Here is a 144,179-nt window from a genome sequence, read left to right as displayed (position 1 = left end):
GGCCTGCCAAAGTCTGAGGATCAAATGAGGTAGATGAAGGCACTTTAGGAGAGCATTTTGAATTAGATATTCCTGCTTTGAATGGCCCTGAACTGAAGGGGAATGATTATCTGTGTTGCATTTTGGAATTTGTTCTTATAAAAATGAAAAACCCAATAGGGTATTGTGCTAACAACCTACTATAATATCATTTGGAATAGAAGAAAAAGAAGTTTAAGATATTGTCCCTACAGTTGAATAGCTTGGAATTCAAATTGGGAAAGACAGGTTATTTGTGAATCTCTTCTTGCAAATGACAGAACAATTTTTAAATCCATGTAGACCTCTGGGCTAATGAGGGAGCAAAAAGTAGGTGGTGAAGAAAAGAGGGAGAATCTTGGCCTATGGCATGAGTGGGCTGGAGTGGGTGGACCTCTTCCTCTAGCTGACCCCACCTCAGGGTGCTACTTGGACTGTTAATGTTTGGATGCTAAATGCCCCCAAAGGCTCATGTGCTAAAGGCTTAGTCACCAAACTGAGGTGCTACTGGGAGACAGTGAAACCTTTAAGAGAGGGAGCTATGTGGGAGGAAGATAGGTCATTGAGGAAGTCCTCTTGAGGGGACACCAGCCACTTCCTTATTCTCTTTGCTAACCATTCCTCATGAGATGAGCAGCTTTGTTCTACTATGAGCTCCCCGCCAACAGGTCCTGTCTCACCACAGGTCCAAAGTGACCATGGACTAAACCACAGGAAACTGTGAGATAAAATAAACTCTCATTCCTTATAAATTGATTATCTCGGGTATTCTGTCACAATGATGGAAAGCTGACCAATATAGGGACCATCTAGAGGATCATTGCTAAATCCGTGTCTCAGATCTCATCTAATTTCTGAGACCAACAACCACATTTCAATTAACCTTTTGGCAACTGTTTTTGATAAAAGACCTGTCACCTAAACAGACTCCTCCATTTCCCTCTGGCTCCCACTGATATCCCCATTTCTATAAGTGGCACCATTGTTATTCAATCAGATAGAGTTTCAGAGTCTCCCCTGGCCCTGTTCTTTCGCTTGAGATTTGCTTTAATTGGTACCCTGGACTTCTGGGTTCTTTCTTCAAGTCTCACTTGCCTCAGATCCTGACTTGTCTTTTCTGCTCACAGATAACCCTCCTCATTTTATTCTGTTTCATCTTGTGGACCATTGAGAAAGTCTCCTGCATATTTCTTCTTAGAATTATTTCAACCTACATATGGGAATCAGAATCATTTTACGTATAAGGTCCTGCCACAAGATGTCCAAAAGTCTTTCATTACTTCCCCTAAAAGAATTTTCACTCAGGCGTTCTAGGAAAGTGGTTAAGAGGGAAAGGCTTTGGTGTTATGCAGTCCTAGTTTGAGCCCCAGTTCTCGCATTCATTAACCATGTGACATTTGCTGAGTTAACCACTCTAATTGTTAAAATAGAGATAATCACTGTGGCGACACCCTGGTGTTGCTGAAAAGGTAACAGGTGCCAAGTGAATAGCACAGCACCTGGCACAAATAAGTGCTGAGTCAGGGAGATATTATTACTAGCCATTATGATTTTTGGTTTCTTTTCAATCTGACTGTATCTACCTTTCAAAAAGATAGGTGACGTTAATTACCTTATACACACCTGTGTTCCTAACACTCTTCATCTGCCTTCTGGTGGGTGGACCCTGAAGTTTAACCTGCTACCACAGGGTGGGGATCCAGTATGGAAAAGTGATGACTTGGTGCTCCCTTCTGCCTGAAGTGTAGTGTGGCCATAACCGACATATATGATTCCCAGGCCGTGGATTCAGGCTTCTTCTTCAGCCCTGGATGGTGCACATACTTTATTTAGCCCTAGAACTTTCCCTGAATCACAATCATATGGGCTGCCTTGGATGCTTTACTCATTCTTTTATTGGTGGACTACATATTTTTCTGCTCTTCAAAAGATGGCCCGTCCATACTTGAAACACTGTCTGCCACCAAATTCTGAGTAATTGAGGGAGCCCAGCAGAGTAGTTAAAGGTATGGAAGCTGGAATCATCTAAACCTAGGTCCCATTTTTGATCCCACTGTGATGTAAGGCAAATTATTTAATCTCTTCCTCATTTGTGAAAAGGAAATAATCACATTATCCTCTCATGTTTCTTTTAAGTGTTGTACCAGGAAAGTATACAGTGAGTTCATTGAGAACTGTGATCCCAGACGGAGGGAACACAAGACAAGGGAGAGAAAATTTTTTAGAGAGGACACATGGTATATAGGAATTATGGACTTAGATATTGCAAAAGAAGCTGATGCTTAGTTTTCCCCTGGATTTCAAAGGAGAATTATGAAATCCAAACCGGAACTGGCTGTCTCAGGGTTAAAAATGGGAAGCATTTATCCATTAGCTTCTGTTGCCCACAGTTAAGGGTGACTTCCACCAGGTGTTAACCTCTGGCATTTTCAGATTACACTCTTGTATGTGTTAAGATGGGAATCAGAGAAGCTCTGGGGCAAGAAATGAGAGGTGATTGGTAAGGCTGAGACAAAGTGCTGTCAGACAGTGTCTGAGCAAAGCTGGTGGAGGCCATTAGAAACTGGCCCTGCAGAAATATCTGGAGTAAGAGATGGAGCCCAGGAATGAACCATATACATATATTTCTTACAGGGATGTAATGCTTCATGAGGCAATGTGTATAAAAGGTTAGGTTCTGTTTGGCACATAATAAACTCTTCCTCAAAACTCTCCCATGCTTCCAATCAGGTTAAGTAAAATTCAAAGGTCCTGATCAAGTCTCAACATGATCTGGATCCCAGCTATGGAATCAGTATCTTGCAGACTTCATTTCCTTCATTTTCCCCTTGCTAGTTCCTCTCCAATTATGGCCTGCAGGTTGGACCACATGCTACTGTCCCTACTCAATCACTAAAGACATTCTTAGCTTGTGTTAGCCTGAAGGCCTTTGTACACTCTGTTGCCTCTACCTAGAACATTCTTTCCTTTGATCTTTGCATTGCTCTCTCTTCCCTTCATTCAAAGCTCTGATGCAATGTCAGCTCCTCAGAGAGGCTTTCCCTGACTCTCCCATCCAACTATGGGTACAATCCATTCCTTGTTATTCCAGTACCACTTACCATTTCTGACATTATATAATATGTAACTTATTTTTTATTCTCCATGATCCTTTTTTAGAATATGTTATATAAATAAAAGCAATTTGCCTGTCTTGTTTACTGAGGTCCTACAAATGCCTTCAACAATGTGGCATATGTAGTAAGGGCTGAAGAAATGCTTGTGACATGAAGGAATGAGAGAGTGAATGAATGATAAGTGCTATCCCACATCACCTCAAGGCACCCCCCTTTGAATAGAGACAAGTGAATAGAGGACTATGATCTCTTGTCACCAAAGGCATTCTACCTCCTACTCTGGACCCTGCCCCAACCAGATCTCCTCCCCTTCTCTGCCTACCTTTGCTCCCGAGGACCCAGGTCACCTTTCAGCAGATTTGGTTAAATCACAGGAAGGGCTACAGATAGGAGCTGCTTTCCATCTTGTTGTGTCAGGTGAATAAGTTTTCTTTTAGAGACAAGGTTAATTTGAAACAGTACATCCCTTCCTGCTGCTGGGCAAAAGTGACTATTATTCAATTTGTATTTGAAAATATGTAATAATCTAAGCAGAACCAAATGGTGCCACAGGCAAGCTGAAGCTCAATGATTGCCACACACATGTTCCGGTGAATGTGCGAGTGTGCACACCTATAAACACACACTCCCATTTCGTTCTCCCCAGCCCCAACTATCTTAAACTCTAACTACCATTTTCCCCATGCCCTTGATTCCCTGTCAGTAGACGATAGTTTTTCAAGCAAACATTCTGTGAAATGTTTGGTGATATAGCAATGGATTCGTGGACTTATTTTCTTAGAAATTGTATGTGAATTTCTTTCACTTTGGAATGCAAGATGCATTCCAAAGGTCAAGGTTATCTTTCAGCTCAGGCATTAAGGGGGTTTTCTCTTCACCCTGTTGGTCAATTATTCCCCACCCTCAGTTTTTCTGAGCCATGGATGTGGAGATTCTTCAGCAAAGGGCTGCTTATTTTTAACATAAACTATAACTAAAGTATAGTACACTGTAGAATGTGTTGCAATTTCCTGTATATACATATTTTTTTTATTGTCCTTGCCTTCAACCAATTTACCACAGAGGTCTTATCCTTTCCTTTTAGTTGGTAATAGGTGATAACAAGTGAAGGTAGAAACACAAGTGAGGGTTGCTGTGGTAGAAGTCGAGGTGGAAGTAATTGTGGTAGAGGTGGTGGAATTGTTGGTTCAGGTGGAAGTGATGGTGGTAGAGATGGTGGGTTTGTTTGATAGTGTGGAGGGGTGTAGGCCACCGGGGACATGCCCTTGTGTTTTATATTGTGTTCCTGGCATGTATTTCGTCTCTCTGCTTCCTGATTTCCATGTCCTGAGCTACTTTCCTCCTCCACACCTTTCTGCCATGATGTTCTGCCTTTCTTGGGCACAGAGCAATGGAGTTGATGGTCAGTGGACTGAGACCTCTGAAACCATGAGTGCCAAATAAACTTTTCCTCCTCTAAAATTGTTCTTGTTAGATCTTTTGGTCACAAAGATGCAAAGACTGACTAAAATAAGTGTTATGGTAAAGGATATGACAAAGGGAAATAGCTCAGAACATGGCAATCGGAAAGCAGAGAAATATAAACCCCGCAGGCATAACCCCCAGTGACCTATTGCGTCAACCTACCTGCCTACAGTTTTACAACCCACTTAATCCATATCAGTAGATTTATCCACTAATTAGATGGTGGCTCTCACAATCTATCATTTCAGCTCTGAACATTTTTATATTGTCTTACACAGGAACTTTGGGGGGGCTCCTTATGTATAAACCATAACAGTGGTATAGCAGTGGTAGTGGTGATGGAGTTGATGGTGGTGGAGGAGGCAGAAGTGATAGGGATAGAGATGGTGGTGGTAGAGATGGTGGTAGAGATGGTGGTGGTGGGGTAGGTTCATAGGAGATACAGTGTGGTGGAAAATATGGGCCTGGTAATATTGTCACTTAAGGATGGGTTCAGTAACATGCTTGAAATGGAAATTTGAAATGTTTTCCCCTACCTGGCCTCAGAAATGGGATATTATTATCCACTTTAAAAAAAATCTGTCATTTTTTTTATATCAACTAGAAATGTGTTGAATATCAAGATCTTGTTCTACCAATTCCAGTCAGTTTCTCCTATCACTTGCCTACTCTTTCCTTCTAAGATGTTAATTTTTAAAAATATTGTTTGAAAATATGACATTTTGGTGAGCAATTTTAGTTTTAATATGGCTTGTGTTTTCTCTTTGTATTTATAAACAATGCAGCATTATTTTAGAAAGTTTGAAGACATAGAAAATCCTAAAGAAGAAAGTAAAACAAAAACAAAAGCAACCCAGATGTCCTCAGAGACCACTATTATTTACATGTTTATTCATTTTTCAATCCTTGATTCATCTGTCTCTTCCTTCCTTCCTTCCCTCCTTCCTTTCCTTTTTCCCTCTTTCCTATCATATTTCTACCTTTATATTGTTTAATTGAAATTATGGATTTTATTTCTATAAAAATGATAGCCATAAAGCAAGTTTATATAACGAGCATTTCTCATCATTAAAAATCCTTCAAAACTGTTTTGAAGGACTGAATGCGATTACATCATAAGGATATCCCATAATGTATTTGTAAGATTGAGTACTGAGGTAACTTCTAATTTATTTTTCTTGTGGAAAGGTCAGTTTTCCCGGGGCCATTGAAACATTCTACTTCAGGCAGCTGCACACATTTCTTGAGCTGGCCCCATTTACAGTTATGCATATTCGATCAGAGGGGGTGCAAATGGAAAGCAGAGTCACTGCCTTTGGGGAATATTCATCCAGTTCAAGAGAGAGATTGAAATGAAGTCACAACATTTATAAACTAACAAAATCATTGAGTGAGAATTACTGGGCCATAGAGCTGAATTACATAGCTAGCACCTGGGGAGGGAGATCAAAAGTGAACTTAGTGGCTAATTCCTGGACACCTAGGAGGGATTTGAAGATCATCATTTCCTTTCATAAATATCCAAGTCTAGGCAGAAGCTGAGCTGGAAGTTACTGTCCTAGTAGATGTGCATAGAAAGGTGTTGTGTTAAGCCGACCTTTGAAGGGCAATCAGAGGCATGACTGAGCAGAGAGGAAGGGGGAGAACGTTTCAGATCAGCGGAGAAATACAAAAAAAAAGTGTATGGAAGAAAAATCACGTGCAGGGCTCGAGCAGCTTGGCTTCGGGGGAGGGTGGCTGCAAGGAGTAAGTAGTGGGATTGGTGAGGTGGGAGACTCTGGAGGCCCCGGAGATGAGGGATGATGTGATGAAAACATCCCTTAGTAAGATTATCCTGGCAGCTGTGCTGGATGGATTGGAGTCGACAGACCCTGGAGACAGGGACATCTGTGAGGAAGGTGCTGAATTAAATCAGGCGTGAGCTGACAAGGGCTGGATGTAGGATGGTGGCAGTGGGACTAGAATAGAAAGGGAAGGCAAGAGAAACATTTTAGCAGAAGAGAAGGGGCTCAATGTGTAAAGCACAGATTAGTTAATGGGAAGTGAAGGAAAGAGAGCTTAAAATTGGTTCCATTGGCTTAAGATTGGGGACAGGGCCCCATTGGTTGGAGGAAATGAGAAGGCTCATTCCTTTGCTTCTCGTTTCTGCTACTTGGGATCCCCAACATTGCACAGGCTCCAGGGCCCAGTGAGGGAGGAGTTGGAATGGCTGTGCAAGCTAACGTTAGGTGCTGGTGAAAGAGACCCTCACAGGGGCAGCCAGGTGTGTGAAGGGCTTAGGCACATGCATTATCCTGACCTGCATGTTTATCCTTCCTAGGACAGAAAGTTGAGACTTAATTTTGTTGATTGCTCATGTTCTTGACCTTAAATTCTTAAATTATTTTGTTTCTATTGATGGATAGACTCACGTCTGGTTTCTTCCATGGCTAGACAGTGCGTCTTGGTGCTATAGCTTCAGCACGGTGGCTTAGGTGGGATTGATGTGACCAGAGGACTTTCACAGGAGGGCTCAAAGCTGCTCCTCCCAAAGCACGTGGATGAGGCTGATGGTAACTGTGGTGATGATGACAGTGATTAGAATTTTAGTATTGCTCTTCCTAACTTTCATTGAGAATGCTTGATGTTCCAGGATTTTAAATACATTAATTTTTATCTTCATTATAAATATTACTCTCTCCACTTACTTGAAAGGAAATCATGATTCACAGGAGGTATCGCTCATCTGAGGTCATACAACTGAAGGGGGTTGGAGCTGGGATTCAAGAGTCTGATAACAGTGTGATGTATTTTTAAAAATTACATCACAGGGCCTTTTAAAGTTGGCTAAGTCTATACAGGAGAAAGTTCCAGGGATACCCAGAATAATGTTAACTTAGCTAAGCCTCTGGGACCAGTCTATCTTACGAATACTGGCACACATCATCCCATTCCCAATTCCTGGAATGCTGTGTCATATGAAAACAGTCTGAACCTACAGAATCTGCCCCTTCCCTTTTCTTTGTGTCAGAACCAGGAATCATACATTGAAGTCCATATCTCAGTGGCTTGGCTTTCCTTTCGCTTCATTGGTTGCACCAGCCAATTGCTTTAGGAAATCTTGGCTAAATCCTGAATTTTCATCATCTAGAGTTTTTAAACAGCTTGTCCTCTCTGATATGCAAAATTGCGATAACTCAGAAGGTTCAAAGCACAATGCCTGGAATCAGAATGGTTTCATGGAATGCCAAAGCAGGAGGTGAGTCCTGAGAGAGGCCTAGCACGGAGGCTTTCCCTCAGGTCTCTATTATTAATGCAATGTGTGTTGTCATGGTGATGGGAGAGCAAGGCGGAACCAGAGGAAGACTTGAGAAAATACTATAACACTGGGAGTTATAAAATCTTTGTGACAGTGTGTCTTCGTGATGAGCTTGGGACATCACATTGCTCTCTCCCATGATGTGTTTCAGACATGATGAGGTCAATATAATATCCTAGGATTATTTGAAACAGATGGGTCTCTGCCTCCTTTTAGTCAGCCTTGATCCTAAGAGGCCAAGAGAGGACAAGAAATCCTGATGCCTGATATTGGTAATAGTCAAAACTCTGTAAATTATTTACAAAACCAAAATAGGAGGTACATTGAAAAATTCTAGATGTGGATATCTGTGTTGAGAAACCCTTTTCTTCTATACTATTGTACAACGTGCTCTTTCTCTCCCTTCTTTATGCAGAAATGAGAATAGGGTGTATTAAATATGTGTAGACATAATCCATGAGTTTTCTTTAGGGTGATGACCATATATCCTGATTTGCCCAGGATAGACTAGGTTTGTCCTTGGTGAATTGGTATAATTGTTAAGAGTCTTCTCATTTCCCTAGAATGTCCACTTTGGGATGATCTAGGGTTCCCATGATAAGAGCTGCTGTTGTGTTTTGGGGGGTGTTTCCTAGAAGACTTGGCTCATCAGCAAGAAAGGGTACACAGTGCCTGCCTGAGTGCCTGACCAGGTAAAGCCAAGAGCAATAGAAGATAACCTGATGGCTCCGTCTCTGCAGGACTCTGCCAATCCAGGAAGCCACAACCATCAGAAGGGCTGAATAACATTTCAAAATATGTTCATGTTTGTAGGAGGAGAGGGGAGGGAAGAAGGACATTCCCAATGGAAGGAAAAGCATCAACACATGCATAGTGGTTAGAACATTTGGAAAAAGTAGTATCCAATCTTTCTCTAGAGTAGTCTAGACATATAGGATGTACTAGCTGTAGACTTTACAAACATATATGATAGACAGAGTGTAGAGGACCTTTGATAGAAGAACTGGCAAATTATTTCAATGCCCAGTAGGGGATCGTCTTATGTATTTTTATTTTATTTTATTTTTTTTGTCTTTTTTTATTGATTATTTAAAGCATTACATAGTTCATGATATATCATCTTTCATACATTTGACTCAAATTGTGTTTTGAACTCCCATTTTCACCCCAAATACAGATTGCAGAATCACATCTGTTACATATTCACATTTTTACATAATGCCATATTAGTGACTGTTGTATTCTGCTACCTTTCGTCTTATGTATTTTAAAGAGGGAAAAGATTAGGGGCTGAATCTTTGGAGATGGATCACAAGAGGAAGACACACATATTAAAGTTTTCCCCTGACTAAAAGTAAGATCAAGAAGTAGCCTCAAATAGAAAGTCAACAACAAAGAATAAACAAGTAGATCGAGCAGTTTGAAAAGAAAGTAATTAAAAGAAAAAAAAAGAAATCGATCAATCATAAGTGAAATAAATAATAAACTCAAACATAACCAAAAGATATTTCTTGGAGAAAAATAAATTTTTGGAGTCTTTTTTAGTTTAAAAGTAAGAAATAAAAAGTATAATTACATAGAATTTTCAGTGAGAAGAGAGATATAATGTCAATGTTAAGGACATTTTAAAATCCATAAGCCAAACTGTTCATATCTATGGTAATGAATTATAAATTTTTAATGGAATTGATGATTTGCTAGAGATAATGTGAACATTAAATTTGGTCTATAAAAAAGAAAAAAGGAAACAAAACCAATTAAAATAGCTTCAAGAATTAGTCTTTTCCCCCAAACCAGGTCTAGATTATTTCATAGTTGTATTCTGTCAATTGTTCAAATGACTAAGTTTCTATAGTGTGCAATTGATTAGTTTCTTGGGGGAAGTGGGGAAGAAAAGAAATTTTCTGAGTTCATTTTAAGAGGCAAGCATTACCATGATACTAAAATTTGACAGAGTTCCACCCCCACTAAACAAAACCAAGCACCAAGTGGAGCAGAACACTGGCAGAACAATCTGAATTATAAATATTGATGTAGGAATCCAAAACAAAAGATTAGCAAATCACATTTGTAAGTATAGTAAAAGAACTATGGTATCATATAACAAAGTACAGTTTATCCCATGATTGCAACACAATAAATATGACAAGTAAGGGGCCCAGGCCTTAATAGAACTCATTTGAATTCATAATAAAGCCCCTAAAATCCCAACAGAAAAATGGGCAGGATATGAATGGACAATTCATGTGAAAAATAAAAATGGCTAATAAGCATATGAAAAAGTATTAACCCTGTTAGTTATCAAAGAAATGCAAATGAGGCATCACTTTTTGTAAATAAAATTAGCAAAGCTTAAAAATAAATAATAGTAACACGGAATGCCAATAAACATATGAAAATATGCTCAACCTCATTAATTCAGGAAGATGCAAATTAAAACCACAATGAAATGCCATTTTACATCCACTGGCTTGGCAAAAACTAAAACCTAAAACTCACGGCAATTCGAAGTGTTTGGGAAGATGTACAGCAATTAGGACTTTGTGGTTCTGATAGGGCTGATAATTCGAAAAACAATTTAATATTACCTAGAAATAAGAAATCTATGCACACCTTTGTGCCGAACAATTTCACACTGAATACATACCCTTGAGCAGAAGTGGTTTTCAAACAGACCCCGTCCACTCCCCACTATTCTGAACAGCCATTTACACATTTGTACAGTTTTAACTTGTCTTCTAGACTTTTCCTTAGAGATTTTTTTTGGGGGGTGGGGTATTGGGGATTGAACTCAGGGGCATTCAACCACTGGGCCACATCCCCAGACCTATTTTTTTGGAGACAGGGTTTCACTGAGTTGCTTAGCGCCTTGCTTTTGCTGAGGTTGGCTTTGAACTTGTGATACTCCTGCATCAGCCTCCTGAACCTCTAGGATTATGGGCCTGCACCACTGTGCCCAGATCATTAGTGATTTTGATATAGCCAATGAATCTTAGTTTTCTTATGTATTGGCTTTTGATTAGAAAGAAAAAACATGATCAAGTTCTTTGTTAATACTCTTTTATCACTGTTTTCCTCCTTTCATTCCAAGATTTTACTCAAACTTAATATAGTTTTATGTATAAAAATCTTTAATTGATTATTCTACCATGCATCTTTAGAGTAAAATTATGTGTATCAGTTGAGTTTTTCAAAGATCTTTCGGTATAACATTAGGTTCCAAGTGTTAAAAATGTCTTCTTTCTTCTTGATTATCATTATAGCTATTTTTAATACACCATTAATCAGAACAATATGAACAAGTTATATATTTTGTTAGATAATTACTAATTATGAAAACTAAACTTTATTGGAAATGTATATCTTATTGAGGTGAATAGATGTTTTTTCAGTTAGTTACTATATCTATGAATAACTATTTATTGCTAGAATAAAAAAGAATACAGCATTAATTGTATTCCTATTTATTGTTTTTATAAATGGAACTGCTAGAAATCCTTGTTCTTATTAACAAACAGAAAGATGGAAGGAGTTTTGTTTAGCAATGTCCCTCAATCTTTTGAACTCATTCCTAGTTATATGCCAAGTGTCATGTAGTGATTTATGATTGATGGTTTTATCATCAGAAATCATTTTTAATAATCTAGCAGCTGAAAGCTTGGTTTTGTGAAAAACAAATAATTGGAATGCATCTGCCTTGCATAATGATTTGTTATCCACTCATTAAAGTCATTTGCTTTCTCAACATTGCCATAAAATTTTGAGACGTCCCTTTGTTTGTCATCCTGGAGTTTTTATATTCTGGTTTAATGCACTGTAGGTGGAATTCAGAGGAGTGAAAGGTATTCTTTCCTTTTGTAAAGTGGGAGAATAGCTATTAAAATATGAGAGTTGAGAAAGGATGAGTTTTAGGAGAATGTACGTATAGACATTAATGATTTGCAAACTTGTTTTTGGATGCTCTCAATTCCCTGATAGCCTGTGGAAAGCTGCAATTCTCCCCAGGAAAGATGTGCTCCTGATTGTCATCATTGCCTGGGAGAAAATCTCACTCAAGGATACCAGGAGACAGTGAGGAGTCTTCACAGTAGCATTGTCCATAAAGAGAGCCAGCCTACAAGAAATGCAGTTACCATCAATGCGACAAAGGCTAAACCATGATAGAGCCATACAATGAAATAGATGCTTACTTAGATGGCAGTGAAATGTCTTAAAAAGTCAAGTTGCTAGAAAATATGTGCAACATGATAGTATTTATAAAGCTCAAAAACAGGCTAAATGAAATTGCATATTACATAGGTCATATACACATATAGCAAAATGATAACAAGAATAGGTAAGAAAAATTTCAATGTTGTGTTTACTTCTTGAAGGTAGGGAGACTGAGCATATGTTTGGAAGAAGTTCACGGGAACTCTGACACTTTGGATCAGTTTTTTTTTTGTTGTTTTTTTTTTTGTTTGTTTTTTGTTTTTTTGGTATCCTGAGATTCTGACACGTTCCTTCATACTTTAAAAACACTCATAAATTATTATAAAATCGCATGCTTATATGATACCTGCAAAGAATAATATATTACTTTATATGTATTAAATAGCTTAAATTTTTAAATAGAAAAAAAAGGTTCATTCAGCATCCCATATTTAAGATGGTTTTAGAAATCACCTGAATTTTTGTGGGGAGGGATACTGCTTGGGGAATAAGAATGGGTTCAATGTTTCTGAAAAGTAATTTACAACTATTTATAAAGAGTCTTAAAATACTCATACTTTGTGATTTCACAATACTATTTTAGGATAATATCTTTAAAATTATTAAAATGTATCAAAAATTAATATTCAAGGACATTTGTCACTATAGTATTTGTAATGGAGAATAATTGGAAATAATATAAACAGGTGATAATAGGAAAGTGATTAAATATATTGTGGCAAAGCAATATGATAGATCATTCATCCATTAAATTATATTTTAAAATAATATTTGGTTGTCAAAATAGCCAAAAAAAACCCACTCATAATTTATTAAGGAACAAAACTAAGAAGCGGGTTGGGATTATGGCTCAGCAGTAGAGTGCTTGCCTAGCATATGGGAAGCCCTGGGTTCAATCTTCAGCACCACATAGAAATAAATAAATAAAATAAATATATTGTGTTCAGTTACAACCAAAAAAATCAATATTAAAACAACTAAGAAGCTGGGTGTGCATCATGATTCTAGCTATTATGCATGTGTGTTTTAGTGTGTATTGGCATGCGTGCTTTTATATCACACTATAACAGAGCCCAAGAAATGCCACTTCTCTTTATTTTGCTAAGTTAGAGCACCCTCTCCTACTCAGCTGAGGGGAAGTCTCTCCTCAGTTTCTCCTCCTGTCCTTCTCTAGTGTGCTGCTTCCCCCAACCGCTGGCCCTGATTTGCTTGGGATCTGAGAGCATGAAGCCTTTATGTCATAGGGTCACAATGCATGTGGCACATAGAGGAGAGAGCCAGGGCCATTTGAAACCTTCTTCATTGTCTAATTATCACAATCATTATTAATAAATAATGACTCTTCTCATTGCTTGGAATGATTTTCCTTGGGGCTGGGGATGTGGCTCAGTGATAGAGCATTTGCCTAACATGCATGAAATCCTGGGTTCAATCCCTGGCACTGCCAAAAACAAAAAAGAAAGAAAGAAAGAAAGATTTTCCTTGCCTACTACCATCTAAATTCTACCCAATGTCCAGGCCCATATATGTATCCCACTTCTTCTGGGAACATGGCCTTATTTTATCTAACCCTATTATCCCTCCCCTATTCTCACCCACAGCCTTCCCACCCTCACCTCAAAATATTATACTTGTTTATGGTTAGTGTTCACAGATCACATTCATTTTATCTGCTCCAACAGAATTTTCTTAAAAATTATATTTTTAGTTACATAGTTACCAAAGTACTTAATACAGGACAGGAATATCAGGTGGCACTCAGTAAGTACTATTGGTTAACTGATTAATTGATGGAATCATGAGAGGTTACACATAGCCTTCACATGACTTTTGGTATTTGATCCAAAATCTAGATCCATAAATTTCCCCTTTTCCTTCTCCCCTCTCTGGCCTCACCTTTTCACCGAGCGTCTGGGGCAAAGACAGTTCGGATGCTGAGGAGGTGACAGAGAAAGGCCAGGGAGTTGGGTCCCTTTGATGTGCTGGCTACACAGAGAACTAAAGAAAAATGCAAATGCTCCCTTCAACTAAGAGAAGCTTATCAATATTAAGAAGTACATGGAAAAGAAGAAAAAGGGAAGAAAGAATATATAACACTTAACAAGAGGATAATTTAGCTTGTTGGCAAGCACTTAGGAGTCTGGTTCATAAAAAATTACTCACACAATTGCAGAGCAGGTTTTTCTGGGCTTTTGTGTGTGCATCATGGAATTGATTTCATGCAAATAATCACGTTTTGTTGGGTGCTAGCCTGTAGAAGGATGGGGAGGAGAGGGAGGGGGAGTTAAGAAATGAAAAAATCAAAGAGTGCAGAGAAAGAAAGGCCTGTTGCTCTTGCGGTCCTTGCTACAAACACCAGCAGCTGGATGGTGTACACATTGCTAATTAAAAGATGGCCGCGGCTTCCTTCTTTTTCTCAAGGGTTGCTCCAGAGAGACACTTGCCAAACACTGTCCTTTATTCTTCTGTTTTGGTTGGGATGGAATTATTGGAAGGGAGAAAAAAGGATGATTGGATATACCTTAGGGATAAAAATAAACTGGATTTTCATTGAAAAAACAACCTATGTCTCTAGCCATGGCAGAATGTGATAGGGCTTTTTTTTTTTTTTTTTTGGCCGAGAAAAATCTACTAAGTTTCTTTGCCAGTTGGCCTATTATGGTATGTTTCTAGAAGTATTGAGATTTGTTTTTTTAAATTCTTTTGAAAAACAGAATTGGTTTATTTAGTGTGACTCTAATAGCTCACAGGAGCATCCAAGAGAGTTTAGGTTGGGATAATGATGACAATAACAAAACCATCAGAGATTTATGTTGGATGTTCACCAGATTTTCTGTGCACTGTATGAAGCAGTTTACATGTATTTAGGCATTATGAAGCACAGAAGCCCAAAAAGCCAAGTTCAAATATATGTATTGGTTCCAAAAGAGACCCACTCGCAAGAGAGATGGCAGGGAGTAGTTATAAGGCAAGAAGAGCTGAGGATCAGAATTGAGGAGGAGGAATTGTAGATAGTAGACTGTGGCAAATATCTGAGAAAAAAACAACTTAGAAATAAAGATTTATTTTGGCTCAAATTTAGGAGATTTCCGTCCATGGTCAGTTGTCTCCAAGACAGACATTTCATGGCAGAAGGATGTGGCAGAGGAAAGCATCTCAGCTCATGGCAACTGGGAAGCAGGGATAGGGAGGGACCAGGAACAAGATGTAGTCCCCAAGGGCATATCCCCATTGATCTACTTTCTTCAACCATGCCTTACCTGCCTAGAGTCTCCACTACCTCCCAGTAGTTCATTCAGCTACCAATGGATTAATCTATTGATGAAGTCAGACTCTTCAGGATCCAATTATGTCCCCCAAAGCCCCTACACTGAATATTGCTGCATTGGGAACCCAACTTGTAAAGCATGGGTTTTAGGGGGACACTTCTTTTCCAAACCACATCACTACCCAAGAACAAAAGCTTCCGAGGGAACCAGTGAAGGAACAAGGCATGGGCCACAAGTCCAGGATTCCCTCCATGCCGTGGACCTCAAACCTGGGACAGGTCAACAATGCAGTGGGTGAAGCTCAGTACTGAGCAGGTAGAGCCTGGGAGGACATGGTAGGAAACAGCTCTTAGAGAGAGGCCTAGAAGGGGGATGCTGTACCATCACTGGAGGATTTGGCCACTATGTACAAGGTTACCAACAAAAGTCAATGGATGAAACATAATGATTTGGCCTCTACTGAAGATGATTCTGATTTATAAGTCTCTAGTTAGCTCAGGGGCCAGTGATCAAAACATAAGAGAGGTGTGCATTTTCTCAAAAAAACAGAGATTGTTATGCAGGGGGACTGGGGAACTCTGTCTGAGTTGGGATCATTGCTCAGAATTGAGAAATAACTCTACATCTCTTGACTCAAGGGCTTCTGCTACGTGGCTACAGCCTCTTCTGTTTTATTTTTGGGGTAAATTGTCCAAATCAGGGATAAACTCTTCTCTCACTTAATGTATCTTTACCAAGACTCTCTCTCTCATGGGGCCCCTTACAAAGTTATTTCCTTATGACTTTTTAATCATCAGTGTTTGAAGATAGGCTAACTACATGGCTAACGTGGGCAGCTAAGCACAAATCTCATTGTCTGCACTGTTTGGCTAGAGAAGGAGGAAACGGCTTGATGAAGTTGCTGCAGAGTTCCTTCGGGCTTTGAACAAATTGCTCTAATATGAGAAGTCACCACTCTGCTTCCCAGTGTCATTAAGGAGCCCCATGTGAAGGAAAGATATTAGTTTTCACTTAGAGAGCGAAGGCCACCAACAATGGAAGAATGGAAAGCTGAAATGTGGTTAATGGGCCAATTTGGTGACCCAATTGGGAACCCAGATATTTTGCCTCCTGCCAAGCTCTCTCGAATTTGTATGATCCAGAGACAGAGCAAGAAATAGATCGATGCATTTGTTCATTCTATTAAGGAGGGAAAGAAAAAGGCATAGTTTGGATTTCTTTCTTTCAAAACCAATTTCTCCACCTCATAGGCATGGAAATCGCATAGCACTATCTTTTGTTCAGAAAACTGGAAAGACTCCCAGTAGGGAAAGGTCAAGTTTTATGTAAGGAAATTTGAACCAATAATCAGCCTTTCACCTCAATGATGTCTGCTGTATTAAAAACTTAATAAATATTAATTCTATGTTAAGGCTAGTCTCATTTCATTTTACAGATCTAACTTGCCTGCCTCTTTTTTTTTTTTAAATCTGCAAAGAAAAGGCCATTTTTCTTTTATAAGAACTCCTGTAGTATGACTTGGTTTTCAATCTATTTCTTGTTTTCTTTCTAGTTCTGAGGTTACAACAAAATTTGACTACATCTTTATATTGAACTGAATTGGTTTCTCTTTACTGTGGAGTATGAATGAAGGCAGATCTGACAGGGAAACAGAGAATATGCAGTGTGGAATTCTGCCCAGTGCCAATATCTTCTTTCATTATATGAGAACAGAAAAAAAAAAACAAAACTGTATTGAAAAGCCGTTGTTTTTTACCTGTTTGGCATACATTCTCTTTTCTTGCAACAAAACCACATTTTACTTGAGCAAACTCCATCCTCATCCTGATTTTCTGTCGTTTGGGTGGTGACTCCAGGAGTCGGCAATGAACCCAGACCTGCCTGACCAATCAGAGCAGCAAGTGCCCTTGGCCTGTTAATGGAATCAGGGGTGGAAGTGGGAACTAGCCCCAGTCAGTCAGCACAATCCTCCCTTTGTAGGCCTTGATGAACACACATCCAGGTTAGTTCAGTAAAAATCAATGCCAGGGTGATCATTTGAAGGGGGGACTTCTCCGTTTAACAGGCATGAAGTTGGAAAGTCATAATCCTGGAGCTGGTGGGGACCATTCACGAAAAGGTCCTAACTGAGAGAAAGGCCGGTGTGAAGGAGAGCTGAACCAGGCATTGAGAGTAGGACAAATATTTCTGATGGGCTAGGTTTACCTTTGAACCCTCCTGAGTTGGGAACAAGTAACCTGAGTCAGATTGAATTGAGATTCTGTTGCTTGCAAATATTAATGCAGCACCTTCTTGCAAAATAAGATTATTCTATTTAACAAACATTCATCTTTTTTTTTTCTGACATCTCTTATTTTCAAGGTATTAGACTTGACAACTTGGGATTTTACCAATGTCTGGTTTATTGAATTGCTTCATATGCATTGAGGGAAAAAAGAAATGAGACAACTAGAATATACACAGAAAAAAATATGAGTAAATGTTGTAATAAATGTGCCAAGAGAACTCTGACTCAAAGAACACTGGTGGGTAAAGTGACCTGGGAAAGCCTCCTTTGGGTAGTGAGGTTTGAATTTGGAATTTCTCTAAGGAAATATGATGTTGGACTGGTAGAGAAGAGAAGGATGGTCAAGTGAGAGAATCTGCGTTGATGGATGTCTCGCATGTGAAGTGGTGTGGTAAGTGGCTGAAGCACTGAATGGAGACAAGCATGACTGAAGAGATAAAGGATAAAGTTGGGTCTAGGTAACTGACAGTTTTGAATTTGAATATGACCAATTATTGATGAAGATACTCAGAGCTCTTAAGCAAGAATGAGATGCTGAAAAGATATTTTGCAGTCTTTTGTAAGGACTGCTGGGGATTGGGTGGATGATAGAAGACAAGCAAGCAGAAGAAAATAACCTAAGAATGGGTTGCACAGACCCAGGAATGTATTGATAAGGACGCGCTGGCTGAAGGATCTGTGAGCAAGGGAAAATATGAGTCTTCAGAACAAGACTGGCACACCCCAGGGACTGATGAGAAGGGCAAGGGAAGAAAAAAATGGTGATGTCACGGTTTAATGGATTTGAGATGTAAGAATTAAAGGATGAAAAAATCAATTTGAAAGAAAATACATTAGGTTTGATTTTAGATAATAATTTAGAGACATAATATTTCACTTATAAAATCCTGAATGTAGCTGCAAATGTGGGAATAAACCACAGGTGAAGGTTAAAATTGAGATCTGAGGATCATAGTCATGATGTCTTTGGCTTTAGCCCTCGGAAGTGAAAATTCTCTAAGAAAATGATTTTAGGTGGGAAGGAATCCAGAATGAGTCTTTAATCCCAGGGTTTATGCACAGGCAGGAATGAGAAGAAGACAGGAAGCAGTGGCTAGCACTGAGCCTCAGGAAGGAGGATTAAGTGCCTCAGTGTTCCCAACAGTTGGCCCAAAGGTTTTGTCATAATGGAGGAGACCAACATGAAATCACATACCCTCGCAGGTATACACAGGAGAGGAAGGGGTGAGTAAAGTGTGCGAGATGGGATTAATTTACTGTAGAAATGCTTTTCTTTGGGAAAATGATCATACATGTATGCAGTGAAGGAGTTACATGGGCCAAAAGAATAAAGAAAAAAAAATCCCAAATCGGTTTTTACAGAACACTGCTCCTAAAATACATTTCTCCCAATGAGCTTGTATATATGTATACACACACATATAATTTTATAGTTTGTGGACGCTTACAGATACACAGACAAATGCACCAGGAGGGTGTCTGGATAGCCTTTGTGGTGAATTGAGGGAAAGTGATGCTATAAAAGCAATCTAGACAGGACAGAATTGCTCTGCATAAATGACAGCATGTGTGGCTCGTTGCCATTGGCAGCACAATGTGTGTTGCAAACCAAATCAAAATTTTGTTTCAGTTTTCTTATCTCTGATCTCACAAGAGACATGCAGAGAAACCTGCAATCCCCACTCAAAATACACCCCAAGGCATCCACTGAGACATCTAAGGAGAAGTACAATATGTCTGAGCCCGGGCCCTCAAATCCTGCACGGGGTGGTTGTTGAAAAGAAAGGTCTAAAGCAGACATGTTGATCCTGCGTATTAGTGGAGGGATGACTTCACAAAAATTTAGAAGGACAAAAACATCTAGACATATCCAGATCCACTGACTACTCATTCACACATGGGGGGAGTCAAGTTTAATAAGCTCCAGACTGATTTGACTTTAAAAATATATCTGTGCTTTTAAAATAATCCACTCTGGCTTCAGTTCAAACCTTCAAATAGTAACTAAAGCCATCTTCTATATGCATCTGTTTTGCATCCCTGAAATAGAGTCCTTCAGTCTTCTACAATTGAAGGAGCTGGGAGCTATGAGATATATTTCCCTGCACCTTGGAAAAAAAAATCATCCAGTTAGAAAGTGGTTGAATTCTTTGCTCCATCCATGTGGCCTGACCCAGCAGCCCTGTCTGAAGGATGCGGGTTAAAGAGAGACATTCTTTTTCCCTTGATTTAGGCAATCCCTTGGGCCAAAAGCAGAGTAGATGTGATTCTGAAACCCAGGGAAATGCTAAGAGGACTTTTGGATTCCATCCCATGCTTTACAAGAAAGTCTTTTAAGGCATCGTGTGCCCCCCTCCTGCCAAGACCCAGTGAAATAAAAATGGATCTCGAGAATTCAGCAGAGGAACAGAAGAGAAAAAGAAGTGAGAAAAAGAAATAGAGGGAAAGGAGGAAGAACTGAGGGATGAAAATAAGGAAGAACCAAAGAAAAGAGAAAGAAAAGGAGAAGGTAAAGGACCTTCTGAGAGAGAAACAGATTAAAACCGAGGGCCAGAGAGGAAGAGGGAGGAGAGCTTGTCTGGAATAGCTCATTGGAACAAAATCAGACTTCCCGCAAGCAGCCGCTCTGGTGGCCCAATCCATCATTCCCATCTCAGGCTGCCACGATCAATGGCAGAGTCAGTCATTGGCCATCCATGTAACATCAGAATCATTATGAACCAAACACCAGAGACCAGTGTATCGAACTCCTCTAACTGTTCGCACAAGAGGGAAGGAATGCTAAACACACAGGCTCCCCAAACTGCGCATCATGGGCTTCATGCTTGATTTCGGACCAGGACATTTATGTGTGTGTGTGTGTGCGCTCTAAAAAAGTCCTAAGTCAGACAAGTGGATTCTTAGCAGATGATACTCATATCACCATTCCCCTGCAGAAGGGAATTCCTGCAGCACATCACATCATGTCTAGAACCTCCACCGTGGTGTCACAGCTTTCCCTAATCCATCCATAGGGACCTCCTAATTGCCAAAGTCCATAGGCTTTTTGAGTTTCACCTCTGTAGCACTGGATGCTGTCAGTCATTTTCTCCACAGAAATTTGTTCCCTTTGAATTGGAAAGCACTTCTCCGCTCTCTTCATCATGAAGTCAGTAGCTGTCTTACGTTGCACAGAACGGAGGGATCTCCAGTATTCAGAATTTCTCATGCCAAGATGGGAAAGTTAAAGGGAAATTGGAATGGACAGTTACCCTATCAGATCTCACTTATTTTCTCTGTGCATCCCCTAAGAGAGGCTCCTCTTCAATGCCCATTCTTTGAAAGCAGGGTTCTAACTTCCTCTTTCAAGAAAACACATTTTCTTGCACTGACAGGTGCGGAAGTTCTCAGATTCACTCAGTCCTTCACGGGGATATTTTCACATATGGAATTCTCCCATCAACTTTCTCAATTATCCTTTTTGTCTTTTCTGTTCTAAATTCAGTTTGATCTTCTCCAAACGGTTTCTCCTGGTTTTTCTCACCATTTCTCGTTCCTCTTTACTCAGGCTTCCTTTAACAGAGACTGAACTGTGCACCGTGGCACTTATTCATGCACGTGTCCTAACACGAGCGAGCCCTCATTTGTATACAGTTCATATAAGTCTGAAATTCTGGATCTGGATTTTGAATGCCAGCTCTACCAATAATTCTGCAACATTAATTGACCACTTACTATGGGGAGCCAATATTTCAACTGTTCCATGTTGTATCTCGTTTATTCTTTTTGGTACTGAGGATTGAACTCAGGGGCACTAGAACACTGAGTCACATCCCTAGCCCTTATTTTGTATTTTATTTAGAGACAGGGTCTTGCTGAGTTGCTTAGTGCCTCACTTTTGCTGAGGCTGGCTTTGAATTGTGATCCTCCTACCTCAATCTCCCGAGCTGATGGGGTGACAGGTGTGCACCACTGCACCTGGTGTATCTCATTTATTCTTTGCAACTTCAGGAGGAACCGTTTTACAGATGAGGAGAGTGAGACTCAGACATATTAAATAAAATAGCTGGGAAAACACAGTAGGTAGGGTTACAATATAGCAGTCTGAACTAGAGCCAACCTCTTAGCTACTAACTGTAGCTGGGTTTCAATAATAGGAAGATTAAATATGCCATGGCTATTTTCAAGAAAACCTCTTAATACTCTAAAGTTTATATTACTGGTGGTCTGACACTTCTATAAATTCTTTTCTTATTCTCTCATAATCTTCCCAGAATGTCTAAACAAAAGCTCCTTTGCCCTTAAGAGACTCCAGGGCCCATTAGATTTTGATACTAATGCATCCTATGACATTTTTGCCCTATCTTATCCCTAAACTCCCCGCTTGGCCTCAAAATCATTGTAACATGCCCCCCTCCCAAGTAAATATTTTATCTTTCCTAAGCAGCTGGAAGGACAGAGGTGCACCAGCAGCAGGCTGGGTCAATCCTGTTTAAATATTGATCACAAACATCGTTAAAATAAAAGTCTATCGACTCAGCTGGTGACTTTGCAGCTTCAACACTTTGCCGAATGCAATTTTCCATGTGCTGGGACTCGGAGCCACTTGCTTGAGTTATGATGTTAATAAGTGAGGCACCTCCTTTGGGAGAGCTCTCGTGTCCTGGCGGCAGCTGTACAACAGAACCAGCCCTTTGGTTGGAAGTGATTACAAAGGCCCAGCCCTGCCTCCTTACCCCCCACCTTATATGCCTATGGGTTAGCTTTCCTGATGCCATCTTTTCACCTTTGGAAGCTCAGTTGGCCTGGCTCCAGGAGTTAGGAGTGCATGTCTTCTGTGGCCTTGAAATCCCAAGGATAAAGTAAAGAAAAGAAGGGATCTGGCAAAACTAGGTTGAGTTCATTGCTTTGAGGCAGTCCTGCCAAACAGGAGCATCAACCTGAATCACTCAGGAGATTTGTGGAACAGAGTGCCTCATCCCACACCTAGGGTTTCTGATCTAGTAGCTCTGGGGAGGAGCTAGGGAATTTGCATTTCTAACAAGTTGCCAGGTGACCCCAATGCTGTCAGTTCAGGGACCACACATTGAGAACATTACCATTACCACGCCTGTGCCAAAGTATCATCTAGCCAGGAGGGTGGTGTGTCCTCAAAATGCTCTTGGGTGCTAGTCAGCCTCAGGTTTTGCAGTTTAGAGCTCATCTTACCCAGTAGTTTTCAAATTCTTTTAATGAGCCTCCTGACAAATAAGAGGCGCCATATAGAGGCGCTATATCTGAGAGCAAAAGACAGCTGTGCCCTGGTTGCTGTGAGGACGGGAGGCCTCCAGCTCCTTAGCTGAGCCCTGTGCCTCTGAGGAGCATGATTTGAAAGCCACCAATTTGTTCCAGGTGCCTTTCTTTTACAAATGAGGCAGCAGCAACCCTGGATGAAGACATGCAGATCTGCTCAAAGTCCAGATGAGAGTCTGCATTTCCTTTTTTCCCCAAAGTAGCTATTATGTCTACCAGAGCATGGTGATTGACCACTCCTAGTAGAATGTATCTCATTTATTCTTTGCAACTTCAGGAGGAACCGTTTTACAGATGAGGAGAGTGAGACTCAGACACGGGGGAGAAGGTGGCTTCCAAAGAAAAATTCAACTAGTGATCAGTCTTGTCGGAGAAGATTCCTTCACACTTAATGAGTGGGAGAAATGGCGCTTGGAACTCTTCCAAATGGTCTGGCTGTAGGAATTCAGTCTATTCCAAGAGTGTGGTGAGCCTGTCCCTGACTGTGACCACTAGGCAGACAGACACTATGGAAGGAGGAGTGACTATACAGAAGGGAAAAGAAGGGTTGGTATGAAAGAGACATGGTCCATGAAGTGGTAGCCAAGTAGATCCTACACAGAGTCTGCATCGGTAATTGACAGAAAATTGACAACAGACAGATTGAAAGAAAGAGAAAAAAAAAACCACACAAATTAGTCTGCTTGTCAAATCTTTCTATGTGAAAATCTAGGTTACTGGGCTGATTTGCTAGGAGTAGAGAAAATGTGTTAAGTATAGACCATGAGCGATTCAACAGAAGCCAGGCGAGAGGCTGTCTCTCTGTCTCTTCCCGGTAGAAGGGTCCCCATTAACTAGAATAATAATGAAGTAGTCAAGAGATACCAACTGGTTTTGTTTGCCTGGTGCCAAGTGGCACCAAACTGGTGACTCAGGTGGCAGAGAGAAGCAAGTCCAGCTCAGGCTTCATGGACATTTGCTCTGGGAAGCAAAGATGGCTATTAATGAGACTCTTACCTCATAACTGCGAGGAATGAGTTGGGCTGGTGGATTTCCATTATCTGCTTTGGATTGGGGTCTGCATATGAAAGCAACTCCAAAGCAAGCCCATGGGCTTCCCTGCATCCAGAGGAGCCTCTCCATTCCACTTCTTCCCACTCTCAGTTCCACAGCCAACTCTTTCTCTGAGTGATTCTTTTCTTTTCCCCCCCCCAGGAGTCCTCCGGTGTGGAGAGCAGGCCTTCTGTGGCTCCTTTCACCACAGCATTTACAGGACCAACCACTTCTTCCTCACTTAACCCTGAAGATAAACAGGGAGTGTAGAGGCCTCAGGCGGTCGGGTTGGGGGATAAACAGTCCCAAAAGCTCCCTCGGACATCTGAGGCCCTGTGAGAAACAGCTGCCCATGCTGAACTCAGCCAACTTCCACTGGAAATGTCATTCCACTTGAATCAAAGCCTATAATCTGCTGACTTATCCATAAAGAGTGACTGAATAATAATCAAGGGACAATATCTTTTGGGGAGACCTAGAAAATTCTAGAAAGTGTCCCGAGAAAGCCTTGAATCTGAATAGGAGTGGGTCAGAATGGTTATTCCTCAAACATACCAAGCATCTTCTTGTCTCAGGGTCTTGGCGCTTCACTTTGGTTTGGAAATATTCTTCTCAGAAATCCATATATGTATTCCTCTCTTCTTTCATTTAAAGTCTCTGATTAAATATCAGTGCCTCAGAAGGTCCTTCCCTAAATCCTCCTTGATAAAATGGCACCCTCGCCTACCCTCTGTAGCCAGGCATCCATACTATTATCTGATTTTATTTTCCTCATAGCGCTTGTCAACACCTGACATTCTATTCCATTTTTATGTTTTTGAACACTTCTTGGCCTGTCTCCTGGAGGTATGTAAGCTTCATAAAGAGGGGCTTTGCTTGCCTTGTTCTGCACTATATCCTGAGGGCCTCAATGGTAATTCACACGTGGTGAATGCTCAGTAAAGATTTTTTTTTTGAGTGAACGAATTCTAGACCTGTCACTGCCAATTCCGCTCTTAGAAGCCTCCAGAGAACCTGCCTTTGTAAACTGTAAAGTGCCATATAGATTTTTATTATTATTAATGTATCAGTCTTCCTTTTCAAGACTTGCACGTTGAAAAGTATTCTTTTTTATGTTAAAACCTTCCACTGCAAATTAAGGTTTTTTTTTTTTATTTCTTGAAGGGAACAATAGGAGTTTTTAACCTTCATCTTTAAGGGGAAAAAAAAATTAGGTTCTTGTTTCCATAAGAGTTAGCATATTTGGTATGCCCCTGGATATGGAAGGTTGGAGAAAAGAGCCATGTTTTCCCCAACATTAGCAGAATTTCCAATTGTGAAAGAGGACTGATTCCATTGTATCCGTATTACCAAACTATCCTGTTTACTCAGAAATTTCCAGGGAGTATTTCATGAACCTCTTACAGCTCTGAGAGACTATTTTCCTTATTTGCTGGGGAGAAAACAGATGCCGAGGGCTTCAATGTATCGCCCAAGGTCGCAGACGTTTGGCAACTGGAAACAGAACCAGTAAGTGGAAAGCAACAGCCTTCCAGCTAGATGCTTAGGCCCCGCGTCCAGCACGTCCCCTTCAACCCTGCTGGCTCTTCTAGAAAAAGCGATTTCTAGGGAAGGTAGAGTCCGGTTCCCATTCCCTACCTGAATGCTCATTTAATAAATTCCTGTGTGTGTGTGTGTGTGTGTGTGTGTGTGTGTGTGTTCTAATAGCCCTTTAGATAAGGACCCAAGTAGAAATGATTTGGCCCCTCCCACTAGCCTCTGCAGCTGAGTTCCAACAGTCCCCAAGGAAGAAATATCCAGAAATCCATCAGGGAGCATTAACAGACTGTGCTTGTGAATTATCTAACAACCAACAGTAAATACCTCTCTCTGCCTTGACCTGCTGTGCTACCTCAGGGAGGTTGGTCACGGGGTGGAGGGGGTGGGGGTACTTGGGGAGGCAGAGTCCTGTGCCAGGGAGGGAAGTCAGGTGCAGCCCTAGAGAACCAACAGCAACCAGGATGCCTTCCAGCCTGGTAGGCTTCCTGTGGGAGAAGCATGAATTAACCTGGAGAGGCACAGAGGCCGCAGACCAGCTCTGCTGGGTGTGAAACCACTGTGCTGTAATTGGCTGATCAGGGCCTGTGCCCAAGGAGGAGGTCAGGTGCCCCAGGCCTTCTTCAGCTGCAAAGCGCAGTTAGCACAGGCAGCTGCTGCTTTCTCAGTGGGCGACATTCCTCTTAGGAAATGGTCTATCTGGTGATACCACAAACAGACAGCATGATGCTGTTTTTCTGCTCCTGGTCTCCAATATTAATCACACAGGTGGAGCTGGGTGATGGCTTCAACCCCGGAAGGGACTTGCAGAGTTCCAATAATAGGTGGACTAATTTACAGAGGAGACTTGTGGGTTTTGAAGGTAAAAATCAATAAAGTAGAAAAAGTGAACACTGTGACATTTGAATGAGAAGCAGTAAGTGATTAACTTCTCCTGAGGACCTACTATGTGTCCAGGAAGATGTGCTGCCCACAGTGGGGGATGCAAACAAGGCTGTCTCATGGCTCCTACTCTCAGGGAGCCTGAATTCTAGTTGGAGAGAGAAACTAAGACTTGTGTAAGGTATCAGCAAAACTAAATGACACTGAATGCTAAGAACAATTCTTAGTAAATGCCAAGGTGACATTTGATGAGTGGATGTTTGACATATCAAATAAGCACCAATGGAGTTCCTGGGTGAGCTGGAAGCTGAGCTAAGCCCTTGGAATCATGGATGAAATTGGCCAGAAGCAGGGCACAGAGAGTATTATGGCAGAGAGGAGGATAATATAAAGAGAGAGAGAGGGAAAAAAAAAAAAAAAAGCAAAACAAAACCAACCAACTGATGACTTTAATTAATATTTCTATGGCTCTAAGTTTAAAACACTTTTACATATTTACATCTCGTAACTAACTTTGAGACAAGCTGGTTTAATTAGATAAGAAATTTTAGGCTCAGTGAGCTTAGAGAAAATATCTATTATTACTCTGTTATTAAATATCAGAGCTCGGGAAAGAATCAAGCCTCATGCTTTTTCCTTTAGAATCCAGAGGACTTTCTAACCCTTGTGATCACATCAGGGCCTATTTCACATCATGATCCAGTAAATAGATAACATTGTTTCATAATATAGCACTTATCCTTATCAAGGGCCTGGTTTCCTGAATTATTCTGATCTATTGTATTCTATTTCTGTAGCAGGTTGTTTTTTACTCCACAACAGACCATAACCCAAATTTGAAGGCTTAAAAGAACAAATTACTATTCATATGATAGGCACGGAGCACCTACTCTTCATGTGACATCATCCAGCATTCTGGGAACCTAAAGATGAATCACATATGATAGCCTGCAAAGGGTCTGATGAATAGTATTTTTTCAGTCCACAGATAGTGATCCATTTGTAGGAAATGTATAAATGTAGTAGGTCATGACCAGCATTAGAAAAATAAATAAATAAATCATGGTTAACTGCTGCAGGCATGACCATCAATCTGTCCTTGCCTCAAGGTGACTCATTGTCCAGTGGAGAAATAGGAAGTGGGACATAAACAGATATTTGAAAAAAAAAAAGCTTGAACATCGAAACTTGTTCTCTCCTGCTGCTCCTGGGAACTCTGATGAAAGTATTGCCATGTGAGAAGCAGGGGTCAGCCTGTGGAAGAAGAAAGACACATATCCCAGTCATTTGTACTTGAGACTGAAAACTACCTACCAGATAGGTGAGTATGGCCCATTGGGGACCAGAAAGTCTTACCCAACCCCACCAAGGAAACCCACTGGCACCAGATGTAAAAGTGACACCAGACCGGTTTAGAAAAGCGTCATTCAACTTTTGCAATATTGACATTTGGAGCCAAATAACACATTGTTGTGGAGATGTTCTACACATCATAGGATGTTCAGGAGCATCCCCGGCTTTTACCTATGCAAAGTCAATAGTTTCTACCACCCCAACCGTGAAAAAAAAATTTAGACATGGTCAGATGCTTCCTAGACTACATCATTTCTCCTAGTTGAGAACTACTGGTGTGGCATATTCACCCCACAGTATCATGAGAGAAAAAAAAAACTTGCTTAAACTGAAAATGATGCCTGAATACTCTGTAAAAGCAGGTTGACTGGTTTGAAGTAGAGTCAGAGTATAAAGCACCCACAATGCCAATCAAGGAAGCATTCTTAATTCTGTCATTGGGATAGAGATGGAAGCTACCCATTTCTCAGTCAGGCTGACTTCTCTGTATTTACAGTATTTCCCATAACTATCCTTCATCTCTGTTTACTTCACATATCAACTAAATTAAAAATCCTAAATCTTTCCAGGCACCATGGTGCATGCCTGTAATCCCAATGACTGGGGAGGCTGAGGCAAGAGGATTGTAAGGTGGAGATTAGCCTGGGCAATTTAGCAAGACCCTGTCTCAAAGTAAAAAGGGTTGGGGATATAAGTCAGTGGTAGAGGGCTTCCCTAATATGTTCAAGGTTCTGGCTTCGATCTCTAGTACTAGAAAAAATTAATAAAATCCTAAGTCTTCCTTAGCTAATCAGGACATAGGACAAAAAGGAGCTTGCCTACTACATGCTCAAAGATGACTGAAAAAAATAATCTTGAGAATTCAAGAAGTTGTGCGCCTGTTCAGTTTTTCAGAGGAAAGTTTTACTGTTTCTTGGAAAGAATGTGAAATCACATGCTTAAAATCAAAGAGTGATTTTATTAAAGGTCCAGGAAGTCTGGCTTTTGGTAAATTAAATTAAGACAGCTGTATTCTATTGCCACTGGGAAGTCAAGATGTTTTTGGAAGGCCAAAGAAGACTGCTGTATTCTAATCCTGCTCTGACTGCTGTGTGTGATAGGGACAACTGCTATCCCTCTCTGGGCTTCAGATTCCTTTTCTGTGAAGTGAGGTAGTGGGATTGAATGGCAGTAAAGATACCTGCATGCAAATTTTGAGAGACTGTGCATAGTCTGTGTCTCTTGTGGCTGTGCATTTCTGACCACCTCTCCTTCCCTACCTAAGGCTCCATCCTGTCTTGTGAGCAGAGTGAACCCTTGATGTTTATCACAGTGGCAGAGTAGGAGTCTTCCTGTCTTCCCTCTGCAGGAAATTGCAGGCAGAAAATTAATCCAGATTTTTACACCCGATCTCCCTCTATACGACATCTGATGGGAAGGCCTCTCACTTTCCTTCTGGCTCCCACATGTCATGGAACCTGTTGCCACATGATTCAATCCCCTCTTCCCATTAAAGTTAACCATCCCCTTGAAAATGAATGCATAGTTAACAAAGTGATAAGTTGATGCTTAAACTTTAAGCAGATTGCTTCCAGCTAATCTCAGTTAAGTGGCAGACAAAATCATAGGCGTTCAGCTCTACATAAGCCCCAGCGCCTAAGAAAATGAGTTGGGCTCCTAAGGGGAAATACTTGCAATGTTTTCTTTTTCTTTTTCTTTTCTTTTTTTTTTTTTTTTTGGATAGGGTGGAGGCAAAGAAGGAAAGGAAGAGAAAGGGATGTCTTGCTACTTTGGGACAAAGTTAGCTGTGTAACTTTAGGGACGTGGCCTCACCACTCTGAGAGCTGAATTTCCTATGAGTAACATGCAGATAATAGTATCTTGGTTCCAGGACTCTTGTTAAGAAGCAGTAAGCAAGTGAGTAAAGGGGACTTGCCTAGTCCTTGTACACAAGAGGCTCTCAGTAATAAGGGGTGCACTTTACCAAGCAATCCTGATCATCAGTGGAGATTTAAGAGGAGGAGCCTGGAACTGGTGTTGAAGATTCTTTCATATGGAGATGAACACAAAGAGTCAAAGGCTTTCTCACTCAGGCTTTGGAGAGAGAGGGGAGTGAGGGCTGGATGTTGCTTGTCCAAAGATAACTTTTTAAGTGCACAAATGCTCAGCCTTTTATCCCTAAGACAGAGAACTCCTCCCTTGCTCAAGATAGGAACAGAACAGTAATTTCCTTATCAGTCCCTGGTATGAGAGTGCTGAGTGCCCTGAGGAGAGAGAAGGTCCTATTAAGAAGGAAGGAGGGGAGAAGGAAAAGCCTGGAGATGAAGGAGAGATAAAATCAGCTCAGTGTGGCTCCTTCCCTTACACCTGTAGGTGTACCCACATGGACGTTTCCTGTAAAGGAGGGTCACCAATAACTACTGAGCAGCTATCATGCTCTAGGAACTGTGTCGAGCCCTGGGGACACATGGTGGAAAGCACAGATAGAGTCACATAGTGCCTGTCCTCCAAGGGCTCACGGCCTAAACAGGAAGACATGAACCCAGGGCCACAATGCAGTGATCCCAGCTGCCGTTGTGGACCACCAGAGAAGCTTCACAATCGGGTGAAGTGGTGGGGAAGCTGGAGGTTGAAGGATAAGAATTCCTGAGGCAAAGAGGGGAGGGTGGGGCAAGTTTTCCAGGTAGGAGGTGGAGCATGGGGAAGGGCCCTGGAGGGGGAAGATGGGGATGAGGAACACAGAGAAGTTAAGGATGGAGAGGAGGAAGGAGCGGAGGATGGTGAGCAGAGGCTGGGAGGGACACGGCACCTCACTTGCCGTTTCGAGGATTTTAAACTAAGAGCAGAGGAAGACCTTTACTTTCTCCCAATCCTTTGAGTGGTTTAGAGAACATTGCAATCACTTTTATTTGGTGCTTTGAAAAGGATGTGAAAAATATTTTTTGAAGGAGGGAGCTGGGACAGAGTTGTCCCAGGACACAGAGATATTCAAGGGAAGAACTGTCACATAGCCATGTTCCACGGTCCAAAAGGAGAGGGCATAAAACAAGATGGAGGACATGGCCTAGAGCTGTGGTTCCCAAATTGTGTGCCGAGGTACCCCTAGCACAGCAGGAAGCTCACAAGGGTGCCACTAGATATTTCAGGTTTCTGAAGCAAATAGAGGAACACTCAACCTCTGTCAGACCCCATCAAACTCTCATCTCAAGGCAACTCTTGCCTCAATAACACATGGAAACACGCTCCATTCAGTCCTCATATCTTTTTTGTTTTTATGGAAAAAAATATTTAATGCAAAATTTACAATTTGAGCCATTTTCAGAGGTTGATGACATTAAGTGTATTCATGTCCTTGTACCACCACCCCCTGTATTCATGAACAGACAAATTTTTATCATCCCAAACTGAAAATCTATACACAATAAATGACAGCTCCTCATTCTCCACCCACAGACCCTGGAAACCATTATTCTACTTTCTGTCTCTATGAACTTGACCATCCTATGTAACTTATGTAAGTGGAATAAGATAACAGTTGCCCTTCATTTCAAAAGACATTAAGTATCTAATTTATTTCACTTAGCATAGTGCTTTCAAGGTTCGTTCATGTTGTAGCATGCATCAGAACCTTATTCTTCTTTTTATATCTTATAATTTTTTATTTAAAAGAGTGTGTCTTTACATATTCAGTGCCAGGAAAAGATTCACATTAGTTAACCTCACGTGTCAGTCATCATTCTTGAATGTCAGATATAATTAAAGGGAGACTTGGCAGTCAAAAGACATGGTCATATAATTTTTCAAGTCCACATTGCTATCATCTAGAGTGAAATTAATAGCAAAGATCATACTGTATACCTGAGCCATGAGCTGGCTCAACCCGATCCCAGCATAAACCTACCTCCCACTGGAGACCATGCTTGCCCAGGACAGCTTGTGTGAACCAAAATAGCAACTTAGGTTTAGGCTTAAATCTCTTTGTTTTGGAGGGGGGATAAAATTTTAATAACTTTATTCATTTTAATGATCAGATAATATGTAACATTATATATATATTATTTTATTATTATAATATTTTTAATGGTACCCTGTTTTGTTCATTCAACTATAGATGGAAACATACGTTGCTTCCACCTTTAGGTTATTATGAGTAATACTGCTTTGAACATGGATGTACAAATATCTCTTTGAGTCCCTGCTTTCCATTCTTTCACATATATACCCACAAGTGTGCTGGACCGCATGGTGATGCTGTTTAACTGTTCTGAAGAGCTACCATACTGTTTTCCACAGCAGCTGCACCCTTTGACATTTCCATCAGCAATGTACCATTATACCTTTGTAACACAGTATTTTGGTAGTTACTATGATAAAAAGCAAGGGCTGTGTGCATGTCATTGTGGAACAGGAAATAAAGGTGGAAGGGTTCAATGAGATTACAAGGTCTGAGACATTCTGCACAGGCACACATAACCCATTCCTATGTAACTGTGATTGTTTAAGAATAAAATACAATTTATTTCCTTTCAAGTATGCTCATTATCTTTTTCAAATGGCTGTTGTTCAGATAGGTGCATATAATAAGTATTAATATCCTAACCACTTAATAATGGAACAGTTAAGAATTTCCTTTGGCTTATAGACAACATTAAAAAATTATGGAGATACTAAGGGTACCCCAGACTAAGGAATTCTGGAAACCTCTGGCCTACAGGGTGGATATAAGGAAGAACACTGAGTTTTTCTCCACTGTCCACTCTTTTATGAGTGGCTTGAAACAAAGTGCTTGCTATGGTTTGGGTATGGTTCAAGTATTGGAAAGTTGGTCCTCAGAGTAGCAATGCTAAGAGGTGATGGGACCATTAAGATGTGGGTCCTAGTGGAAGATCATTACACAGTAATAGGTGTTATTATACTCAAAAATAATTAAGGTAATTCTCCTGGGACCTCCAGTTATTTCTCCTGAGAGGGTTATTTTAAAAAGGGAAAGCCTAGCCCTTCCTCTCCCTCTGGTGTGTGATCTCTCCCTGTTACACAAACTTCCCTCATGAGAGTCAAAACCATGTCCTTGAACCTCCAGAACTGTAAGATAAATGAACCTCTTTTCTTTGTAAAGTACCAGGCCTCATGTATTTACTTTCACTGATGGAGAGGGGATTAGTAGAGTCCTTATGCCAAAATCTTCCAAAATATAAATGGCTTCTTTCTGATATGAAAATGGTACAAATTGAGCAATGCCAACAAAGGACTATGCTTCTTCAAATTGAGGTTAGGTAAATCATTATTTTGTTTTTATTAGTTTAGTTGAATGAACTACTAATAATTATCAAATTAGCTAATTGTACAGAAAAGTGCATCTTTAAAAGAGATCATCTCTAGCCTTCTTGGTTGGCAGTACCACCTTTAACATCTTACCACTCTTTCTTGATCAGAAATAACAGCCATGCCACAGACCCAGAAGAAAGAGGCTCAGAGACTATATATATTTAAGATCAATTCCTCCCAATAAGGTGTTAGAGGAAAATTAAAATTAAGCTTATAGAAATATATTTCAGAAGTCACCCCTTCTAAGATGCATTCCCTTACTGTATTGGAAAATGGTGTCATATTCTTTGCTGTGGTCCCAGAGATTTTGTTTTTTATTCTTTTGAATTAAAGCATTTCCCCCACTGTATTGTGTTTATTTGTCTATACTTGTTAATTTATTTTTTCTCTAGAAAGTAAACTCCCGAGGACAAAGACTTTAACTTACTTACCACTGAGATAAGTATTTAGTAATATCTGAGGGGAAAAAAAGGGTAAAAATAAATTAACAGCTGTAGACCTTGGAATTCTGGTTTTGTCATTTTACTCAAATAAGAATAATATGAAAAAGTTTAATGGCAAAGATATTTTTGCAGCATTATTTCTAATTCAAAAATTATATGAGACATTTAAGTGTTCAGCAACAGGGAAATATTTAATTAAGCTGTTACACATCTGTTTAACGATCATGAACATTAAAATAATGTTTGAAAATAGTTTATAATAACAAAAATGCTTGTTAGTATACAAATTTTAATAAATAAGACTCAATTTTTTACATGTGCCTTAATTAAAACTTGAAAAAATGAATAACTGCCTTTAAAAGATAAAAAATTGGGACAAAACTAAGTTGACTATTTTAATGATTATTATTTCTGAATAATTAACATTTTTTTCCTTTTGTAATGTTTTCCAAGATTTGTCTAACCATGTGTCTTGGTTTATGCTATTTTCTCTTCTGGAATGTCTTTCTCTTTTCTTTTTATTTGTGGACAGCCAAGTCTTTCAAGCCAACTCAATCAGTCCTAGTTTGTCTACAATATCTTTTCCATCCACTACTCTGCCCTTCTACAATTTTCATCTGTTGAGCTAACATTTCTAGGTTTCCCTTTAATTAATATCTCCCATAGGTAGAAATGGAAAGTAGAATGAATCTGGAGCCACAGGACTCAAATCTGAACCCTGATCTTATGACTTATTGCATAAATTACTTTTGTGAAAGTTGCTCATTCTCTTATGGCCTCAGTTTTATTCTCTGTAAAATAGAGTCATATCTTGTATCTATCAAGATAAAAGCTTCTTCGAGGCAGAATCTTTGTAATCTGATTAGGTACGTCCCAAGACTTTCCTATATGAAATGTCATGAAGCAAATTTCAGTTCAGTACGTGTGATTTACATAGTGAAGATTATAGTATTGGTTATACACATATTCCTGGGGGTAAACTACTTTATCATAAAGTAGATAAATAGAAGTTGTGATCTTCTGAATATAGGATGGCTTTATATATTAGAGATCATTATTTTCTATTCACCTATTATAACTCGTGTATTTCCAGGAAGACTCCAATTTGTTTTATTTTCAGGGAGAGACTTTCTTTTGAATTCATATATGTTTATAGTCACTGTTCTAGATTCTGTGAGAGAGTTGGTGCAAACCAGTTTCTGCTCTCAAGGAACTTAAAATTTATTCATAATGGTAGTGGTAGGCATGGACAAAATAATGTATAATTACAACACTGTGTGTGATAAACTATAGAAGAACCAGGGATAAGATAGTTTGATACACCACAAGCAAGACAGCAACGTAAGTCGTAAAGAAAGGCAAGGAAAAATAAAACCATTCCACAGGAAGGAGTGAAGCCTGAACTGAGTCTTAAAGAATGATGAGGTATAATTCAGGTGAATTGGGTTTGAAATGCCATTCTAGGAAAAGAACACAGCAAGTTCAAAGGCCTGCAGTTTATTTCCCCCGTGACACTTTATTTTGGGGGAGACAATGCTTATATCTGGTTGAGTCGGAGTTGTTGCAATATCTAATGATAGTACCACTGACCCAGAAGAAAGAGGCTCAGAGACTGTATATATTTAAGATCGATTTCCATTGTGAAATTGAAGGTAATCCAAAATGTCTGGAACATATATTACAGTCGAAAGCAAAGCAAAAAATGAATCTGCGGAGATGATCATGTGGTCTGTGGTAAGAGGCCTGATGCTATGGAGGCCTGTGTGTGAATGACACAAAGGGTTCTGACAGAGGAGCCTAATGCTAGGGAGATGACCAAGAGTCCCATGCCAAGGTAAATCTGTTTTCTCCACCAGAAAAAGCCTGTGAAGGATTTTATCATGAGTGATGTTATTGATGCTATGGTTTGGATATATGTGTCCCTCCAAAATGTATATGTTGGAATAAAAAGCCCAAGGTGTAGGTATTAAGAGGTGGGGTCTTGGGGGGCAATTGGAGCCCTTTTGAAAGGACCGGAGGAAGCTCCTTTGTGCCTTTTTCTCTTCTAATGCTCCCTGATGTAGGGACACAGCAACAGGAATTCATTTAGAATCAGAGACAAGCCCTTACCATTTTGATCTTGAACTTTCAAGCCTCTGAACTGTGAGCAATAAATTCTTGACAAATTTCTTAGTCTCTGTTATCTTGTTATAGCAGCAGGAATAGACTAAGACCAGCATGTGTATGTGCACACATGTTTGTGCGTGCATGTACATGCTGATTTTCCAAAGAGAATAGGTTGTCAGAAAGGAAATAGCAGTAGGATCTGCAGCAATTCAGAAAGATTCAAACCAAAGTAGATCTAGTACATGGACAATGGGAAACAATTAGGGTAGGTAGATGGTAATAGATTGAGAGTCTTGATGGTTAAACAGGAGAAAGAATAAGTTCTCCCATATAAGTTTCTTGAGAAACTTAGTGAATGAAGGCACTGTTCATTGCAACAGAAATGCAGGATGTATACATTGTAAAGGAAGATCAGAAGTGTGATCTTGAAGGTTGTCTGGAGGTCAAGGTCTTACGGACATCCAGGCAGAGACACATGGGAGACACCTGGATATTTGAGATTTGGAGCCCAGGAAACATAACTAAGATACACTTCAGAGAGCTAATGATAAAGTAAAGCTGTAAACACAGAAGTCGAAGTCAAAATCATATGCAAAAAATACAGGAAGCAGATTCTAATTATTGAAATTGAACACTTTACATTTATCTTGAAGCTTCTTGGAAGTCCATGAAAAATGGAAGCTGTTCTGTCCACATTATTTTTCCATTTTTCAGAGTTTATGAAAAAAAGTGAGTTTTCTGAACATAATATATTAGAATTTGGGGAACAAAAAGCAGAGTACTAATGACACTCTCTGAAATAAAGAGCCATGAAATGCAATGTAAGAATTTTGAATTTGTATTACTGGCACCGAATCATGTCTCATTAGAGTACAAATATTTAACCCCCCTAGTTTTTATAGAGAAAAACTATGTGTGTGGATTAATTATCTTAGAATAAAAGCAGTCTCTTAAAAATGTCTTTTCAAATAACATTTGGACTAATCCTTGTAATTCTTGGAAGATTCATTGGTTAAAACCAATTGGAGCTTTGTGTGCAATGTCTGTGAGCAATGACTAAGACCACTCAACCACCATGTTGTCCTTCCTCTCAAACACCCCTTTGGGGACAGGTGCTGGATTCTATGACACATTTTAAGTTTTTATACAGCAGAGCGTCCCTGCTGATGAAACACTTGTCCCATATCTCATCCATGGCTTGGGAGGCTGTCTTTGTTGAAGGGAACCAAATACCTCAACAATTACAAAGGTATACATTCCCTTTATCTTCCTCTGAATGTGGTGTTTCCCCAGTGAAAGGAGGTAATTTTCCTATTTGCCCAGTTTTTCAAATATGGTTTGGTTTTAATTCAAAATAAAAAAAAATAAAAGCATTAGAAAATTGTATTATGACCATTTTAAGTTCAGCTCTGACATCAGCTGTTTGCTCAGACCCAGTGACATGTCAGGTCATTGATAAACAATGCTTCCAGGTTTGTCACAGGAGATATGGGGCATTAGTTTTCTATGGCTTTTAAAGCCATGCACCATAATCTTGGTGGCTTATCCACAGAAATTCATGTCTCAGTTCTGGAGGTTAGAAGTCCAAGATCAAGATGTCATTAGCCGTGGTTCCTTCTGAGGACCATAAGGGGGAATCTGTTTAATGCCTTTCCTGGAACTTCTGTGCCATCTTTGGCATTCCATAGATAATGGATGCATAGCTCTGATTTCTGTCTTTCTCCTCACATGATATTTCCCTGTCTCTGTGTCCAAATTCCCCCTTTTTTTATAAGGACACCAGTAATATTGAGTTAGGACCTACCCTAATGACTCATTTTAACTTGATTACCTCTGTGAAGATCCCTATTTCCAAATTAGGTAGCATTCTAAAGTATTGGGAGTCAGGGCTTCAATATAACTTTTGGGGTGGGGATGTAATGCAATCCCAACACATGGTTTACGCTAAGAAATTGGGGGTCCTCCAACTTTAATATGCACAAGACTCCTGAAAAGCAGTGAATTCTAGGGTCCCATTGTCTTTCCCTTCTTTTCTTCTTCTTCTACACATTACTGTTACTCATACAAGAATAGGATGAATAATTGCTTATATTTCTCTAGGAAAATATTTCTTAAACTGTGCTCTGAAAATTTTAGTCATGCAAGATACTCTGCAATAAAAGATTCCACAGTCAATTTAGTAATGAAAAGACACTCACAAATCCCACAATTAAAAAAAAAACAACCTTTTAACTTTATAGTTGTTTTTCTGACTTGAGAATCTCACTAACATCCCATGGAATTAATGTTCTACAGAGAACATTATGGGGAATGCTAGTTTAATGTTTTATCATTTACAAAACATATTCACAGTTATTATCTCATTCAATTCTCAAAACAGGCTCTGGTGGAAGCAGAGTGGTTATTATGGTTTTATTGTGGAAAAACCATGGTTTATAGAGGTCCCATCATTGGCCAGGATCAGGCCAACAAAAGCCACGGTGATGGAGGTTGAGTCATGCCTCTTGATCCTAAGTCCATTGTTTTGTTCTCTGACACTAAGTTTTTAAGATTGCATGACCCTTATGATCCCCCCCACCTCTTTTGTTGCTACTGGAATTAAACCCAAGTCATTCTTCAGACTTTTTGGAGAAATGGCAATCTGTTTCTGGGTGAGGGTAAGAAGGATAAAGAAGAGACCAGGGAGCACCCTGCAGCCCAGACACCCCACCACATGCTGCCCAGCTCCTCCCCTAACCCCTACTTTTTGATATTCAGCAGTTGGTGTGCTCTCCTGCTCCTTTACTTCTGCCCTTTATTGGGGAGACTCTTCATGCTCTGTAGATAATCTGGCTTCAGACTCACCTCACCTATGCCCTACTCCAATGTCATCTTCATCCCACATCTTTAAGAGACACTATTGGCTCCTGAGAATCTAGTGACATGCAGAACACAACTATCATCTCTTGGACGTTGTCTGATACCATAGAAATTTGTGGGAAGGGAACCTTCACATTGCTAGAACATGCCATGGAGGGATCACAAAAGCCCTCAGATATGGTTGGGGCTGGCTAGGCCCTGGGCTGTTCTCTTCCATCTCTCTATCCCACTGTTCAAAGGCAGGGTAGGGAACAGGTGCTTCATGTGCATGAAGGAAGGTTAACTTAACTTGAAGAATATTCTACTACTTAAAGGAAAGTGTCTTCAATGTTTGGGGGAGTGGAGGTGAGTGTACATCACAGAAATGGTTGTGAGGATTGATTCTGTGCCACAAAATCATGGGAATTTGTTACATAAAGACAGTTTGCACTCTCTTTGTGGGGGGTGACTGTGGTGTAGAAAGACATGGCTGATCTGCTTAGTGACAACCTCTTGCATCCCTGGTGTGGACTTTGCAGTAAGCCATCCCCTGAAGATATGGAGAGCTGGGGCTGAGTATGGGAGGCCAGTTGCCCAGCTGTCAATCTGTCCTTGTTGTGGAGAAGTTAAGTGCTACAAAATTCAGTCTCCAAAAGAGTGTGTGATTCAAGAACTTTCAGAGTCATACTGATCCGTACAGAAACATGGATCCACTGGGCAATCAAAATGTAGAGAGTGAACAGCACATCAAGTCTGGATTGCAGTTCCTGTGAATCCATCTGTGGGAGGAGAACTTTAGGCACTGTTGCGGTCCTGGGGAAAGGATTGGGGTGATATGGAAGTTCAGAATACGTACATCCTAGACTCAGAAAACATTTTGCCACGTGTTATACATCCCTTGCTGTTTTCTTTCTTGCCTCGTGTTTGGCATTTGGTGGGTTGTATTATTATGTGTATTGTTCACCCTCTAGAGCAAGTTTTCTCAACCTCAATATTATGATTGACATTTGGGACTGGATGGTTCCTTGCTGGAGGAGTGGTCCTCTGCAGTATATGATATCTAGCAGCCTTCTTGGTCTCTACCCACGAGAATCTCTCAAGTTTTGATAACTGAAAACTGTCTCCAGACATTGCCAAATCCTCCCTGGGGCAGGCAGGGGAGAGGAAGAGAAAATTATCTCCTGTTGAACGCCACTGCTCTAGAGAGAACTTCGGGGGTATTAGAAGGACCTGACCAGAGCTATAAAGAGCCTGGGTTTGAGGGAAGAACTCCAGACAGGCCTAGAACATGGAATGTCAAAGACAAAGCCTGGGGCTCCTGCAGTTTAGCCACATATAGAGAACCATTCAGAAAGAGATTCAAGGGGCACCCGTATCTTGTGGCATAGCTGGTCCTTAGGCCTCAGTCACTGCAGGACACAATAGATACAGAGCCCACAACTCCAAAATGAATTCCAGATTTCATCGGCTGGAAGGGCCAAGATTGAACTTGGTGGATCTTGATCAGACTGTTTAAGAACTGAGGAGTGGAGGCCAGTCTCCTCTACTCACTTCAGAACATGCGTAGGAAAAGTAATAAGAACTACGCTGCTGCTGACAAATATGTATGACTGAACATGTGCCAGATACTATTCTAATAACTTTATTCTTTTTTGCCCATCTAGATATACACCTGGCTCATTTCCTGACTTCTTTCAGGTCTCCGTTTAAATGTCACTTATCAGAGATGCTTTCTCTGGTCACCTCATATAACATAGAAACGGCATCCCCTGTCACTCTTCCTCCATCCTTTCTTCCTTGCATCTCTGTCCCTCGTAGCACCTACCATCATCTGAAATGTGACACTTATTTTTTAATTACCTATTTCCTTAATCATGAAAGTAAGCGTTATAAGAATAGGTTTTTTCCCCCACTCCAATACAATACCACTACATAACTTGAGGGACATTTGGGCTAAACTTTTACCCCCAAATTTATATGTTAAACTCCTAGAACCCAGGACCTCAGAATATATTACTACAATTAGAGAGAGAACTTTTAACGATGTGTTTAATTTCAAGGGAGGTCATCAGGGTGGGCCCCAATCCAATCTGACTGGTATCCTTATGAGAAAAGGAAATTTGGAGACACAAAGAGACCAGGGATGCACCTGCACAGAGAAAAGACCATGTGAGGACAGAGAGAAGGGGGTCACCTGACAGAGCAGGAGAGGACCCAGAGGAAACCAAAGTGCTGACAATTGACCTTAGACTTCCAGCCTACAGAGCGGTAAGAAAATAAGTTCCTGTTATTGGAATGGTCCAGTCTGGGGGATTAGCTATGGCAGCTGTAGCAAACTAGTACAGAGTCCCAGTGCAAAACGAGTATGCAGACCCCTTGTTCAAAAATCAAGAAAAACTTCCGTGGTAGTAATAGAACTACAGTAACGGTACTACCATTTAAAGCTTTTTCCTTTCTTCCACGGTCTCTCTATCTTTCTCAGTCTATTTATTTTGTTTAACACTGTGCTGACAGGCACAGGCATATGTGCTGGAATAGGGCAGATTTTCTCAAGTACCCAGCTGCCTATCCTGTGTCTCAATATACTCAACACCCATGGATTGACAAGTTCTAGCTGTGAGACTGATGTGTCGTGCTTTTATGGAGTTGGAGAAGTCAATCCAGCATCTCCCTTTCTACAATCTTCATTCATGCCAGATGGATGCCCGTAAAGTGTATTGTAACCCTTTTTTGCTGGGATTAAACTGGATCATGGAGGGAGAGTGGTACCATGACACTGCCAACCCAGAGAAGGAATAGCCAGTCTTAAGCCTTGTTGTGTAATGCTCAAGACATATGCACCTGGCTCAGACTGGAGGAAGAAGATACACTGGTTTCCAGGCGGTGGGCAGGGAGGATAAGGCCAGATGGATTCATCCCTTTTTATTGGAGAGCTACATATGAGGCTGAGGTTTTGAGCCACCACATGCACTTAACTGTCCCATCAGAATTCACTTAAAAATTCAACTCAAAGATACAGTTATTGAGAATTTCAAGGCAGCAACACCAGAGAGTTCAACCTCCCACCTGAGGCTCTTCCCAACCCAGGATTCTGTTTAACTGCACAGGTTGTGTATCCAGAAAACTATTTCCTATTAGGCCAAATTTGCTGCTGTAATTAGAATAGAGCCTAGTACATAGTAGTTTTTTAATATTTATCAATTAGTGGATTTTAATAATTTAATCTTTACAATAATGGAGGTTTTCTCTTTTTTTTGCACTTTGATATATCCTACATAGATGGGATATAATTTCTCATTTTTCTGAGTGTACATGTTGCAGAATCATATTGGTCATGTAGTTAATCATATATATACATAGAGTAATAATGTCTGTTTCATTCTACTATCTTTCCTGTCCCCGCATCCCTTCCCCTCTTCTCCCATCATTTCCCTCTACCTAATCTAAGGTAACGCTATTCTTCCCTAGTGCCTCCCTGCCTTATTGTGAATTAGCATCCGCATATTAGAAAAACTACCTGCACTTTGGTTTTGTGGGATTGGCTTATTTTGCTTACATGATATTTTCCAACTCTAACCATTTACTCGCAAATGTAATAGTTTCACTCTTCTTTAAAGCTGAGTAATATACCATTGAGTATATATACCACATTTTCTTTATTCATCTATTGAGAGACACCTAGGTTGGTTCCTTAGTCTAGCTATTGTGAATTGAGTTTCTATAAACATTGATGTGGCTGCATCACTACAGTATGCTGATTCTAAGTCATTTGGATATAAACCAAGGAGTAGGATAGATGGGTCAAATGGTGGTTCCATTCCCAATTTTCTGGGGAATCTCCATACTGCTTTCCATAGTGGTTACACAAATTTACAGTCCCACCAGCAGTGTATGAGTGTACCTTTTTTACCACATCCTCGCCAACATTTATTGTTGCTTGTATTCTTGATGATTGCCATTCTGACAGGAGTGAGATGAAATCTTAGAGTAGTTTTTGTTTTGCATTTCTCTAATTGCTAAAGATGTTGAACATTTTTTCATATATTTGTTGATCAATTTTATTTCTTCTTCTATGAAGTGTCTGTTCAGTTCTTTAGCCCATTTATTGATTAGGTTATTTGCTTTTTTGGTGTTTTTTTGAGTTCTTTATATATCCTAGAGATTAATGACAGATGAAGACATCAAATCACCTAGAAGCTAAATAATTTACTCAGTAATGAGAAGCTGACATTTGATGTTACACCATGGATAGGGATAAAATCTGAGGTTAGAATGTGGTTCCTCTGTTAGGAGAGGGAAAGACCCTGTAAGTAGTGGTTAAGAGAAAAAAAAGAATAAGCTTTGGAGTCAGATCTCTTCAAGTTCTGACGCTGTCACTTCATAGCTGTGAGATGAAAGTGGTTTCTTCACAGAGATCCAGCTTAAGATGATCATAGCCATCTTGGTCATTATAGGTTATTTTACCTATCAAGACATCCTGGCACAGAACCCAAACCCTCTAGGACAGAGTCATTAAGATAGATGGTCAGCTGAGTCTGTCATGCTGGCCACAGATGTCCAGACTGTCTTAACTAATATCAGACATGTTATAGTTTTTGTGAAATCCAGGTACATTCAGATTGGCCACAGCCCACCTTTGTCTACCTTACAAACAAACTCCTTCCTCCTGCCCTGGGGTGCAGAGGTCTTCCTGCCTCACTGCCTCCAAAGACATACTGCTGTCTGTAAGTTCCTAATAAATTATGCTTTGTGCAGTCATGGATTTATGTGCCTCTTTCTTCTGTTTTTCTGTCCCTTCTGCCTTTGGCTGCCAGCTTTTGTACACCAGGACTAGAGTTTTATTTTCTGACATTTAAATAATATGACATTTCACACCATTCCTGGCACTTGGTAAGCTCTCAAGAGTGGTGGCTCATGCTATGATTAGAAGTAGACAGCCTATCATGTGGATTGTGAGCTAGGCTGCCTGAATTCAAGTCTCGACTCTTCCATTTCCTAGCTGGATAAGCCCTGGGGAAATTATTTAATTACTCCATTCCTTGATTTCCTCGTTGGTAAAAGTGGGGATAAAAACAGTTCCCATTTTTATAGGGCCATTTTGAAGATTAAAGGGACTAGTGTTTATAAGTCACGTAGGAAACGACACCTAGCTCACAAACAACTCATTCCACGTCTGTTAAATAAATAATTATTTAGTCTCACAGACAACTCTGCTGTGAACTCTTTCATGTTTATTCCTGAAAACTCAGATCTTTGTGTTTGTGGTGGCTATGGTATGTGCCTAGCCCAGGGGTGGTCTGCATCCTTGAAGTTCATGTGCATCCTTCAAAGCAGTGGAGCTTGCAATGAATTTGTACAGCAATGATCTGGCGGCAGTGTTTCTTCTCCTTTCCTGGTGTTAGTCACTTCCACTCTCTGGTCCTCTTTCCTCCAAATGTATGTAGGGGATGGTGTGTGGAAAGGGTAACATTGAACTAGACTCTTTCCAGCTCTGAATTGCTATTCTGCACATCCACTCTGTTTCTCATTCTCCCCTGCTTTTCCCACTGCAGCTCCGGTGCTGGGGGTGACCTCCGTTTTCTCAGCTTCAGTTTGTAATGGGCAAAATGCCTCTGGTTCTGGAAGCATCGGGGTCTTCTTCTGACCCCATAAAAATGAGCAAAACAAACTGATGGGCTTGTGGTCCTCCTAAGATGCAGCTGATGATTTCCCTCTTGAATTACTGGCTTCTCCCTCCCTGGCTGCCTTTACTCTGAAAGGCCAGTATAGCGCTGCTGTCTGCAGTTGGGGAGATCCATCCCCATTTTCTTACCAGTATCCCCTCCCATCCACCTTTGGCTAACTTCATCTCTCCATGTTGGTAATCCTCCTAAGCACTGTCCCCGTGGGACCCTTACGTCCTCCAAATCCCATGGATCCCTCCCCTGAATCTGACAGAGGCAATGCTGAGGGGCAGAAACCCCAAGAGTGAGGCCAGGTTGAAGACTTTATCTGCTCTTCGCAGCTGCATCTTTTGTGAGTTGCATTCTCTGGCTCATCAATACCGTTTCCCATTAAATTAAATAGCTTATTGACTGGTGTGCCACGAGGCACTGGGGTTGATGGGAATCACAGTGGCTCCTCATGCCTCCTCCTCTCCCCTCCACAATCACAGGTCACTGCTCAGTAAATCAGCTGGTAATGGAGTTTGAACTCTCAGAATCAGCTCTGTGTACCCTTTTTATTTGTTTTTAATTTGTATCAATGGTAATTCTGTCTGTTTCAATTTATGTGATGGTCCAGGCTGCAGAGCTGAGGAAGTGCCCTTTGTTACCCCATTAACCACAGAGGGGGGCAAAATCCTTCTCAGTCTTCTTTATGGCAAACCTGTTCCAAGGGGGCAGGGAATGTGTCACTTTCACAGAAGGTCCCTCTTTGTCTGGGGCTCACCCGATGCAGGGCGGAACCCTGAATGGCTTTTCTACAGACAATACCCATGTGGGCGTCTTTGTTCAGATAAACTGTGAGAAGGAAACAGGATGAAGGTGCCTGAAAGGAGAAGTTTGCAGCCCATGACTCCAGGATCCTGTGGCTGGCCACATCCTCTCCGCCATGCTGGTTCTGAAGCATTTTGCCTATTGCTCCTGCTGGAAGCGAAATCTGCTTCTCTGGTCTAACTCTCCTAGGTTATATGCGGACAGGTGAATGCGGTTTGCAGCTTATTAGAGCCAGGAGTGACTATAAAGTAGACCTCATTTGTCACAGTGTCCTTTGCCTCTTGCTGGCCCTCTCCTTTCCATCCCTGCCTTGTAAGCCATATAAAGGCTCAGAAGGAAAATGAAAAAGAGCATAAGGACGGTTGAAATGAGATGGAGAAAGAGAAACTACTGGAATTTCCACAGGGTTAGCAAACGAGCCTGGTAGGGCCACTCTTGGGAGAGAAGCAGGTGGGTTCTTGTGCCACGGGGAAGGTCACGTGTTGACTCTTTTGGCGGCAAAACACAAGTGGGATCAGCAATGGGAGGAAAAGTAGAAGAGATAATGTAGGACCCACTCTGAACCATGACCTACTGTAGCCCCCAGTGTCATCCCATAAATCTTCAATGAAGGTAAAAAAAAAAAAAAGTGAAGGTGATATTGAGTTCCAAGATCAACCAAGAGTTAACATCAAGACTGTCTATCCAGAATGCAAGAAGGCCATGAGGACCTCAACCTTGGACCTGGAAGATTGGATACAACAGCATCCACAGCTTTCAGGACACCGAAGACCCAGCTGGCCTTGATATCCCTTGGCCAATTAACAGTGTGTTTCTGCTCCCATGTGACCCCCCTACCCCACATGCTCTATGCTTTCGGGTTTCCCTCTCTTAGGACAATCTGCTCTTAGCTACCTCTTATCCCTGGGCTTCTTTCCTTCTTACTTGTGGGATATACACCGCCTATTCTCCCAAGTCCTTGAAGGTGATTCTAAAAATCCATGCAGTCCTGATAGAGGATAGATTTTGCATATTTCATTTGAAAATTCAATAATCTCCCCTGATCCAAGCCTTGCAGGCTGCTAGGCCTTCCCTGTCAGGGGGACCTCATCTGCTGGTTTGTAGTAAATGAAATTACACCATTCTGAAATTTAATTATTTAATTAGACCTAGTTACTCCCAAATTATCATTTCTCCCATCTGTGGTCAGTTTATAAAAGTATACTCTGAGAGCCATACTCTCTCAAAGCTCCCAGTTCACCAAACCAATGCAAATCAGACTACTGACTTGGTGTGGGATATGATGATGAAGTTCCAGATGGTTGGAGAGACAGTTTTGAGCATATATTTCTTTCCATTGAGGAATATTTCCTTTGAATAGAAAGCAATACGTGGAAAGGCTCAGTGAATGCTGTACATTTTGCATGGATTATTTCATTTATTCCCATCAATCCCAGGAGGCTGACTTGGTGAAATATCTCCCTTTCCTCATCTGTGAAATGGGGCTAATAGTGTTTACCTTACCCAGTGCTTTGGAGGATCAAAGAAAGGAGCATACATAGTGCCCAGAGTTTGTAAATCACATGCATTTTACAAATGTTAGTGATTCTCTTAGTATCCTTCCAATCAAGCCCCATAGGCATTTGATAATTTGCAGTGCAATTTCAGGCCTCTGTAGAGTTCCCTGCCTCCCTCAGAACTAAACTGCTTTGCATCGTAGCTGGAGTTGGGATTTAATTACACCTCTTTGCTTTGCTCTCGGCACCAATATTTCTTTGATACATTAAAGAGGGGTGCTTTCCCCTTTGCTCAGCACCTGGGGTCTAACTTAGCCCATGAAGAAAAGGACCTCACAAGTCCTTGGATTCACTGGCCAGATGACCCTCAGGTAGAAGGGAGCCTTTCTTCCCTCTAGCCGATGAGGTCAGCTGCCTTGGAAGCTGCACAGGTTTACCCATCTGATGCTCTTGCATTCCACTTCTGGAAGCCTCTGGCTGCTTAATGGATTCATTTAAGTGATAATATAAGCCAATCGTATGTCAGGTTGTTAAAATGGTGATAACATATTGCACTAGGAGAACATTATCTCCGGTAACTGCATTATAATGGTTAGGGAATGTCTACAGAACTACGTATGATATTCCCATAAACACTGAGTGACTGCAGAGTGACTGGGCGATTCATTCCAAGTGTGGCCAAGGCCAGAGGTAACACTTCATCTTCCAGGCCCTCATTTCCTAAATGTTACAAAAGGAGACATGTGTGGACAAGTGTTGACACATCAAAGTTAAACAAATGCACACACCTCCCAGTTCAAAACCAAGATGGAAACCCATTCACTTGGATTTCAGGGAGTGTGGGAGCCTGCCAATTCCCCCTCTCTCCCTATAAAGAACACAGTAAATGAGACAACAGAGAGAGCAGGGCACTGTGGCACTGATGAGCAGGAGCCTTGGGCATCTAGAGAATTCACAAGGGGTGGGTAGGCCTCACAGTCCAGCATTATGGTGCTCAAACGCCCATCACCTCCTCCCTGCACCTCCCAGGACCACACAGAGAAAACTGGCTCCTAGGTGAAATTTATCTTTGCTTCCTCCAGCTCCAAGTCACAGTTTTTTTTTCCCTGCCTTTTAGTATCTCCCCAATACTCTTCTCCTCTGCTTTGATGGTTCATCTTAAAGTGTTATTGCTCCCAAGATATTTACATTTTAAAAGAAGAGAGGGCTTCGGGCTTTCTTAGTTAAAAATTACAGATGTGACTTTGGGCTTCCAACTTGAAGCTGGCAATAATAATCATTACCTTTCACTCCGTGTTTATTATGAGCCAAGCGATGTATTTACATTGTCTGTAAATCTCAGAAATGTCTCAAGGCTGGTTTTACAATTCCCATTTTAGAGATGACCTAACTGTGGCTCAGACAGTTAAATAACCAGCCTGCAGGGATAAAACCAACACGGATACACAACTCTGCAAAGCCCTTATTTTAGGCTGGTTTTTTCTAGTACGTAGCTTAACATCTCTGAGTCTATTCCCTTATTGGTTAAGTTCTACAAGGGTGTACCTACCTTACAGGGCTATTGTGAAGGTCAATTGTCCTTTGTAAACTGAAAACAACTATACAGATGTCAATAAGCACCAGCACAAAGTGGGAAGAGCCCTGGATCTGGAGTTACAAGACTTGGGTTTAAAAGACTTATGGAATAATGTCCATTGGCAATCACTTTATATCTTTAAGCCCTGGTTTCTTCTTGTAAATGGGGTTGTCTTGACCACTGGCATCCTTTCTTGCCTTCTGTGTGCCCTGCCATGTGCTGGGTCCAGAGACCTCCACTTTGTAGTAGCTAGTAATCTAAAGGGGCAAATAGATTGTGTAAACAAATAGCCATAATAAAAGGCCACAGGCGCTATAACGCAGGTTAGTAAAAAGTGGTCTGGGAACAGCAATGAGGCAAAGCAGCTCATCTGCTGCAACCTTGTTACAAGCAAACAGATGGATAGTGCTGTATCAAAACTAATAGAATGAAAGATACTGCAAGGGCAATATGTTCGAAGTGCTTTGTCAACTAAAGTACTAAACACATGGGAGGGGAGTTTATGATTTGCCCAAAGGAAAGAATTGCGATGTGGAAGAGTGGCTATTGCACCAACAGGGGGATATTTTTTAGGGGAAAAAAAATCTTCCTGATGATTCCAATGTGAGATATTTGGGAAGGCGCCTGTTCTCCTGGCCCTGCGTCAGTCCCTGTTTCTCAACTTCACCCTGAGGCCCTTTCCTGCATCCCTCTACCAGGAAAGGTGGAGAATTGTGACCTGACCTACTTGTAGACCCCAGGCTTCCCTCCACCTAGAGCACTGAGCCTCAAGGAATCCCCCAGGGCCAGTAGAACAGCCTTTCTGCTTTTAGAAAGTGAGGTCTAGGAAGTTTAGAAACCCTGATCCTCTTGCCCCAGGGGGAGCCTGATGCCTGGAGAGGTTTCTGACAGCCCCCTCCGACACTGCCAGGCTTGCCTGGCTGTGATTTGGTGTCAGTGCTGTTGGTTTTCACTGCTTAATAAGGGAAATCAGGAAATCATAGCAAAAGGCAAAGTGCTCCTCTGTTAAAACAAAACATTGAGCCACAAAAGACCACCTATGGTGTGATTCCATTTGTATAAAATGTCCAGAATAGGAAAATCCATAAAGAAAGTAGATGAATGGTTGCTTGGGGCAGGGTGGGGAGCCTGGTGAGGCAGGGGAAAGGGTGGGAGAGAACAACTACTGCAGACAGGGTTTCTTTTTTGGGGTGATGGAATGTTCTAGAATTGATCTGGGTAATGGCTATCAACTTTGTTAATATGCCAAAACCATTACAAAGTGCAATTTGAATTGGTAAATTGTATTCTGTGTGAATCACATCTCAATAAAGCTGCACGAACAAAGCAAAACATTCAGAAATACCAAGTTTTTAGGTGAGAAGGTGCAAAAAGGAAACTTTTGGTGGTTAAAAACAAACAAATACAAAACAAAAAATCTGTACACAAAGCTGGTCTGACCCTCCAGTTTTTTTTTTTTTTTTGGTGGGGGGGGTGTAAAAAAAGAGAACCTGACCCTCTAGGTTTTGAAGTTCATTGGGTTCTGTCACTCCATTCCTCCTGCTTCTTGGTGACAGGTCCCCAGGGGAAAGATGCTGTTCACTTGGGACAATCTGGCTGGCTCTTCACTCCTTCCCTACTGCCTCATTTGCCTTAGCCCAAGGCAGAAGATTTATCTTTTATAAAGCAATTAAAGATGTTCAATCTAAGTTTAAGAGACTATTATCAGGGAGGGGGGGAGCAGAGAGTTATTGTTGAATGGGTACAGAGTTTGCATTTTGCAAGCATGAAAGAGTTCTGGAGATGGATGGTGGTGATGGTTGTACAACAATGTGAACGTACTTAATGTCACTGAACTGTACAATTGAAATGATTAAGATGGAACATTTTATACTATGTGTATTTCTCCACAATTTAAGGAAAGATTATTATCATATAATTGAAGTGGTCTTCAAAACATTATCAGAAGGAGTGAAAGACTGATGAAACGGACAGTAAGGAAAATAAGTTAACTGACCATAGCTTAGCTCCTATGACCATGTTAATAGTGATCAGCTGAGGCAGGAAAGGGGAACAGGGAGGAGGAGAGGGGAGGAGGGGGGAGGCTGGCCAATAGATACCAAGTGATAATTAGGAGAAAGAAGTTCTGGTGTTCTATTGCAGCAGGGTGACTATAATTAACAATGATGTATTATGCATTTCAAACTCGCTAGAAGAGTTTTTGAATGTCCTTGTCACAAAGAAATAAGTGTTTGAGGTGATGGGTGTACTAATTATCTTGATTTGATCATCATATAATGTATACAAGTATCAAAACTTCAAAATTTACCCCATAAAGATGTACAATAATTGTCAATTAAAAATAAAATAAAACTTTAAAAAACCCCACACATATAACCATGTTTTCTGTTGGGGCATCTTGAAATGATTTCCCTAAGAAGGAAAAATGAGCTTCCTCGTTTCCTGCCTCCAGATCTGGAGAAGAGCTCCGTGCCAGGCTGTATTATTTAGGCTTGATAGACCATATTCTATGCAGGGTACTTTTGAGAGATGAGTTTGATGTAGTACTTTCCCTGATCCATCTCACATTTTGCAGATCTGACATGCTGCTCTCTTCGCACCAAGATATTTCTTTCTTTTCCAAATTAAAATTGTGAGTACCACCCACTCCAGGATCCTCCAGTCTTCCCAAGTTCATCTCCCATTTTACCCAAGGCGGAAACCTTGAGGTTATGGTGGACTTCCCATAGCCTGCTGAGTGGTGTCCCCAATCCTGTCCCTGGGTCCATACGGCTTCTCTCTTCAAGCAGTGGTCAGTGGGAGTCTTTTTTATATCAATAAAGTTATTTCTAAGCTAATGCAACATATATCAGCCATCCTGGCTGGAACAGATGCCTCCCTGTGGTCTGTGATGCTCTGCATGAGGCACCTGCCTCTGTCCCACACGTTGTCACATCACAGTCCTCCTTGCTCCCCATGTTTACAAGCTATTTCTGTTCTCTAATAACCATGAGTTCTTCTCTCTGCTAATTCCTATTCATTCTTCAGTTCTCAGCTTAAATACCACTTATGCAGAGAAACCATTAATTAATTCATTGACTCCTTATTCATTTATTCAATGAATATGTATCTTAACATATACGAGTGTTAGGCACTGGACTGGGCTTTGGATCCACTCCCCATCTAATTAATCCTCCCGTATATTCTCTCCTCGCATACCATTCCTTTCTTTTTCTATTTATTCATAGTATTGAACACAGTTTGTCATCATATTTAGTTTAATTTTTAAAAATGTCTTTCTTCTTACATAATGCAAAGGTCTTTAAGGGCGTAGACTATTAAACTCACCATTGCATTGCTCCTGCAAATAATATTTATTCAATAAATATTTGCGGAATGAATGAATGAACCTTTAAATGAAGGTCCTTTTGTTTCTGATAGCATGTGGCATATGGAAAGTTTATTGCTTTCATTCAGTTCCCGAATTACTCTACATCATAAAATAGCAGCATACATTGCTGAGGGTGGCTAAGGGGGAGGCAGTCTCGCCAAACTCTTCCTAATGAAAATCAGTGTTGGTTAATAAATGACAATAATAATGACTAACATTTGTATGCTGTTTTACAATTTGTGAAGCATTTTCCACATGCATTATCGTCTTCATTTTAATAAAGACAATCTAGCCCTTGGCTGCCCTATAAAAATTAAATTAAAAAAAAGAAAGGAAAAAAAAGCTTAAGGACAACAAGGGATTAGGCTGTTATAATATTTAAAGTCTATTAGTAAAAGATTGGTGAGATAGAAAAAGAGGGAAAACCCTCCACTTGGTTGCTCCTTCTAAATTTCGAGTTCACTTTTGTGAGTTTGTAGAAACAAGGGCATATGATTTAAATGCTCTGTACCTTTGCCCTGTCCGAGTTTGGGGCTGCCAATCATACAGGGTTAGCTCCCATGGTAGGTTGTCTGTGATATGATGGATTCCACCTCAGTTTTTCAGCTGAGTGCAGAGTCCTCCCCAAGGCACAGAATCAAGAGGAGTCCCTTTTTTGACTCTTTGGCTATTGAATATAATGGGAAGGCATTTTCCCTAAATTAAGTGCCCCACTTCTGCAGAGGCAGCCATTTTTGGGGATCAATTAAGTTGGCCTGTGCCTTCCCTTCCTCCCTGTTCACTTTCTTTTTACCCACACTATACATAGAGTAGCTTTCTCAAGTGCAAAAATCCATGGTACATATTATAAACAGACATAAAAAGTTGACTAGGATATTCGTGCAAATGGTAATGCATAGGCTTAAGTAGAAGATACTTAAAAAAATCCCTTTATAGATTAACAAGTGTTTCACGCCGCACCCTGTCATATCTGAAGGTCTTTAACTCTGAGCAGCAAAACTCTGAACAGTTTCCGTGTAGCAATGCAGCCTGGCATTTCAAAGATATTGCCTGGCTATTTCAATCTTCTTCTCCCCTTGGTATTGATTCTCTGGTGTCATGATCAGCCAGAGGCCAGGCTGAGGGATGGAAACCTTTGGAAGGAAGAGGAAGGTGAGGTGACAGGAAAGACCCATCTCTCACCTTGAACATACTCCAACTAGGCCAGTTATGGTGTTGACCAGGGCCAAACCCGTATAATGGTTGGATAAGAGAATAGCTTGGAATACCAGGATTATAAACTGAGATTCTGGGTTCTACAGGAGTGCTGGAACTGGGTTCCTCCACCAGCTGGAGCCATGATTTTTGGCAGGTCACTCTTCTTCCTTCGCTACTCCACAAACTAATGGTCTCTGGGTTCTTTTGGCTCTAACATTCTATGACCCTGAAAGCAATTTCATTGCTTATTTCCTGAACCCTCAAAATAGTCAATGGTGTCAAAGGGTAAAGAGAAATAGGGTAAAATAAAGAATAGTAAGTGCCTACCAATTTGGGGTCTTGGTGAATGAGATGTGATAGAAGACCATGTTGAATTGAGGAACAAAGAAAAACTAAGTGGAAATGGAGCACAGAGGAGAAAAATACAATAATACCAGGTCTGACTAATACAATTATGGAAAAGGGAAACAAAAATATAATGTAGACTTTATTAGAAGGTATGTAAAGCAGTAGAGGTAGTCACATGCTATTCAACTTGTAGGGGATGTTACAGCTTTTAGAAAATTCCCACCAGTATTGGATGAAAAATGGGATTCCTTGAGTGTTTTATATTTTGTCTTGGTATGACCTAGGGGAAAGACAAATGCTCATAGAAGAGGGAGGAGAGTAAATTGTGCTCAGCAGGAGGATGATAGGGTCTTTGTTCTTATTTTACCCAATTCTATAATTAAAGAAATAGATTTGTGGAAAGGTAGGAAAAGTGTATGACACTGGAGTGTGACAGACCCAAGTTCCCAACCATGGAGACAGCATCTCTGATGTATGGGCATGGGAACTCAGGATGGGCTCCTGACTCAGCCTTCTTCTGTCTAAGATTTTAAGAACATACATTCAACCACACTGAGAAGAGAAGCAGAGAGCAAAGAGGGAGGAGGCCTGGGGCTGTGGCTCAACCTTGGTCCACCTACGCACACCTCACCCAGCCAAAAAGCCTGGTGCTGCTCAGACCTTCCTGGTGTAGAGGGAAAGTTCATCAGGTTCCTGAGCTGCCTGCTTCCCACCCCACATTGTTTTAGAAAGTCTTCTGTTCCAGCAGTCGCCTGAGGGTAAACAGACGTGTGTGTGTGTGTGTGTGTGTGTGTGTGTGTGTGTGTGTGTGTTTCCATCCGTCCAGGATTTTACCAGGGATTTGAAAAAGTACAGCTGATTCTCATGACTTGTACTAGTCATGTTCTGTAAAATCACCACAAACACTGAATTAGTGACTGCAGGAACACTGTTCCTAGGGGAGATCCAGGGTAGGGTTCCTGTGAGCCTCTGGGTATAACGTTTTCATCAACTGATTGATATACAACCTTGTTGTACGTGTGTTCCTATTGAAATATACCTCTTTGGCCATATAATGTCAATTTATTCACATTAAACTCATGGCCAACAGCACTGTAACCAACACAGGTACTTTCTCTATAAGGCTCCATATAGCATTCTAGACAGGACTGTCTCACTGTGCTTGGGCACCTTTTAAACGGTAAAATCACCAATAAAAAGGACAAAATGTGAAATACTGTTGCATTGCATATATGACAAAAAGGAGCCTTGTTTACAGTATGAGAGCTGGAAAGCAAGAAGGCAGAGCATCACCTTGTACAGCCTTGGCTGAGAATGTGCACGTTGGGCAACTCAAATTTTCTCCATTCTGCACATGCCTGTGATTGATCATGAATGCACCATGAGTATTGATTTGGGGTTACAAGTGAATTTTAGCTGGTAGGTGAATTTCATAAATACAGAACTGTAGATAATGAGGATCAACTGCACATAATAGATAAGTAGATAGCAGACAAGTTTCCTAGTCTCATTAAGCCTCAACTTACCTCCACTGTTAAAAAAGGTATCTACTATACTTCCTCATAGTGCAATTATGAAGAATTATGTATTCTGTGGGTATTCTACACAGATTAAGTGAGATAATACATAGTGTGCTTTTGAGATACTGAAGAGGGCAGTTCCCCTTTCTTTTCATTTGGCAGTCTCCTTTTTTTCAGCCAATCATCCATGGCAAGCAGCTCTAACTTTATTGTGGCCAAATCATCTTCCCCTGGTATTAAAATTGTCTTGAAAAACCATTTTGTCAATTTTTGATCATTGTAGCTAATATGAGGTTGGAAATGCCGAGCATTTGATGTCTGATTCATCTTCTCGGATATGCTATTTCACAGTTGCTGCCTGCAGGTGAAACCCATGTCTAGTAAAAACAGCCTTTTGTATCCAAGCCAGGATGCATCTGAGACTTTGAATGCCTTTGCTTTCTCTCCCGTTTTTGTTGTTTTATTTTTCTTCTCTGCTGATCAATACCTTGCCATCTGAAGAAGCAAAACATTCTCTGTGTTCTGTTCCCCTGGCTGCTGATTCTGACTCAGGGGATGGAGGCAGGCTGGGGAACAGAGAGTCAGAGTCTATATTTAATCACACAAGAATTCCTTCTCCTTGATATGTCCAGCAGCTCCAGAGAGAATTTGACATTTGGAGGGACTCAGTAGCAAAAGCACTTCTTATTTGTCTGGCTATTGGAACAGAAGAGATCAGGAGCAACAAGTGAACAGAGGGGTTGAGAATGAGTCAGGAGTTTAGGAGAGGAAAATAGTGCAAGTGAAGAAAAAGAAACGACAATGACAGTTGAAAGGACAAGAAAAAAGACTCCCCAAACTGCTTTTATACTCTGCTAGAGCACCTTCTAGGGCATTGCAACAGCCTTGGAGTAGGACAGACGGTGTCAACAAGCAGTCATGATTGTCCCAGCCACTTGTATACTCTGAGTCCTAGATCAACAGTTTCTCAAACTTCAATCAATATGCATGCAAATCACCTCTTGATCTTAATCAAATGCAGGTACTAATTTAGCAGGTATGAGTGGGCCCTAAGGTTTTGCATGATAAGTCTGAGGCTACCTAGTCCTTGGACCACACTTTGAACAGCAAGTCTCTACTAGGGTGCTTTGGGAACCACAGGCTAAGAAGAGCAAAGGAAAGTAGTTGAAGAATCATGTTCTCTGCGGCCCTATGTCTAGCCCACTCTGCCTTCAAATCCTCATTTGACATTTACTTTTCTACTGGTTTTCCTCTCCCTATACTCAAAGCACTTAGAGAACTTGGACTGAGTTTTGTGGATCTTTGCATTTAAGACTTCGTTCCAAGCCGACTCTTCATAAATATTAAATTTGAACTCAGAAACATCCCTTGTCCTCCATGAAACTTTTCCATATCCATTCCAGCCTTACAGTGCTTATTATCTGTATAATTCATTTGGCAATTAATCTTATACAGTCTTATGACAGTTTTTGTATTATTGTACTGGACTGGTATATATATCTTTTGAATTGCTATTTATATTTTAGCCCCTTTATGTATTGACTCTGCTGCTAGATTGTAAATAAATTCTTTGAGTTGAGGGACTGCGTTTTCACTTATTCATCAATCATTCAGTTTGTACCTGCCTTGTGTAAGACAGTGTGCTAGGGTCTTCGTTTTTGAACATAAATAAGATGGGTCACTGAGGCACACAGCAGAGGGACAAGGGTTTAGCCACGAGCCAGAGGCAACTAGGCTTAAATCCCAGACCTACTACTTTCTAAAAGTGGAACCTTAGACAAAATGTTGTATATACCCCAAACTCAAACTTTATATTTGTGAAATGGGAGTAAAATATCAATTTTGTAGAACTAAGGTGAGATTGGCTAAAATGACATGTTGACAATTCCTGTAATGAGTGTTTGCTTGATGGTTACCCAGGAAAAAATAACTCCCTGCCCTTCAGAAAGTTATCACCAAAAACTTTAGGAAAACACATACACACATACACACACACACACACACACACACATGCATATATATTTATAAGTATAGTGTGTGTATATATATGTTTGTATGCATAAATATGCACATACATATATGTGCACACACATACATGCATATATATATACATGCACATATATGTCACATATACATGTATATACATGTCATATATGTGTGTACATGTATGAGTGTGCTGATAGATATGTATGTATATATGTATGCCTTTTTGCATATATATATATATACACATACACACACATATGCATATAGCCAAAGCCTGGACTGTTTCAATAGAGCCCTTCTTGAAGCTTCCGCAGGGTCCGGTCAGGAAGGGCTTAATAAATGCCTGCTGTTTAATTAATGCAAAAATAGCCACTTCTATGATAAAGGTGCTTTGAGAGAGCTAATTGGATTCAAACCGATTTATTAATTTCCATCCACCTTACTTTTATGGGCCCTTCCTATGGTCAGGCCATGAACTAAGGTCAGTAAGGGTACAAGGATCTGTTGGAGGCTGTCCTTGCTCTCATGGAGCTTGCAAGAGGAACTCTGTTTACAAACGGCTGACTTAAAGGACGCAGGATAAGAGCAAGAGCTAGGAGCATAAGGAAGAAGAAGAAGAAGCTGAGTTGAGGAGGAGTGACCCATTATGACAGTTGTGATGAAGAGGAGGAGGCATGTGGACAGAAAGGGGAGCCCCCAGGGTAGCAGAAGATGAGGGCCCCTTGGGTCCACTTGGGGGAAGGTCAGAGTGACTTAGCAGAGGTGGCTGACAGCTACCTGCTGTGTGGGACAAAAGCAGATGAAGTATCACTATACAAAGGGCTCTGGGATCCCCAGACTCCCTGTTTGCTATGACACCCTCACTATGAAAGACAATCCCTCCTTTGGTCCAGGTGAGGAGCCTGAGGCAGGTGTCCCTGTGAGAGCCTCCTAATCAGAAAGAAGGCAGGTGAATGTTTGACTGCCAGGCTATAGTGTGAGTTATGTCCACAGCCTACTCCATTCTGAAGTAACTAGAAGGAAGAAGATCAGGAGAGCAGAAGAGCAGAAAGTTCCTCTGGCTCCTGGTAAAATTATTTTCTTTAGATGTTTGTTTGTATCAAGAGTAAATATTTCTAACTACCTAGTCCCTGAGTCACACTGAAAACCTGACTTGAATAACTACATTCTCTAAGTTTCAACCAATTCAGGGATTTCTGGAAATAGCAACTATAAAGAGGCACTGATTCCCAAAGACAAGTATGTCTCTCTGACTCATCACAGTGTGCAACACTTAGCCTCTGAGCCCCATTCTTTAATGCTGCCCTTGGAATCCACTAGAGTAAACATGGGTCTAACATGGTTTCTTCCATATCTGGGGACATCATCCAGGAGGGTCTCTTGAAGATTTCAAGGTGCCATGTTATATTAGTTTCACCCTTAACAGTACAATCTGTCTAGGAGAAGTTTTGGAGAATATTCTTCAATCCAGAGAAGCCATTCAGAAAGAATGTACTCAATCTGAATGAGAGAGACATTTCAGGGCTGTATAGTCTTCTTCAAACTCACCAAGAAGCTAGCAGTTTTGTCTCTATATTCTAACACCTGGCAAATAATTCTGGACCACCAAACCATAAATCAAGAATTAATAGATTTTCATTTCTGGGCTATGACCTTTAGCATGATTTTAATTTTCTTTCAATGTATGTTAGCCTGCTTCTTCAATCCTTCATGCAACTTCAGGTTAGAGGATGATGTGGTGATGCCTTGGTCCTGGGTGAACTGGGGCAAGGGAGGATGCACATCCCTATGTTCACACTAGAGCATCATCTTCTACCATGCGATGGCAGAGTCTGGGAAGAGAAAAATATTCGTGTTTAGAGTCAAGGGAGAGGGAGGAGAAGGCTGAGAGCAGGCTGGGTTTCCTCATGATAATTCTGCCCCAAAAGGAGAAATCTGTCTTGCAATTTGAATGACTTCAGCCACCAGAGAAAGAGGCTGGCTGAACAATTAGAAACAAACAAACAAACAAAATATTTGAGCTGGGGAAGGCTTCTGATTAAAATAGGCAGGTAGGGGACCTGAGTGCGGCATCAACTGAAAAATTCATACACAGTACCTAGTGTATTAAAGACCAAAGAAGGAAATTAACATTGCTTAGCACAGTGATTAAGCTGCCGTCAATAGAGCCCTTTTCCACTAGTGTTAAAAATGTACTGATTTTTCTTTTTTTTAATTGGATTAAAATAAAGGAAACCCAAGACCTCGGGGGAAAAGAAAACTGAGCAGAAACCACATTCTCTGGGGGTCCCAGAGTCTGCCGACTGTGTTGCTCCAGGTGTGAAAGTGCTACATGAGCTTTTGATGCCTGGACCGAGCAAGGCAGATATATGGCTTTAATTATTGGAAGGAAAACTGCTATGACAGGGTCTACAGTGAACTTGCTTTAGATACTACTGACTACCAGAACCAGAAAGAAAAATGGAAGGATACTGTTCAGCCTACAGGTGGTTTTATTCTATTGCTCTCTTCAGACAGTGAGAAACCTCTGGCTAGGGATGAGCACCTGACTACATTAATCTTCCTGATGAATTTGGAACTTCCAATGTCTCTCTCTTGTTTCTGGAAAAAGCTATGTACCTTTGTCATTAGCTTGAGATGAAGAAGAAGAATAGAAAAAGAACCAGGTTGGTGAATGTCCTGAAGTGGATTCCTAGGGCCAATGCCAGCCTACACAAGTGTCTTTGGTGAATCAGAAAAAGATGTCTCTTGGAGAGTCATTACCACTCTGCTACACTGCTTAGGGAACCAGATAGAACATTTTGTACAAAGACATGTGAATGAGGGTGGGGTAGGGGGATCAGACACAGCCCCGAGGTGCCCATCTTGATAAACAGAATGCAGGCTGAACCCGGCCATCTCTGTCCACTTCAGCTGGTAGTAATAGGGCAGGGCAAAATCTGCAGGCAAGCATAAGTTTGATTCCTGATGACAACTTGGGAAGCAAGGGAGCAGAGTGATAGGTCTGGAGGCGGGACCCTTTACTTCTGTAGAACTTTCTTAGCAGTATCTAATGGATTTTGTTGACTCTGGACTCAGCTGTACAAATGTTGGTGAAATTGTAACACAGGGCTTTTGAAATAAAGCAGAGCTGGAGCTACAGACCAGGAAATAGTGCAGAGGGAAGAAAATGATCTCTGCTTTTCGGATATATGTCCTTATCAGGATAGATGTCCTGATCAGCAAGGCTCATCTTTCCCTGTAGATCGGCACCTCCAGCTTTACCCCCACCCCCAGCCCTAATGCCTTGTATTCAGAAAGACAGATGGAATGTTCCTCGAACCCTCCCTACAAGGGAAATCAGGACACACTCTCACTGTCATACTCAGATAAAGGTACCCCCCTCAGGGCAGTGTCTCCTACCCTCTCTTTCTTTGAGGTTGGGTTTGGGAAGAATAAGTGGGAAGAAAAACTATTTCAATGAAAGAGTTGAATACTTGAGAGGAATTTTAGAATGAGACAACAACCATAGTGCCAGGCAGCAGAATCCACTGGGAGTTAATTTGAAAATAACACCGACACAAATATATCTATCCTAAGACCACAGGAAAAAGTGAGTGCTTGTATTCTCTTCCACCACCCCGCCCCCCTTGTGCTTTCTCTCCCCACCCTTCTCTCTCTTCTCTTTCTCTCTCAGATTCTGTTGCAGGAATAGAAACTAATTGCTTTCTTCTCTCTAAGTATTTTTTTCTTGCTAAATTCTGCATCTTCTTTAATACCCTACAAAAGCATTACCATGTGAATAGGTTCCAGCCAGCTTGATCAGGAGCCTTTTCTGAGGTCTGTCAGATGTTTTTAACAGACACCATTCTTGCAAGCATCTGTTGAAATTTTTTTAATTGTTGTTCATCCTCATGCACCCCCACCCATCTGCATGTCCCCCCCTGCTCCCTACATGGGGATCTGGATTCTGGGAGTCCCTCTTGAAACTATTTCAGTGCTTGAGAAACGTCAGCCTAGGATGTCAGTTGGGACGTGTTTTCTCTGCATCCTGCTGTCTTTGCGAAACCAAGGACATCAAGACTCAGACTCTTCTCCAGCTCCAGACACCATCCCCTTGTCTAACTCAAGAGTTGGCAAACCACGGCCCATGGGCCACAATGGGTCTGCCACCTATTTTTGAATGGGTAGCAAAATAAAAATGGTTTCCATACTTTAAAATGGTTGGGTAAAAGTCAAAAGAAGAGTATTTCATGCACATAAAAAAACATGAAATTCAAACATCATGAGCAGAGTGGAGTAACTGCACCCAGAGACAGCATGAGCAAGACAGCCCAGATTACTTATACTTTGACTCTTCACAGAAAAATTGCCTAAACTTAGGCTACCTAATTAAGCTTCTGCTTACAGAAGAACACCTAGCCCAGAGGTTTTCCTGATAAGGCAAACCCACAGGAGGGGACAAACTAAGGATAAGTTCATAAATGGAGACTAGTATGGATGGATTTGGATAGAGATGAGCACTAGTATGGATGTATTTGGATAGAGATGGATTTGGATAGGGTGCTGGCTTTGGAAACACAATGTGATGTGCATATAGTACTATGTCATTTTCACCTCCCCACATACAGTTCAGGAATTCAGAATCTCCTACTGATGGATCTATGATTGTATCAAATCTCCTTTAGGCCAAAATGTCAAAGGGGCCTATAAACAAGCTGATGGTAATGTGCCTGGTCTGGTTGGTTAGTTTATTCTGGAGAACTGAGAAATAATCAGATGCACTGTGTTCTTGTAAGCACAAGGAAATGATTGATCCTTTTACAATCAGGGCTGACCCATCCCTGCCTAACTCCAAACACAATCTTTTCTCTGATTGGATGCTCCAAAGGGAATGAAGTTTGGGTGGCTGGGGTACAGCTCAATGCCTAACTCCTCAGGATCTCAAGGCTGGTTGTGCAGTATTTTATTTGACAGCCCCTTATAAAATATAAGTAAATTGGATATCTAGGCCTCACCTTCAAGTGATGCTGATCTGAAGAACTGGGATGGGATGGAGAACAATTATTTGCATTTTCAAAAGTGCCCCTTGTGGTATGGATATACCAAAGACTGAGAAGAGTCTTTTCTTCTACCTCGCAGGTGTCATTAGCAGTGGTTACAATCCAAGAAGTTCAGAGAAAAACACATCCCTGCCCCTTTTCTTCCACATGCCCCATGCTGTCCTTCAGTTCTAAGAAGTTAATTCATAAGTCTTTATAGAGAATCTACCATATGCCAGGCACTGTGTAAGGACACCTGGGTACCAAAGCACATAAGAAAGGAAAGCAGGAGGGTGGGACTATCCCTGCTCCACAGGTTGTCCTGCCAGGCCAGGGTGATGAATGTCCTGACATGGGTTGTCTGAGGTGCTGTGATTGACAGAGAAATGCATGGCTTACTCTTGTACCCACATTCTCTTGGATCAGTTCTCAGGACATCTCTATAGCTGTATCACCCTGCCCCTTTGCCTGGGCTGCCAGATCTCCCATGGCTGGATCTGCAAAAACTCTAGTAATTCCATTAAAGAGAGAAGTTTTGAGGAAAGTCTTCAGCCCTCCCTTGGAGTTGGGGAACTCCTCTCTCCCTCTCCCTGCAACTCATCCTGGGATGAATAATAAAGATTACACACAGCTGTCGATTCCGCTGATGATGCATGCGGCTGGGAACCGGGCGCTGGTGCAGCCTTCCATGGATGGCTATATTGGCCCCAGAGCGCTAGGCTTGGAGATAATAAAAACTTTCTTCTTTTCTTTCCTCCTTTTGTTATCAGCAAACGAAGCAGATCCGCTGCCTGGGTGACACAGAGAGGGACGAGATACACACTGACAAGGTGCCTGGATATATATTTTTCTGAACTATGATGAATTTTTTTTTTCAACAGAGTCAGTATTGTGACCAGTGTCCCACATTGACACTTTTATTATCTGTAGCTCAATTTCAGGGGAAGGATTTGGTTTTCTTTTCCAATAGTGAGATTCTTTTCAAAACAAATCAGCCTTGCTCCCTGGTGGTGCCTTTGTTTTGTCCTTTTTCCTGGGAGGATGTTCGTGGGGACTGAATTCATGTATCTCTGTGTGGCATAAAAGCACTTATTTTCTCCAAGAAGCCTCTTGTCTCACCCCACTTGTTTCCAAAGAAGCAAGCCTGGATAATGGAAATAGTGATAATAATAAAAGATAATATTTATTGAATGCTGACTCTGTAATATGCACCTTCCATTTGGCTCTATGCCCATGATGGCTTTTATTTATTACAACATCCCTTTGGGGGTAAGTGCTAATATTGTCTCATATCACAGAGAAAGGCAGAAAGAGGCTTAGAGTAACTTGCTCAACACCACAAGTTCCCAAGTAGCAAAGTCAGAATTGGAACTCAGGCTCGGTCTGGTACCAAGCCTAAGCTCTTAACCATCACATAGCATGAATGCTCTGGACACAGTCTGGGTTTTCAAATCTGTGTATAAAATTCCTCAACTCTCTAGATACTGAAGTGATTGACCTGGAAGAGGATAGAATAGAAGCTATTCCTAGGACCTCAGAATTAGTAATAGAGCTGGACATGATGGCACACACCTGTAATCCCAACAGCTGGAGAGGCGGAGGCAAGAAGATTGCAAGCTCCAAGCCAGCTTCAGAACTTAGTGAGGCCCTAAGCAAACTAGTGAGACCCTTCTCAATATAAAAATTTAAAAAGGACTAGGAATGTAGTTCAGTAGTAAGCATCACTGAGTTAAATTCCTGGTACCAAAAAAAAATAGTGGTGGAAGGAATTATGATTGAACATCAGGATGAGAGCATAATATACATGATGTAGGAACTCTCTACCTGAGGACCCAGGGATCCACCTGCCTTTTTTGATGTAGCCACAGTGGCTGCAGTCCATCTATCTAAGATGAAGATGTAAGTTTGATAAACTTTTCAAAGTGGCTTTATTGGCTGTAGACTCTTGGGATGATTTATCAAGAGAAAGAAGATTTTTATCAACACAAAGATATTCAACCTCATCAAGTCTGCAGCTGTGATCAATTCATAATGTGCTTTCTCCTAGAATTAAGAACTAAATTACCATGGCAAAGGTGAGGATGAAGATATAAGATAATACATCAGAGAGTCCACTAAGTAGCCAAGAATATTTCATCAATGTGAAGACTTCTCTTTCCCTCCTCACCCCTTTGCTAACCTCCCTCCCTCATATCCTATCAAATTTATCCTGGAAGTTGCTCACCTGTCTCTGCTACATAAAGATGGTGCTGAACTGCCTGACACCAGCTACCTCATGATCTGCTGTGGAGTTTGTCAATGGTTACATCATGGAAGCAAGGGAAGAAAGAGATTGAACCCTAGGAGAGTCACCTTAGATGGTGGCCCCTCCGCATGAAGTACCCAAGTTCACCTATTCATCCGTTCACCAAACATTGGTTCAGGTCAACAGGTGCATATTGAGCATCTAATTTAGGCCAGGTACTGTTCCAGGGATGTGAAGTAGATTTTTTTAAAAAAGGGGGTGGGGCCCTGCTTCCAATACAGTCATTGTCAAATGGAAGAAGCAGATAATGAAATAATTTCTATATTTAAATGTGGTGAGGAACATACAGAGCATTTCCGGAGTTCTTGGTGGAAAAGCAAAGGGTCAATATGGCACCCTGGGTAGAAAGAATTGTCTATACAAAGACATTTGTATATGTGAGAAAGTAAGAAATCCCCTTACTTTCATAATTTCCAATGCCTGTTTTATTCTGGTTTCTGCCATCTCAGATGTCGTAAGGTCCTCTCCAAGTCTAGGAAGTGAATGCTGGTGTGTTTAAGTCAATCATGTCGATGCCATTTTCCACTGCCAATGATCAGCCAAACGTGCACCACTGATGAGGCTCTGAATAAAAAGGAGTCTGGTAAGGAGTTCTGAGAACGTTTGTCTCCCTTATAAAAAGAATCCCAGAGACATCACCAATTTTTGCCTTTGAACTTTATTGTGTGAGGATATTAAGCATAGAGATTCTGAGGTTGCCCTTCAAATATGAGGGAGAAGTCTAAGAAAAATTGCTGATATAGAGCTCTCACTAAGTTAACCAACTCTGAGATCATTTATTTTACATAGGATATAATAAATGTCCTTATTTTTTTTAAAGAAATTTTGTTTATTTTTTAGGTGTAGATGGACACAACACAATGCCTTTATTTTTATGTGGTGCTGAGGATTGAACCCGGGATCCGCCCGTGCTAGACAAGCGCTCTACCACTGAGCCACAATCCCAGACCTAAATGTCCTTATGAAAGAGTTTGTAATTGTGTGTTCTGTTGCTTGCCCACTAATTTGAAAAATCATCACATAGACCCATTACAATTACTTCACTTGTTTTTGATCCTACGCATCCTACAAACATGGATATGTCCTACCAACTCCACCTGTTAAAATACTCCATACCCCATAAGTCCCATCTCAAATGACATCTCCCTTCTCCCCAAGCTAATGTGCTCCCATATGTTGTACCCATCTTGGAAGGCAATGATCACATTCTCCCTAGCATCATAATTACCTCTGTGCTTGTCTGATTCTTACTACTACCCTGGAAGCTCTCTGGACCCTGGCACTGTATCTTATACGTCTCTCCAAACCCTGCAGCATTTTTATAGTGTCTGACCTCAGCAGGTGCTCAGTACATATGCTTGATGAGTGGAGGGATGGGATGAGGATCTGGGGAAAACTAAGATTTAAGCAAAGGGGAAGCTGGGATCTGGTGAAATGTGAAGTTAAAGAGAGACAGACAAAGTATATGACCTGAGACCCTCTGTTATCAGGGCCTCTGGAACTGCTAAGTTTGGGAGTTGTGTTGCTTGGCAGCTCAGGTTAGAACTGACACCACATTGAGTAAGAGATGACAGCTGAAGATGAGAACTTTGGAAGGAAAAATTACAGGCACAAAGATAAATTTATGCAGATACATTTATAGTTCACTCAAATATTGTCTTTGCACCTTAATAGTCTAGGAAAAGGAGCCTACAGGGATGGCCCATGTGACATGTAATTAACAGCAGAGATTGCTGGGTCATGGAATGATTGCTGGCTGTTCCATTATTCTCGGCCAGGGCTTGGGGACCTAGGACACCAACTTGCAACAGCTGTTTGGACCCCAGAACAGCCCCCAGTTGGTGCTAAAGTGACTTTTAAAGTCTAAGAATGTGTGGGAACTGTAAAGAAAGTGGTAAAATATATTTGCAGCTGAGCAAATTTCAGAATTTCTCGTGACATTCAAGGCTGTAGGGGAGTGGGCCAGACATGTCCCAAGGGTAGGTGTGGAAGATGCTGCCTCTGAGATCTGAGCTGGAAGTGAAAAGATGATGAAGTGAGAAGTTCAAGGTTTAGTTTGGGTGGAGAAATGAGAAAGTGAAACTTCTTATTCTAGGGCTAGAAACACAAAGGAGGTACCAGAGGTCTTAGTACCGAGGAACTTTTGTTTAGTGGGCTAGATCAAATCCTTTTTAAAATCTGTGTAGATGAGAGTTCATTTACATCCTTATTTTTTTTTTATTTCTGCCATTTTCTTTTTCATTTTTCTCCTTTCTCCTTCCTTTCTCTTCTCTTCATTCCCAAGAAGTGAGGCTTCTCTGTCTCCCAAGTGGAGAAGGTCTTCCAATTGATGAGCTGTGACTTGGTCAATTTGTTTCTGCATTACTTATAAAAAAAAATGGAGACTCTGCTTGTGGGCAGTGAAGCCAGCTAGGGATTGTGGCAGCGGGTGGGGTGGAGGGGCTTCAGCCCCTCAGTTTAAAACTCTGCGATAGCTTCTTGGAACACTCACAACTTCCACTGACTGTGTCTGCCATGCACATGGCTGTTTAAGGCACATCTCTTTCTTTCTGCTGATCTGATGGACATATAGACATACACACCTGATGGAGGACACCAGGAAATGATGGCTGAGTAAAATGTGTCAAGTGGAAAGTAATGACTTTGCATTTTCCTATAAAGAATTGGGGTGACAGCCCTTCTCATTGTATTAAAGGTCACAGGACTAGATGTCCAGTCAACTGATCACATGTAGCCCTAACCTGAGTGTGCCTCTCCTTTCTAGTCTCCTTCCTAAATTTTTTACTTTTTCTTCTTTTAGTGAACTTGTAAAAGCGTTGAACTGAATGATCCCTAAAATCCCTTCCAGACACTTTATTTTATGTTTCTATGATTCCTGACTATAGGTTTCTAGGCTTGTGAAAGAAGAATGAACATAGGCAGTGTTACAACTCTGGCAGCCATACAGTGTCATCAGGGATCCTGGGTCCTGCAGATGATGCATGGAAAGTCCACCATCACTGATCTTCTGGACCACAGAGAAAGGGAGCTGCTGACCCTGGACCCAGGTTGAGGTCCAGGGTAGTACAAATATTTTATAAAGAGTAAAATTTTGTTTGATTGGCATGGATCAGGCTCAGTGTGAACTGCCTGTGGATACCCTGCAGCCACTTGGAAAGCACATGAGTCAACAAAATGTTTCAGGATCCTTAAGTTGCAAGAATTTTTTTTCTGCTGCATTTTGAAAACTGGCCCTTCCTTCTCTAAATCTCTCCTTCTATCTCCTGTTTTTGCCCCTTATGTTTGGAGGGTGCTTGTGAACTGTGCTGTTCCCACTCAACTTCCTCTCCTTCCCACTCTCAGTATACCCCTCCCCTCTTTTTTTCTCCAATCTCCATCCTCCTTAGTTCCATGGAGATGAATCTCAAAGGAACGCAGCTCATTCGATTCACTCCGGTTCTCATTAGCCCTGCCGTCTGCTTTCATAATGCTCTGGGTTTGTGAGCCAGTACAGTTTTATGACTATTTTGTTTAAATTTTATATGGAACGCACACATAGACGAACATCAAGTAATTCACATTATGCTTATTTTTAAGTACCGATGTAAACCCACAAGTAGAAACCAACAGTTGCCTTAAGCCTGAACCAATTCCTACTGACCCAGCTTCACAGTGTATTCTTGAAGGGGCCTTGCCTGAGCCTTCATCCTTGGGGACAGCCCCTTCTTGTCCCTCCAGGGTTCTAGGCCAGAAACCCAGGACTAACCACTGTCACCTGAAGATTACCTACAGGAACACAGAATTCACCCGAGGTAGCTGCACCTTTTGTCAATGGGGTGCAAACTTACAACTAGTGTCTGCAGGAGTCTCTGCCCCTGCAAAGCACTTTCACATAGGGCACCCCTTGGAGGCGTGAAGCCCACCCCACAATGACACATGGGCTAAAGATCTCCTAGTCCTTAAATGCTGAATTCAGACTCGAAGCCCATGTTTGTGTCCTACTTAGTATAGGAAATTTCCCTGGTATGGAAATTATGTCCTTGGCAGAGAAATGCAGACTTTAGGACTGATAAATATTTTAAATGCATTTATTAGAAGGGATATTAGATTTCCTTAGAGACTAGTGCTCCTATGAAGTCTATTATGCTTGGTAACTATAGGCCACAAACTATTATAAACATTATTTTAATCATTCATTCATTCAACAAATATTTTTAAAATCTACATTGAGTTCAAGGTCTCATGCTAGTTATTTTCTTATACACAACTCATTCATACCCATCTATGTGTGTAACCACGAACGTCACTGTTCTCTCTCCTTCTTCAATCTGCCCTGTCATGGCCAAGGCCCCTGAGCTCCGGTCTCCATAAATCCTCCTCAAATCACTGCCTACGGACTCTGCCAAAGGTCACCGTGAAGTAGCTTAAAGAGCTTGCAGGATGCTACCACCTTCCTAAGGACCCCTAGTGCTCCCCACTCCTCTCTCCAGAAGTCTCACTCTTGGGTTTTACTATCTACAAACAAGGGCAATTTATTTTCTCCTAAACCTGTTTCATAAATTTAAAGCCGCTTTATGAACTGCAATAGTAGTTGGTGGTTTAAAACCACAATCCGCACTGTCAAGCTGCTAGTTAGCGCTATGCCTTGGGAGGAAGAGAGAAAGGAAAGCAGGGAGCAGGAATGCATTGGGGGGAGGGGCTGAGCAGACAGACTGAGGTGGGGGTGGGGAGGACAGCTCTGTCCACCATTGCTTTGTGCCACAAGAAAGATAGAAGACAAGGCCATTGTGTTTGCTCAATGGCTTTCCTTTGGTTTTGTTCTTATCCCTAGTGTCTGGCAGCACGTGGACAGGGGGTTTGCTTCATTGTTTGGGTTCTCTCTTCTCTCTGTGTTGTCAATGGTACCTATCTACAAAGAGAGAGGCATGGAATGATTTGTTTGTTAGGGAAAAAAAAAACAAGAATAAAGAAGAAAAATTCTTTTGTTTCCTGTGTGGTTCTCTGCATCTAGGAAACAACACTCACAAAGAAGAAGAATTTTTAAAGAAATACTACATGATTCAGACAGAGTCCATTTTTCTCTGTCCCCATCAACTTTCGGATCTAGGTTTCTTCCCAGTGCATCTTGCCCACCACCACAGAGAACATCCATCCAAACACTGGTTTCTAAAAACTCCATAGACAGACCCCCTAATAAGATGGGCTGCTGCCCAGCACCACCATAATTTATTTATTGATTATAATGGGTGGAAACTTGGGTTATTTACAGCAGACTTTTCTAAGTATTTATTGATGCTGCTAATTCTTGGCAGCCAGAAGGGAGAGTTGGCAGGTTCAGTAATCCAAGGAGAGGTGCTATGAAGCTCTATCCTCAGAATAGCACTGAAGAAGAAAATGATTTGTGATACTCAGAAGCAGTTGTGAATATTCAACTAGTTTAGAGTTTGGGTTGAGGTTATTTCACAAACAAATCATCATAGAAGAAAAGTTCAAAGACAATGTAGGTGATGAGGACGGGTGTTGCTAAGCAATGTTGAGCCCGTCCCTGAGACCAGACCAAGTCTATGCAACCCTAAAAACACATCAAAGGGTGGAATTAGAGGGTGGATTCAAGTCAATCGAAGCACAGGAAATGTTCTAGTTTGGCTGTCCCATAGGATTCCCCAGATAGTGCACATTTGGCATCCTTCACTACATAGAATTTCAAACTTAAAAAATTAAGAAGCAAATTATGAACATAAAATGTGACATATTGGTGATAGCAGCCATCCAAGTTGACATATTGATGGTTGCTCATGTCACATGTTGGGTTACAACACCTACTAGTGAAGTTAAAAATTGCATCTTATCATGGACCATTCTGTCACATAGTCAGTTCATTCAGTGAATATTTATTAAAAGCCTGTTGTAAGCCACACATTATTCTAGGCATGAGGATACAATGATAAAAACAGATGGACACATTCCTTTTCTAGTGAATAGGAAATATATTTGGGTGAGACAATAATCAAATAAACTTATGAGACTATTGCAGATAATGGTGAATGTAAAAAAAATGGGAATAAAATAGAAAAAAAATCTGTGAGGTTAAGTGTGTAACTGCTCTCCTAGGGGTAATATTGGAAAGCCTGCTATTTGAACTGTAACAAGAATGAGACGAGAGTGAACCATACAGAAACCCACAGAAAGAACATTTCAAGAAGAGGGGAAGTCACATACAAAGGCCCTTAGTTGTCTTAGTTGATTTCGTGCTGCTATAATATAACACCTTACATAGACTGGGAATAGAATAGAAATTTATTTCTCACAGTTCTGGAGCCTTAAATGTCTATTATCAAGCCACTACTCGTTTACTCTTTGTTGAGAGTCTGCCCTCAGTTTCCAAGATGGCTCCTTGAGTGTGCCCTCACATGGTGGAAGGCAGAAGGGCAAGGGGATAAACTCTTGCCCGTGAGTTTTTTAAAGAGTATCTAATCCCTAGCATAAGGGAAGAGCCTTCTCTCATTGCCTAACCACATCTTAAAAGCCCACCTTTTACTACTATCACATTGGTAACACGTAAATTTTGGAAGGGACATATTTATACCATAGTGGAATTCACTTATGTCTTTAGGAAACAAAAATGATGTTGTTGAAATTGTGGAGGGCCTGGGAGAGCATTGCATTACACAGAGGAGTGTGTGAGGGCTAGATTATGATTAGGAGCTTTGATTTTAAGTGCCCTGGGAAATCACTGGAAGGTTTTAAGAAAGAAAGTAGCAAGCGATTATTTCAGTTCTCAGATGATCACCCTGGCTGCTGTGTGGGCTATATGCCCAGTGTGGGTTGGTGGCAGTATTGGTTATGGTGGTGGAGGTGGAGGTGGAAGGATGAGATCAAGTTTGACCTATGTAAGAGGATAGTTTTGAGGATTTCTAAATACAGAATTTGAACACTTGTTATTGTCTTATACTTTAGATTTGTGAAAGTAACAAACTATTTATTAGTACTTGTAGTTAGAAATTATCAATTGACTCACTGTCTCATCTAAACTGCCCCACCCAAATCACTCCCAATTTCTCCAAAAAGTAGGTCAGCTTTTATCAATAGCATATGATGAGTTTAAAATTAAAGATCAAATAGATCTGTTTTCAAATTTTGGTTATATTAATTAATAGTCCTGATGTGTTTGGAAAGTTATTAAATTTCTTGAACTTTAATTTCATTAATTGAAAATGGGGTTACTAATAGTAACTACCTCAAAACTCTTGCAGGGTTCAAATGATAGAACACCTATGTGTAGCCTGATTATAGGCACATGACAAGTTATCAGTTCAAATTAACTAATATTCTTCTTAATACTTCTTCCAAGTGGAAGCACGTGCCTTATATTTATAGTCTGATCTTTAAAAGACACATAAATGTCTGGCCTGACTTGCTGATTCACAGAGTAACCATGAAATCTCCAAATTTTCAAATATGTGACTTTTAATTTTTTTTCTCATTTTTAATTGGGGCATGATTGATATGCAATAAAGTGCACATATTTGAAGTTTACAATTTGAATTTTTTACCAGCTTAATACCTAAGAAATCATCATCCCAATCAAGATAATGAATATATCTGCTATACTAAAAATTTTCTCATGTTCCTTTATATCACCTGCCTGCTACTACCTATAACCCCCACCATGTTCCCAGTTACCTCTAGTCTTCTCCTGTCACTATAGATTGGTTTGAATGTTCTAGAATTTTATATAAATAGAATTGGACAACCTATATTTTTGTTGTTGATCTGGCTTCATCTATTCAACAGTCCTTTCCTTATCATTACTGAGTAGTATTTCATTATATGAATACACTAGAGTTTGTTTATCTGTAACTATGGATAGACATATGGGTTATTTCCCTAGTTTTGGGTTATTAAAAATAAAGCTTCTCCAGGTGCAGTGGCTCATGCCCGTAATCCCAGCAGCTCAGGAGGCTGAGACAGGAGAATCGTGAGTTTAAACTCAGCCTCAGCAAAATGCAAGGCATAAAAAACTCAGTGAGACTGTCTCTAAATAAAACACAAAAAAATCAGACTGGAGATGTGGCTCAGTGGTTGAGTGCCCCTGAATTAAATCCCAAGTACCACTCCCCGCCTCAAAAAAAAAAAAATAAAGCATCTATGAGCATTCATGTGTTAAGTCTTGATGTGGTGTCTGGGTCCATCTGTGCTACTACAATACAACATCTGAATAAGTTATTATATTGTAATAAGAAGAAATTTATTTCTCATGGTTCTGGAGATTGGAAAGCCCAAGGTCAAGGCGATGGCATCTGATAATGGTTGCTCTCAGCTTCCAAGTGGTGCCTTGAATATCTGAAGGGAAGGGGGATGTTGTGTCCATTCATAACCAACAAGGTCCAAACACCTTGGTCCAGCCGTTCCATAGTATCATGAATCTGTACACGAAGGCAGAGTACCCATGACCTACATACTTCCCTGAGGGCCAGACCTCTCCACATGGTTGCACTGGGGATGAGGTTTCTAATACATGAAGCTAGGGGAGTTCATATAGACACAACATGTGGACATAACATTTTGTTTTGCTTTGGTAAACACCTAGGATTGAAAAGTCTTCATCTCACAGTAAGTATATGATAAACATTAAGAAACCACCAAATCATTTCCAAGTGGTAATATTATTGTACACTTTCACCAGCAGTGTTTGGGAGTACCAGGTGTGCCAACACTTGGTATGCTTGGTTTTTGAAATTTTAGCCATTTAAATGGGTATTTGGTGTTTCCTATTTGTGCTTTGGATTTGCTGTTTGGTAATAACTAGTGAGATTAATTTAGCACTTCTTTTCTAAACTGTTCCTTATTATTATTATTATTATTATTATTTAGTACTGGGGATCAAACCCAGGACCCAGGACTCAGGAAAACCTCGCACATGCTAGCCAAGTACTCTACTACCAGGCTACATCTCCAGCCTTTTTTGTATGTGTGACAAAGTCTCATTAAGTTTGTGAGGGCTGATCTCAAATTTTGAATCCTCTTGCCTCAGCCTCCTTAGTAGCTGAGATTACAGATGTGCATACTGTGTCAACTTTCTTAAAATAATAATTAAATAATTAATTTAAGAACTGATCAGCTTTTCTAGGCTATCAAAATAAATAAACATATGAGTAGGTGAGTGGTGAGTACGTAGGTAGATGAACAGATAGAAGAAAATTAAGTTCCTGACCTGTACGAGGCATGATTCTAGCATAACAAAGTCCCTGCCCTCCTTGGGTTTCCATCCACATGATAGAAACAAGCAATAGACATTATATATTCATATATATAAAATATGTATATATATATATATATATATATATATATATATATGCCACGATGTGTATATATATATTTCCCATTATATATATATATATATATATATATATATATCTCACTAAGATGAAAGATAAGACAGTATAAGGTGACAGTGAAGTGACAGGGCAGAGGTAGAATAACATGTTACAATGACCTCAGATCATCATGTTTATTACCTTCACTACAGAGGTCCTCAAGAGCCCTATGTGACGCTCTATATTCTTCTCCGTGGATTATGCTCAATGCATATGTGTTGATTAGTTATTCTTATTTATCAGTCCCCTCCATAAAGGGTGTAATTGACATAAAGCAAAATCCACATATTTGAAGTGTACAGTTTGGAATTTTACATAAGTAAAATATGTCCTGAGTATTTTGAGGATTATATGATAAAATCCACATACAGAACTCCACAAAGTATATAGTCCATTCAGACTACTATTACAAAATACCATAAATTGCTTGGCTTATAAACAAACAGAATTTATTTCTCACAGCTCTGGAAGTTGGCAAATCCCCTATAAGGAGCCAGCAGACCTGGTGTCTGTTGAGGGCCTATTTCCTGGTTCATGGATTGGGTCTTTGTGTCCTCGTGTGGTAGATGAGCTCTCTTTCATAAGGACACTAATGTCCCATGACCTAATCATTTCCCAATGACATGGCCTTCTAATAGCATCAAATTGGGGGTTAGATTTCAACATATGCAATTTGGGGGATCATACACCTTCAGACTACAGCTTCTCAAATCTATCTTGTTCACGGTTGAATTTCCTTACTATTGCTCATGTCCTGGACCATGGTAGGCACCATCAATTCCACAAATGAGTGGAGGAAGAAAGTAATCATTGTTACATGGGAAGTATGTGATTCCCGAGGCCAGAATCCAGATCGACAGCCACTGCGGAGGCCTCTTCTGCTGGCTTCTTCCTCTTGGCAGACACAGGCACCACAGCTCATTCTGAATTTGGGGCCCAATGTTTTTGGCCCTGATGGGATGTAGTTACCCTCCCAAGCATCCTTTCCCCTACTGAGGAACTTTCTGGATCTAGGTCAAACTGATGTCTCCAAACCCCTCTCCTCATGGCACTTACCACATTCTGCATAATTAGATTACATGAGAGTTTGTGCTTCCTGAGAGTTTGTGCTTCCTGGCTGATAACTCTGTGGCCCTCTCCGTCCCATCCTCCTATAAGGGACACAGGAGCTCAGTAAATATTTATTGCATTAAATTGAATCCTAAGTCCCTCTAAATGATTCAAGATGTCAGTGAAATACCCTTCACCACTCCAAAAAGGTAGAACAAGAGGAAATGAATGGCCTGTGTTCTTGAAGCACAGTGATTAAAGCTGGACTGGAGGAAACTTCTGATTTTGGTCACTTAACTTCTTAAAATAAATCCACACACATGATCTTATACCTGGCGAGTCTTGAAAACAGGAGACATTTTCGGTCTGAAATGAGTTTTGAATGGATCCAAAGAAGAGACAGGAGCATAGATGAGATGACCTTTAAAAGTTGTTTGAAATGTGTTCAGACGTGTCATTTGGTCTTATCTGTAGGTGGCATCCTCAGTGAGCTCAAGTTCCAAACCCCTAGAGCTGAGCCACCAGCATCCATTAAAGTGCCCCCTGAGAACTGCAGATCCTGTCTCCTTGTGCCAAAGTTTATAGCCGCTGCAGAGCTCAGGAATGGTGGCTCTCCCTGGCAGGTATGAGACAGCCAGAAAAGAAGGAGGTCTGCAAACCAGAGTTCCCTGGAGGATCCCGAGCAAAGCGACCAGCCAAGGCATGCTGTTCCCTTTGCAACCTGCGCTGCACCTTGTGGAAGAGGTTTATGGTGGCCCTGCCCCTAAGCTGTAAAGTTTATTCCTGCACATTAGCCAGTCCATTGTCCCCTGCCCCAGTACCTCTTTCATCTTCTTTACATGGACTTGTCAGGATCCTTCTTTAAACACAAACCAGACAGAGTTGGGAGTGGGACTGTTTGTCCATCAGCATCTTAATGAAGACACCGAGGTGCAGTCACTATACCTGGTATGCTTTACCCACTATATGCCATGCTGCAAAAATCTAAATAATCTTAGCTACTCAGTTCATGCACTGATGCTGAGGTGTAATGAATATACTTCTGGAGGATAAGTGTGGGCTAAAGGGAGTATCTTTGCACAGGATGGAGAAATGAAGGAAAGGAGGAGTTGGCTCTGGGTTCACAGTTTTGCTTCAAGAGGACTTGAATTCCTTTCCAGGTCATGATTCCTTAATCCAAGGGAAATACACTAATGCAATTAGGGGATGAGAGAGAGAAAGAGAGCAAGAAGAAAGAATTGTACAACATTTTCATCCATCCTTGTTAATAAAATATCATTTTTGCTGTGTGCAGTGCCCAGTGGCTCAGGAGGCTGAGGCAGGAGGGTCGCAAGTTCAAAATCAGCCTTAGCAACTTGGTGAGGCCCTAAGTAACTCAGGGAGACCCTGTCTCTAAAAAAAAAAAGGGCTGGGGAGGTGGTGGTGCTGGGGATGTGGCTCAATAGTTAAGCATCCCTGGATTCAATCCCCAGGACCAAAATAAATAAATAATTTTCATCATGGGTATTTTGGGGATTAAGTGCAAAAATCTACATAAAGAGCTGAACACAGAAATTGGCACCTAGAAAGTGATCAATAAATGTTACATTCAATTATAAGCTGTAACTGTTAAGTACAACTTTCTGGGAAGTCCAATGGGCATGGGAAAATAGAGAGAGAGATGAAAGGGTAGAAGTCAAAATAAGACAAGTGATAGTGCATTCCTTGCTGAGAGGCAGTGTAAAGTAGCAAAGAAAACATCACTGCTGAGTGCTGGATAGGGCCAGTGAGTTCTGGGAATGAAAGACATGTCAAGAGTCCCCCGTGGAGGGGACACTCAGTACCTGCTGCTTCTTTTTAATCCATCTTTTCCTCTCACCTGCTTGTTCCCAACAGCAGTACTTTCTGTCCAAAAGGACTTCCTCATTCATTGTTAACTAGGTTCAAATCCCACCATGGGTTACACTCTCCTAGTGAAGACAGTCCTGATTTCCAAAGCCAGTTGTGCTGCTTATTAAGCCTGTGGTCTTGGCTGTGACAACCACACGAGGCTTAGCTTCTCACCCAGAGATGGAGATGTCAACACTGCCGCCGCACGCTGTTAGGAAGATTGAGATATCATGCGATAACACACAAAGGATTCAGGATATAAGGGTGTCATTGGTAGGTTCCCCTAAGCACAGCTCAGTGGCATGAGCAACTGCTAAAACTATTCTGTCGGCTAGCATTTGTGTAATTTTTACTAAAAAAGAGGAAAAATAATTGCTTCGGCCAAAATTTATGGAGTGAATTATAAATGCAAGACATGTACACAACCCCAAGAAGGTGGGCACTCAGCTTCTCTGTGCCCCTGTGAAGGTGAGTCTCCATTCCTGGAAATCTCTTTCATTGCTTATTTTGATGAAATTTGGGGGGGATCCTACCAGCTGATTATACAATGCTGCAGCGTCTCTCTGGCTGGCTTGCTGTTGCTTTTTGAACTCCCTGGGGGGACACTGCACCCACTTTTGCACATGTCGTGTTCACTCAGGGTCATGGATCCTTTCCTCATCAATACCAACCACATGCAGGAGCAGCTGGTGGCAGGTGTTTATTTCTTGCAGATGTGTTAACCTCATCCCTTAGCCAGCTGATATTTGCCACAAAGCCTCTATTTTGTAGATTGAAAAGCTTAAAGCTGATCGGTTAGGAATGAGTAGGTCAAAGCTCTAATGAGAAAATAACACAGAAAGACAGTGAATTTCAGGCTATTTTCAAACTGCAGTGGAATTTTTTTCAAGTTATAAAAGAGTTGATGTTTATTGTTTTAAAACAAACAATACAGTTCAGTGTAAGAAGCACTGGCTGCACCTGCCAACCACCAGCACTCATATAAAACCTGCCTTGCCCTAAAGAACAATTAAAATTGCAAAAACAACTCTTACCTGTACTCTGACTGAACCTAAGTTTTTAACATCTTAATCTCTTAGCATTAAAGCTGGCATGATATTCTGGCCCCCAGGAACCTACCCAAGAAAGCTTGTTGAAGCCTGGGTGGAGGGTAAACAGTCCTATTGAGGGACAATGATGAAGAGAGTTTACTCTTACAGAACCCCAAGTGCTACCCTGCATCTGCTAGGATCCTGTCTCTCCACTTAGGCTTGGAATGTGTTGTCTGTCCTGCTTGTATAGACTGTTTTTGCTTTTGCTCATGCCCATATCCAGCTGGGGAGCTACCTACCAGCTTGGACTTCCAGACCAGATTCCACACCTCCCCTGCTCCCTGTTGGCTGACCTCACATGCTGAAGTCTGCACCTGGCTCTCTTTACTGATTTGTGGAATTCATGTCTCCTCTGCTTTACTAACTGCTCCCCTGATTCTGACCTCTCTGGTGTCCCAGATCCATTCTGGTCCTTCCCGAGAGAAGGCTTGCTGTGTGGTGGCTGCTGTCTTCACACTGCATCTAATTTCCCTGTAACTTAATAGTCTCTAAGAACCATTTATTGCCAGAGAAACGTGGAGCTTTCATCTTATGTCCTTCCATTACCCATTAGGAAGTGACCATAGGACGAATGGAAGGCATAGGAGTTCTATTCTTATTTTATACATAGAGCACATTTCAAAAAGATGATGTGTCTAAGTCAATCAAATTAAGACCAGTTTGAAAACTATCCTCACTTTCTCTAACACTCAACTCCTGCTCTTTGTGAAGATTTCAGAGGATATAGCACGGAGGTGATGTGCAGAGCAGAGAAAACCACATGCCAGGTTCCTATCCATCCTTGGCCTTCTGATATGACCCAAAAAGGAAAAGAGCCAATTTTGATTATGTGCAAACAAGGCCATCATAGCAAGAGCCACTGTGTTAGTTTCCTAGAACTAACATGACAAAAATATCAAGGTGGTTAAAAACCACAGAAATATGTTGTTTCACAGTTCTGGAAGTTAGAAGTCCAAAAGCAAGTTGTTCACAGGGCACCCTAGAAACCTACAAGGGGGGTCTTTCCTTGCCTCTTCCTTGCTTCTGGGATTGCCTGCAACGTTTGGTGTTACTTGGCTTAGAGATGCATTATCCAGTTTTTTTTTCCACAGGCCATTCACCCCAGTCTGTCTTCACCTGGCTTCCAGTGCAGGTTTTCTAAACAGAGTTTCATTTAGCTCCAGGGTTCCTGGGAACCCCTTTCCATCTGTCTGTGATGGAGAGGAGGGAGCTTGCTCTATCTCCTGCAACATTCTGCCCCAATGTGTTCATCCCTTTCTCTTTGTTTTTCTTGTTCCATTTTTGTTATACTTCCATGTTGCATTATTATTTGCTAGAAGTTTCTATCAAAATTAAAATAACTGTCAATAAGAACCATTTACTGACAGAAGCCACCCATGAATTGTGCATGAACCCAATCAGCATGGAAGCCATTGTGTAGGAAATGTCTGGTATCTGGGAACTCCCAGTAGCGCTCCTGCTGGTTTGAGACCACCCAGTTCATGTGATATCCTACGTAGCTCTGCCAGATTCAGCACTGAGCTAAGGCTGGAATGACCTGCTGGAGCTACACAGCCACATAGCCTCTCAGAGATGGGTATGGCTTGCCAAGGTTCTAATCAATCTGTTTAGTGCAAGTCCCCTGCCACACCAAGAAGCAAGACTCCTCCCTCTGAAACCTCATCCCTGATTTTGATGTATTCTCCCTTAAATAAAGGACCAGAGCCATTTTTTATTCCTTCAGTTCTGGCTCCTATGTGCACCGGAGGCCCTATCAGGAGCTCCCCCTTTAAAACTATTTTTTTGACTCTGGCTCTTATTTCTTTGCTAATTATTTTAGACTTTCATTTTCTCAGGTGGCTCATCACCTTCTGAGCAAGAAACTACGCTGGTGGGGTGCTGGGTGGCCCATGATAATTTATCTATGTAAGCAATGTTTATTCAACTGTTTGAATGTAGCCATTATTACCACTCCCCAAACTTTCACTCTCTTCTTCAGAATTTATCTTTCTGGCTCCTCCAACTGAAACTATGATTTTATTTCCAGAGCCTTCAGCTTCTCCAACCTGCATAAAAAAAAAACATACTCCTCTGGATCATCTGTTCTGAGCATCATGAAAAAATTACACTTCAACAAAAAGGCAGTGTAGAAATCTTTTTTTTTTTTGCCTGTTTATTTTATTTATTTGTTTTTATTGGTTTTATTTTTTAAATACATGACAGTGTAATGCATCACAATTCTTATTGCACATAGAGAACAAATTTTTATACCTCTGTATATAAAGTATGTTCACATCAAGTCATGTCTTCATACATGTACTTTGGATAATGATGTTCATCACATTCCACCATCCTTGTTAATCCCCTGCCCCCTCCCTTTCCCTTCCACTCCTCTTCCCTATCTATAATTCATATATTCCTCCCATGCTCCCCCTCTGTATCCCACTATGAGTCACCATCCTTATATCACAGAAAACATTCGGCATTTATTTTTTTCAGATTGGCTAACTTCACTTAGCATTATCTTCTCTAACGCCATCCATTTACCTGCAAATGCCATGATTTTATTCTCTTTTATTGCTGAGTAAAATTCCATTGTGTATATATGCCACTTTTTTAATCCACTCATCCACTGAAGGGCATCTATATTGGCTCCATAGTTTAGCTATTGTGAATTGTGCTGCAATAAACATTGATGTGGCTGTGACCCTGTAGTATACTGTTTTTAAGTCCAAGGAGAGGGATGCCTGGGTTAAATGGTGTTTCCATTCCCAATTTTCCAAGGGATCTCCATACTGCTTTCCATATTGGCTGCAGCAATTTGCAGTCCCACCAGCAATGTATGAGTGTGCCTTTTCTCCCACATCCTCGCCAACACTTATTGTTGTTTGTCTTCATCATAGCTGCCATTTTGACTGGAGTGAGATGATATCTTAGAGTAGTTTTGATTTGCATTTCTCTAATTGCTAGAGATGATGAGCATTTTTTCATATATTTGGTGATTGATTGAATATCCTCTTCTGAGAAGTTCATGTCCTTGGCCTATTTATTGATAGGGTTATTTGTTTTTTTGGTATTTAGCTTTTTGAGTTCTTTATATACCTTAGAGATTAGTGCTCCATCTGATGTGTGAGGGGTAAAAATTGGCTCCCAAGATGTAGACTCTCTGTTCACCTCACAGATTGTTCCTTTTGCTTAGAAGAAACTTTTTAGTTTAAGTCCATCCCATTTATTGACTCTTGGTTTTAATTCTTGAGCTATAGGAGTCTTATTAAGGAGATTTGGGCCTAATCCCACATAATGGAGATTAGGGCCTACCTACTTTTTTTCTATTAGACGAAGGTCTCTGGTTGTATTCCTAAGTCCTTAATCCATTTTGAGTTGAGTTTTGTGCATGGTGAGAGACAGGGGTTTAATTTCATTTTGTTGAATATGGATTTCCAGTTTTACCAGCACCATTTGTTGAAGAGGCTACCTTTTCTCCAGTGCATGTTTTTGGCACTTTTGTCTAATATGAGTTAATGTAATTTTGTGGGTTAGTCTCTGTGTCCTCTATTCTGTACAATTGGTCTACCAGTCTATTTTGGTGCCAATACCATGCTGTTTTTGTTACTATTGCTCTGTAGTATAGTTTAAGGTCTGGTATAGTGACGCCACCTGCTTTACTCTTCTTGCTAAATATTGCTTTAGCTGTTCTGGGTCTTTTATTTTTACAGATGAATTTCATGATTGATTTTTCTATTTCTGAGGAATGCCATTGGGATTTTGATTGGAATTGAATAAATATGTATAGTGCTTTTGGAAGTATGGTTGCTTTGATAATATTAATTCTGCCTGTCCAAGAACAAGGTAGATCTTTCCATCTTCTAAGTTCTTCTTTGATTTCTTTCTTTAGGGTTCTGTAGTTTTCATTGTAAATATCTTTTACCTCTTTTGTTAAGTTGATTCCCAGTTATTTTATTTTATTTTTTTGAGGCTATTGTAAATGGGGTCGTTTTCCTCATTTCTGTCTCAGAGGATTTGTCACTGATATACAGAAATGCCTTTGATTTATGGGTGTTGATTTTATGACCTGCTACTTTGCTGAATTCATTTACTAGTTCTAGAAGTTTTCTGGTGGAGCTTTTTGGGTCTTCTAGGTATAGAATCATATTGTCAGCAAATAGTGCTAACTTAAGTTCTTTTTTTCCTATATGTATCGCTTTTTTTTTTCTTTCATCTAATTGCTCTGGCCAGTGTTTCAAGGACTATGTTAAAAAGAAGTGGTAAAAGAGGGCATCCCTGTCTTGTTCCAGTTTTTAGAGGGAATTTCTTCAATCCTTCTCCATTTAGGATGATATTGGCCTGGGCTTAGCATAGATAACCTTTACGGTGTTGAGATATGTTCCTGTTATCTCTAGTTTTTCTAGTGTTTTGAACATGAAGGGGTGCTGTATTTCGTCAAATGTTTTTTCTGCATATATTGAGAAGATCATAGTATTCTTATCTTTGAGTCTATTGAAGTGATGAATTACATTTATTAATTTCCTTATGTTGAACCAACCTTGCATACCTGGGATAAATCCCACTTGATCATGGTGCACAATCTTTTTGATATGTTTTTGTATTCAGTTTGCCAGAATTTTATTGAGAATTTTTGCATCTATATTCATTAGAGATATTGGTCTAAAGTTTTCTTTCTTTGATGTGTCTTTGCCTGATATTGGCCTCATAGAATGAATTTGGAAGTACTGCCTCTTTTTCTAGTTCCTGAAATAAATTGAAGAGTATTGGTATTAGTTCTTCTTTAAAGGTCTTGTGGAACTAGGCTGTGTAGCCATCCGGTCCTGGGCTTTTCTTGGTTGGTAGGCTTCTGATGGCATCTTCTATTTCATCACTTGATATTGGTCTATTTAAATTGTATATATCTTCCTGATTCAGTCTGGGCAAGTTGTATGACTTAAGAAATTAGTCAATGCCTTCACTATTTTCTATTTTATTGGAGTATAAGTTTTCAAAATAATTTCTAATTATCCTCTGTATTTCTGTAGTGTCTGTTGTGATATTACCTTTTTCATCACATGTGCTGGTAATTTGAGTTCTCTCTCTTTCTCTTCATTAGCATAGCTAAGGGCTATAAGTTTTATTTGTTTTTTCAAAGAACTAACTTTTTGTTTTGTCAATTTTTTCAATTATTTCTTTTGTTTTGATTTCATTGATTTCAGCTCGATTTTTAATTATTTCTTGCCTTCTACTTCTTTTGCTTTTGATTTGTTCTTCTTTTTCTAGGGCCTTGAGATGTAAAGTGAGGTCATTTATTTGTTGACTTTTTCTTCTTTTAAGGAATGAACTCCATGCAATGAACTTTCCTCTTAGAACTGCTTTCTTAGTGTCCCAGAGATTTCTATATGTTGTGTTTGTGTTCTCATTTACCTCTAAGAATTTTTTAAACTCCTCTTTGATGTCTTCTACAACCCATTGTTCATTCAGTAGCATATTGTTTAGTCTTCAGGTGTTTGAGTAATTTTTATTTTTTATTTTGTCACTGATTTCCAATTTCATTCCATTATGATCTGGTAAAATTCATGGTAGTATCACTACATTTTTGTATTTGCTAAGAGTTGCTTTGTGGCATAGTATATGGTCTATTTTAGAGAAAGATCTGTGTGCTGCTGAGAAGAAAGTGTATCCACTTGATGCAGGTTGAAATATTCTATATATGTCAGTTAAGTCTAAGTTATTGATTCTATTATTGTTATTGAGTTCTATAGATTCTTTATTCAACTTTTGTTTGAAGATCTATCCAGTGGTGAGAGATACAAGATATTTTGCTGGATACAAGATTCTTGGTTGGAACCTATTTTCTTGCAGATCTTGATATATGTTGTTCCAGGATCTTCTAGCTTTCAGGGTCTGTGTTGAAAAAGCTGCTGTTATCCTAACTGGTTTCCCCCTATAAGGAATTTGATTCCTTTCTCTTGTGGCTTTTAAAATTATCTCCTTATTCTGTATATTGGGCATTTTCATTATAATGTGCCTTGGTGTGGATCTGTTGTGATTTTGTACATTCTGCATCCTGTAGGCTTCTTGAATTGGATTTCCAATTCATTCTTCATGTTTGGAAAATTTTCTGATATTATTTCATTGAATAGATTGTTCATTCCTTTGGTTTACACCTCTATACCTTCCTCCATCCAAATAACTCTTAAATTTGGTCTTTTTATGCTATCCCATATTTCTTGAATGTTCTGCTCATGGTTTCTTACCATTATCACTGTGTGGTCTATGCTGTTTTCAAGATTATATATTTTATCTTCATTGTCTGATGTCCTATCTTCCAAGTGGTCTACTCTGTTGGTGATGCTTTCATTGGAGCTTTTAATTTGGTTTATTATTTCTTTCATTTCAAGGATTTCTGGGTTTTTTTTAGCACCTCTATCTCCCTGTTGAAAGGATCTTTTGCTTCTTGAATTTTTTTATATAGTTCCTTGTCAAAGTGATCTTTCACTGCCTGTATTTGCTCTCTTACCTCTTCCTTGAGTTCACAGAACATTTTAACCATGTAAATCCTAAACTCCTTCTCTGTCATTCCTCCTGCTGTGGCTGCCAATGATTCTAAAGATGTGATGTCTTCATTTGTTTGGGGCACTTTCTTCCCTTGTCTTTTCATGTTGCTTGTGTGTCTTCCTTTCCAGCTCTGTGGGTCTAGAATATTATTGTTTTTATCCTGTAAGTTTTTAGTGCTTTGTAGGGTTCCAAGACCTCTCCTTTGTGGGGAAGGACAATGTTAACAGATCCCAATATCAACAATATACCACCTATGAACAATTTGTTGTTATTAAGACATTTACAGTTTAGTCTTGATATACAGTAATATTGGATTCAAATATTATCTGAAATATAATCAGTAGTTTTATAAAAAGGTTTACAGTTTCTGACAGTGGACAATAGACTGGGGGTGGTGCTTAGGACGATATGCTGAGGAGGTAGGATGTGAGGACATAGAGTTAATATATCTTAGGAAATATGAAGGAGAAACCTAGTGAAGAGGGTTAGTAGCAAGAGAATAGACAGGAAGTAATTTAGGGTAGGTAAGTACATGGGATGACAGTAGAGAACATAAAACAAACACACATATGTATTTAGAAAAATACAGATGCTAAAACAGTAAAATTTGGAGGGAGAAAGAAAAATGAAAGAATAAAAAGGAAAAGAAAAAAAGGACATATATAACACCTCTATATTATATTATTCAGATGACTCCATTATCAAAGTCCTATTTCATGCAAAGTTCTTGGTTTCACTTATGTTGGGGATGTGAGGGCCAGAGGATGGAGGGATAGAAGAGAAAAAAACCAACAACCAACCAACCAACCAACACACAAACAAAAAGACTCAAAGGAAGAAACCAGGGTTGTAGCTAGCTTTAGAGATCCGTATCTTTCCTGCTTCTCTTCTCATCCAGTAGGTGGCATCGTCTGTTGTAAGCTAGTGTCTCTGCCCTCCAGATAGTGGAGGTAACCAGGAGGGGAAGACTGGTCCTGGAGCAGGGCGCTTGGATGCGGGGAGTGGCACCCACCAGTCCCTGCAGAAAGACTGCACCTCACAGGTCTCTTTTTGGGACTGTTCGCTCCTAAGACGTGAGCACCCAGTACTATATCTCCCTCCCTTGCCTGGAGATTTCCCAGTTCCTGGTCTCTCTGTTAGGCTCCAGACTTTAGGCCTGTCTCCCTCTCCCCTAGCAGTTCCCAATTGAGGAAACTCTCACCCTGAGGCTCCTGTGGGCAGCTCCCTGGTCGCACTGCACACCTGTATTGGGCAGCTACTGTGTTGGGTTACCACTGCTGGGGAGGGGGAAAGGTTGGAAATCTGGAGATCGGATCTGGGAACTGCCCCCAGCTAAATGGCAAGAATGTTGAGTCAAGATGGCGGCGGTCTGCTTTCAGCACCAGGATGTCTGGTGGGGTGGAGGGAGCATGGTGAGGTGGGGGGAGTGATGGCATTGTGCTGTGGGCAGGTAGCAGCTGAGTGACTTGCATGGGAGCAGAGCAAAGTCTTGGCCATCTGTAGATGTGTTGATAGGTGATTCTGCTCAGGTACGACTAGAACTTCAAGCTTTGGGTCCTGCTCCAACACCAGGCGGTCTACTCAAACGCTGAGGCCCGGATCCCCGCATGGAGTCACAGCGCTGGTGATTTCTGTGGAGAGCAGCTGGATGGGGTCCTCTAACACTCTCAGAGATGGAGTATTCTGACTAGGTGAGATCTGTGGGTCTGGCAGCACAAGGCACTGGGTGGCTCACTCCCTTCCTGCGGCCATGTTTTCCTGTCCAGTGTAGAAATTATATAGTCAATTTTCTTATTTGCCTGTATTCCCAAGAAAGAGGCATAACCTGCACAGGTCAATTTTGCCTAAAATGTTCTATGATATTATTGAATCCCAGCCCTCTCAGAAGTGATGGTGGAGAAAGATTTCCCAGTGATAAAGGTTTCCCTTAATTTGATTGTAAGGCCTCGTCTCCTCCTTCGCAGTGCTGCTGAAGAGGAATCCTTTCCATAGATCCCTAATATGCATCTTTTCTCTTTTATCAGCTCCCCTCCCCCAACACACATCATACTCATTCTTAAATCCATGAGAGTAACAGTTTATCCCTTAATTAGTTTTGAGTGTATCTCAGGTTACAGGCACGAAGTAAGGACTCTGTAACCATATAACCTAGGAAGCACAATCCTGCCTCTTAGTACACACTATGATGTGTGTTGAAGGCATGAAAGTTGCATCCTTCCATATTGTTTCATTTGTGTTATTTGTGGCTTTTTTTCCATTCCTCCTCTCCTCCCACCCATCCAAATTGGATCATATGCACTTCAAGGTAAGGCCTGATGCTCTCAAAACTCTGAAACAGCAGTGTCCTTGGGGAAGGCAGAATACCCAAAAGTAGTGGAATAAATATTGTTGACTAATGATCAGAGAGTGAATGGGTCAATCAGTGCCATGCAAATCTGAAATCCATATGCATGGGCATATGTTTATTTATCGATTAAAACAACAACAACAACAAAGGTTTTTGACTCACTGCTACCTTTATCTGGCTGCCTCCAGTGCACAGTCTTGCAGTCAATGCTCAGGTCATGGAAATAGTTCACATAGATGCGACAGCACACACATTTTTTATGAGCTTTGGCGACATGGTTTGCACCTTGAAATTACAAAAGTGAAGGTTTGTTTAATGATTTTTAATTAATTTTAATTACTTACATTTTGAATGGTGGCTTAGCATTCTCAATCCCAGCCCCTCAGATCACTCTGGGATGCCTGCCAATTTCCTCATTACGTACTCGCTCCCCTAATACTATTTGATAATGAAGGCTTTAAAGCAACCCCTCCCCCCAAAATATTCAGTATGTAATAGGGAGCCCTTGGGAGACACAAGTAGATCACAGTATTGGGTACGGATGATATAATTCATTGTCCGGAATTTATGAAAAGACATCTTTTCAGTTAGGGAATATTCTATTTTGGGCCATGAATGCCTCCTCTTTTTACCTTTGTCAATATGTACCCATGCCCTAATCCTAATGCCATCCTCATTGTGGCCTTGAATGATGAGATGATAGGAACAATGGTCCTAAGAGCATTTAAATGGCATTTCTCCTCAATTTTGAAATGCTGTTTGGTTTTAAAAGATGTATTGGAAATAAATCAGAGGAAAAAGAAAAATGGGAGATATTTACTTTGCACTAGAGAGGCTTTAGGTGGAATATGGTTTGGATTCAGATGGTAAGATACTCACTGGGATGGGCTTCCAGTCAAGATGGAGTCTTCCCTTGGGGCAGAGGCTGTCACAATTTGGATTTGACATGCTACCAGTCCAAGTTGCAAATACTGACTTTCCAGCTGTGGGATCAGGTGAATCATTTGGCTCTTGAATTCAGTTTTCTCACTTCTGCAACCATTCCTGTTTCTCTAGCCAGAGTGAAGATTCAATATAGTGTTTAGCACATATGATATGCTCAAAAATATTGATCTCTTCCCTCCTTTATCTTATTTAAAATAAAATATAAAGATAGCTCTTATTTATTTACTTATCTTTTTGAACATGCAGGGACAGCCATACCTAGAAGCAGGAGAGGACACAGTGATACTTGCGATGATGTATAGTGCTGAAATATTTTAAGGCTATGATTATTTATGAGCATTATATTTGTCTCCATCATGAAATTTGCCTACAGACAAAAATAGTAGTAGATTAAAGAGTTATATGACAAACTTGATCCCATATGTGGTAACCTATAGCCCTGGTTTCCTGAGGATCCTAAGAATATATATAAATTTTGTTCAGAATTCTTTTGCTAGTAATGTAGCTTGAACCAGATGCCCAGTCTTGGACATCATAGGTTTGGTAAAAAAAAAATGTGGCAGCCACAGAACTGTATTCAGCTTCCAATTGCTGCTGAGATAATGCAGTATCGAAACTGAAATGGAGGAAGAGGCCAGATTTCAGTATTTCTCAGAATCATGGCTCACAGAATTGTGTATATCTATGATACAGCCATCCGTGTTTACTCAAAAGTAGAAACACAGTTTTTTGAGGTGGCAGCTGAGTTTTTATTCCAAATCCAGATATTTAGCAAAGCTATGTACTGGTCATCCTGTAAGATATTTCCATTTTTGTCTCTTTCCCTGACCATTTCTTTTCTTAACTGGCTGTTTTTTTCCATTTTTCTATATTTTTCCCGTTGGTTAACAACTGGGATTTGCAATGTGAAGTCTCTGTCAGGAGTTTTGAAATGGAAATTAGTTTAGGTAATTTGAAATTGGTACCAAGGGAAAGGAATTTTAAGAATTATATGAGTTCACCAAAGTCAAGGATGTTTGATCTGAGCAAACCTCTTTTCCCGGACCAACTGCTTTCCTATGGATTGAAGTAGACGTGATGGATGCTGCTACCCAGGGATGTGAGAAGCGAAGGTGAAATCGGAAGAGGTGAGTCAAGTGGGAAGTAGCCGATCTCTTTTCTGTCCACAGTCTGTGCATAATTCATAGCATGAAGATTATATACAATCTCTTATTCATGAGCCTTTAAACACACTGGTTATTACTGTTGGTCAATTGAAAGAGATGCCTCCCTCCACATCCCCCCCTCCCTCCTCCAGAATCAAGGACAGAATGGGAACCACTGACATTCTCAGATCCTTAAAAAAAGAAAGTCCTCAGTCCTTAACCTTGAACCCTTGCTAAGCTGTTGCATATCCGCTTTGGAAAGGATTTTTTGTACCAAAGGACTCCAGTGTTGACAGAAGTTGATATAAGCACCACTCCTGCAGTATAGAAGACAGAGGGAGGAAGCAACGAAGAGAGGAACAGGAAGAATACGGCTAGAAGAGAAGGGTACTATTGAAGGAGTGGAGTCTATTTATTTTCTCCCTCTTGGTGGTTGAAATTAAATAAAAAAATGAGCCAGGGACCCTACATTAAATAGGTTTCAATTCTATTTCTCCTACTCAGACCGGTTTCTCCTGTGTCCTCATCCACATGAGAAGATGGTCCAAGTGTCTGGCATCTTGAGAGAAATCATAATTGGTATTTGAAGTAAGGGCTTGGAGTACTACTTCTGTTCTTGTGTTTCCTATGCAGCCAGAGTGGGTGAGGAGAGAAGTGCCTATGGGAGGGGGAGACAGAAAAAGAGCTTGAGCAGACAAGTTTGGTGATGGGAATTTCTACCCTGGAGTGCAATTCATGTTCTCAAGACCTGCAGAAGCTAGGACTGGAGGAGGACACTGAGGCTCATTGGCCTTTTTTTCCCAGTAGTTTAAAAATCCAGCAAAATCCATGATAGTCTGGATGCAATTCACTCCCCTGTTATCCTGTGTAAAGGCCTGGTCTAGAAATACACTTGTGCCCAATGCTACAGAGTCAAATCTAAAAAGGTAGAGTTCCTGTCTTTGTAGCTTAGCAAGTTTTTATGAGTGTTTCATCTCTGACAATCCTCTCAAGCTGCTTACTAGAGCTCTGGAGGCAGCTGAAGTCAGTGAGAAGAGAATTACACTTCTCTGAAATTTACAGTGAGTTCTCTTTTTTTTTTTTTTTTTTACAGCTTTGGCTTCTGTTTGCTCTTTGGTTCCTGTGTGTGACGAGTGTTGTGTTGCTTCTGCACTTTGTCAGTGTCTGGAAGTCTTTGATGGATTGGCAATGTCTCTATCTAGCCCAAGGGATTCCCTTTTGTTTCTTCATTGACTGAGTTTGTTCTGTCTCCTTCTGCCCCTCCCTGCCATACTTAAATAAAAAAAAATACATAGCAAAAGGCATTTTAAATGAGGGAGGCAGTGAGGTGCAGGAGAGTTATGACTTTCATACCGTGGTGAGTAATGATGAGATAAAAAAAAAAAAAAAAAACTTCCGTATGTTCCTTTCAGGCAGCTGCCCAGGAACTTCAGCAGGAGAGAAACCAGGGGATCACAGGGGAACACAATGCAGAGCTGTGTTCATAGAATCCCTGTAACACCTCTTTCTTCCCTTCCTATCCAGCTCTCCAGGGGCTGGAGGGGCTGGGATGAAAGAGCCTTTCATGGAATGAAAAGCCAAGAAAGCTACACAATTGCAAGTGTCTGGGAGACAACTGCAAATGGAGTGTGACGCTCAGTTAATTAAGTGATGAAGGCGGCAGAGCCATTCCCGACTTGGGGTGCCCTGCTGCCTTTGGAAGCAGAGGCAAGTCTGAGTTCCAGCCCTCCTGGTCAAGACAACTTTGTTTTCAGTCCCCACTAATCTGAGTTCCGCCTTGAGGCAGTGAAAAGTGATCGCCAAGGGTCCACCTGCTTCTAAGGAAGGCTGGTGGAAGTTCTTTTTCGAGACTCTTCTGCACCAATGGTGGAGCACCATGGTGAAACCTCTTGTGTGGAAATAGTGCAGAATGTGGGATCAGTAGTTCCAGATAATGGTCTCGGTTGGTTTCTAGCTGTAACTGGATTACAGCTTGGTTTCCCCTTCCTTAATATGGGTTAACAATAATTTTTGCATCACAGGGTTACAGAAAGGATCAAGTGATGCAACTGTGTTTCATCAACTGTAAGAGGAACTAGCATTACATTGTGACTCTTCCCCAACCTGATTGGAAACTTTCAGAAAAAGGCAGGTTAGAGACATCAAGGAAAGGGGAGATGTCCAAATGGAAGAGAGTGAACTGATAATATGAGGATGGAGTCCTGATTTCCTATTTATGGCATCAGGTTACACATACAATTTTTAAAATAAGTGCTTTTTTATCTCCTCACCCTCTCTGTGTGGTTGGGCTTTTGCTAACATCAGCCGACCAGCTTGCCAGAGGAAAATTAAATCACATGGAAAGAGTCATTTAACTGTGATGTTACACAGTGATAGGTGCTTGGGGTGTATGTGGGTTAACCAGAAAGTGCACATCCGGTGCATGAAAAGAAGACTCCCTGGGTGAAGCCCTTGGTGTTTTCTTCCCAGCTGATGCTCTGTTCACGCTGGGATGGTGGCCTGCCTCTCAGGGACTCTTGAGTCCCTCTTATGACCTCTGGCTTTTCTGGCTTTAGCTCCACAGATGGACTTAATCATCCGAATTCTGAGATTTGTCTGAATAATGTGAGATTGGTGTCGAAGACTTTTTTGCTCATTGTGGCTGTTATTGGCTTCTCCCCATAAGACCATCTCAACGTACCTCAGCATCCATACTTCTCAGCTAATAATTGAATCTTTCCTAACTGTTCCCTACTTTATTTGGTGGTGTAGACACCATTAATCCTGTGAAAGGGAAGTTTTGCATTCCCTTCCTTGACAGACTCTGAGCACCTTTATATATTTGTCTCGTAAAGGACAAACTGTCTCAGAGGAATCCCAAAATTTGCAAAATTATTTAAGAAAAGCCAACCCAATGTGGTATAAAAAGTTATATCAGCGTTTCCAACAGCACCCAAATGTCCACCTGCAGTCTCCTCATATACAGAAAGGAGAATTATACTCCAACTGTGATTCTCAAATCTTCTGCAATCAGGCATCTCAGATTAGAAGGAATAGCTCCAGACAGAAGTGATTCTCATGAGGACAGGTCAGTGTGAAGAGGAGATTCCTTCCCTAGGTTGGACCAGAATCTTGGGGAGGAAGAGTATGTGGGTTGATTTAAATAAGACCCGTGGATGGGAGAGCTGGAATGTGACTTAGGCTAAACACATGAATCACCGTTGAGGATTCCCCCTTGAAAACCTGGGGCCGGAGTCAGCATTCCTTGGTTTCTATCATTAGCTCTGGAAACAGTTTATCTATGTCTTTTGGTTATAAATTGATGTGTTCAATCTTGTTCTCAAGAACAGCACAGTATCATGCCTTTATTCTATCCTGATGTTTCTATATTGTTACATGAATTCTTGATCTTTTTTGGTAACTTTATTGAGCTTAACAGTGAGCCTGTTTCAAAATTGTGTCTACCCAGATCCTCAGACATTATTTGGAAGCACAAGTAGTAATGATTCATTTTATGTGTCAACTTGACAAGGTTAAGGGATGCCCAGATAGCTGATAAAGCATTATATCTGGGTATGTTCATAAGGGTTTGTCCAAAAGACATTAGCATTTGAATCAGTAGACAGGGTAAGGCAGATGCCTCAACCAATGTGGGTGGGCATCATCTACCACGTTCAGATCTGGACAGAGCACAAGGGCAGAGGAACAGTATATTTACTTTCTCTCTGGAGCTGGGACATTATCCTTTCATTGCTGTTCCTGGTTCTTGGGCTTTCAAATTCAGCCTGGGCCTAACACTAACAATCCCCTGATTCTCAGGCCCTCAGCTCAGACTGACTTTTCTTTGACTTTCCTGCTTTTCTAGCTTACAGATGTTGGACTGGGACTTCTCATCCTCCATTATCACCAGAAGTGCTAATTCCTATAATAAATCATATACGCATGCCCACATGTATATGCACATATACATATATATAGTATATACATACATATGTGCATATATATAATATATATATATTCACAAACACACACCAATATCATCTCATATTTGTTCTGTTTCTCTGGAGAACTCTGACTAATATGGGGAATTTAGAGATGTGGAAGTTCATTAAAGGAAGACAAGTTCATACTAAATTAAGGTGGACCCTATTGTAATGATTGCTATCTTTTTATTAAGCTTTTTAAAAATATTTTTTAGTTGTAGATGAACACAATGTCTTTATTTTTATTTATTTATTTTTATGTGGTGCTGATGATCGAACCCAGAGCCACGTGTGTGAGAGGCAAGTGCTGTACCACTGAGGTACAGCCCCAGCCCTGACGGCTGCTACTTTTATAAGATGAAAAAAGAGACAGACTCAGAGTAGGAATGGCATGTGTGGTCAGGTTGGAGCCATGCCACTGCAAAGAACACCCAGGATTTTAAGAAAGCTGGGGGAAATATATAGAACGGATTGTCCCTCAGAAGCCCCAGAATAACCCACCTGGCTGACATCTTGATTTCAAACATCCGACCTCCAGAAATGTGAGAGAATCAATTTCTCTTTCTTGAAGACCCCTAGTTTGTGGAATTTTGTTATGGCAGTGCTAGGAAACTCATATAACTTCTACTCAACCACTTGTCCTCCCTCTCGTCAATTCTCTGCCACTCTCTGCCACCATCCAGGACACTGGTGCAGATTCCCAAGTGCACTCTGGAACAAGAACCTGACTTCTGGTTCCAATAACGTGACCAAGGTCCTCCTACCTTCACCTACACCATCTGCCTTCCCTGCTGAAAGGTGGCTGGCTGCCTGGATCTCACCATAGTGCCTGCCCAGTGAATGCCAGTGAAGAGTTCTGTAGCAGGCAGTCACAACCTTCTTGCTTCCTTCACTGGCACCATCTCACCGTCTGGGCTCCCACCTGCTTCTTGCTATCATGTCCTTCAGCCACATGGATCCATCTTCTGGCCTCTGCAGAGCCCACCTACTCCAGTCCCTGAGTTGGGAGGTGGGGGAAAGGGGAATTCTGCCCAGATCCTATTCCAGTCTGTTTGATTCCATTGTTGTTAGATAACCTTTCTTGACTGACAGTGTTACCAAGTTAGGCCAGAAAGTCAGCATTAAGTTCTCTGAAATCATTTCATTCACTCAAGTATTGTCTGTCCCATGCTGTCCCCTCCTTTCCATTTTTTGTGGTGAGTAGAGCCCTCTCTCTTCTTGGCACTTGGCACCATGTAGATTCTTAAGTGTGCTGGCAAAAAAATATTCTCCCTTGCTGTGGGGAGCTTCTTTTGTTTTTTCAACCATTTGACTTTTTCTTTCTTCCTTTTCCTTTCTTCTAAAAATGAAAACAAAGGAATTTTAAATGAGCCAAGCCATTGCTTACAAAAATGGTCTTCTCCGTACCTTACTGAGTAATTTCTAATTACATCAGAATCCTGCCTGAGCACAATTACTTTTTCCTTCAATCCGATTCCATATAGCCTAAAACTAAAATCTTCAGAATGAATGTATAAAGATACATAGGCTGTTTTTAATAAAAAAATTATATTATGTGTATATATGCAAATATACATGTGTGAATACAAGTATACATATACGTGTGTGTGTGTGTGTGTGTGTGTGTGTGTGTGTATATATATATATATATATATATAGAGAGAGAGAGAGAGAGAGAGAGAAACAAGAGAAATTGACTAATCATTCACAGGAGGAATGGGCAACATGGATACAAGCAGCAGCTACAAGAAGTCAGCTGGATGAGTACCATGTACATCTGCAAAGGATAGACGCAGGAACAGAAATGCACTATCTCAGGCACCTTTTTAGTAAGGCAGGAAAACACCTTACTGTGTGACTGTGCAGAATGTGGCTTAGTATTTGTGGAGGGTTCATCTTGTATTTAGTGGTTTGTCAAACACAAAATTGTAGAGCTACAGGATCTCTTGCCTTAAAGATGAGAAAATAGAGCCCAGAGAGGTTTAGCACTCCATAAGCCACAAGCAATGAAGGATGGCCACTCACAACCTAGAGATGCACTTATGGTGCTGAATTGGAGTCCATGAATCCCTGAACCAAAGGGAACTTTCATGAGATTGTTCCTCTGTCAACATCAATAGGTGGGTCTTCAGGATTTTGGTCACGTAGGCCACTCACTAACTGGATTCCTGTTTCCCAGTGATGTGTTGCAACAGATTATTCATAGTATCTGTTGTCTCTAGTCCACTGTCTAGTGTTTTATGGGATGGCAGCTTCCTTTCCTTGGTATCCTTCTTTGTCTTGTTAGGCACAGCTATATATCCATTGCACACGATGATGGCAGGCTTTTCCAGGATTTAGGATTGCCAGCAATCATGTTCAACTCTTTCCATGGTGTAGCAGGTACCATCAGAGCACTTCTCACACACCCCCCTCATTCCTCTCCTGGTTACCACTTGTGCGTGGGGTATGCTTCTGCTTACAACAACCAGACCCTCACTCTTGGTCAGAGGCTGTCCTCAGGTTCTAGAACTTGATTTTCTGGTGCAGAAAGCTGGAAGTGCTTGGGAATTTATGTCCTTCAGGGACAGCCTTTAAAGACTGATGCATATAAATCATCCGGCTACCCTGCTCCTACTTGGAGACAACTAGAGCCTTGTGATTTACTCTCCAGGGTTCCCTTGTGGAATTGAGCTAAGTTACACTCATGAAACTTGGCTTCTTCTCCCTTTCCTTGCTTGGCTTCCTTCCCTTACTATGCCCCACTTTCCCTCTCCCCTACCAGTTTTTCCTGGGAGCACTGGGTAATAAACCACTTTCATACAACTTTTCATCTCAGGGTCTGTTTCTAGGGACCAGAACCAACAACATGTGGACCATTTTATTTAGCGTTCCCAACAAACCCATGAAGTAAGCTTTTCCAGAAGAACAAAACAGGCTGAGATGATGGAGCTTAATTTTGTATACAGGTTCCCTAACAGCTGAGCTCATGATGCTTGCCTCTACACTGTGCTGGGTTTAGCTCACTGGTGCTCCTTTTCCTGGCTCAGGTCCTGCGTTTGATCAATCTGGCTAATCTGCCCTCTGCCTTTGGTACTTAGGGCCAGCATCCCCTGTCAGATTCTTCTCAGATAACCCCAGCACATACACAAGGGATCTTTTTGCCTACGTCTCTGTAGCTCCTTTTCTGAGTTTATACTCTGAAAATCCTAAAGATCATCATCCCTTGTGAATACTGATGAACAATCGATAGTCTAAATGGATATAGAAAACACACATTATTTTCAAAATCCATCCTGAATCTGCATACATTTTGAATTTGCATTTTGATCCCTCATGCCCTTACTGCCTAGCGTGTGCTTCTTGGACCAGCAACATTGGCATCAATTGGGAGTTTGCTAGAAATGCAGAACAGAACGTAAGAACCTACCTAGACCTGTTGAATCAGGATCTGTATTTTAACAGCATCTTCTTATAGATATGTTATCTTTAGACATTAAACCCAAGAAGGATAGAACTTGGTTTTGCCATACTCTCATGAATTCATTAACCTGGATTCCAACCCCAAGTCCCTCAGCTCCCCACCCCTTCCTGGCCAGTACCCCCAGCATTCCATTTGGCCAGGAGCATACCATTTGAGTCCATTTGTTTAATTTGTTCATCTCTCTTGCAGCTGAGGAATTCTGCTTTCTTTTCAAATCAATCTCCCTCTGAATCCATTTAAAGTGATTTCTTTTTCTGAACTAAAATGGACTCTCACCTTGGGTGGGAACACAGTGGCTATTTACCCAAAAGACAGATTCGCTATCCATACTTTTAATATAGAGGATTTAGCTTGTAGGAGAGAAAATGAATGCTTCCGACTTGTCCCTGAATTCCAGTTTGAATTACAAACCCCTGGTGCCTTGTGTTCTGAGCAAGGAGCCAAAATCAAGAGTACCTCAATGTCAAATCATTTGGGAAAAGTGGTTCCTTGAAGGTTGGCTGAATTGAAGGCAGCACTTGCTGCACCCAGATGCTCTTTATGACAGTCCCTAAAGAGGCGCCTGGATAGAGACACTAACCACCACTGGGGGTGGGGGGAGGGGGAGAGAGAAATATGTGGGAAAAAACAGAAGGAAATAATGTGAAGGTTTTTCCATAGGTTTATTTTGCAATCCTTGTAGACAGTTTTATTAAAAAGCCTTCCAGCCGTAATAGGACTGTGAATGATATTTGTTGAGTGAGGAAATAATTTGGTAGATCGCTCTTTCAATGTGCAAAGTCTAAACTATTGCAGTTACAAGAGATCTGAGGATATAGGGACTATTTCAGACAACTCCCATGGAAAAATACCATTGGGCATGACTTCTTTCAGAAATCCCAGCATGGCTCAACTTCCCACACATTCAGTGTTTCCTTGGCTCACAGGATGTTCTTCTTCAGGCCTTATTTGTCCTTAAACTCACGAAATGGAGAGAGTTCCACTGTATATCAAAGAAAATATTTTTTTTTTCTAGAAAAGTCTAGACAAGTCATGGAGCTGGTAGGTTAACCGGCTTACATAATGTATCACATACCTTTGAGGCTATTGTCCAGAGCAGGTCTCAGCAAAATGATTTCTATAAAGAGTCAAAAAGTAAATTACTGGTCTGTGGGTCATATGGTCTCTGTTGCCAATATTTATTATTCCCATTCCAGTGAGAATATAGCCATAGAAAATATGGAAATGAATGGAAGTAGTCATGTCCCAATAAAACTTTATAGGACAGAGGGTGAATTTTACCTGTTACACAGAGACTTTATGACCCTCTCCATCTTATTTGCATCCTGGGCCAAGACACCTTTATTCTTTAGAAGCATGCCAATAATTTTTTAATTAGTCTCCTGCTCCTATTCCCCCACCTTCATCTAATACATTCCCTCCAGAGCAAAACAAGCTTCAAAACGTCAGTTGAAACACATCACCTCCCTGTCCAAAACCTTCAGTGGATGACCATTTTATGAAGCTGTGTGTTCTGCCATGGCCTCTGCCCTCCCTGGTTCCCTGCCTTTATCTTGTGTCTCCATCACATTGCCTTTCTTTTTGTCTCTTCAACACTCTGCCTCAGGGCTTTCGAGATGTGGTATTCTGCCCAGAGTTCTCTCTACTTTGCTTGGGTAGCCCTGTTCTTCCCATGAGTTCTAGATATGATACCACATCCCCAGACTGATGCCAAACCTAATCAGGTCTTCTTTTTTATTCTCCCTCCTGGCAATCTATTTTTTTTCCCCAAGACCTTTGTACAATTTGTAAATATGAGTACATTTAGTGACTTGTTTACCACCTGTCTCTACCAGTAGGAGTAAACTTACGGTGGCAGAGACTGTGCACTTCGCCACGATGTTCTCAGTGCTGGGACAGAGTAGACACAGAGAAGGCACAGTGCCTAGGTTTGGGATAAATGAATAATTGGGGAAATGTGTAGATTAACTGTTCATTTGTGTTGGAAAACACAATCTTTGGGTAGAAACAGAGTGCAAGGTCAATAGAAAAATGATTGGAGAATAATTCTGGGAAAGAAATCAGTCAGCAAGAAAGATCAAGTGGAGACTGGGATAGGACCTGGGTGAGAACAAAAGAGCAGGAAGCAAGCAGATTTGAATGCTGTGGACTGAATATTTGTGTCTCCCCCTGAAACACTAACTCCCAATGTGATAGTATCAGGAGGTGGGGCCAATAGGAGGAGATTGGGTCAGGAAGGCAGAGCTCACTATAGCCCTTACAAGAAACAGACTCTAGCTGGGTGCCATGGCGTATGCCTGTAATCCCAGTAGCTTGGGAGACTGAGACAGGAGGATTGTGAGTTCAAAGCCAGCCTAAGCAACCGCGAGGTGCTAAGCAATTCAGTGAGACCCTGTCTCTAAATAAAAAAAGGGCTGGGGATGTGGCTCAGTGTTCAAGTGCCCTTGAGTTCAATCCCTGGTACCAAATAAATAAATAAATAAATATGTAGATAACAGATACTAGAGAGCCCACCCTGCCCTCTATTTCCACCATTTAATGATGCAACAAGAGGACAGCCATCTATAAACCAGGGAGAACCTCGACAAGAAGCCAGCCATGCTGGAACTCACATCTCTGACTTCTAGCCTCCAGAGCTAGCAGAAATGTGTTTGTCACTTCATCTACCCATTCTAGGGTGTTCTCTTTTAGCAGCCTAAATGACTAAGACAAAAAAGGGATGAAGGACTCTGGATGGTAAAAACCAGATTTTGTTTTTTTTGTGTCTGCACAAGACGGGGCACTTGAAAAATCCCAAAGTAAACTTAGTAAATTAAAAGGTGCTTGATTAAAAGTTGGAAACTTAGGGAGAGCTTGGAGGGCTCCAGTACTGGGTTTGTTGTTGTTATTGTCATTTTTGTTTTGTGGGCTTTTATTTTTTTCTTTTATTCTGGGAATTGACTCCACCACTACTGAGGCACTTTTTTTTTTTTCTTTGTGACAGGGTCTTACTAAGTTGCCAAGTCTAGCCTTAAACTTGTGATCCTCCTTCCTTGGCTTCCCAAGTCATTAGGATTGCAGACATGAGCCACTGTGCCTGGCTTTCCAGTACAGCTTTAAGTTTCAAAGACACACAAATTAGGGGACATTCTACTCGGTTAATGACTAAAACGACTAGGAAAACAGAAGGCAGAAAATGAGCAGTAACTGATTCCTTTGTATCAAGGATGATAGAAATATAGAGGGTTTTGGTGAGTGGGAACATGGAAGAGAGAGCTCCTTTTCTTCTAGTATTTTTATCCATTCATTTTTCTTTATAGTAATAAATTCCCCAAGTTTTGCTTGGGAACATGAATTTCTTGCCATGTCCTATATATTTCAGTCTCATTGCAATGAGAAATGCCCATATTTCTAATTTTTGAACAATACAATGTGAGTGGAAGTGATGCTTGTAGCCTTTGAACCAGAATTTTGCAATGCAACAACTTTTTCTCTCTCTTTTTCCAGCTCCACTACTGAGATGTGGTGACAACTGGAACAGCTATCTTGAAGTCCTGTGTTTAATGGTGGAAACACTCAGCCAGCAGCCTAGATCCCTGCATGACTTTGTGGAGTGGAGCTTTCTGTCCACCTGTAGCCCCCATTTATTTTTAAAAAATATTTATTTTTTTAGTTATAAGTGGACACACAATATCTTCATTTTTTTTATGTGGTGCTGAGGATCAAACCCAGTTGCCTCATGCATGGTAGGTGAGCCCTCTACCTCTGAGCTACAATCCCAGCCTACGTAGCCCCCATTTATTAATGTATGACTATTTAATACTATTTGTCTATTAGAGATTAGGTTAGGTTAGCTATTACATTAACTAAAGCAGTATCATTGACCCAGAAAGGAAGAGGGCACGTCTCAGAAATAAGACAATGAAAAACTCTGCTAAGGAAGATTGAGCTTGTGGTACTAATTCAGTGACATCAGTTCTAAATTTATCTCTCAACTATACAAAGGAGTTATATTAAAGGGACATGATTAGTAGAACTACAAATTAGTAGACTTCTGCACAATAGGTCATTTATTGACAACATCAAACAAAAAATGGGTTGATCTTATTGATGGTTCATTCCTTAGATATATGCAAAAGGACTAGGATTGGATTGAGGGTTAAAAAAGTTAGCAAAAAGAAGACAGTTTCCTCAGTGACTTATCATTGACTGCCTGGTATTTTAGTATGTCTTTGATCTGCCCATCAAGATTATGAACTCATGAAAGGATGTTCAGGTCATTTTTATCTTTATGTGTTTTGTGTCATGGAACCCAGTGTTTTGCACATGGAAAGCATTCAGAAAAAAATTCAGTTGCATTGTTAACCCCAAGTACTGTACTTCTGTCATAAATACTTCCTTGATTCCTGTGCTAACCCCACCCCTTTTGGAGTCAAACTGTTCTGACATGGTGGCCCAAGAGCAGCAAAAGGAGGGATCCAGGAGTTCAGAAAGCCCTGGGATTTTTCTATACTCTAAAAGCCAAACTAGATTATGAACATGAATTTGAAAACCAAGAAATTCCAAGAATTAGAAAGGGATGTGAATTCACCTCACTATCTTCCCTGTATTTCCTCCTTTGGAACATCAGAGTAGGTGAGATGAGACCCAGAGACTAAAAGATGGAGAGATAGAAAACTAGCGGCAGGCAAAGAAACAGCATATTCCAATTCCCTGAGCTGTCAGCCCAACACCTTTCACCCCACATCAAATTCTCTCCCCATTTTCCCTCTTAAATTGCAATCCCAAACACACTGCAGATGTGATATCATTTTCCCTGATGACTGGACCCTCTGAGTTAATGACTTTCCTTCCTTCCAGCGGGGAAACAATTTCGTTTTGCTTAATGTAATAATCTATTGTAGTTCTTTTCTGTGTGCCACTCTGACCTGAGGCCCAGCTGCAGAGAGCCCAGCCTCTCCCATCCAGCTGCACGTGGGTGCTTTGTTATTATGTTATTCTCCTTGTGAATTGTACAGCAACAGCCCTCCCCAGCCCCTCGGATGACTCCCCACTGATAATACCCAGGGGATGCCAGGAGACAAAAACTGGTCAAGACGGAGGAGAGACATGTGTCTGAGAGGGAAATACTGAAACTGGTTCTTTTCTGTTTTAATGTGACTCACCCAGATTGACGTTCCCTGGTCTAGCAACAGAGTCTGGGAAACATGAGCAGCTTTGTTCTGTCCTTTACCTCTCTTTGAACCACAAGTGGGCTCTGGGACCCCTTTTACTATTATGATCTGTACTTCTCCCTGGAGGAAGTATCAAGCGGACATGGGCCAGTAGCCTAGAAAAAATCTGAATGAAGACCCCTGAGCTCTGCTGAAGGGCAGCTCTGGGAAAGATGTGTCCGGACTCCTGCAGGGAGCTTCCTGAAGCCAGAGGCAGCCGCCTGGGCTCCTCGTTGCTGAGTCAGGAGAGGCTCAGAGACTTCACCAAAGCACTTGATGAGTGGGAGCAAGGCTAATTTGGTGTTGTTTGTTTCCTATTTGCAAGCCTTCATTAAAATCATCTGCTCTGATTGTCTAGGGAAGTTATTTTCTGTGCTTCCTTTCCCTTCACTGTATCAGTACAGGCAGCAGGTTTTTGTGGGGAGGGGTCCAGACAGCTTTGTGGAGGGAGGGGAGGGACTCTTGAATTGCTGGGAGCAGGGCCAATCTCTTGGCAGCCAGGGAGGTGGGAATCCCAGACCCTCCTGTGTCCCCTGGACTGCGTCCCTGAAAAGTGCCCGATTCTGGGTACTGAGGGAGTTCACCTACTTGGGAAATTCCTTTGATCTTAGAGTAAAAATGAAATCTTGGTTTTGGTTAATATAATTGGAAAAGGGTTCTCTAGGGAGGTAATGAAGTATCCCAAAATAGAACTCGGAACTTGGATTCCCTCAGTCACCCAAACGTCTAATTTGGCTTATGCTGAGATGATAAAGCAGCGATTTGCCAGTCATTCAACCTCGGCTGAGCACCTACTATGTGGCAGGCAGTGTGCAAGTGATGGGGATACACATTTCTGTCGATGTGTGACTGCTTTCTCTCCCATCTGATTCTGTGAGCTCACAATACCTGATAGCACATGGCCATCCGGGGTCCTTCACACCCTTTTTGTGGATGCTTGTTGTGCTCTGCTGACTCTGTCTTGACTGGTGCCTCTGGTCCTCCTCATCTCCCAGCACCTTGGATCGAAATTCTCTGGTTTAGATTTTGCTGTTCCAAATCCATTCTCAGACCCTCGCTCTGGGCTAATGCTCAGCCAGGCCAGACATAGCCCCAGTGCTATTGCAGGTGACCTTTGAGCAAAGGCTTTAAAGGGAATTACAGTCAACTAGAGAGGCAGAATACTCGTGCTTGCATGGACCATTGAAATGGCTGGACAGCGCACGCTTGAAGCCCAACCTGGGGCTCATTTCCATACTTCACTTTTCCCGGCCACAGATGAAAGCCAAACCAACCAGGTTCCTATCCCTGCCAGATTGACATGACCACACCAGCAGCATCCTTGATTGGCTCCTATTTAAACCTAGTAATGTGATTTGTTTCTGGTTTGCATAAAAGAATAACAGCACTTTACATTTTCTGCGATTTAGTACAATATGTTATGATGATCATATGGTTATTTTATAAAAGCACTCAATATTGCTACCTACTATGTGCCGGGTGGGTTGCTGGGAGTGAAAACATAAAAGTCAACAAACACAGTCACTGTTTACAAGATTCCACCAAAAACCAAACAAACACAAAGTATTTGGATCCCCTCTCTAGATACTGACTGCCTGGGAAGAATGCTTTACCTACAGGGCAGAGATGCATGAAAATGTCTTTTTCTTGCAACCTCCTCTATCTTCATTCTGGTATCTGAACTTCACTGACTTGCCCGTCTCTCTTCTTCTTTCCCTCCTCCACCAGCCCTCTCTTCTCCCAAGGCAGAGGTACCTCTTGCATTTAAATGTATCTGCATGGCCTTCAGGCACTTTGTGTTTCCACAATCAACATATTTTAAAGTCTTGTGAAAGGTTTTAATTGGCTGAAATGCTGATTGCCATAACAACTGGCTAATGAACCGTCTGGTAACACATGTAATATTTATTTATGAATTAAATGGCCATGCGCTATCAAGTCTAGTTTCCTCTCAAGGATAGCATGGGGGCCATCTTTGAAGAATGCAAGTTCTCTGCAGGGGGTTGCTTAATGGGGCTCCGAAAAGGCAAGAGAAGGCACTCCATTCCACCCCATTCCAGGGCAGGTAGGCATTTGTGTCAAGAGGAGAAAAGAACAGTCACAGGTAATGGACAGGGGTGCCCCAGGAGGAGAAAACAGGTAGGGCTCTAAGGACTCCGCTCCGTATACATTACACCTGAAGATAGAAAGCTTTTGACAGTAATTTTCAGAACAGAAGAATCTGTTATTTTTGAATTTAAGTAAATTTCCCAGTCTGTAGGTGTGATTATCAGATCAGAATTTGTATACATCAAAATTATAGGGAGGCTGGGTGTGGATGATTCATGCCTGTAATCTTAGCAGCTCAGGAGACTGAGACAGGAGGATTGAAAGTTAGAGGCCAGCCCTCAGTAACTTAGTGAGACCCTATCTCAAAATTAAAAAAAATAATAAAAAAGAACTGGGGGACATGGCTCAGGGGCAGAGCACCCCTGGATTCAATCTCCAGTACAAAAAGAAAGGGAGGAAGGAAGAAATGAATGGAGGGAGGGAGGAAAGAAGGCAGGCAGAAAGAAGGAAGGAAGGAAGGAAGGAAGGAAGGAAGGAAGGAAGGAAGGAAGGAAAGGAAAGGAAAGAAAAGAAAAGAAAAGAAGAGAAAAGAAAAGAAAGGAAAAATAAATAGAGGGAAAGAGTAATTGTCATTTAGGGTAAGACTCTAGAAGTTGATCTAAAGTTTGTATTTCCAAGCTGGTGCCAGTCACTATTAATTACAAGTTAGGGACTTGCCTTTAGGCACCAGAGACCCTCTGAGTGTCTAAATAGAGCTCTAGATCTTTCCACAAATACATAGTCACATGAAACTTAATTGTGATTTAAGGGTCCACTCTCTCTCAAGTCCTGAGATTGAGTATAAATAAGGGTAAATTACTATTGGGAGTAAATTACCCAGGCTCAGAGCCTGGATAATCCCAATGAGTATTTTAAGTACCCACAGGCAATTGAATGATGAATCCAGCATTTCCTCACCCCACCCACAACCACAAGATGAAATATCACCAGATGACATTAGCAAGCACAGAAGTTTAGCACCATGATCAGAGAAGAGGAGATGATCAGTAAAGATTAACACTGAAGTTTGAGGGGCTCTGATGGATAAAAATACTTAGCTAATTTTGAAAGCCATATAAAAAAAAAAAAAACCAGGTTAGAGACATCTAAGTGGAGACCAAAATGCCAGCTTTATTATTTGTTAATGGGATTTTTGAAAAATATAACCTAGGTTTCTTAAGATTGAACCTCAGAATTAAATAAACAGGGCTGGGGTGTGGCTCAGTGATAGAGCACTTTCCCAACATGATGAGACCCTGGGTTCAATTCCAGGACCACAAAACACACCTACACAAAGAATCAAACAGACTAACCCTTGTGGAGGTAGGCTATTCTGGAAAGAGGCTGAGTTTTCCCATAGGGAAGGGCCTGCTATCCACACTCTACACACAGGCCAAAGAGAAGGTGTAGAGAAGGAAGCTGGGAGATGTCATCCTAATGGCATTGCTCCAGGTGGAAGGGGACATCAGGAATAAAGGATCGATATTCTCTTCAATCAGTTTTCCTCCTAGTCCAATTTTCTTGCCCTTCCGGGTAAGATAAAAGTAAATTTCCCCTTGAACTTCTCCTTCAGTGGTCCTGAGGACCCAGAAGCTGGGAAGGTAAAGCAATTGAGGAGCCTGGAATTTGGAGTCAGACACACCTGAGCTCAGACTCCAGGTCTGCCTCAGGCCTTGAACAGTGGGCTTCTCTTAGCCTTTGTGTTTTCACAGGTGCATTCTTGTGCAGACAAAAATCTGTAACCGTGTTTTGTGTGGGTGCAGAAAGAACTCAAGTCATGGCTTCTCTTCTGCTGTCCCCATTCAAGGCCTGCTCTGCTTGTGTAGTAGTGGTGGTGGGGAACCAGGAGGGTCATAAAAGGGACAGGACTGGAGTTCATAGTCAATGCTGTGTCAGGAAAACTGGAGCCCTGATTAGGATCTGGGGATGGGGAGAATGTGCAGGCTACAAATTGGGGAGCTGACCAAGGAGATTCTGAGCACATGATATCAGGAGAGTGGTCGAGTTAACACACACACACACACACACACACACACACACACACACACACACACAGCCCACAGCAGAAATCAATGTGCTGAAGAGATAGCCACAAACCAGAGAAACCATCCAGGTCTCTCCCTTGTGTGCTGAGGTGGTTTTTGACTGTGTGTGGCTTTTCGAATTGTTTGTTCCTTGGTGTCTAGTTTTGTTTGTTTTAGGAAACACTTGAAAAGCATATAAACAAAAACGGGGAAAACACATTTACTGGCTGCCTTAAAACTATCCTCCAAGGCTTCTCACCAAACTGGATAGCAAAGAATTCTGATCTCTTCCGGATTTGTTTCTTTCCTGTCCTGCACTCACTCTTTCTCTGTCTCCCCACTCCTTCCCCCACACCACAAAGGTGCAAGCTTCTTGTCCAGTATAATCTCCCTCTTTTCATCAAAACTCTCTTTCCTCAATTCCTGAAGATTCACACACCTCACTTCACTTGTGTCAATGTCAATAAAGATAGGTAATTTCTTAAAGAGAATCCTGGACATTTGTGGGTACCAATCAGCAAAGAATCTCCTCCATGAATTGAGTGGAATGAGGCCCTTCGTGTGTGATGGGAATGACAGATATTTTTAGTTTGTGGTGGGGGAAGGGTAATGAAGGGGGTAACCAGAGAAGAATGGAGAAAGCCCAGCCCCATTTCATGAAATCCCCATGAATATGCAAAAGAGGACTAATTGCCCTCTTCAAAAACTAATCATTCTGAATTTTACAAGTTGAATTATAAAACCTGACACACTTATTTTTCTTTTTTATTATATTTGTAAGCATTACTCCTTCTGCAAAGAAAATCAAATCCTATTTTTATCAGTTACCGTCATCTCCCCTTTTTCTGCTCCCGACCCTGTTTCCCCTCCCCTTTTGCTGAATGCTGCAGCATTGCCATGTGTATTAATTGCCCTGTGAAATGCACTTGAAGTCATTAGAATTCCCCATTCAAAACTATTATCTTGTGCCATTATGCCTTTGCATTATATTTATTTAAATGTGCCTCTTCTGAATTAGCTCATTTTTAACAGCTAGCCATGCCTGAAATATTGTTCCCATCCAAGCTGCTCTGGTATCATTTTTCTCCTCTGTGGAAGTGATGTCTGCACCCCAGTCTTCCGTCGTGACCGGGGCAGCTTTGTTAGAAGGCAGAAGTGGCTTTTGTGTCACAGGCTTCCTTGAGGGGGAACAGAAGGCTCAGGGAGGGACCCTTGGGGTCTGGGTTAGGTATGCTTTCCCAAGAGCTGGTTGCCTATTACCAATTGTGCATGAGCTTCCCTTATTCTAGGACACTGACTGAAGAAATAAAGAAATCAAACCAAGTTTCTAGTACATTCTTTGTCTTTTTCTTTGAAAAGTCCTAGCAGGGTGCCAGGCAACATCCAATATCCACAGGGTCATCTTCAAACCTGGGTTTCCTGGGGTTGTTCAGGAAGTTCTCATACACCTTCTTGAACACAGAAATTTATCTTTCCTACTAAGAATGAATAGCTGTCCCTATTTATCAATCTTTCCTTTTCATTTTTCACTTGTTCTCTAGAGAATTGGCTTCCATTCCCATCTTCTTTTCATTCAGAGAAGAAAACATGCTTTGCTCAACAACGGAGCCTAGAATTTATTATTCTTGTAAGTTCATACACCAGAAAGAATTCCACTGGGCTGCTCTTTCTGCTAAGCCCAGGGCCTCCAGGCTGTCTGTGCATTAATGCACAAGACCATTGACACAGCACGTCCCCAAGTGTGGTCCTACAGACTTCTTACTACACCCTTATTATGCCACTTAACTTATGGGGCAATTGGAATAGAGAGATTTGGCTAAGGTTAACCATCTAGTGAGTGGTGAGGGGAGATTAGAGTTCCTGTTCATTCTGGATCTTTTTTCTTTCCATGACACCAAGTTGCCAACAGTAGAAAGAAAATAAATGTGTTGGCATCGATATTTGGCAGAGAAAATCAAGAAAGACATTTGGACGAGGTGAGTCAGAAGTTTGACTTGGAGATGGGGGAAAAAAAAAAGAGCTTTATGATAGGAAGAGTAGAATAAATAAGTTTCTTCCTAAAACAGGAAGTTCAGATCTCAGCAATATTGGGCTTCTTGCAAGTCTTCGAGAAAGTATAAATGTTTAGGCAAAAGTTTGAGGGAACTACAGTGAAAGATCCATCAGGGTGGAAATGTTTACTCCTTTGTTCACTGATGAATCCCAAGTCCTAGAATCATGTCCCAGGAAGCCCAAGTCTGGAAAATAGTTTACGTGGCTCATAGTAAGTCCTTTAAAATGTCTTTGATTGGATGAGCATGCGACATCATCATTATTGTCAATGCTCTTGGGAGGTGCTCTCGATGTTATTATTACTGGAGCATTGTCCACATGACATTGGAGTCGTGAGGGCTGAGAGCACAGCCTGTCTATCCAAACAGCACCAGTGCCTGTGAACCAGCTCTGAACACCTCTACCTGAAGTGCCCTGGGGAGATCTGGCAGAGGAAGGAGCTCGCTCGCCAATTCCTTTGGTGTGTTTAAGACTAATAAGGAAGTAAGACCAGAGCAAACAGAAAGAGGAAGAACTCTTTTGGCTTTTCTTTCCTCTTAACATAATCTCCTCCTCTGGTCTGTCCCTAGACAGTGGAGACTGATACTAGACTTCCTGAGGTCTGAGTAGAAGCAAAAGTAACTGGGAATTGGGAAGTACAGGAAATGGATTGGAATTCTCCCATGAGAAAGGGGCTCTACATTCCCTGTAAACTTTACACAAGCCTCTGGGCTGGAATTTGACCCCGGAAGTGGTTCTCTGCTGTTCCTGTGGGGCTATGTGTAGGCTGAGGCACAGGAAAGCAGGGTGGAGGAGACACTGATGTTGTGTCGCTTTGCCTTCTCCCCTCAGTATAGACAGACACCCCAGGAACAGTCTGGTTTCTACCTTTCTCTTGTACTTCTTGGTTCTTATTAGGAGACAAGAATAGAAAAGAAGGCAGTAACTTCAGGGGTTACATCTGGCTTGGTTTCTTCTTAAAGACTCATTTGGCAGCCACAGCAGCCTCTTCCTTGAGGGGAGGGAATAACCATCTGTTCCTAACCTTCACATGAAGAACCTCTGGGTACTCACTGCAGAGAGCTCAGGGGGGACAGGGCTGGTGCTGAGAGACTCCCACTCTTCATTTGGCCCGAATCTTACCTTCCTGTCCAGTCTTCTCCCCAAGAAGCACTGAGATGGCTTTTTCTTTTATAAATATATTCTTTCTTTGACAAGTAACAACCAGACAAAAGCAAACATCCCTAGCTCGCTGTCTCAGCCCACAAGTCAAGACCTCCATTAAGAATACCTCCTTCCTAAAACAATCAAAGCACACAAGACAGCTTCTCCATCAAAGACAGTCCTGGGACTGCACAAATACAGAGGGCTACTGTCCTCCAATGTCCAAATACTGGGAGACGTAGTGAGGTGGGATGAAAGTAGGGCCAGGGTAAGAGCAGGTGAGGGGCTATGAGGCAACTAGACACCTTCTCTACCTGTGAGGAATTGATGCTTCTGTGGACAGGAAGTGGGTTGAGCAAAGAATTCCTTTTTACCTTTTAAACACTTTTTTTCCCCTTTCTCCTGTTAGATGACCCTATTCATTAATTCATTTTCTCCCTGAAGACTGTTGAATATTTAAACCAGCGACCCGAGATGTGCCCAGTGATTTCAGATCAGGGTTATATCCGGCTTAATTTCCTCTTACAAGGCCTCTTCTGGTACAACCAGCAGCCTCTTCCGTCCCTGGACAGACCCACTGTTCACTGCCAGAGGGACACAGCAGCACCCCCGTGTCAACAGCCAGTCCACACCCAGTCTACCTCAATCCTCTTGGTCCAGACTGTTTGGTTTGATTATATGTCAAGAGGGAATTTGGAGATAAATTTGTGGGTGAAAGAAACCTTCTCCTAGCTCAATATTATTTACATAATATCTGCTCCAAACACTGACCTAATATTTGTGTAAGGACTGGTGTGCAAGATTGGGACCAGCCAGGTTTTTGAAATCTCCTCATCTACATGGATTTTCCTGTGCTTAAAACAGACTTTGAGTGGGAAGGGATGTGTTAAAGGCCCGGGTTCTGCTTCTTCTTCATTACTCACTGGCTGAGTGATTTTGTTCAAGAAACCTAAATTATGACTGATCAACCACTCATCTTTAATAAGGAGGTAATGATTTTATCAAAATTCACAGGGCTGATGTGAGAAATAAAATGTGATAATATTTGTAAAAGTGTGTTACACAACACTATAAGCATAAGACATATTATTCGTGCTGGCTGGAGGCAGATGTCTTGACAGAAAATCTCTGGAGGTTGCTCTCGATATGAACATTCTATGATTTTTCCGGCCATTTAGTCAGAGCAGAGATAAATGGCTGCAGCTGCTGTCCTTAGCAACTGGCCTTCTTTGCCGGTAAGCTGCTGTTCATCACCGCGGCCACGAGGTGGCGTCGCCTTTAAAAATCTCTCCCCACGCTGCCAAAGGAATCTGGATCCTCTGAGAAGGGAAAAGCATCAAAGAAAGATTTAGTCAACATCGAGGGAGCTTGGAGTACTGTCTCCTCCACAATGAAAGAAGTCCTTTGCGAGATCAAAAGGACTCTTGAATTGGAGAAATACGGATAAATTGAACACATCCACCTTTCTTGCTTGTTCTCAGTTACCTCTCACTAATAATATGGTGGGATTTTCATCACTGTCTATAGCATCTGTCCAGAAATGCTGTTGAGCCATCTTGAGGAATCTGGGAGAAGAAAAACAGCAGCTTTATCTCAACTCCTCGGGGAAGACAGCAGTATAAGGGAAAATAGCTGCAAGGTCCCTTTTCTGTTTTCCAAAACTGGACGTGAATCTATTTGCCCAGCCAGTACCCTCTGGATTAGAAAACCCCTCCTCAGATTCCTCCACAACATGTGGCCACCACATGAGCCTAGAATGAACAGTTAAGCAAAAAAGGTTATTGAGCTGTAAGAGTTTTTGCTCAAAGTTAGACAAAAGGAGACTTCAGGAGGTTATGGAAAGAGCCCTGAACTGGGAATAGGCAGAAGACATTCTCACCAGGCAGTTCACACATCAATCAGCCGCATGATCCTGAGTGAATTCACACACCCCCTCCCTCATGCATTTATTTCCTTCTCTTTAAAAAAGGAGATTTGAGTAAAGGGATCGTTGAGATCCCCTTCAGAGACTAAACCACTGTGAAGTCACACAGCTACATGGGTTATCAGATACGTAACATTGGCATTCACCTGCTGTTGCCTTGTCAGGGCCCTTGATAAGGATCCTTGTCAATCTAAGAAACACACATCCCTTTATTTATTCAACTCTACTCTCTCCCAAAGAATAGATAAAAAAAAAAAAAAAGACTGGATTCCATCTTTCTGGACTCCTCAGGATGGTTCAGCGGCTCTTCTGGACAGACAGCAGTAGACAATGATGAAACTCCATTTATGTTCTTATTATCACTGACAGATAACTGAAAACAGGCAGGAAAGGGTGGTGTGTTTCAATTATGCGCAGTTCTTAACTTCGAGAGTCCTTTAGCTCCTGTTGGTCTTTGCACATGTCCTGAAACTCCTTGAAGGCAAAGGCCAAGTCTTCAGTCTGTATCCCCTCCTCCTCTCTTCTCTGGAGATATCGACTCAGGGCTCTGTGCTCTGTGGGCATTTAGCAAACACAACTGTCAATTCTCTGACATCAGTTACAGAAAAAAGACTTATTCAGATAAAAGTCCTGGAATATTTATATTTAGCACCACATTAATAATAATATTAGTGAGAGCTAGCATTCATTGAAAATTAAGAGATCAATGAAAGAAGGACAGAAATTTCCATCTGCTTTGTTAATTGCTGTATCCAAGAGTCTATACTATGTTTGGGATATAACTAGTGTTTTTTATGAAACTAGTTTTTTTTTTTAATGAAACTAGTGTTTTTATCTACATTAGAGATGAGAGAGGTGAAACTGAGAAGACAGAGCAGCTTGCCAAGTTCTCAGACCTCACCTGGGCAGCACTGGGATCCATCCCAGCCAGCCAGCTCATTCTGAAATCTACCCCAAACAGGAAGCTAAATACTCTCTGAAAACACCTTATCTTTTGATAACTCAGTGGAGGCTAGAATACGTTTTATCTTTTGTGACCATTAGTTTCCCCCCCTCCTTAGGAGAAGAGGGCAGGGAAACACATTTTCCTAGGCCTCCCAAGTCCACAGATGAAGAGGTCAAACCTCCATCTCTCTAGAAAGGATCCCTTGTGCTGAGTCAATTTGAAAGTTTAGACACTAGGTGGCGAAAAGCAGATTAGCACCTGACTCATTGAGGACCTGAACCGGGGTTAAGCATGGATTGGATGCTTTGTCTGTCAATTAAAGAATGGAGAGAGAAACATGGAGACAGGCATAAGAGAAAGAATGCTGGCCTCTGAGGGGATAACAGGAAATGCCCCGATGGAGGATCTGTGTGTGATTAGTTTTCCCTTCACAATGCATCCATTTGTTCTCTGGGTAGTGGAACTCAAGTATATGCCATCCACTATTCTCAGGATTGGGATCCAACAGAGAACAAGACAAACACCCTTGCTTGAATTATGGCGTATAGGTGCTACCATGGATTTCAGGCAAACTCAAATCTCTCCCTTAGCCCACTGACCAAAGTTGAGGGCATTCTACTGAAAGGTTTGTGGGGATCTTCCTAAGCCTGAGACCAGAAAGAAAAAAAAAATGAGCTGACTTGCTCTTTCTTAATGATCTCAAATACCTGAAAGTAACTCCCATATGCTACACACATAATGATTTTATTCCTCCTTTTTCCTTTTGGCTTCTAGTCCACCCAAGGATGGAAAAAATAGACCCCATGAAGTCAAGAATGTGCAAACCAAATCAAGTATTCTTAGTTTTTTTTTTTTTTAAACTAACCTTATCTTACACCCAAGGAGACTAATCACGTAGTCACGGCCAACATTCTTCAGGAGCCTGTAAACTTGGCGTTGAAAGAGACCTTAGAGATGATGAATTTTAACTCTTTTACAAATGAGTCTACTGAAGCCTAGAGAGGAAGCACAGTGGACTTTATCAAGGACACAGAGACAGTTTGAGTAATGCACCCAGACCTCAAATGTCATATTACCTAATATAGAACGGCACAATTGTAAGGCTCCCAATGGAGATGCAAAGAGAAGGAAGAGGCTCTGGGGAGAGAAAACAGCATAAATGTCTTCAAGTCTGGATGTTCACTCTATAATCTGCAATGACTTAAACTGGCAAAATAGTTTCCATCAAAATAGGTGGTAGGGTTTTCACTTCTGTCCATCAGAATGGCAGATATCTGTATATCCCAAATATCTGTAGGCTTCCACTGTTCTCATGGCAACATGCCTAGGGGACATTAACTAGCACCTCCTCCAGGAAGGTCTCAATGCTTACTACCCCTTCACATTCAAGATTACTCTTAAAAACCTACTATCCAGTTATTCATCATCACGTTTACTGTGACCACTACCTTGTCTCTCAGATGAAATCTGGCCTTCAGAGTCTGATATAAAATGACTGACCTGATGTTAGCAGCTATTGTTAAATGCCCTCCTGTCATGTTCCAGAAAATGTGCTTCATATAAGCATCTTCCCTTTAATTTCCTGTCAAACCCTATAATTCTGTGTGAGCCATCAGTACTATGTGATAAGTATATCCAATTGTCCTCCTTCTGAACACAGTGTAGTATCATATTTCCTGAATCCCTTGAAGTAAAGCATCACCTGTTTGAGAGGAAGAGCAACACGTGATTCACAGAGCACTCAAACCCTTTGATCTACCATGGGCAAGAAAGCATGAGAGGGAAAGAACCTTTTTTAGGCTACTGGGATTCAAGGATCATTTGTTACTGCAGCATAATCTAGCCTATCCTGACTGATGCAGCTGCTCTTATGAACCCTATTTTATAAAGCAAGACCTTGAGGCCCAGAGCAGTATTATAAACTGTTCAGATTTATTCATCTGGTAATTACAGAGCAAGGATTTGATCTGAAACTCCAGTGTGTTTGATTGCAAGGCTTGTGATCTTTTTACCACAGACAGAAGTCTGCCTATCCAGACTGGAATTCACAATTGGTTTCTCTACCTTCAGTCTTTCTTTGTTGCTTTCAATACTGTTCATTCAAATATTTATTGTTTATTTGTCCTAAATACAGCTTTGATTATGATTCTCACTGACTCAAACCTCCAAGGCTCTCTTTGGCCTCTAGAATTAATGTAGGGAAGTAATAGGAAATCTGAAACAAGATCCTTTCTCTTAAATAGCTGCTTGCTGCTTCTCCACTGCCTGGACTGCTGTCACATATGTGGCTGTGCTGATGAGGCAAGGGACAGCACTATAAAGTCCTTTGCCTGCTGGCTACAGGGATCTTATGGAGGAATCAGATCTTTTCGATTCATTTTAATTTCTTTGTTAAAAGTCACTCATCAGAATATGCCAGGAAAATCCATTTCCATCTCACAGTAGGGTAAACATTCTGGAACTTTCTCAGTCATGTGGATTGTTATAAGAATTTTCCCTTCTTTTCTATTTACCATGAGACCAGGAATGGCGAAGCTCTCACCTGCAAGAGTTCCAAATAGATAGATCAAAACCACCTGGAAGAATTCCACCATTCAGCCGTGTATCCTAGGTTAGATTCTGTTTTCCCGTGGCATCTGCATGCTCCATCCAACCCTTTCCGGGCATTGATATTTACAGAAAAATAATAAACATAATCCACATTGGCGCACATATTGATCACCAGATTTCACTGACATTTACGAATAAATGATGGATTGCCTCTTTTGTGAGGCTGGCTGAGCTGACCTCTGTGCCCTGTACATAATTTACTTTTGATTAAAGGAGTGCTTCAACATCGAGATTCTGTTTGGGAGCATGAGGCAGGATCGATACATTTATGACACAAACTTTCAAACAATGTACTGTGAGCAAGACATCTCTGCAGTCAATTCATCCCGGATGGGGGTGGGGTCAGAGAAGAGGGAAGGCCCCGCATATTTTGAAAGCAGGGCTCCAGGTACTGGATAGAGTCTGAAAACACTGTGGCTGTACTTTCTGTAGATTGGGGGCTGTGCTACTGTCAAGGAAGACAGTTACAAGGACTATCAAGGGCCTAGGATCTGTCCCAGATATCCCCAGAGGAAGAAGAAAAGTGACAGTAGCTGATTAAGAAGGGCAAGCCTTCTAAAAGAACTGGGAATTGTCTTATCTACTGTTTTGAGTATTTTTACCCACCTTGAAGTGGCATGATTTATCTTGCAGTCTGTATGATTTGTTTTTGCATGTTGAAACTTGAGTGCTGTTAGGGGTATTTGTGCTCTATTTTGCCACCTTCCTTACTACCCATTAAGTCCCCTCTATTGACCTGTTTTGGTAACTTGGCTGCTTCCTATTCTTGGAGGCAACACATACTGCCCTTCTTATTGAAGCTATACTACTTTGTTGATACTCTTTCTGAATAATCTGGTCCAACAGGATATCTCCATTTGCTTCATGATTATATCCCTGATGGGCAATAGAATGGTAATGCCTAAACTACATGACACATAGACTTGCTGCTCCTTTTAATGCTCATAACAGACCTCTGAGAGAAGTAATGCCATTGTCCCCATTTTTAAGATGAGAAAGTCGAGGCTTTGAAAGATTAAAATCACTTACTCAAGATAGCATAGCTGGTCCCTGGCAGGCACTGTGTTCAAGTCGTGTATGTCTCACTGCCGGGTGTTTTATGCCACCATTTCTGCTACTGCTCCTTCCTGAGTTAGAAAATAAGATCCACAAAGACTAGAACCCCATTTTTTACATACCACTACAGTCCTGGTGTCTCCAGCTTAAAATTCACAGTCAGTGACTGTGTGCTGCTGTAGCTGAAGTTCAAAGCCACCGTGTACCATTGTGTAGATTGTATATTATAGATCCAGTTCGTGCTTTTTGCAATCTACTGGGGAAAGGGAAATGACTGTTAATTAATTATCGTTTAAAAATAATTTGGGGATGAGAGTCACACATAGTTACCATTCATTGAAGGATAATGGTGCATCCAGAATTTTGGAGAGCGTCTTTAATGTATTTTTGCATTAGCCTTTCCAAGTGCTATGAATTAGACATTAATACCACCAGAAACTCCATCCTAAATGAGAAGATAAGAGATAAAAGCTTTTTTCCCCCTGTCAAATGCTCCACTCAGAACTACTTGGATATTTTACCCATTTTTCTGTATGTGCTTGAATTTTAATGCTGCTCTATCTCCCTTAGTCTCTTCCTTCTCTAAACAGAAGCCTGAAAACACGTTAGCTTCCAGACCACTCTTGTTTCCAGAAGTCTTTGTTCTTTATTTCAGGGCTCTGTGTAGCTTTCCCTGGCTGCTTGTGCCCTCTCTGTGCATAGCCCATGCAGATGTACGTGATAAAAATAATCCCCAAGCCCTGCTCTCGAAAACAGAAATATCCTTCCTTAGCATTCTGTACTTAATGTTGCAGATATAACAGTCGTTAAAGTAGAATTTAGACTTCCATTAGCATGGCTTATAACTCTCTATTTTGTAACTTCTAAATGGACGTGTCATTTCTCTGGCTGAACAAGAAAATGGTGATGGGCAGATACGTATTCAAACGTAACGTGCCAACATAACATGTGAGCATGCCGTGGTCACTGCACTGCTCCATTGCCCGTCCTAATGAAGTGCTGGTGCAGAATCACTTTCCGATGTGACCATACAGGAAGATGCTTACTTGAGATTAAGGTTCAGTAGGAGACCTTCAGGAGGTAGAGAGCTGACATTATTGATGGCTACCATTTGTCAGATCCTATGTTAGGGACTATACTTATAACTTCCTTTTTGGAAGATGTTATTATTGTTGTGATTTTAAAAATTGGAAAATTGTGTCCCAGTGAGATTAAGAAGTTTGCCCAAGATCACACACTTGACTAGAGAAGGAATCAGATTTTAGAATCAGTTCTAAAAAACAATAAAGGTCTCTACCTGTGCCCCCTCTCATACCGGATGAAAGTGGAGCCAGTAACCTAGGTTCAATAGTTCCCAAAATATGGGAGGTCAGTCCCTCAACAACACCTGGGGACTTGCTAGGAATGTCAGTCCTTGAGTCCCATCCCAGACCACCTGAAGCAGAAGCCCCAGGAGATGAGGGCTCCAGCCGTCCAGTTTTATCAAGTCCTCCAGGCAGGCTCAACTTTGACAACCATTGGCCATTCTCATTCTTTGAAGTTCATTGCATATTAGCACATAGTCGGTTCCTGGCACACAGTGTTCTTTGCAAATCAAGACAGAAGTAGATGTTCCTGTGTCTGAACATTGGAACACGGTGAGAAGCTTCTAGCTGGTCTAGAAATTTGAACTATAGTTTTTGATATTGACCCGATAGAGGGAAGATGCTGAAGTAGACCATGCTGCAGGATGAAGAATGGTAGTCTTATACTACCAAAAGTGCTATACAGATTCAATGAAGTTCCCATCAAAATTCCAATGACATTCTTCACAGAACTAGAAAAAGCAGTTATCCAATTCATTTGGAAAAGTAAAAGACCCAGAATACCCAAAGCAATCCTTGGTGATAAAAGCAAAGGCATCCCCATACCAGACCCCAAATTATATTACAGAGCTATAGTAACAAAAGCAGCATGGTACTAACACCAAAACAGGCATGGAGACAAGTGGCATAGAATAGAAGACACAGAGACAAACCTACATAAACACCATTATGTGATACTAAATAAAGGTGCCAAAAACACATATTGGAGGAAAGACAGCCTTTTTAGCAAATGGTGCAGGGCAAATTGGAAGTTCAATTGTGGTAGGATGAAGTTTAACCCCTATCTCTCAACTTGCACAAAAGTCATCTCAAAGCAGATCAAAGACCTAGGAATTAGACCAGAGTAGAGTTGCACAGGAAGTCACTTCCTTAACAAGACTCCTAAAGCACAAAAATTAAATAAAATAAAATAATCAATAAGAGAATGACATAAAATAAAAGCTTTTCCACAGCAATGGGAAAAAAATAAAAAATAAGAGCATGAAGAGACAGCCTACAGAATGGGAGAAAAACCTTTGTCAGCTGCTCTTCAGATAGGGCATTAATATCCAGGATATGCAAAAAACTAAAACATCTTAACAACAAAAATACAAATAACCCAATTAATAAGTTGGCAAAAGAACAAAAGGGATACTTCTAAAAAGAAGAAATACAAATGGTCAACAAATATATGAAAAAAAAGTTCAACATCTCTAGCAATTAGGTAAGTGCAAATTAAAACCATATTGAAATTCCATCTCACTCTAGTCAGAATAGCAATTATTCAAAAACAAATAACAATAAATGTGGTGAGACTGTAGGGAAAAAAAGGTACACTCATGCATTGTTGGGGGACTGCAAGTTAGTGCAAATAGAAAGTAGTCTAGGAATAGAAACACTATATGACCCAGCTAACTCACTCTTCTGTATATATTTGAAGGATTTAAAATCAGTATACTACAGTGATATAGCCCCATCAATGTTTATAGCAGCACAATTCACAAAAGCCAAGCTATGCGGCCAAACTAAGTGTCCCTCAACAGATGAATGGATAAAGAAAATGTGGAATATATATGCAATGGATTGTTACTCAGCCATAAAGAAGAATGACATTATGGCATTTGCTGGTAAATGGATGGAACTGGAGACTATTATGCTAAGTGAAGTAAACCAGTCCCCAAAAGTCAAAGGTTGAATATTTTCTGTAATATGAAGAAGCTAATCCAAAATAAGGGAAGTGGTATAGAAAAAAATAGGAAAAAAATCAGTGGAATAGATAAAGGGGAATAAAGACAAGGGAGGAGGGATGGGAGAGGGAAAGACAGTGGAATGATTCTGACCTAACTTTCCTATGTACATATATGAATATACCACTGGGAATCTCACCATCATGTATAACCACAAGACACTAATTTTAAAAAACCTATGAATAAATAGCAGAAAGATCAGTAGAGGGAAGGGAAGAAGGGAAGGGTAAAGGGGAGGGAAAGAGGAAGTTCTGGGGACTGAATTATATTCCATGGTTTTATAATTATGTCATATGACTCTTAATGTTATGTATAACTAAAAAGAACCAATTTTAAAAAATCATGTAGAAAGAATGGTGTCCACTATCATCCTAGGATGGGAAACCCAGAGAGTCGGGACCTAACAAGATCAGATTCAATCAGAAAGAGTCTTAGTGGTTTTTCTTAGAATAAGGGACATAGGACTAAGGAAGTCTAATAAGAATCCAAAGGGATTGTGAGAGTCAAAAAGTGATAATGCTTCCTTCCCACACCCTAGTCTTTTTCTTCCTGAAATGTTGAGTGCAGTTATCTTTTGAAGGCCAGCCTCATCTTTCCATTGAAGGGAGCCAGAGAAAGGGAGTCACTTACCTCTGGTCTGGGTGTCGATGACAGACACAAGATTCCTCTGAGCGTGGCTTTCTGAATCAGAAAAAGGAACCTCTAGGATGCTGCTGCTTTTCACATGGAGATTTTCTTTTCTAGATGTTCTTCAAGTTGTGTCCAGGTAGTGTGTGTGTGTGTGTGTGTGTGTGTGTGTGTGTGTAAAGTGAAGATCCAGATCCAGACCAGGCAACTTTAAGAACTTGGGGGTTGGGGCTCACCAGGAACCCACTTGTTCATCAATGTATACATAATTTATCAAGCGGATATCTGATTAGAATCATATCAAATATAATTTTGAATTCAGAAACACACACACTATAAGACCCTCCCACCTCTTTGAAGCTTTAAAAGGGCAAAGGTGTCACAGAGAGGCACTCAGGTTTTAAGGGGATGTGTTGTATCTTGGGAGTGGAAGGCAGGCAGGCAGCTTGTCTTTGGGATCTGGCCCAGAGAACTCTCTCACTAGATGATACTGGCTGAGGTCATATCAGTCCTTAGACATCTTTCATGGTTCCTTTACACCCTGCTCGGTCAGGTCCTTGATCCTACCCTAGGCAGCTCCTATACAGAGTCTGGTCCAGTCCCCAGACACTCTGGGTTTTACTCCCGCGGCTCCTGAAGGCTGTGTGCACTGCCTGCCTCTCCTCCTCTGTTCACTTCTCAAGGCCCGTCTGAAATGGGACCCCTGTGGTATGTCTTCTTTCCTGCTCTCTCCCAGGCAGAATAAATTGTTCTACCATTCCATTCCCATTACTGTTTTATTCAACTTCCAGCTTCACCTCTTCTAGCTTCTTGTGGACAGATCATTAAACTTGTCTGGTACTTGGTTTTGCTCATTTGCATTATCCCTGCCTCCAAGTGTTGTATAGGTTAAATGAGATATTGCATGCCTAGCACAGCTCGGTTAAGCTCTCCTTACCCCTCCCCCCTTTTCATGCTACTCTGCTTTTTCACTCTGTCATTCATTTGCTTGAATCTTGGCCCAGTGACTTCCCCTTTCAAAATTGATAACTCCTGAATGGCAGGGCCACCTTATGTGTTGTCTAGTACCTGACAGGTATTTTAGGAATGCCTGCTGAAAGTGTACTTATGTAGACTCTAGATCCACATTCCATGGGTGGTGACTAACTCTGCTCACATGCTGATTTACTGAATTTTCCAAAGACTGTTTCCTCAGGGATGATGGGATTGTGCTACGGGATCACCTGTGGTTGATTACATTGTCCACAATTCCAGATTCTCCCCGTAAGTATACGATATACTTCACCATCTTGGCTAACCTTCCCTGTTTTATTAACAGACTCAGTCTGAGACTTGCTTTCAATAGTAGATTGGATATTAAATAAACATTTCCAAGAAGAAGTACTAAATGCACTGGACAGATCAATCTCAGACAATTCCGCCATAACAAGGTGTTTCTCAGACAGTGGCCATTCCTTTAGCCTAGCTTCTGAATGAGAAGGTAAGTGAAGCAGGCCACTCAGCAACTTGCAGACCTCATGTAACATGAAAGTGCAAGAAATCCTGCTGTACTAGTCCCCTTCAAAATTGGGAGCGTTTCTGCAGCCAAAGTTACCTGCTCCAGGAACCCAAATTCCCATTTGCACGGTCTGCTCTGGTCCCAGGCATTCAGATTGACTAGGTCTTTGCCCCGTATTTCCTTCCTCTCCAAGATTTGCTTTTATAAAGCTCTACACCTAAATGGCAGCATGTACTGTAACTAAATGTGACCATAAAGAGGGAAAAGTTATAATGTTGTTTCAGAAAATTGTTGTTCTCATTACCTACCTTATTGCCATATGTTCTAATCTGAAGCACTACGATATGGGAAATTATGGTGACACAAAGATGAAGTGATGTTCTGGCTAACGATACCCCCCAAATATTTATTCTGGCTCCCTCCCCAGCAGTGCCCACATGCATAATTGATGCCAGCTTCCTCAATTAGAAGTCCAGGGCATAAAGAAAATGAAGACAAGGCCGTTTGCATTTTTGAAGCCTGACAAGGAAAGATTAAAATCTTTTATGAGTTCTCCCCCATCATCTGTGGAATGTGGCACGCTCATATTTCATTTTCTTAGGAAAAAATAGTGTTTGCATTATTTGGAGAAAATCATTACGAATGCAACTAGTCAGCAGCTGTGGTGAGCCCTGTTACATTACCATTTCTGAGTTATGTTTTGTACTTGGCTTTCTCTACAGACTCTTTCATTTCTTAGAGATTGTGCATCAAAAAAGGAATAAAACACGGTAGCTTGAGCAATACGAGTGCCCTGGATGCGGTGCCTGGAGAAGCACGTCTCATAAACTGGAGATGACTGGAAAATGTGAACTGGGGCCTTTGGGCGCGAGCCACCCAGCTCACTTTAATCCAAATTAAATGGTAGACAAGTACCCTCACTGTCTCTCCCTATAGATGCCCCTTACCTCTAATCTAGGCTAACGCCCAGGGACAAGAAGCCAACCCAAGAGGAAATGGGCATTTCTCATGGTTTATTCATATCATTTCAAGGGATGACTGCCCTTTGTGGACATGCGTGCTGGGTAACAATGTGCTAGGTCCATACACAGAAGGTAGTTTTGCCTAAAGAACAAATATGGGAGTTAGAGCCATATAGAACTGGTTTCAAATCCTGGTTTTTCCACTGAGGGCTGTGTAAACTATATGATCACACTAACCTCAGTTACTGCAAGCATAAAATGGGGCAATAATTTGTTTAAAAATGTGAGGGTTATTAGTAGTGTATGTAACTTAACAGGCATAATAGACATTCAGTACATTTGTTTACTGAATTTTACTATCTTTATAACATAATAAAAGCATCCTTGGGGGTTGCTTTTGCTTATTTTTTGTTTCTGTGTTTTGTAATAATTCATTTTTCATTGGTAAATCATAATTCTGTATTTTGATGGGTTTTGGTATGATGATTTGATCTACTTATGATTATAGAAAGATTCAAATCAAGCTCATTAACACATTCTCTTATCAATTTGGGGGGGTGAAAACATTAATAATATAATTGGGCAACTTTGAAATATACAAAACATTATTATTAGCTCTAGTCACCATACAGTGCAATAGATCACTAAAACAAATCCCAAATGTCTACCTGGAACTTTTTACTCTTTGATCAACATGTTTCCTATCCACATCCTTCCTTTATGCCTAAGCTTCTAGTAACCACATTTCTATTCTTTGCTTCTAAGCATTTTTAAGATCCCAATGAGAAGTGAAGTGTTATGAGAAGTGAGTGTTATGGTTATGGTTTGGATATGAGGTGTCCCCACCAAAGCTCCTGTGTCTCTGCAGGAATATTCAGAGGTAACTAATGATAATGGGTGTCATTAAGAGTGTGAACAATAGGGTATCTTTGCACACTTTTTGTTTGTTTTTAAACAAAGGGGAGAAAGCATTCACAATTTAATTGTGAGAATTGTAACCTAACCAGTCCTATTTTGCATTGACTCACTGGACAGTAAGAATAGGTAGGTGGGGGTGGGGGAGGTGGATTACTGGTGGCTTGCTCTGGAAGGTGCATCTTCTCCAGGGTTCCTCACCCAACCCCCATTACTCAGAGCTTTCCTCCTCTGAGTCCTTCTGCCCAGAGCAAGGGAGTTGGTCATCTATGGACTGAGATCTCTGAAATCCTGAACCTCAAATAAATTTTTCCTCTAAGTTGTTCTTGTTGGGTATCTTGCTCACAATGATGTAAAGCTGACTAAAACAGTGAGATTCAATGGCATTTATCTATCTACACTTTCTTTATTTCACTTAATGTACTGTCCTTCAGTTCCACCCATCTTGTCACAAATAAAGGAATTCCCTTCTTTTTTAGGCTGCACTGTATTCTGGTGTGTGTGTATGTGTGTGTGTGTGTGTGTGTGTGTGTGTGCCTTTATCTGTTCATGGTTTTAGAGAACTTTGGTTTGCTTCCACATCTTGGCTATTGTGAATAATGCTGAAATGAATGTGAAAGCACACAGGTCTATTTGACATACAGATTTCAGCTCCTTTGAATTTATACTCAAAAGTGAAACTATTTTTAGGTGGTTTTTTTTGGGGGGTCTCTATACTGTTTTTCAAATTTTTTTGGTGGGGGTCTCTATACTGTTTTTCAAATTGACCATACCATTTTTTCCCCACTAAAATTTACTGTCAATTGATTTTTCAATGAAGCTGCCAAGAACCCACAATGGGGAAATGGACAGTCTCTCCAATAAATGGTATTAGGAGAAATGGGTATCTACACGCAGGAGAAGGAAACTGGACCCTTATCCCACACCATATGCAAAAATCAACTCAAACTGGGTTAAGTCCTCAATGTAAGATCTGAAACTAAGGCTACTAGAAGAAAACACAGGGGAAGCACTGTAAGATATTGGAAATGGTGGTAATTTTTTTGGATAGGACTTCAAAGGCAAAGGTAAGAAAAGTAAAAATTGACAAATTAGATTGTATGAAACTACAAAGCTTCTGCATAGCAAAAGAAACTATTAACAGAATAAAGAAAAAAACCTGTGTATTAATAGAAAATATTTATAAATCATACACCTGATAAGGGGCTGATACATAAGGAACACAAACAATAGCCAGAAAACAAATAACCCAATTAAAATGGACAAAGAATCTGAGATTTTGCAAAAGAAGAAACACAAATGGCAAACAGATATAAGAAATAATACCCAACGTAACTAACCATCAAAGAGATACAAATTTAAACCACAATGAGATTTCATGTCCATTAAAATGACTATTATCAAAAGACTAATGATAATGGGTGTTGCTAAGAGTGTGAAATGTATGTTTGCACAATTTGTTTTTGTTTTTAAACAAAGGAGAGAGAGCATTCTATGATCTCTCAGCATAGTCAGCCAACTTCAATTTTGGTACTAATTCCATTGTAATATAATTATGAACTGATCTCCTTCTTCTGTTAGATGGTAATCCACCAGATGTGGAAGCTGATTTTATTTCCCACTATACCTCCAATGCCTAGTTAGCAAGGTCTGGAACATAGGGGTCATTCAGTAAATGATTGGTAAATGAACCAATGAATGAACTTAGCAGATCAATATTCCTAGGTAGTGTTGGAACTGAAGATTGAAACCAGGTGGACCTGACAGCATAATTCATGCTATTTCCACTACACTGATGTGTGTCTCTCCTCAATGCCCAGAGTTTTTTGGGGGGAACAAGGAGGAGGGCATATAAGATCCCCCAAGGGTCAGGTTTCATGGCCAAAAGGCATTGAGTCTCTTTCCTTTTTCAAGTGGTTAACTATGCTAACCTCAGAAATCACCATGAAATCAAGCATGTAACAGATGCATGACTACTGTGAAGTGGTTACTTCTTGTTTTGGTTCTTGAATACCCTGAAAGTGATCTAATGGGTGTCATCTTTAGCTTTCTCTTCTTACCATAGGTCACACACCTGTATAAATTGTCCTTCAAACATAAAGTCTCTATCTCTAAATTGTGTGTTCTTTCAGCATGGGGTGGGACTATTATGTTGGAACAACTCTGCATAGGTGGGAAGTTAAGAATTTTGAACTCAGAGATTTCTCCATTTGGGAGATAACTTAGAGTTCATTAGCTCCAACCCTCTTATTTTTCTTATTGGGAGACAGATGGACAGAGAGAAGAAGAAACAGGCCTAAGTTCCATACCTATGACTTCTAGTGTAGAGCGCTTACTACTATAAGAAATCATTTCTTCCTCTGGTGTCCTGGATCTTCTTCCCCCTCACATTAAAAATGACCTTTCAACCTGCCCTTTATCAAAGCCAACAACTTCTAGCATTCTTCTGGGGAATCCAGAAAGGCAACCCCTATTTTCCTATTGACAATCTTTAACATTTAGACAATGACCTGCAGAGTTTGTGTACCAAGATTCATCAAAATCAATTCTATGCTAGGCATAGGCAAAAGGCAAATATTTCCCACTTCCTCATCATGTTTTGCAAATAAGAGCAAGGGGATTTAGATGTAATTTCTCCATGGGCTTTGAAGGCAGTCTTGCACATTTCTCAAACTTTACTCTTGGTTGTCTGCCCAGGCACCCCACTCTCCCTTTCTGCTAAGAACTAACCTCAGTGCCAAGATCTAGTTTCAGCTCCTGGCACAGTGGTTTTGCGTAGCAAACTCCCAGTGGGTGTTGACATCAACAGATGGAGGCATGGAGAAGTAGAAGTCACTGGGATCTACCTGTGCATCCAAGGAAGGCCAGAATGAGGTTTTTGTGCTTGCTATCTTGTGTGATCAAAACTAATGAAGGCATTACAGACAGATTTTGGTTCCTCGTTTGGATTTTAGTGCAAGTCTCAGAAGGGCTCCCAGGTAATCTTTTCTTGGACCAACTTGGCACCATGTGGGCTGATAAAAGGAAACCCAGTTCATAACAGACAAAATCAGCATGAGAAACTGCTGAAGGAAGGAGCCTCATGAGGTGGAGGAACCATTCTTTTGCAGGCCTCTGATCAATGCTTTAAATATTCTAAGCATGTTTGTTTCTATAGTTCTGACTCAGAGAAAGTATAACTCAGAGTTGCTGCAGTATCTACCAGCCAGACCCAAGTCACATTGGGTATAATTTATACACAAACACTGGGTTGCCTCTGCCAAGCATTGGCATGTCTGCTTTATGTGCTCCTTTCATGGGGACCTCAATACATTTTTAATTAAAAAACAATTGATAGGGCTGAAGCTATAAATCCCCTTTTGCTGAAGGGAAAACTTATTAAGAGTTTCAATTTTGTATAAGGGAGGGGGAAAATATTCTGGGCTGATGAATCATTGTTATTTTTTAATTCCTCCGTGTCTTTGTAACTGTTCTTAGGTATTTTGGTTGTTCTCTCTAAATGTCATGTCAGTAACTTACTGCCCAGGCTGAATATAGGTGGCTCCAAAGAGTTTCAATGAAATAGTTATCTTGCTAGGTCAAGGTCTGTTTAGAACATGAGTGAGAGGAAAGAACATGCACATGGGAATCTAAAGACGGGGACTTTTGGAGAATTGAGTCATTGCTGTCTCATTGGTTGTCCCTACAATAGCATCATACATACATACTTTGGGCCACATGATGTCCAAGTACCTTCTGCCAGAAGGGGCACAGCATCTTTTCCTGAACCACTGCTTTTTTAGACCTAACCCTTATGAGTTTATTTTGCCAGTGGATTAAGTGTTCCAGTACAGAGCTGAGGTCTCAAGAGGAGACAGTTTTCTATATGCCCTAATACACTCTAAAACTCCACTATAAAGAGGCAGCTGATGATCTGAGAGGGTGAGAAACAGGTGAAACAAACCTGTACTCAACCAGAAGTCTGAACCAAGCCCCACAGAGCACAGTAGAAATCAGCCTGACCACAGCTGACTTAAGGCCTGCATATATATATATATATATATATATATATATATATATATATATGTCTTAGGCCACTGAGTTTTAGAGTGATTTGTTACACAGCCATAACTGTCTAATACAGACTTAAATTTAACCTTATAAATAACGAGCTAATCCCAACAAAGTTGCTTGTGCCCTAGGCCTCAGTCTTCTCCTTTGTAAAATATGAGGGTTAAGATAGATGAGCTCTAAGACTCCTTTAAAAGCCCTTCAAATTGTGGAACTTGGTGTCTACAAGGTCCGACATGAATTCTTAGCAAAGTTTCTCATAAGTGGATGTTGTTAGTTACTAAGAAAAACTGAACAAGAGAGTGATTTGTTCTTTATTATTACCTAGGAGCAAGATAAGTTAAATGTGAGAATAGAAATGCTACCATTTATAGGTACAGTAGTTGATGTCTGTTCTGTTAACCCACCTGAGGAGCCAATGTGTCTCTATGTTGGTTGTTAATTTCCTTCTCAGTGAATTCCTATGCTTAATATAAATATGGCTTTATACAATGGGAAATTTATAAGCAAAATGTATAGTGTATATATAGTGTAGGTATCAAATTTGGTTAAAATAAAAATTGTTCTTACTTACAAGGACAATTCTAATCCCCATATTAGGCTCCTATTAACAATTAGGAAATGCTCTAAACAGATATGTATATTACTTCATTTAATTTCCCAAGCAGTGCTTCAAAGAATTTCATAGATGTAGTAAATGAAGTCCTTCCAAATTAAATGTCTGTCTCAAATTACCATATTAGAGAACTTAGAGGCACAGATTGGAACCTGGATCTGTCTGGCTCCAGATCTGAAGCCTGTGTTTCATATGGTTTTGCTAACTGCTGGAGAAACCTCAGGAGTCAGGTGCAAGACAGGTACCTCAGCCAGTCATGGTAGCTCATGCCTATAATCCCAGCGGCTCAGGAGGCTGAGCCTGAGGCAGGAGGATCACGAGCTCAAAACCAGCTTCAGCAACTTAGTGAGGTCCTGAGCAATTCATTGAGACACTATCTCTAAAAAAAAAAAAAAAAAAAAAAAGTACAAAAAAGGGCTGAGGATGTGGCTCAGTGTTTAAGTGACCCTTAGTTCAATTCCTGGTACAAATAAACAAACAAACAAATGACAGCAACAATAAAAAAAACAGGTACCTCTCTGAGATAGCTTTTGTTATTACAGTATCGAGTGGCTAACTTCTGAGTTACTAACTTTAAATCTACATTACTTTCAAAGCTTTTGAACATCTTTCAAATATATGTAACAAGTAAAAATTTTATATCATAGACTCAAGTGTGAAAAAAATGGAAATTTATTTCTTTGAACTTTCCACTTGTATATCAAGTCCCATCTCTACCTGATAGAAAAAAAAAACTGGATATTTTAGTTTAATCTTACAAAATTAGATTAAAACAATTTGGGTATAAAACCCACTCATCTTGTTTTGTCTCCACTTTTAACAAGGGGCCCTCTAACATTTGAAGAGTTATGGGGTTTACAAGCATCCAGGGAGTGATAAGGGAAGAATGAGGGAGACGATGGATTCACTACTCATTGCTGTGTCCCCTCTGCTGCTGCCCTCTCGGCTATTAGCTGTGATCCCCAGAACTCAGTTATTTCTGTGTGCAATCCCTATCAGGAGCCCTTAAGTCTAATAGGTATCTCTCAACCATTTCCAGGTCTTTCAGAAAATTCTACATGCTTTCTTCTGCTACTTCTAAAGTAATGTGGGAGGTGATTTCAGATCCAACTTTGCCAGACACCCCACACCAGCTTTTCTACTTTGGCACTGCTCCATGCTGGCAGGTGGGAATTCTCTCCTGGCTCCTTGGGTTCAGCAGGATGGTGAAACCTAACTCTTCCATAATTTGAGAGCTCTTGCTCTTTCAGGATGTGCATCAGTGAGGAGCTGGCAGAACTCTGGGCCCCTTGTAAACCCTCCTCTAATATCTTACCCTGTACCTGCTGGTCCTTATCTACATTTTCCTTCTTCCCCTCCCCACTGCCAAGACCTCTATCTTTATTTTGTCTCCAGGGTTGGATATAATGGCTCCCCTTCTATTTTTTTTCCGGTCCTTTGCATGCGGCATGCATCTTATGCCTTGATTCCTTCAGGACTTTACATGTGAAATAGAAAAGGGCCTACGTTTTGCAAATCAAAGGCTAATTTTTTAAAAAAAAATCTATTTAGAAAATCACAAAGCCTAGAACTGTTATTTTTTTCCCCTTTACATTAACATTTAATAATTCTACTCTCCCCTGGAGCAAAGGGTGCCACTGGTTTAATAGGTGGAGAATGGCAGGATAACTCGTAGCTGCAAGGCAAAGGAAGTGAGAAGATTCTGGAATAATATTTCCAAAAGAGTCTTCAGACCAATAAAGTTGCTGCTGATAGCAGAAGCCATAAAGGCTCAATTTCTGAGGTTTCTCATTCATTCATTCAATAAATATTTGTTAAATACTTACTACATGCTGTCTGAGGAACTGCATAAACAGCAATAAACAAGGCAGATGAGGCTGCTGCCTTCATAAAACTTCTCCATTCTGGTTCAGGGAGACAGACAATGAACAAGCAGACAAATGTGTGGGGGGAATTCGATAGAGGGATAACTACTCTAAGAGAAGACACAGTGAGCCATAGAGTGTAGAAAAGAAGTGAGGCAGTAACTTCCCATCAGTTGAATAGGGAGGGTTGTTACTTGGGATAATGTCTGAATTGAAATCTGAATGAAGGAGCCAGCAATGCAGAGAACTAGGGAAAAAACACTTTGGCAGATACAAAGAAAAGGAGAAGGTGTCTGGAGCATCCTGGTGACAAGAGGAGGTGGCAGTGAGGTAGGAGAGGAGAGATGGGGCCAATGATAATCTTGCAGGCCCGGATTGAATTTTAGGCTAAAAGGAAGAGGCAGTCATTACCAAGTAATAAGGAAAAGACCAACACATTCAAATTTATCTTTTAAAATGTTCCTATCTGCAGGCAGAGAACAGCCTACAGAGAGGCAGAGAGGAAGCAGGTGAGGGCACTGCAAATTGTTGATGGAAAAAAACGTGTGATTAGTTCTCTTGGTGGTGATGTGAGGGACTTCACAAGTAGGGACATCAAATAACCTCCTGATATAGGGTCACTAGGATGTGGATCACTGAACTTCAGCATCTTTTCCTGTTCCTCTTCCTCCTCTCTGTCTGACTGGAGCATTTTAGAGGGAACCCAGAAAATGTGGCACTGTGTAGGTTCTGGCTGGAAACTGTAAATCTAGTTATTTAATCTTATTTAAACTGAAGCTTCCAATGTGGTGGTGAAGGGGGTGCCTCTCTCCTGTCTCATTGTTTCCCCCACTGTATTTATCCTAGTGCAAGGCACATACTAGGGAATCAAAGAACATTTGTTGATTCAGAGATTGATTGATTCTGAGGGACTTGAGTACATTTGTAAATATCCTTTGAGGATCTTGCTTCCCATTGGAATAAAAATGGCTCATGTTTTATTCAGTTCTTTCCCCATATGCAAATGTGCAGGTGCCCCAATGGCATATAGATAACATCATTACACTCACACACTCACACTTGCACACCAAAGAAATGACTGCTCACACAGAAGATACAATTAGAGGAAGATTGCCTTTGAGAAATCTATTGGGGTTTAACGCAGGGATGATTGAATGTGTTCCTCAGTGGCTGACGGTCCTGCATCTGCCCAGCAGCCTATTCTGCAGGCTCCAGAAAACAGGAGACATTTAAGGAAGAGAGTCAGAGATGGAGCAGCACACTAGATAGGGAGCCAGGATATTTTGAGTGCTAGCTCTATAATTCCTAGCTACACAATCTTGAGCCAGGCACAAGATGAACTTCAGCTCCTGATTTGCAAAAACAAAGCCAAAATATTCACCTCGAATAACCTTTAAGTTGGAACGAAGCATTAAATAAGAACCATGTAAATGTGAGTGACGGGTAAATTGTAAAGTGAAATACACAAGACAGTACAGTTACAGGCTGGTTTCTCACAGCCCCTGTCAAATGTTGGGCCCAACCCTGCAGAGCTGGAAAAAAACATGTCAATGTTTTTAAAATGATGGAATCAGATCACTGGGTCCATTTCAAATTGCTATAAAAAGCATATAATTAACTTTCAGTATTTTACATTCCTTGACTATTCAGCAACAGCTGTTTCCGTAGTTCTTCTGAGGTATTTGCATTTTTCTCATATTTTATGCCCCCTTTTTTTCAATAATTGGATGTCCTCATCTCTATCATCTAAGAATATGTTGATGTTTTTTAATACTACTTATGAAGATGTAAGAAATCACTTTTGTTCCTTATTCACATTTTCCTTGTTTTGATGTACATTCTTTGATCTTCTTTATTGATTCCAATGTTTTAAAAATATCGAGATTATGTGGAGATGTCCCAGACCCACAACTCAGAATATAATATCCTTTATAATGAGTTGCCTCTTTTTCATTTAAAAAGTAAAAGCATTAAAAAAAAACATGTTTACCATTGCACATCCCCATCATCTATAAAAGGAAGAATTGTTGAAATGAAATGAAGATTGAATAAATAAATGGAGCCTAAGGAAAAAATTTTTCTTTTAATTTTTAACTTTGTTTTAATCAATATTTTGAATTTTATCTTGTATAACTAAGATACTCAGCATAGTTACCACATCTGTAAGAAAAAAAGGACATTCGGCCCCACATATTTTTACTCTAGTTCCTTAGCTGCTGGGTTCCCTTTCTCTTATTTACTATCAGTTTTATGTGAATATCTCTGGAGTACCTAGGCACACAGAATTTGTGTGTGTGTATGTGTGTGTGTGTGTAAGCATGTATTTGTGTGTTCGCATGTATGTGCTAACCTTCACTACACAAATAGTAATATGCTAGGCAAATTATTTTCACTTTGCTTTTTCACTTAACCATAAACTTTAGAAACTTCTTCATATAATCCTTCAGCCATGCGACCAGCACACTAGCTTCATAATAGTGGTTCGAAATATAGAAATTAAATAGTGAGTTCAAATTAAAGAGACATGACTCTCAATTTACCTTTTATGCCCAGCTCAGAGACGGCTCCTCCCAGTTCCTGCCTCTAGCCACCTGATGCGGTAGCGAGGTTTACACAAGAGGCCAGCAAGAGAGAGCGAAACACTCCAGGGAGTGAGCTTTTATTGGGGAACAAAAAATTCAGGGGAAAATTCCATCCAATGAAGGTGGAAGGGGGCAGCATTCCAAGGTCAGGGTCAGTGATTGGTCTTTAGGTTGTGGTCAGGCACACCCCCACACGGACAAGCCCTCGCTGGCACCTGGGGCAAGGTGGGGAAGGCTCTGAAAAAGTGTGTCTAAGTGCCTCACACCCAGCTAGGGAGGTAACTCAAATCACATGCGAGAATGGCTTCCCACATAATCCCAAGAAGAAATTCTTGTTCTTATTGATGGATACACGGTATTTCATCATTTTATGGATGCCCATAATTTACTTCATCAGTTTCCCAGTGATAGATATTTAGCATGCCATCCACTAATGCACTATTGCAAACAATCTGCACTAAATAATCTGTGTATTTATCATTTTACTTATGTGCAGATTTATCTTCAGAATAAATTACCAGTAGTGAAATTATTGAATATAAAGGATTATTCAATATTACCAAATATCCTTGGGAGATGTTATTCCAATTTATTCTGTCCCCGAAAGCTTAGGAGTGCTTCCCTGTACCCTCACAAGGCCAGTAGGTCATCAAACTTTTGTGTCTTTGATGCTACAATGGACATAGTTCTATTTTCATTTTCTTAATGTGAGTGAAATTGAGCACCTTTTCATATGTTTAGTAGATAGTTATATTTCCTTTTCCATGAACTATGTATTTATATCTTTCCTCAATTTGTTTCTTGAAATGTTTATCTTGTTATTGGTTTTTGTGAACATTTTTACATATTAAAGAAATCAACCATCTATTGATAAGATTTTGGTTTTTTTTCAAAGATTATCTCAAAATTTTATTGCCTGTGATGATTTTGCTGTATATATTCTGATTTATGGTATTTTGATATATCCATTGTTTCTTTGAACTTCTGAGATTTGTAACATGGTTAGAGAGGCCTCTGACATTTTTTTCCCCTTGATGGCTCATAATATTTCTATGTTTTTTTTTACCCTTACATCTTTTCTCTATTTTTTAAAAAAATTATTCTACTATAAGACCATGTATGAATCCAACTTAAATTTTTTTTCCAGATGGTGACCCAGTTTCTCAACAAAATTTATTGAACAATTTATCTTTTCCAACTGATATGAAATGGAAATTTATCATAATCTAATGTCACATAAGTCTTTTAGACTACTTATAGACTTCCAATTCTATCCCATTGACTGCCAGTTTATCCATGTGCCACAGCCAAGATTTTATTATTGCAACCTGGTACCATATTATAATATCTGGGAATGTTAGCATTTTTCTCCATCTTATATTTTTAAATTCTCTTACTTTTCTTTGTTTTTTTTTCTGATTTGAATTCAGAAGCACTTTGTATGCTTGAAGAAACAAATTTTATTGGAATTTTTATTGGGATCCTGCTCAGTGTAAAAGTTGAGCTCAGGAATAATTGATAGTCTTATGTCGTTGAGTTTTTTGTCCCATTGAATGATAGGCCTAATGAATTTGTATAAGTCATTGCGATATCCTCTGTTGTGTATTTTAACACCATATAGACACACAGACACACACATACACACACACACACACCATACCTTATTAAGTTTATTAATAGATATTATTAAAAATATTTTTAAATCAAGTGAAAACGATATCTTCTTCCACTAGTGCTTTAACTGGTTGTTGCTTTTAGATGAGATAGCGTCATCCCTTCCATGTCACTGAATTTTCTTGTTTCTAACCATTCTCAGTCATATCATATGCAAATAAGGATAACTTTACAAATTCTTTCTAAGCTGCATGCCTCCAATTGCTGCCTCTTGTGTGTGATCCATTTGGTAGCACTTGCAGATGATGTTGAGTAGCAGTCGTGATGTGGGGCTTCTTGCTCTATTTCTGACTTTAATGCTTTCTGACTGTTAGTGTTTCTAATGTTTCCTTATGGAGCATGGTGCTGACTTTGCAGTGGAGACGTATTTTATCACATTAAAGAAATTCCACTTATTTCTATTTTATGAATGCTTCCCTTTATTTTTTCCAATTTTTAGAAAAGGAAACTGTAAAACGTGAAGTTCCCTTTTTCAGTATCCGTAGAGAAGCTTATCTGATATTCTCCTTTGCCTCTCAAAAATGGTGAAATAGTTGGGCCGTGGCACAGCCCTGTAATCCCAGCTTCTCAGGAGGCTCAGGTAGGAGGATCACAAGTTCAAGTCCAGCCTGGAAAACTTATTGAGACCCTGTTAAGTTTTTAAATTTTTAAAATATTTTTTTAAAGGGATGGGGATGTTGCTCAGGGATAAAGAACTTGCCTAGTATCTTCGAGGTCCTGAGGTCCTGGGTTGAATTTCAATACCAAGAGAGAGAGGGAGAGAGAGAGAGAGAAATATGAGCATGCTTTCTAAGAACTGTCTTTCATCTTTCTGGTCCTCGAGCATACCTTGCTTTGTCAGCATGGTTTATATCCTTAATTTATTTAGGATTTTGCATCATATGCAAATGCCGCATTCATCTGGACTTTTAAGCTTTCTTGCAATCCTTATTATGTTTTGATGTAAAGTTTCATATAAAGATTACCCCAGAGCTGGAATCCCTCCTCTCTACCACCTTTGCCCTTCTACCCATCCTCTGGAGGGGTTCAGATAGGTTTAATTCTGTTCTGCAAAGGTTTAGCAGAATTTCTTAGCCTGGGTTTTATGCCTTTGGTGTGTGAGACAGGGATGATGTGTGTAGTTTTGCTATTCATTGAGAGTAACTGGCCTATTTTCTATTGCACTTTCCATTTCATCTATGTTTTCAAGTTTATTTGTGTAAAAAGGAGCTCAGTAATTTCCTTTAATTTCCTCTGTCTTTGGTGCAACTTATCATCATTTTTTATTATGTACATTTGTGCTCTCCTTCTTTTATTCTTGTTTGGATTAGCCAACAGTTTAAATATTTTACTTTAAAATCAGCTTTTGAATGTATTTGTTCTCCTTCCAGTTTCAACTTCCCTACTGTGATGGTTTCTACCCCTGCCAATTTTTAAGATGTGTTCTGCTAGATCGTGTGTCACCTCCTCCTGTTGATTTGAATTCTGGTACTATTTTTTTTGTGTGTGTGTTTTTGTTTCACAGAGATGTTATCTTTTACATTATTTTCTCCTTTGTGTGTGCGTGTGTTGTTGGAGTCACACCCAGAGCCTCGCACATGCTAGGCAAGTGTTCTACCACTGAACTGCATGCCTAACCCTCCTTTTTTTATTTAAGCAAAATATTTTATCACAGTTTTTAGGTCCTCTATCAGCTTCTTTTGGATCACTCATCTGTAAAAGAGATGTTTTCTTCCTAAACAAGAGCTATTGCTGGAGGTGTGTATGTTGGAAGAAGTCAGGCCGTATCTCAGGTTCACCAGAATTTATGACCAAGAGCTTGCATGCAAGTTTGTTTTGGTTTCTCTCCAAAGAAAGGATAAACAAAGATATAGGCGTTTCTACAATTCAGTCTACCCCACTGCCAAATTCTTCCTGAAACTCTGACCTATTTATGTGATCTCTTGCATTGATTTTATTAGGTGTTGGGATACACACAAAAAATAAAACCTGCTTCTGATGAACTTTAAGGGTACTACAAAAAAAAGAAAAAAATTTCAGTAAAATATTTAAGTGTTTTAGGGTTTTAAAATTTTAGGGACCTGTTTTCTCTCTAGGATAGACTTTATTCATAATCTTTTGGTCTCTCTCTCTCTCTCTCTCTCTCTCTCTCTTACACACACACACACACACACACACACACACACACACATTAAAATAGTTTTCACCCTTACTATAATGACTACCAAATTTGGTGGCAAAAAAAATACACAGAAATTGTGTACGGACGCTCTCTTCAGTACTGTTAACTATTGGGGATCCCTGGACTCATGAGATTCCACTATGCAGCCAGGTGTCGGCCAGGACAGCCAGTGGTTCTTGCAACACAGGGCTAGGGAGAGCATTCTGACTCCAGGATCAGAACTGAGGGTCCTTGGTGCTATCAGATCACAATTAATTTTTGCTTTCCTAGGACATATGGAATAAGGTTTTCCCAGTGTATGCATAAAAACATACAGAAAAGGAAAAAAAAATAAAGCATTACGATTCCTACTAAGACCTTTAAACAGGAATTTATCAGGTATTAATTGTTCTCTCCTTCAGTACAGAGATATGGCCTTTCCTTTTGGAATTGTTCTCAAAATAGCCAGGAGACAATTTATCCATACAGTTTTCATTCCAGGAAGAAACAAATCTTTACCTGATGCTGAAAGAAAAAGATTACTCTTATTCCTCTTGAAGACTTTCACAAAAGTTTCCTAAAACAAGATAGTAATGCACACATGGAATGATTACAATCCTAACAGGATCCTGAGCTCCCAGGACCATCAAGGTAATGTCTGAGCTGGGTATTAAAAAGAGACCCTGTACCAGGAAGAATGAGAGAAAACCCTGTGCACCAGAGAAAAGAAATAAAGGGATTTAAAAAATGTTATAGGAAGAGTCACATGAAGCACTCTCATTTTAAGGATGGGGAAAGTGAGACAAATAGTACTGAAGACATGTCCAAGTTTAGTGGCTAGCTGGTAGCAACGTAAGTAAGGAGCCCAGATTTTCTCATTTCCAGTCTTGGCCCTGTTACCTCTGACTTCACCCCCACCCCCAAAAGACTGAGGTGTTGGGCCCTGGGAAAGGAGAGATGAATGCTCCAAAGAATGTCCATGCACTGTTCTTTGGTGTTTTAAGTCTACTATTCTCATGTCTAAAACATCCTTGCTACAGAAAGCCAGGTTGTGTTTTTGGCAAGTTTGATTAGAGCAAGAGAAAGTGCTGAATTTCCAATATGCAAATGAAATTAAAGGCCACCCAGGGAGGAAGCAGCCCTACAGGAATGCTCTATTGACTGCAGCAAATTTACCCAAATAACAACTATTTTTAAAAAAATAAATAAATAAATAGAGGTATAACCTCCTTTGTTCTTCCCCTGAGGAGTCACATGTTCTTCACCTCTAATTTCATATCATCGTCAGCGTGGTGCATTGTGCATTATTTACGGATGGAATATCAAATGAAGGTGGCTGCACTAGGAAACCAGAATTAGATTAATCACAAAATGTATGGATATAAGCCATTTGCTCTTTAAGCGCTTATTTTTGGTAAGTATATACAAGGAGTAGAATTTAATTTTCTTGGCTAGTATTAGCAGAAATATTCCATGTCCTCTTTACATTGATTCCCAGAGTGTTTGTGCAATTATAATTTCCCGCCTCCCCCACCCCCACTCCGCCAAAGATATCTAAAATAGCAAGAGCTTCTGAACAGTGTATTGACATTAGGGGGCTTGAATTTTTTAAAAGACAGGGAATTTGGAGGCTCAGAACAGTATTATTATGTTAGTATTTGTTTCCTACCTTGGCTAGGTAAGACCATATCTGAGTGTGTTTTCTATTGCTAATAACACAATATCAGATGGAGTCCATTATAAAGAAAAGAGATTTATTTTGGCTCATGGCTCTGGCCTAAGTTCCAGGGTCTGAACCTGGTGATGTCCTTCTTACTGATAGAATCTTGAGGCGATATAGAACATCACACGGCAAGAGATAAGAAGCTCGCAAGAGACCTATCCAAAGTGGCTTTAATAGCCTACCTACTCTGGAGATTACATATTAATCCATTAATTTCATAAATCAATTAATCCCTCATGAAGGCAGAGCCCTAATCACCTCTCAAAGGTCCCACCTGCTCCCATTTCTTAATATCACATAATGGCAGTTAAATTCCCAGACACGATTTCAGAGGGAAGAAGCCATATTCAAATCTTAGCAGACAAGAAACCTTTTAACAAGTACCAGGCTTATTAAACCCACTTGTGCGATGTCTAAATGTGGTAGGACCATTTCCCATATATGTTTAAAATCTTAACCCAATTAGGATCCTATCATCTCCAGAAATGGTTAGAATGATTGCTTCATGGGTTCACCACTCCCTTTCTTCCTTGAAATGAGTGGTTGTGACACTTGATCATGGAAACTGGCTTTGCCCATGATGTTGAGAGATCAGCAGCAGATCAGCTTCAGGATTCCCAGGAGGATCAAAGGAACAAAAAGGGTAGGAACTTAACTCATTGCTCTAGACCTTCTTTGGGTGGCCACATATCTATCACTCTCCAGAGGGGCTGTGCAACCTCCTCCAGGCAAAGGGAGGGTGAAGGAAGTTGTCAGATTGCTGTTGTGAGGATAAGATTTGGAATTAAGCAAATATACCTCTGATTACCAGCCTAATCCCCACAAGCACCCAGAGCTGGTACAAGGAGCTTGAGAAACACTTCAGTATTGACATCTGCAAAACAGTGATAGCCTTACCTACTACCTCCCAAGCTCCTGGAGAGGATTAAATGATACTTAGAGAGTTCTGACACACAGAAGTTGTTCAGTTTTAAGAAACTTTTCTTTAAAAACATGAGAAAACAAGATGGCCCACACTTCCACCATGTTTCCATGTGCCATGGGCTGTGCTGAATACCCTTCAAGTAGGAGCACAGTGATCTTTTTACCACCTCTTCAGGGAAAGAGCCAGGATACAAACCCAGGCAACCTGACTCCTGGGTAAGAGAACTTCATCTCAAAGCTTTGCAATAGGCTGGAACTAAATAAATAGTGTAACCCCACATGATGTCCCAGGAAGATTGTGTGCCTCCATTTTCCATTTAAAAAGGAGAATATGAGAAAGCCAGGCCTGTTGCAAAGCTCTTGAGCTTCCAGTGTGCTTGTGGACATGACTACGGTGGCACAAGAGAGCTGACAAAGATATTCCACTCCTTGCTTCAGGGCCTGTAACCAGACTGGCAAATACTTGTCGGGTTCTAAATAGCACCCTTAAAAAATAACAGGGGAAAAACTATAGTCACTGTCTGCATCTGAACAATTTTTAAACAGTAAGTGGTAGTGACTACAGGAAAAGGCATTGATTGTCAATAAATGTAATTCCCTTCTAATTTGAAAATAATGTGAAATCAGTCCAGCAAAAATAAAGAAAGCAAGTATAAAGCAAATCAACTCGTACAAATCTCTACTATAATCAAAATTATCACCTCTGAAGTTCATTTAAATCCCCAGATGTCCCTTATTGAACCTGCAGAATAAGGTGAGGAGTTTGGACTGATGGTCTTATGGTCGACTCTTAAACTACATCTTAAATCAGTCTATTTCTTTGCAGAAACACAAAAAGCTTTCTATCTGAACCAGAGGTCTGCAAACTTTCTCCGTAAAGGGAGAGACAGTAAACATTTCAGCCTCTGTGGAGCACAGAATCTCTGAAACAACTACCCTACTTGGCCACATAGAGCAAAGCAGTTATGAGTGATATACAAATGAAGACATGAACTGCATCTCAATAAAGCTTTATTTACAAAGGTGGGTGACAGGCTGGATTTGGTTCATAGGTCATAGTTTGACAACCCCTGATCCAAACCTCCATCACCTTTCACCTCTTTCAGTCACTGATCTTACTTGATCACGACCCTTTTCCAATTCATTCAAAGTGGAGACCCTACTTCCTTTTAAAATACTTCATTGCATTTTCATTGCACTTAAGTTAGAAGATAAACTTCTTGGCATTGTTATCCATGGCCCACAAAATGGAAGCCACCTGCCAATCAAGTGTTAGTTAACTTCAGCTCACTGGTTTCCTTTCTGTTGCTTTCAGTGAGTACCTCAGCTCCTTTACACATGCTGTTTCCCTTTCTTTAAGTACCCCCCAACCCCCCACACTCACTCACTGCTTCCCTGAGTCCCAAATTCAAATTAGACCTCTATCTCTCTCGTAATACTCTATATTCTTTCTTCAGAGCACTTAATTCATAATTACATATTTCTTTGGGGGTGAATATTTATTTAAAAGATATTTCCCCTACCAAACTTAGTTCCATAAGAATAAGGATCAAATCAGTCTTGATTGTTTATCACATATTATTGACATACAGTGGGCGCTCAATAGTGGGCGCTCAATAGTTGCAAAATAATAAGCAATATTTTGGTATTCAAATAATTTCATGAAATTCAATCTTCTCTTTCTTAGGAGGAAAAAAATTATGGGGCTAGGGTTTTTTATTTTATTTTGTTTTTCTATATTGCAAATTCAAAAATAGGTCTGCTGGTGATGGTCATCCAAGCAATCAGGAGAAGTTTGATGATAGGTTCAACTAAGTTTTTCCCAGCTTAGAAACTTCCTGAGACACTTGGAAGTCCCACAGGTTCGTGTTTGGGGAATTGTCATTAATTTAAACATCACCCTTCTTGGTGTCTTTGGAAACCTTCCAGTTAATTTTAATAGGCCACTAAACTTTGGATGTGGGAGCTGCTTGCCATGGGAGCCCCTCTGATGCAATTATCACCTTCTTTTGGAGTATTGACCCAGCACAAGAGTTGTGCATTTACTATGTGCTAATTTGAAAAAGTTTACAGAGCTGGGCTCCTCTACAGATTTTCAGGAAGACATTTATGGTTCTAAGCACCTTCCTTGGAATCATTAGGCGACAAATTTGCTTGGAAATTTCTTTCGTTGTGTCTCGGTGGAGATGAAATATGGTCACTTGGTAGAGAGAAAACAACAATAAAAGGAGAGCGAAATCTCCCTAAGTGCTCCCTAAAACAAGGAAATCTGATATGCAGCCCATGTGCTGATACAATTATGAGGCTTCCAGCTCTGAGCTGTAACAGATGGGAGTTTTCTCTGTCTTTGGTGATAAGGTGAATGGTTTCCCCCAGGGATATGGGGAGAGATTTGCTGAACTGACAGTGTTGGTGCCAAGCAGCTGGCTGCTGACAGAATTAGAGGCAGAGATTGGGATGGGGGTGGTCAATTACATGGAGGATGGAAAATCAAAAATGGCCCCTTCTCCTGTCATTCCATGAAGCTGGGCCTTGCAACAGCTCACTCTGCATAATTAATGGAGCATCCAAGAGATGACAGGGACAGGCATCTCTTATTCAATCTACAACCATTTTTGAGAAATGTATAGGTGGCAGCCATTGTGCTGGCTGCCATATGTGAATTTACAGAAGTGGATTATTTCCACTCTCAGATAGGCTCCCAGCCTATAGAAATAAGCTTGATGTCTCTTTCTTTCTACCCCCACTCCACTCAGTCTCTACCCCTCTGTTGGACCTTTGCTAAAGCCATCTCCACCTGCATCCTTACAAGGCATTGCTGTGGCTGTTTCTGCTCTTTGTCCAGGGTTCTCTGCCTACTGGATTTCCCTTTCTTCTCTCTGGAGTGCTAGTGAAACTGTGGAGGGCGTTTTAAACCACATTGGACAATTTGAACCTTTTCTGAAGGCCATGAGGATCAATGTGCGGAATAGTTACATTATCAGATTTGTTTTAAAGAAAGTTTATGTTGTGTTTGGGGGAAAGAAAGAATGTGAGCCTGGAAGTCCACTAGGAGACAGATAAAGTTGTTCACCCAGAGGTGCTGAGGGCCTGAACTAGAGTGGCAACAGTTGGCCAGGAGGAAAGAACCCAGGTATGAGAGATGTTAAGGAGACGAACAGAAGGGTGTCTGATTGGAGACAGGAGATATTTTTGTCTTTTGGCAGGTTTGGCAAATGGTAGCAACAGCAGAACGTGATTGAGAAAAAGTGGATTTGCCCGAGGTTGGCAACATGGGCTTAGGATTCAGTGTTGGAGTTAGAAATTTGCCATCAAACGGAAATTTTAGACAATATGTCATATAGAGATTAAGAACCCAAGAGACAGAGGTCAGGACTTTGATCACTAGGACAAGCTAGGGTAGGATGTGGTGAAAATAAAATCTCTCAGTGGCTTAAAGCAACCAATGCTTAATTTCTTCCTGACATGGTCATCTACTGAGGTCAGAAGAGGTCTTTGCTCATCGCAGTCAAGAGTCCAAGCTGGGAGAGAAACCCTCATTTCAAAAGTTGTTGGCTCTGGGGACTTATGGCAAAAAGGGCTCTCGAGGGTCTGATTTAACAACTAATGTTTGAATAGGAAGTGACATAAAGCACTTCTGCAAAGCATCAGTCAATGGCTGCACCCAACTGTAGGAACCTGGAGAATATTCCTCCAGGAGGGAGATGGAGCTGGATGAGGTTGGCAAATAGCAGTAAGAACTATTATGGGGTCAGCAATATAGACTTGAGGATGACACATTGTCTGCATTTATCTGTGGCAGTGGATAATGCCGGAAAAACTACAGGGTGCTTAAAGAAGGGAGGCTAAATACATTTAGGGTACTTCATCTAGAAAAAATGAAATAACAAATACAGGATAAAAAATGGTCACAAAAGCATCGGTACAACCAGAGTGGTGTTTCAAAAGACAAACAGGAAAATATTTCAATTATAGCATGAAAGTGTAGGAAGCATTTGGGCTATAACTAACTGAATTTCTTGCCAAGAAGTAGCTAGGCTGTCCCTGTGTCAGGATGGATGAAGTCCTTTTTTTTTTTTTTTTTTGGTGTATCAGATACATTAATTCCTGAAGTTGACACCCAGTTTACCTGCCCACCCACTAGCAGAACCCTCACAATTACATGTTACAAAGCCTTATATTAACCTGAAATCCTTCTCTTTGTAACTTGTACCCATGGCCTTACTTCTACCCTCTGAAATCCGAGTTAAGTGAAGGGTTTTGTATTTATTTCCCACTTGACTTTATAATATCATAGAATAGTAGTAAAGGTTGGGGCCAGATTTCTAAGTCATACTTAATTTGCATCAGAAGCACCTGGCAGAAAGTTTGAGTCAGGTCAGAATCTAAATCTTTTGACTCCCAGGTGGAGGAACAGTTATCCAAACTACATTTTTTCTTTAGATTCAAGTAGAAAATATAAGAGGACAGGCCTTAGAGATGAGATGAGATGATAAAATTTCTAAGTAAAAATGGAAGATCATCATTGTAGAAAATGAATAAGTATTTTTGTTGTTGTTGTTTTTTATTTTTTATTTTTTTGGAACCAGGGATTGAACCCAGAAGGGCTTAACCACTGAGCCACACCCCCAGCCCTTTTTTATATTCTATTTAGAGACAGGGTTTTGCCGAGTTGCTTTAGAACCTCACTAAGTTGCTGATGCTGGCTTTGAACTTACTCATGATCCTCCTGCCTCAGCCTCCCTAACTGCTGGGATTATGGTGTGAGCCATTGTGCCTGGCTAATTGTTTTGGTTTCTAACTGTGTGAACTGGAAAGTCATTAACTTCTCTAAGCAGGAATTTTTGCATCAGTGAAGTTGGATGCCTGCTCTGTCTACCTCCCAGGGTTGTTATGAGCCAAGACGGAGCAATAGCTGTGAGTAAAATACACATGTTAAATACAAAATGTGAGAAGAGATAACAAGGAAGATGCCAACATAACATTCAATCATGGCCAGGCATGGTCTGCCCAGCCCAAAACACAAGCTCAGCTTGAGGTCAGTAGCTGTGTTTCAGGGAAACTCCTCTGCACCTGTTGCGAAGGTCACATTGTACAACAGCAATAGCCACAGCCCTAAAACCTCGGGCACAAACCCTCTTTTCACTCATGACGATGCAGGTCTGATGGAGGTAATTTGGCTTGACTTATTCTTGTGTCTGTAGTCTCCTGGCAGGTCAGCTGGGGGCTGGCTGGTGGAGGATGCCCTAAGGTGATCTTACTCTCCTCCAGCAGTCTCTTGTCTTCCATCTTGCTAGCCCAGGCTTGTTCACGGGTGATCACAGCTGTCCAAGAGAAGGCCTCTTGGAGCTTAGTCCCCTAGAAGGTGTACTGATCTCTTCTGCTGTGTTGTATTTATGAACAAATCAAATCATAAGACTAAGTCCAAGTTCAAGGAGTAAGAATAACTTTACTTCCCAATGGCCTGGGTCTTTTTAATTAGTCTACCAGAATCTTTCCTCCAGCAGACTGTAGGTAGACAGGATGAGAAAGTTGCTCCAATTCAGAATGCTTTTAGAATGGTAAGGATCCCTCTAACACACATAGCATCTCCAAGACAAAGCTAAGAGCCACTCCCAGGCAGCAGAACTGAAACCTAACCAAGAAGCTCTCTTTGCCTCCAGGATAGAAACATTTGCTCCGGAAAATTTCAGAATTCCTAGGGACCAGTGGCTAACTGTTCTCCTTCTGTTATTTCAATTTGTGAGTAAAAGTGTTTATTGTAGCCATCTTGTTCCTATTCACTATTGCGCCTTTGGTGTTTGGCAGATGTAAGCCAGACCTTATCACTGGGCATGATGGTGCATGCCACCATGACTACAGAGGCAGAGGCAGGAGGATTGTAAGATGGAGGCTGATTTCGGCAACTTAGCAAGGCCCTAGGAACTTAGTGAGACCCTGTGTTAAATTGAAAGTAAAACAGGCTGGGGATGTAGTTTAGTAGCAAAGCACCCCTTCTTTGTTCAATTCCTGGTATAGAAGGAAAGAAAAAGAAAGAAAGATAAAAAAGAAAGAAAGAATGAGAAAAGGCAAGGCAAAGGCATAACTTGTATCTCACAGGCTCTGGATTATAAGTAGCATTCAAATTTGATGTCAATCACAAAATCCTGATGGAAGTTTTGAGAGGAATTAAGACTTGAAAAAAAAATTAAAGAAGGATACAAATAACTGACTGGAAGACAGACAGGACTTTGGTGGTTTGACTGCAAAACTGGCTGTAATTCATCTCTGAATTTATGTCCTCTGCAGTGTGACTTTTTAGCTATTTTGATCAATAGCGGAAATCTGTTTTTCTGCACTTTGAATGAATCTATGCTAATCTTTGACTTGCTTGGCCAATGGAAAGCACAAATGCCATGGTGTGCCATTTCTGAGTCCAGATCTCCAGAGAACTTGCCCACTTCCATTGTCTTGGGACACCTTTCTATGCCACAAGAATAAGGATGGAGAATAAGAGAAATGTGGTCCCATTGCCTCAGCTAATAGCCAGATAGGTGAGAAGCTATTTTAGTCCACAACTCAATTGACAGGTATGAAGAAGACAAGACATGTATTTTAGAAAACAGAACTCCAAGGAGATTTTTTTCTTAAGGTACTTGCTAGGGCACCAAACTGAGGTTCCCAAAGCAGATATTAAAAATAATATTGGAACCCCAGGAATCCAGGTGAATGGGTATGTGAATGACATAGACCAGTGCAGATAAGAACAAAAGGCAAGGATATCTGATAGCTGTGCACAATAGGTACTCATGGTAGGGCTTGCTTTGACAGTCAGTCTGCAGGTCAGCCTGGTCCCACTAACCAATTAGTGGGTTAAAGAGACTCAGCCTATCCATAGCTATCCTGGGGGCTGTCAACCAAGAAGGATGCATTCTGAATTCTATTTCCACCTCGATATAATTTGTTTATAACATATGATATGATTTTGGAGATAATGTGAGGGAAGATGGAAGAGAAGAGA

Source organism: Spermophilus citellus, assembly GCF_964194105.1.
Source record: "Spermophilus citellus genome assembly, chromosome: 6".
Lineage (NCBI taxonomy): Eukaryota > Metazoa > Chordata > Mammalia > Rodentia > Sciuridae > Spermophilus > Spermophilus citellus.
This window is presented reverse-complemented; position numbering follows the sequence as displayed.